The following is a 125,986-nucleotide window of genomic DNA, read 5'->3' as shown; positions in this document are numbered from 1 at the left end:
GCTTCATGGACTTCTTGTAGGTAGGATTATATTTGGTGCGTGATGTTGATTGCAATAAAGGAAGAAAAAAAAAGTCATGAAATTAAAATAAAGTTCATCTTTAGATCCTCGGTTCAGTCTTATAATTTCTGAGTACACTGTATACAAAGCGAGATATGACGCCCCGTTTTTATTTTGTATACAAAGTATACACAATTAAAATCGTAAAGAATGGAGAGCGTGAGGACCTAGTGGTGTGGTGTCCCAGCGCCAAGAGTGCACTGTAACACTACACCCACTAGGGTCTGTACACGTATGTGACACATTCATTTTGTATACTCTGAATACAAAATGAAGACATTGAATTAAAGTTCATTTTGTTCAGTATTGTAATTTCAAGGGTGTTGTATGACAGTACAAAATGATTACACACATTTCTTTTTTGATACACTAGAGAATACAAAGAAAAATAGTGCTGGAGTTCAGAGTGTGTGGTGTGAAAATATCAAAATCTCAACATACATTCAACACTGACATGCATTTAACAGTGTGACAGACCCAGGGGGTGTATGTGGTGTGACGTGGCAAGAGTGTGGCAGACCCAGGGCGTGGGGTGTATGTGGTGTGACGTGACAAGAGTGTGGCAGACCCAGGGGGTGTATGTGGTGTGACGTGGCAAGAGTGTGGCAGACCCAGGGCGTGGGGTGTATGTGGTGTGACGTGACAAGAGTGTGGCAGACCCAGGGGGTGGTGTGTATGTGGTGTGACGTGACAAGAGTGTGGCAGACCGAGGGTGTGGGGTGTATTGTGGTGTGACGTGACAAGAGTGTGGCAGACCCAGGGGGTGGGGTGTATGTGGTGTGACGTGGCAAGAGTGTGGCAGACCCAGGGGTGTATGTGGTGTGACGTGGCAAGAGTGTGGCAGACCCAGACCCAGGGGATGTGGAGGCGGGGGGGGGGGAGGGGTGTCAAGAGGGTGCCGGATCCAGCCTTTGTGGTGTGACAGACCTTTGGGTTTCTGTTTTACGGGGGGGGGGGGGGTCAAGTGGGTGGCAGACCCAGGGGATGTGGAGGCGGGGGGGGGGGATGTCAAGGGTGCCAGACCCAGCGGGTGTACGTGACAGACCTCTGGGGGGGGGGGGATGTCAAGTGGGTGCCAGACCCAGGGGATGTGGATGGGGGTGGGGTGCCAAGAGGGTGCCAGATCCAGCCTTTGTGGTGTGACAGACGTCTTTGGGTTTCTGTTTTACGGGTGGGAGGGGGGGGGGGGGGACTCGGTCAAGTGGGTGCGGACCCAGGGGATGTGGAGGGGGTGTCACAGAGGGTCCCAGACCCACTTGGTGTGACAGACCTCTTTGGGTCTTTGTTTGGTGGGGTTGGGGGATGTCAAGAGTGTGCCAGACCCAGCGGGTGATGTGACAGACCTCTTTTTGCATTGGAGGCCACAGTGTGACAGACCCAGGTTATTTTTGCGTGACATGAATGTGCCACTCCCGGAGGGGGGGGGGGGGTGATGTGACTGCCCCCTCTTTTGACTTCGTTGGAAGGGGGTGGAGGGAAGAATATATAAAGTTTTGGAGCAACGAGGGTTTTGTTGTTGTTGTTTTTGTAATGACTCTGCAACGATCTGGAAAAATAAATCATCGGTGCATTTGAACAATTCTCCTTCTACGACATGTTTTTACCTCCACGATATAAACTTCTACGGCAAAATCAGATGACAGAATCATGATGAAAGTTTCATGAAAGTTTGGCATAAACTTACAATGTTATGAAACTTTCAAATATTCACATGTTTTCACAATTTGGTACATACATAATCTTTATATCAGATTACTGAGATGGGAATGTCGTGTTCTCACAAGTCTACCTTCGACCAACGTACAAATCGTCATACTGATGATTTAGTGTTCTTTGTTCTATGATAGGCCTATACTTTGTCTCCCTCTGCAATACAATGTAATAAACTTGACAAGTATAAAGAATAAAGGTTATATCAAATTGTTCTTCCATTTCCCCGCTCTTTGTTGGATATCATGGGTGCGTTTATATCTGGCGCAGTATTAAGATTTCCATACAACTTTCAGGGAGATTTTGGCAGATTCGGTTCTGCATAGCAAAAGTGTTCGACAGCTTTCCGGATTTTATTCGAGTGTAGTTTAGGCCTGTGTATGGATGGCCGTGACAGGAGCAATAAATAAACCCTCGCCGTCCCGTGGGTCAGAAAAAGAAAACTCAGAATGTATATCATTAGTAAGAAACAGTAATTATTCAACACCAGTCTCAACAAAGATTATATATATATATATATATATATATATATATATATATATATATATATATATATATATATATATATATATATACATACATATATATATATATATATATATATATATATATATATATATATATATATATATATATATATATACATACATACATACATATATATATATATATATATATATGTATATATGTATATATATATATATATATATATATATATATATATATATATATATATATATATATATATATATATATATATATATTGTGGCCCTCTTGAAAGGAGTTTGTCTTCAGAGAATTCGTTGATTATGGAAATTCTTATTTTTCCTGTTCGAAAAGCATTGACAGATATTTTAAGTAATCGTCATCGAACAACTCTTTCCGATGCTTTAGAGACACATGAAAATAGCTACAGATAGACCCTACAGTCAATGTAATCAAACTTCACTGTATTATTCATTTTCCAGGTACTACACAGGAATGCACTACACCTTTTGGCTAGAGATTTATTAACTACACGTAAGTGCGTGAATGGCTAGATCATTTCAGAAATTAGCTATGTTCAATACTAATGCAAATCCCAATTCCATCTAACCCTATACGGACGTTTTGTCTTCAATGACTTTAAACACAACTAAAATAATCTAATTGAGACATAGCATAAAAAATTTGATGGTTCATGAAAACTCGCAACATACTGAGTTTTGTTGTGAAGGTAGCTCGATTTTTTCCCCTTGATGTGTCTAGACTTGTTGCCACATTTCAAAAGTGAAAACCAGTATTCTATCAATTTTGCTCTTAGCTGTCGAGTTATCTTTGGGAATGTGCTTTTAAAGAATTGCATTATTTTCTCCAGGATTAATCCACAGTCAATTTATTTGATGATTTATAATGAAACTCCCAACAGATAGGTTATGCTGTTTATGATTTCAATGTCATTTCATTTTAATATTATCACACAAGCCCACAACCCCCCCCCAAAAAAAAAGTATTTTAATGATGCCGTTTTACAATGCCTATCGTTCAGAGACACGAAGAGTAGTTGTATGTTTCTAACTTCATTGTTTAATGTTTAAATTTCTGATCAATCATACCATCAAGATTGACGATTAAAACAAAAGTTTGCGTTAAGTTTGTCTCATGAAGAATATTCCAAACATTGTGAGAGGTTAGGATTAACGCAGAGATCATCTTTAAGCCACCATTATTAGATGGAAACCTTGAATCTATAACATGCAGGTGTGTGTGTGTGTGTGTGTGTGTGTGTGTGTGCGTGTGTGTGTTGTGTGTGTGAATGAAATGAAATGAAATATTAATGAAATAACAATTAAATATTAATTTCATTGTGCATGGGCCTGATATCGAATGAAATTAAAATAAAGAATATAAAACAAAACAAAAGTATGTATATATATATATATATATATATATATATATATATATATATATATATATATATATAAAACCAACTTTAACAAGTCAAAGTTGGTTCTCCCTCGACATCTTTGTAATTTAATAATTCCCACTATTTTTTCTGGAAAATCATGCCTGAGTGAAAGTATAGGGCCTAACAAGCGATGAATTATATTACAAACACTGTCATTATGACGGTTTTATTTAGTTTTTAACTAGACCACTGGGTCGCTGACGGCAGCAGAGCGATTGGCAATCATTGCAAATGTCTGAAACAACAAAATGGGAGATATGAAGACTTTAAATGTTCAAAAACTCCAGATATATCAATTTCTGTCATCAAAGAATATGTGCCTCATCAAAATAATGTGATTGTTTTGATATCTTCAATATTATCTCTTGCAACGCTAATGTAACGAGTGCAGTATCACTGAAAATATTTAATTTTTCCATATATGTATATGTATATATATATATATATATATATATATATATATATACATATATATATATATATATACATATATATATATATATACTTGACAAGGACCTTTTCTTAAAAGATTATAAGATGGCGTTAATCTGTTTTCACATTCAAAGTCTTCATATACATGCAGGCAGTATTCTCATTTTCTTGTCTTTTTTCCTTTTTTTTTGCGGGGGGGGGGGTAAAGTAAAAATTGAAGTGATGGATATTTACATCACCTGCCTCCTGCTATCTTTTATAGAAGGTCTATTATTGAAACAAGACTTCCTTTGGCAATTTAAAGAAAAATAGAAATGGAAAGGAAGAGTGCTATGCGCATCTTTACTTTGGATGAGGCCTTATGAGGTAAGCTTCTGATGCTAATTAGCCAACATTTGTCTGCTCTTCTCATATCACTGGCTTTGGAAGTGAAAATGATAATATCAATTTATACAGCGCAGAATCTATTTACTATATTCTTTTGCACTGCAGGGGCACCTGATATGCTCAACAGTAATTAACGGTTAAATGAAAAAAAAAAAATGTTTAGAGTCTATACTCTCTTCGAATTCATTATTTTATCCACTACAACTTTGTCTGAAGAATCCCTTGAGCCTTTTTTGATATTGTCTAGTCAAGGAAGAATATATAAAGAGAATAATAAAACGCTTTCCTCTCTGATATCTTTCCTTGTCTTCTCCATAAACTATATTATACCACAAGATTTGCCATAAATAAAGTATACAGTGCGTATCAAAAAAAAAAAGGTAATCCAAATTTGGAGGGCTACCATTTCATAATTGTCAGCTCTGGAGAGTGCGGTGTTAGTTGTGAGGAAAGGGAAACTCTTCCTCTTTCCATTGGTGTCTAATTATGTTGACAAATGTTATGCGTGAGTGAGCACATGAACTTTAAAGACAATAATGACAAATTGCACTTTTTCCAAGTTTGAGTGTTATCGTAAAGGAACAATGCATGTCTCACTGAATGGATGGGATCTCTCAGTGAAAGTGGTAACATTAATAGGCCAGTCTGCATGATTGTAGGTTTGTGTTTAGGGCTTCTTCTAACCTTTTATGGTCTGTAATCTTCAATATGGCCGGGATTGTTGATATCTTGGTCACTCCTACAAATGCTGAATCATTATCCATTTTCTCTCATTATATTCAAGAATTGGTTTTGCACTGCGAGCTATGTGTTTAATATGGACAGGGAAAATGGACTGTGTGGGTTTACCTTAGCAGAAGTGACCAAGTTATTGGACAGGTGGCCATGTTAAAGGTTATGAACCATGAATGTTAGAAAAAACCCTACACTCTAACCCTACACACATACCTGTGCAGTTATGCAGGCTGGCCTGTTAATGTTACCACTGTCATAGAGAGACTCCATCCATTCAGTGAGACATGCATTGTTCCTTCACGATAACACTCAAACTTGGAAAAGTGTAATTTGTCATTGTTGTCTTTAAAGTTCATGTGCTCAGTCATGCATGACATTTTTCAGCATAATTAGATATCAGTGGAAAGAGAAAGAGATCCTCTTTCCTTACAGCCAACATTGCACCCTCCAGAACTGACAATAATAGAAATGGTAGCCCTCCAAAGTTGGATTACCTTTTTACTGATACGCTCTGTACAGCCACACACATATCCTTCAAACGAATCTAATTGTAGGCATTGAACAGCTATGATGCAATTTTTTTTTAGTACAAAATACAAGCAGATTCAATAAATCATCAGACATAAATTCCCACAAAACACACAGAAATAAATACACATACATAAAAACAAATAAACATCCACACACACACACACATTGCCTCCTCCACAAGTAAAGCTGCTGTAACAGCACTATCAGACAAACCAATTAACACTGTACATGTTCATAACAATCTCCAACCTCACATGATTAACACGTTAGTGAGAAAAATTGTCTCCTTTACCAGAATGAGATTTATTTCTTTGTGATTCAATCATTTTCCTTATAAAATAAATGGTGAAAAAAAAAGTATTTCAAAATCAAGTCAGGCTCCACTGTAAATATATCATATATGACAAAAAAGGTACAATAATTAAATTATAATTCAAAAATTGTTCACAGATGGTGGACATGCTTTACAGCTTCTTCATGGTCTTTTTTCCATACTAGACTCAAGTTTCAAAGAGGATTTGCAACACTTGTATATTTACAAGCACGGCAGCACATTAGGCTATACAGCTAATCGGCTGCAAGAATTTTGACTGTTGTTATGTTTGCTGCAAACGTTCTGAGCTACAATCATAGCTTCATGGAACGAGAGCACGTACATTAAATGATTTCTATGCTCCTCATCTCCCCTTCTTGAGTCATTGGTTTTTCTATTTCTTTTTTTCTAAACTGGATATTTATGCAGACAGGTAAGACTGATAATCCCGACCAAAGGGGCTCTCACTACAGCAATTAACCATCACTCTTATTTCTGTAACTTGGCAATACAAGGGCGACCTGACCATTCTTGTTAAATATCAAAGACTGAATTATCTTTCATGGGTGACTCAAAATGAACTTGGATGCACTGGGCATTCAACAGAAGCCACAAAGAAGCTCGTAAATCAAATACAGACAAAATACATCTACAGTACCACTACCTTGTATGGGAGATTATAATAGGATACATAAATAAATACAGGGTAAGCACATGCAAGTCATTATGAAATGCATATCATGATTAAATGTACCACAAGTAAAATCAATTCATCAGTTCATATATAATGTTCCACTATACTTAAATGGAAAGCGGTGGAAGAGTGTCTGTTCTTAATCAAATGAGATTGTACTCTCTGACTGATCTTGCACTGACGCTAGAGTTATCTTTTCTTTCCATGAATATTACTGACGTAAAGGAGAATGAGAATTGATTATCATGGATTACGACAATATCTCTGCGTACAAAAATCAGAATGATCACCCAATTCGAAAGAGTTACTGTTCAACAGCGTTCTCTCCGCATACAATCCATTCAGAGTATATCAACAATAAGCTACATTTTCATTAAAACAATATTCTGCATGCTCTTTACATTGTTAACACATGAAAGACGTATTAAACACCCATATGCTCATTCAATACTAACAATGCAAGACTTGTCCATCTGGAAAAATATAAAAGTATGAAAAATATGCATGCAAGAACACAAGAAAGATGCATATATGGTTTTTTCGACGTTTCCATAGATTACGTACTCCCTGAAAGATCCGACTTTGATGGCTACAGGTTAAAGTCAACAACATCATCAATCACTGATTACGTCACATTAAACTCTTTTGATGAAAATAATGCAATGCATGCTGAGTAATGCGTATTAAAGTTTAAGAGCCTTGAAGAACACATTGAGTCACACTGAGAAATGCTACCTGGCTTCCACAGGAGTCTGCATAGACATCAAATGGTTCTTTGCAAAGACGGGCATACATGTTTACTATGGGATGTACATTTAAAAATCTACATCACACTTTCAATTTCTCTGAAATCCTAGATAAAGGTTATCACCTTTGTACACACACCAAATTCACTAGAATCTCAATGTTCCTTTGCAATACAATATATCTATTCCTCATAGTTATCTATAATCAACATAGGGTGGAATGTACTCAATACTAGGAAGACTTTGAAGATAATATCTTGTATATCAAACACAAATTACATGCATAGAGATTACACCTTGACTTCAAAATTAGTTGGTGTATCTTTATTGTACAAGTGTAATTACATCGACTCAAAGAATCTTATTTCATTCAACAGAAATAAGAGATATGTATGCTAGCATGTCCCCATTCCACACAGTTAAACATAAATAATCATAAAAAATACTCAACCAGTAGTTGTTCATTGTGTGATCTAGTACAGAGATGTATGACTTGGCCAAACCATGTCCTGTATTTGATTTGTTAACGCATCCATTGTGCTCTACGATCTGGTTGTTGCCAGACTCTAGTCATTGTCAATCTTGCTGTTCCTTGCTACTGCCCCTCGATGGCAGCTTGTGTGACTCGGTGCAGATAGATATACTGGTACTGAGGAGAAAAAGAGAGGGAAAAAACAAGATCTGTATTAGATTTTCTGTTATGCATATTCAGCAAATAATGTTACTGCATTTACTGTATGTGTCACATTTACATTTACCTTATAAGTTTTAGACTAAAATGTCTCATATGTATTGCTACTTCTCTGGTTTCGAACAAGTGTAAAGGTCATATATCCGTTTTGCAAACATCATGAAATTTTGCATGGTTGAAGAGTAGTGTCTCCTAACATTGAGTATGAAATCTCATGGTAATATACCTCAGTTTTTTTTTTTTTTTTTTTTTTTTGAATGACTAACCCCATGTCACTCAAGAATATGCTCCCGTCTTGTACCGAGAATAACTGTACAATTTTTTTTTTCAAGGTCCACATAAATTCACTGAAAATCTATAGTGTTATTTTTACACTCCATCATAAAAAAGTTTCTAGTTTGATCATTCTGATGAGAGGTCGAAACTACCTACCTCTACTAGATACAACGTACCAATTTACAAAAGGAATCTAATTTTCAGGGTTGCTCAAAGGGTACATGAACTTTGACCTTACCTGAGTCTGGACCATGAGGGCTCTCTGTTCCCTCAGGGTGGCCACGGTGTTGTAGACGTCGATGTAGTCCGAGAGGTTTGAGCGCTCAATCTTCCGAGCGAGGATGTCAGCGGCAATGAACGTTCCCGTGCGGCCTACCCCAGCACTGAGTGAGGATGGAAGTGAAATCAATGAGAGCTACTATAATTGATAATTCACTGATAGATGTCATGTGCTTGTCACTGTCCCATATCCCATTTTAAGCTTAACCTGTTGAAGACTAGTCCTGAGTCTACTCCAGCAGGTGTCTATGGGAAATGCATGTTGTAGCAAAGTCAGTCCTTCCTCAACGAGTTATTACAAGACTTGGTAGCATCACTGGTGTCCCCATTCATTCACTGCCCACCAGGGTACGTTAAAAAACCATCAATAGCACTGGTCAGCCAATATGTGCATCGAAGCGTAAACTTACTGGTAATGGTCAACTCCAGATGAGATTCTTTGGCTGTGTGTGTACTTGCGTAGAGATCAGTGATAAAGCTATACACAATCTGTACCAGGGATTTTCAAATTTATACGAGCCAAGTCAGCCTTCCCACTCCACGGTATCCCCATGCTAGCAGGTCTGTAAGGAGATTGTGAGTTTTTTTCATGATGTCCTTCTATTCTCTGATATCTACACCCTAAACTCTTACAGCTTTAGTGTATACCAAACATGAAGTACTGTAGTGTGCTACTATCCCCCGGTAATCATATTTGAAAGAATAGAGAAGATCACAGAGAGAGAGAGATGGATTATTGACCACGGGAAGCAAAGTGATCACATACCTGCAGTGGACGACAACAGGTCCACGGTCCTCGGCACTGGACGCCTGGACTTTGCGGATCAGGTCCAGTAGTGGCTCTGTGGTTTCTGGTACCCCGTGGTCGGTCCAGGCTGTGAATTGGTAGTGGACCACAGTCCTCTCTGATCCCTCCTGCAGACGAATGCAAAAAAATATAATAATAATTATAATAATGATAGATAGAAATAAAAAGTCAAATACATTGGTGACTAAAACATCAAAAAACAAAATGGCAGGGGGAGAGTGGAAAGGAATGAGTTCTGTAATTTACATATCTCTATGATGAGACATCATTGATGGTAAAAAAAACAACAACAAAAAACAAACAAACAAGTACCTAACCCCCCCCCCCCAAAAAAAAAGGAAAAAAAAAAACAAACAAACAAACAAATAAACTATCAATCATGAAAACATTGTACAGATCTCTGTTGAAGAACATGTGCAAGCTTTACAAAGTATAGGCTTTGCAGACTTCTGACTGAGCCACATTTTTTGAGAGAGAGAGTAATGCCAAAGGATGATGATCTACTCTCTTTTAACCTGTTGAGGACGAGTCCTGAGTATTCTCGGGCAAGCGTCTATGGGAAATGCGTGTTGTAGCAAAATCAAACCGTCTTAAATGGGTTAATTGCTCTCTCTCACCTCAGACATCTTGATGACAAGTCACCAAATTTGTCATTGACCATGGCAGATGTGGTCCAAGTCTAATTCTATATTAATGTTCATGCTTACCAATGACAGTGTGAGTTGGTCTGATAGACCTGTAAAATTTAGAGTGTGGGTACAGATTGATTGATTGATTGATTGATTGATTGATTGATTGATTGATTGATTGATTGATTGATTGATTGATTGATTGATTGATTGATTGATTGATTGATTGATTGATTGATTGATTGATTGATTGATTGATTGATTGATTGATTGATTGATTGATTGATTGATTGATTGATTGATTGATTGATTGGTTGTTTGATTGATTGATTGATTGATTGATTGGATGGATCGATTTCAATTCATGTCATTACTGTGCATTGGACCGCTATAGACTGGTGGTCGCTACGAGAGGTTTGACTGTATTTATTACAAAATATTGAAAATACACACTTGCTTTGGATAGAATGTGGTAAGAAAAGATGGTGAAATAAGGAGATGATGAAAGAAGTGCAAAGGCAAAGATAAAATGAACGATTCTCTGACTCTGAATTTCTCTTACCTTCTCCAGCTTGAGAGTTCTCTGGATGAAGTAATCTGACTGGTTACTGTTGACCAGGCTCACTGTTGTGTTGCCGTACTGGAGGGGCTCTTCGTTGGCTGGCCAGTAACGCTCACACTTGGTCTGTCACAAAAAAAAAAAAAAAAAACATGGCAAGAATACAAGTGTACAGTAGGTGCAGCAAAAAAAAAAAAAACCCAAAACAACTACAAGCGACATAAGATTATTGATGCTCTGGTAGTTAAAGCATTCTCCTAATAACAAAGAGCAAGAGAACCCAAAGGAAAAAGGGTTTGGGTGTGTGTGTGGGGGGGGGGGAGGGTGGGGTGGGGGAACAGGAACATTAATGAAAATTACAAAAATTAAAGCTTCAAATGAATAGAATACTTTGTATGAATTTCATGCACTATGAGTCTACAATTAAATGACTCACTACTCATCCCCCCCCCTTTCCCCTTTTTTTCAGTTTGGGTGGGAACTGTAAGATTTTAAACTGCATAATTATTACCTACAGCCCTGCTGAAGGGTTTTTCTGAGGGATGTACTCCAGTCAACCTTGCGTAAGTCGAATCTATTTGGACTGACGATATAACTTCGACTTACGAGGGCTTAAAATCCAGAGAATATGAAGAGACGAGGACTTGAGAAAATCTTAGACTTAGGTGATTATTCAACTCGAATAAGGGAGGTTGACTATACCTGCCAGCCCTCTTCCTTCTTACCTTTCCACCCTCCACTAGCGCTGACATCATAACGATGGTTCCCGCCTGGTTCTCCCACACCATTTCCCAGAAGTCTTCGATAGTCTGCGGCATGGGTCCTTGGGTGGCGATGTACTTCTTATTACCACTCTGATCCTAACCACATACAGAGAAGAGATATGCTTGGCAATCAACACCCAAAGCGTATCAATCAATTATATCCAGTATTCATATCCAGCAATAATAATTATATCCAGCCACACTGTACAAGATTTAAACATTTTGTGACAGACATACATACAAACAAACAAACCAACATCCTGGTATGCCAATCTCTACTTGGCTGTTTTGGTTTTTATCTACACTGTAGTGGCTGGGATCAGAAAGATTGCTGATGTCACTGCACTTTCGACAAATTACCTCTTGGCTGCTTTATATTGATGATAGGGTCCCAATGATAATATACTTCCCCCTCGCATTTGTTTTAATATATGACACAGGTTAAAAGTTTGGAATTACTTTGTATATATTTCCATCATCAGGAATGTCCAGATGGAGCCCTATGAAATGAATAAGTAGTTTAGAAAATACCTGAATACTGCAGAAAATATTCATCTGCTATATTCCATATTATATGGCACTGCGGAATCATAATGATTTGGAGTTTTACTTTACTTCAATGCATCAACAACCCCAAATAAACTCACCTTGATGAAGTTTGCATTGATGTAATCATTGCCAACCACTCCTGCCAACTTAACTCTTGTGTAGTCAACTGCGGGAACAAAAAATAAATGAAAGAAAAGTGTCAGCTAAATTCAGTACATTACTTGAATAAGTTTAGTACAGATGAAAATTGTAAAAACACAAAACAACTGTCAAGAAGAGATCATGGTTTAATAAGGCAAAGTACATGTAATATAAGAAAAATAATGGTAGCATCAATGTACATTATCAGAGCCCATATTGACTCGGAAATCACTCCACTGTTCAAGGCCTTAGTTACAAGGGGGAAAACAAACAAATATGCGAATCCTAGGGGAAAGGCAGATGGGGCAGGAGAAAAGATGGAAGACCAGAGGGTGTGGAAGTTGGAAGGAGAGGACTGAGGGAAGGTTAAGGAGGGAGCTGCTTGCCGGTGGTTTAGCTTGAGGCAGTTCGTTCTTAAAAGACATCACGCTATCCAAAAATTGAGTTCTTTTCTGAAGGCCCAATAGGAGTTACATGACTGCACTGACGAAACACATGCCCCACTTTTATGCTATCACAGCAGATTCTAACATAGACTTGGCAACTTTGAAGAGGCTCCTGCAGGAGCCAATGGGAACTGAGAATACAAGATGGGCAAGTGCTTACATGGAAGGATGTTGCGATATCTGTTTTTGGTGGCGTTGTTCTCCTGCCGTGCGACCGTCATGGCTCTGGTGCCTCCGATGGCCAGCAGATTCTTTTTGCAAAATCAAACAGGCGCAAACATGGTGAGAAGTACAGAGGAAAGAAACAGCTCTGTCTCTTTAGGGGCAGATGGACACTTCAATCCTTTAGCTCTATCTATGGTTCCAGTCTTAAAGAGTGTGTACAGTTCTGGTCGAGGTGAGGATTTAGCTTTTAACATTTTGCGAGATATTCAGAAACCACTCTATGAGATGTCAAAGAGCATGCAGTTCTAAGGGGTATCAAAAGTTTATTCGACGAAAATCGGTTTTGAAATGGCTGAGATATCCAAAAACAAGGTGAAACAAAGAGATCCTAATAAAGTTGTGGCATGTCGCCTTTTATTATTAGCACTTTTTTGGATATCTCAGCCATTTGAACACCAATTTTCATCAAATAAATGTTAAATCCTTCTTAAAATTACATGCTCTTTCATATTTCATAAGAGGCTTTTCATCATCTCACTTAGGAATGTTCAAAACATGAATCCCCACCTCAACCAGTACTGTACAGTCCCTTTAATCTCAAGAGGAAACAGAGGTTCCAACCTCCATGTGACTGAAATATTATGATTAAACCTGTAATATGTATCTGCATAGTAATTCAGAAACTGGCCGTAGCATTTGAGAGAAAAACGACTTGACAAAGTTACTTTTATGATTAGACAAATATCTATTTTGACGGCTACACTGCTTTCAGTTTATCACAACACAGCAGTTGTACGTAAAAAATAAAAATTGCATCCACGTTTCAAGCAATACAAACTTGCGATGTCTACTTATTTAATTTAGAGCAGGTTTTGACAATTGATCTGTACATAATCAGCATTTTGCCTATAATGTTGCTGCAGAATGAGTTCAACCTGAAGGCATTTTCTGCACTGTAATATTGTAGATATGTAGATTTATAATTTTTCTTTTGGGGGAAGGGGTAAAGGGGGCAGGAGATCAACTTACATTGTATTCTTCACTGAAGCCAGAGTTGTTCTTGTCCGACAGGTTGGAAACGTGTTGAGCGAAGGAACCAATCTTTACAGGGCTGAAAGGACCAAAGAAGAAAAAAAAAAAAGGGACAGTTAGCATGTATCCGTCAAGATCTACATCGTATCTACAGCAGTAACTTCAGCAGAATAAACATGGTGGAATGAAAGTTTGGAGTCTTTAGTTACTTTTTTTTATAAAGATAGTATTTTTTAATACTATTCCACTTTTCAGACTGTCCCTCAATTGACAGAAAAAAAAGATCAACATACATCCCTAAGTGGCCAGGGAGATATATCTCCTGATTTCATCACTGCATGATGACAATAAGAAACTAGAAAGCATGATAACATTTAACATCTATAGGGTCTACAATCAATGACAGAAAATAAAGCCAAAAAACAATAACAATAAACAAATATTATCAACCATTTTGTGAGTATCTATGCCACAGATAAAGGGGAACGGATTTGCATGCATGGGCGTCTTACAACATGGTGATAACCGCTACCGTAGAAACGTACTTTGTGAGTTGGGGTTCAGGTTCTGGCCGATGGACATCGGCAGACACCGCGGCCTGTGGTGGGAGGGTGGGGTGGGGTGGCATGGTGTAGGGATTCTCCTCCCCGCGCAAGGGACTCTCCATCTCAAACTCGTTCTTGCCGTAGGGCACATCGATCAGCCTCCGTTTGATCTGGACGTTGGTATAACCGTTGCCGTAACCGTTGCTGTAACCATTGCCATACCTATCCATATACTCGGGTGGATAGCTGCCGCTGTTCTCATCATCGTAGAGAGCTTCTCCTGGTCTACCACAGCTGCAAAGTTAGGAGAGGATTACAGTATGTTAGTAATTACATTAAAATTGACATGCCTCTACACTAATCATTGATAGAATGATTGGAATGGCTTATAAATCCTGTCAAGTGTCGTATCAATGGTACACTTGACAAATACACAGATTCTACGGCTTTTAGATTTCTCATGGTAAAGAGGGTGAATAGATTCAGGGTTCAAATCCATGGTTCAAACCCATGTCCTTGAGATGAAGATGGAGAAACAGAAGGAGGAGGAGAAGAAGGAAATGGAAAAGAAGAAGGAGCAGAAAAAGAAGAAGAAGCAAAAGATGGCAACAAAGAAGCACAAAAGGAGTAGTGAAAGTAAAAGTAGTATGAGTATTAGTAGCAGCCACAGATATAGATTCAAGTATTCATAGTAGCAGAAATAGCAGCAACTGTCATAGTGGCAATAGTACTTGTCTGGTCAAGTACCGGTACTACTGCTCCTACTACTACTACTACTACTACTACTACTACTGCTACTACTGCTACTACTGCTACTACTACTACTACTACTACTACTACTACTACTACTACTACTACTACTACTACTGCTACTACTGCTACTACTGCTACTACTACTGCTACTACTACTACTACTACTGCTACTACTACTACTACTACTACTACTACTACTACTACTGCTACTACTACTACTACTACTGCTACTACTACTACTGCTACTACTACTACTACTACTACTGCTACTACTACTACTACTACTACTACTACTACTGCTACTACTGCTACTACTACTACTACTGCTACTACTACTACTACTGCTACTACTACTACTACTGCTACTACTGCTACTACTACTGCTACTGCTACTACTACTACTACTACTACTACTACTACTGCTACTACTGCTACTACTACTACTACTGCTACTACTACTACTGCTACTACTACTACTACTACTACTACTGCTACTGCTACTACTACTACTACTACTGCTACTACTACTACTACTACTACTACTGCTACTGCTACTACTACTACTACTACTACTACTACTACTACTGCTCCTACTACTACTACTACTGCTAATACTTCTACTTCTACTACTACTACTACTATTACTACTACTACTACTGCTCCTACTAGTTGCTACAAACTACTACTGCTCCTACTACTACTACTACTGCTCCTACTACTACTACTACTACTACTACTACTACTACTACTACTGCTCCTACTACTACTACTACTCCTACTAGTTGCTACTACTACTACTACTACTACTACTACTACTACTACTGCTACTACTACTACTACTACTACTACTACTACTACCATTACTACTACTACTATTACTACTACTACTATTTCTGATTCTTCTTATATCATATCCTACTGCTATCAATTTTTCTAAAATGCTTGACAAACTTTACCCCTGACAAATAAATCCCACAACCATAAAGAACAATCTCCAGTGTATTTTAATACAATACTTGAATTTTTAATTGAAAATCAATTGTTATTTCTGAGCTAAAGTTCAACATAGACTCACCATCCCATGCCAATGGCCATGAAAATGATGAGAAGAACAGCTACAATGAGCCCAAGGATGATAGCTGGTATGTAGAAGATTCCAAAATCAGTTTCTGGGAGGGGAAAAAGAGATGCAAACAAGATCAGATTCACATCAAAGATTAAAACAGACAATATCACCAGCACCAGACAATCGACACAGAAATATCAACTGGGCAGTCTTCAGAGAAATCATCCACAATACAGTCTGCAATATGAAAGCAAATTCTTCACCAAACTGACCCATTCACAAAATTTCTAAGCTTGAATAGGATTACAGCAAATACAATCAATGAAAGCTTCTTAAAGCCAAAACATAGTTCTGGTACGCCTGCAAAAGTTGCCAAATTTTGCTCCCAAATGTGAACGTATGCATAGGAAATGTGTGGAATAACGCTATAATAACAAGATATTCGATGGGTAACGACGAAAATGCGAAATATTAACCAAAAAGGTTCAGTCTCAGAACTTACCCGAACGGGGTCAGGCTAAACTCGGACTCGGGGATAACTCTGCCTCGCTTTGACGGCGGGCTGAGTTGTATTGGTTGTCCCTCTGGATTGTACAGTGTTGTACTATGGGAGCGGCCTGTATAAACTAGCACTTCGCGTTCTGGCTACTGCAGTAATGGTCTGAGTTGTTAAAACGCTCGCATCAAAAAACCTCTTTGGCGCGCATGCAAAATTAGTGTGCGCCAATCAAGCACCTCTAAAAACAATCAAAGACGCTTGATAAACAACAACAAAAACTTCAAAGACAGCGCGTCTCAGGTGACATGATGTGTGTATAGGCTTGAGGACCACGCGCTGTCCATTTGTTTTGTACAGGATTAGCACGCACTTTCCTGTCTGTTCAGTTAGGCCTCGTTTGGTATTATACAGTATGTCCCCCAAAAAACTACAACGCGGTCTTCCGCAATGATATCTTTAACTAGAAATGTCGCTTTGGCGACTGGTATGCCTCCGCCATAATGCATGATTTTCCCAATAGGTCTAGATAGTACATGTGGACAATGTGTGATTACATTTTCACAAAATTGGCAAAATATTGAAATGACAAGTTTGTCACAAATGTGTTGAATGTTCACCTTCCTTGACCTAGGTTTAATTGGATGAATAGGAGAGCATGTATCTAGGGATTTAAGGACTTTAACTTGACTTTGACCCATTCATACATTTAGGCATTGAGTAATTTTCAAGGTACAGGTGTGGAGAAAAAGTGCAATTTCTGAATTGAATAGTAAATTGTTACCATTTTCATCTGGCCCTTGACCCTAAAATTCATAAGATAATCACTTTCAGGTAGAACATGCATAATATGTACTATGTTTCAAGATAACTTGAGCCACTTCGAGATATGGAGGAAAAAGTTAGTTCAGCACTTTCACTTGATCTTTGACCTTTTGACCTTTGAGGCAAAAAAAGAAGAAAAAAAAACACTTTCCAGAGAATTTCTATTAGGTTACACATGCATACACTAAGTGTAAAAAAATAATAACCCTGCTGGCATTGCATAAATATGAGGGAAATAGTAAAATTTTGAAGTGTTGCACTTGACCTTTGACCCCTGACCTTTGACCCCATGAACCCTACATTCTCTAGATAATCACTTCCAGTCAGTACATGTGTATACTATGTTCCATGAAGATACCTTGAACAATTTTCCAAGGCACGGAGAAAAAAAGAAGTTTTGATATTTTTACTTGACCTTTTGACCTTTGACCTCATGACCCAAACTTTCACCAGAGAATCTTAATTGGGTAATACATGTATACACTAAGTTTCAAGAAAATATCTTCAGGCATTCAATAGATATGGCGAAAATAGTGAAATTTCATGTATTTGACCCTGACCTTTTGACCTTTGACCTCATGACACAAACTTTCACCAGAGAATCTTAATTGGGTAATACATGTATACACTAAGTTTCAAGAAAATATCTTCAGGCATTCAATAGATATGGTGGAAATAGTGAAATTTTATGTATTTGACCTTGACCTTTTGACCTTTGACCTTGAGCATGTGCACCCAAAAGTTGATAGGCACAACTTCACCCCCTAATACACATACATGCCAAGTTTCATTAGGATACCTCAACAGGTTTTGATAGTTACCTTGTCCACAAAATTCATTACGGACGGACGGAAGGACGGACGGACGGACGGACGGACGGAAGGACGGACGGAAGGACGGACGGACGGACGGACGGACGGACGGACGGACAACCCGAAAACATAATGCCTCCGGCACCACTTCGTGGCGGAGGCATAAAAATAGTGAATGAATCTTAGTAAAAATTCAGGGTATGAAACTATAACTCATTGCCCACATCTTACAGAAAACCCCTTTCGATTTGCTTCAGTGGTCAAAGAGAAATACAGAATTTTGTAGAGGATATCGGGAATCTCTTCTGTCCAAGTTCTGTCTATTGTTCACACACAAGATCATCGAAATGCTAAACTCGGAAGCATCCGATTCATGACATGCTTTACAACAATCCACATTTCTCTGTGACCGCTTAACCAAATTGAATGGGGTTTTCTGCAAAATAGAGCTAAGATGTTATACCTTAAGACTCTCAAGTAGCACGTACACAGGTTGATCATAATAGGTGTTATCAATTCGAAAATCTGATTGTAATTTTTGGGGCGACTTACTGCAGTATGTCCCCCCAAAAATTACAATAAGATTTTCGCATTGATAATGCCCAATATGATTAAATTTTTCAAATGCTACTTCAGGGTCTTGAAATATAACATTTTAGCTCTATTTTGCAGAAATCCCCATTCGATTTGGTTAAGCGGTCACAGAGAAATGTGGATTGTTGTAAAGCATGTCATGAATCAGATTCTTCCGAGCTTAGCATTTCGATGATCTTGTGTGTGAACAATAGACAGAACTTGGACAGGAAGAGATTCCCGACATCCTCTACAAAATTCCGTATTTCTCTTTGACCACTGAAGCAAATCGAATGGGGTTTTCTGTAAGATGTGGGCAATGAGTTATAGTTTCATAACCTGAATTTGTATTTAGATTGATTCACTATTTTTAAAGATATCATTGCGGAAGGCCCCGTTGTAATTTTTTTTTGGACATACTGTACAGTAGAATATGGCAATCACGAACGTGTAAATTGTCTGAAATTGAGTCAAGTTTTCCCTGAGACCGAGTTAGTCTGGATCCTTCTGGAATAAAAGACGATTTTCCGACTTTTATTATTTTTCTCAAAATACTCCAAAACGACTCATCATCCCGGCGAATCGCGTCAGCCAGTTAAGTTTCTTTGTAGACTCTTTTCGATATATTGCAAGCAAATATAAAATGGTGTCAGACGGGTTCTCAAACCCTTACCAAAACTATGTTTTCACTTTAAAGTCATTGCTGAAAAGAAAGTACAAACATTAGCATGTAGAAACTATCAGCATGTTTACACCCAGCACGCAAACATACACGATACACATACTGAATACGCTGTTATTTTTGCAAATGAGAAGATAACAGACAATTCAGCGAAATGTTGTTTTTGTGAATAGACACAGATGGTATCATAAGTGCAGTATAGTTATACCTAGTTCACAACAACAGTTTCACGTATAGTTAAATTTGTGTCAAACGGTGATTCGCAAAATTTTTGAAAATCAAACCCTTGCAAAAATAACGGCTTATACAGTAACTGAAGCGAAAATAATAACTTACACAGTAACTGAAGCAAAAATAACAACTTATACTGTAACCAGTGCATTAACCTGACTGAATGTCATTTCAGAATGTCGAGACTTACGGGTTCTGAACACATCGCTGTCTGGTGTGTCTGTATGGTCGCCATCTTCTCCGTACGCCCTTAGTTTGAAACTGCAGTGAAAAACAGATTCAAAGAAACATGTTGCATTTGCATGGAAGAAATGTACAGTCAATGCATCAAATCTATGTGCACTCCAGGAAACCTCACCAAGAAATATTGACGTAGGAAATCTAAAGACTTTTGATTATTGGTTTTGATGGAGATCAATTGCATTTATTGCAAAACAAAACAAAAAAATCATCTCTGCAGCAAGCACTAGGTGTTACAAAAACATTTCCCACTTTTGATCCTTAATAGTTTGATTGACTGATTGATTGTGATTTCATTTCTGAATTTCTTTTTCATACACAAATGAAGTGCAAAGTCAATTGAACAAACAAAGTGATCACAGTATAAATTGAATCTGACAATTAAAGCAAATAAATGATTAATTCAAATATTCAACTTTTTTCCCCTTATACAATTCAAAGTGAAAATAAACTATTTTGTGCATACATTTATGCAAACATAAGTTACAGTATATCTCTTGCTCAAAGCCAGATTAGGCAATTTTTGATGTACAGAAATTCAGGACAACATATACATTGTAGTAATATGCAAGTGCTTGACGAGGACAGTGGCTTTAGAAATGATTGTCTATACAATACATTTTAAGAATGTAACATAATATGTCACCACTCACTGAGTGGCGATAAGGTGAAGGGAGGGAAGAATGAGGAGAAAAAGTGCAGTGGTGCATTGTGCAAGATGTGAGGTGTTTGCGTGGAAATGTGTTGTGAATATGTGTTAATGTTCGTGTTTGTTGTGTATATACATATATACTATTACAGTTTTTGTAGTTCACAAACTAATAGTTCAAAAACTATACATCAAATAACACTGTCAATGATACAAGTAATAGTTGAATAGTGTACAATTTAGTTGGAGATGATTTGAATAGGAGAGCATGAATCTGTTTCGTTAAGTACATGACTAATTTTAAAGTTAAGTTCCAGAATTTGGTCAAATTTGAACCCGCTGTACAAAAACTGAACTTTACACAAGAACCAATGATGAATATGAGAGTGTGTGCTTACAATGAGCCTGAACAATAGACATGAATACCACAAATTCCACCTTATCAGAACTCTGCTGACGAGGCTTCTGGACTCTTACTCCAAGGCACATGAATGCTCTATTAATAATTCATGATGGATTGCCCTGAGCATTGATAGACCCCGTTTACAGTGCGGGGCTGGGTCGAGCCCCGCAATTCTGTCCATTTACAGTGCGGGGATCGGCCCAGGCTTTTCATTCAAACCTTTCAATATTTTGTCGTAGTGGCGCTCTGCTTGTAAACAAACGCAATTTGGTATAGTCTGGTTTTCAGACCCGTTGCCAACTGGATTCCGTGGCGACGAAATCGCCTTTCGGGCAAAGGCCTTTGCCGAAGGAAAAATCCTTTGCAGGACAAAACCACCTTAAAGTATACTAGTTTTTGACGTTGAGGGGGTTGATATCCTGAACAGCGAAATAGTACGGGCAGAGGGTCTGCAAGCCAGACTAAAATTGGCCGCGCATTTGGCCCAGATTGCGTTTACACTGAGAAAAGGCCGGGCTCGGTTGCAGCTCGGCCGCGGCCAAGACCACCTCCAGAGCATGGCCAAATGCACGGCCAATTTTGGCCCTGCATTTGGCCTTTTGCGCGTTTACACTGAAATGAAGGCGGGCTTGGCCACGGCCGCGGCCGAGCCGCGGCCCAGCCCCGCACTGTAAATGGGGTCTTCGTCTGTTTCATGGTAATTTGAATAAAATGTATGCACACACAAAAAAAATAAGCACATGTTTTCATGTGTTTGCATACACTACATTTCAGAAAATAAAGACTAGCTGTATGTGATAGTGAATATGTAACAGAGCATTTAAATCCTGTCCATTGTTCAGGACCATTGTCCGGGTGCTCACCACACACTCCCATTCTTTACAAAAAATACTCCCATTTTCTGTAACAACTAGTATACTGACAAGGTTTTCTAAATGGGCAACATGAAGAAAAAAAAAGAGAAGAGAAGAGAGAAAAAAAACAAATAAATTTCACATACGTATATGCAGTGCTTGGATAGAGGGCGCCATTGCAGTATTCTGTCAGGTCATTGGGATCGCAGGAGCCGTCTGACCCTACGGTGTATGTCACACGTTCTTGCGAATTGCTACTAAAGGGGTAGTAGTCGGTGGTTGTGGTTTGGTATTCGGGCACAGGGCGTGACCTTCTCGCTTCGGCCCAGGTCAGCACACTGGACGTTTGACGCTTGGCCACAGAGGTCAACGCTGGGAAAGGAAGTGGAGAGAGAGAGAATTCTCATGGAGATTTTTCGCAATCAAGCCTGTTGAAATTTTGGGCTCTCTGCCATTACAGCATTACAAGTCTCTAGCCAGAGTTCTCCAGTCAACATTCTGTTTTGCTGTTTCCCCCCCCCGACTGGTTTATCATACAAGCTGAATACAGGGATCAATTTCTTCAAGGAAACCCTGATTGCAAGAAAGAAAATTAACCAAAATTTCAAGATCTTGATACGACCTGGGTTGGTAGTTAGCAATGTGCATTCAATTTCTACAATTGTAGTTTCAATTTTTCTTTCTAATCAAGCTTGATCAAATTTTTACAAACTACATGTACTAAAAATGCAAATGAGTTCGTGGGAAAACTGCGAGGTAACTGTCTTTCTGGTAGGGAACACGAAAGTGTTCTATCTTCCTACATGTATACACATAATTTGATATATCCAGGCTTCTCCTAATGCTAACTGTGTGTATTTTTTTTTTCACAACATAAATTGGTTATCACTATCATTATCACTTTTAATTTTTTTGGTAGACACAAAACTCAACACCTAAGTCACTCCCTTAAAGCATGGACTCTGACCCCCCCCCCAAAAAAAAAAGAAAGAAAAAAGAAAGGTGACTTAAATGCAATGCACGTTTATCTTCGTTTTCTAGCACACATAGTACTTCCAATAGAGTCACTCACATGATGTGGATCTTTCCTTGACAATGATGGCAAATCTGGTAATGGGGCCGTAGACCTCGCTGAATGGGTTCTGGAAGGAGATAGAGATGGTGTTTCCTCGCGACACCAGCTGAGGGGCGGAGGAGGACGATGGGGCAGGTGGAGCTACGTAAGAGACCAAACACAGATGCATAAATTCAGGGGTTCGCAAGAGCACTTGAGTTAAAGCTTCACAATTTGTTTTTTTCCCTAAAACACCTCACACTTTGCAGAAATATTTTCAGCTACACTCCCACTGATTCATTGCTTACACAAGGTTTAATCATCACAACATGAAGCGAGACTACAATGTACATTTAACATCTCATACTGAATAACCTATGAAACATGATACTCAGTCTCAAGTAGTCATATTAATCATAGTTAGTGCTACAATATTTAGATGTTAATGTAACATATCAAACGCACTGAAAACATCTAAATGGGTGTGTCACACATTATCAAATTAATATATATATATATATATAGATATCTATCAGAAAGGTGCCATTATATATACATATATTTGCAGAAATGAATAAAGAAATAAAATCCAAGGATGCTGTTCAATATATGTACCAGTCAGAGAATAACAAACATTATATGAAGTAGAAGGATTATAACAAATCTTTGAATTCACTGTTGTTGCTTCCATCTTATCAAAAAGTCATAAACTGGTAAGTTGCAAACTTGATCTGCAATTTCTGTAGATACACGTAATTTACAAGTGTTGTATTGCACACTCACCGGTCTCTGGGAAGAGCACTCGCATGGAGTATGACTGATCACTGGACGCGACGCCGTTAGTCGCCACCACGGAGAAGACGTAGTAGTTGCCGGTGGTGAGACTACCGACAGCCTGGGAGTACATCATCAGCGATGCATCGGCGGTGACAGCGATTTGCCTAAGCTGCACCTGCAATGCCATAGATTATGTGGGGACAATTAAGGGAGGTGTTCGTTGAGGTGTGTGTTTTGCACAATTGGCTAGGATTGCCCCAGATTAAAACTTTTTTTTTTCCATGTGTATCAGAAATCATCTGGGACTTTAAGCCTCATATCTCACTTAGTAATGGGTGGAAGCTCTTGAGAGGAAAAGCCTCAAACAAAAAAGCCATCCCGATGAAATTCACGACAGCTAGGGACCACATCTACAAAAGTTCCATACCTTTGGTTTCAAATATCATTAGCATTCTGTATAGCTTGTATTTTTCATGAGGTTTTTATTTTAGCGAATTTTGCACGTCGAGTGCCATTTGCAAATTTAAGAACTTGCAAAATATATTTATTCTGATCCTGATCAGGTTCACATACATTTCTCCGCTGATTAGTGCAACTCCCTGATCACGAATTCAACCACTCATGAAATTGTCGGGAAGTCTCGATTTGAAAAAGATTAGAATCACTAAATATATGGTGTACACAGTAAGAGCAACAGAAACCTAGAATTGATTGAGTGTAGATAAAGTGTGAATCATAGTCATTATTATCAATTTTTTTGTACCAATTGCCCAACTTCTGGAGACCTGAATACAGTGAGTGTGTAGTTGGCGATGACTCCGTTTGCTGAGGAAGGTTCAGACCACTCCACCTCCGCCTCCACGGGTGTGGTTTTCTTGATGGAAGGAGTTGTGACCACACCCGGCTCTGGATGGAAGAGGAAGATGGAATGATTTGATAAATGTACTTCGAAAAGGTCTGAGAACTCATCTGGTAGTACTGTACTGAACTACAAACAGAGGCTTTCCTTTTCTGCTACCACGAGGTACCTTGTCATTATCACATTGGAGAGTAAAATGCCTAGATTGATAGTAACATGAAGAAGGAGGAGGAGAAAGAGGAGGAAGAGGAGGAGGAGGAGGAGGAGGAAGAGGAGGAGGAGGAGAAAGAAAAAAAGAAAGAAGTGGAGGAGAAGATGAATTTAAGTCAGAATAGAATAATATTTTAAGCGTTCCAATATCCTCAGTATTATGTTTGCTATACAGACTTGTATTTGTAGAATATACGTAATGTATGTCCTCTGCAAAATATTAGAATTTTTTGTCTCTCCGATTTTTATTCACTGGGGTTTAAATACAAATTTTCGAGAGTATATAAAAACAAAAACGACTTGAAATAGACTACTTGATCTCCTTATTCTTTCAATTCTATGAATATTTTTTCCCCAAATATATCTTGAACAATAGTCATATGCAATGCCTGCCCACGATCATCTAAGCGATAGACATAGAATCTTGATATTATTCGTTAAAACGTGCCCGTTATAGCTAGAAAACACAAACATCAGTAACCGAGCATATAGAGCAGAACTTAAATGCGTGGAGCACAAGTGCCATATTGTTATAGGAGAGATGATCTGAATTATCAAAATATGTATACCTTCAGGGGCTATCACAGGTGAATTTTGGCTGCTTTTATGTATTCTACCTGGACACAAATTTGATTTCCAGGGCATTTGTACACTTCAACCCATCGAGGATGGACTGATTTTGTTACAACGTGCATTTCCCATAGACACCTGCCGGAGCATACCTGGGACTTGTCCTCAGCAGGTTAAGGAAAAATTGAAGACCACTTAATAGTATTAAAGGATGGCACACTGGTTAGAACTTACTTGAGGCAAGGGTTCTTTGTGTGGCTGCATTGAGGGCATCGCTCAGCACACCATTGAACTCTGCAAATATAGTAGCTGTATACTCGGTAAATGGCAGGAGGGAGTCCTGTGTGTAAGAAGTGCCTGTGACCTGGAATTGTGGAAACAAAATGTCATTCATACATTATGATAAATCACATTAAAAAATCAGTGGAAAATGTTATTTCAATGTCTCCTCCAAGGCCTGCAAATTCTCAAAGTTAAGAAATACCAGAAAGATGATGTCATCAATATTACTTACTTTCACTTTATCGATCACGATAGAAAAAGCAATCAAAATGTTTGGTATCTAATCAAATTGCAACTTATGGTGAAGTTCCTTGTTTCGAACAGAAAATTTATAAAGTGAATTCCTATATCAGCTCTAACTAATCACCTGCATTCACCACTGACATGATCTCATGACCAGCCATTGTAAATAACAATCAATAAAGCTCCCCAAAGGCCCCTTTCACCATGCCTATATACCTGCATATTCCCGTTGCCTATGGTTGCCCCATCGCTGTCCTTGATGGCGATGACGTACGACGTAACTCCAGCATTGGAGGGAACCCACATCCAGGTCATAGATGTTGCCGTCACCGCAGTGACTTGGAAGGAGGACGGCACTGGCGGTTCTGTTTCGAAATCAGACAGATTGGCAACTTAGGTACACAACTGCATGCACAGTTTATATACAGTAGCACACACTATCACAGGTGTGGAATATAATGATGATGGTGGAATGCAAACTTAATAGTGTTTGGTGATATTAGAAATGATGAAGCCAGCACAAATTTACACCTCAAAATTTTGGGACAACAAGTAAATTCATGCCATGACATTCAAATAGAACAGATTTTATTTGGAATCACATACCTGCCAACATTTCAAGATGAAATATCTTACTCGTGGATTGCAAAAAATCTTATTTTATATGCAAACTGAAGTTAAAAATCTTACTTTCGGTCAAATCTTCAGAAAATACACATGAAAGGTATAACTAAATATTTTTTAAAAATCTGATTTCTCTGACAGAAAATCTGATTTTGCTATTTTTAATGTAAAAAATCTTAATAAATCTGATAAAATCTTACTAGTTGGCAAGTATGGAATCAGTAGAATCATAGCAATTGCTCAGTACATGTGGAATTAATATCAAGAGAGAAGCCAGAAAGGCCTTAAAGTTTGAGCATAGTAAAACAAAACCAGTTTAAGATGATTCAGGAGAAGATATCCCAATAAATATCTTGGTCGTGTGTGTTTATCATGTCAACTGTGCAGACATCCCAAAGGTTTGCACATAATAGACCAAACAAACCAGAACAGACCAATCAGCGCAGAATTTCCTTGGCCTCTGATTGAAGGGGGGAACATTTGATTTGCTTTAATAAATGACTGTGTGATACCATGACACTCTTGAAAAATCATGACATACAGAGGGATGCATTCATATCTTTTGTTTTTAATTGTCAAAAAATGTAAAACTTCTGCAATTTCGTGCATAAAATGAATATGGTCTATGAGAGATGCTACGGTCCAGTGATAAAGATTTTTTTTTTTTTGTTTTTTTTTTGCTGAACTGTATCAACTCAAACCCTTTCTTCATTTCATCCAACTCTGCTCAAAGTTACTGGAGTTATGTGGCTGCACTCATGCACAAAAGGAATTTCTTCATCTGTTATTGTGCCCTTATTTTCTTTGTTTGTTTGTTTGTTTTACTTAAAATACAGCCAGCGAAAAAAAGCAGAGAAATTACAACAAATGCAATCACACACACACACACACACACACACACACACAAAAAAAAATACAAAGAAATTCATAGCTCATAATATCATACAAAAGCATGACAATATCAACTTACTGGTGCTGACAATTCCAGAGAGGTTCTGACTGAATTTGGTTTCTATAATGTCCCCATCATTGTTAAGGCGGTTGCTCTGTGCCCTCACACGGAAGGCATAGGCTGTGGACACACCCAGATTGGTCAGATCCACAAAAGTGTCGGGGGTTGTACCCGATTCTCCGCCCGGGGAGTAACTGTAGGCGTAAGCGTCGACCTCACCCTCACTTGGTTGCCAGGATACCCTGATAGCGGTCAGGGATACCATGGTAACCGTGAGATCTGTGGGCTGTGAGGGGACTGGAAAAACAAAGGAGCACTCATAAAAATAACAGCTACTGTGAGCTACCATCTAGACAGTGCCTAGTGCAGCTTTATTCATGTCTTGTGCAAATCAAATCTTACACCAAACTTGCATGACAAGCACTCTCTTCTTTTTTTCAGTTTATCTGTCATTATCGAGCAAGAGAAAACCTGAAAAGTTAGAATTATAACCATGTCATTATCTTCAAGTGGATTCCGGAAATTTATAACCAGACGGTCAGATAGCCCTTTGACTGTTGACCAGTTTCCCTTTTTGTTTTTTTGTTTGATAGTTTTTTCAGATGGCAGTATTACGAGAACAGGTATCACACTGCAGTGAATCTGCCTCTTTCCTGCTTAAAATGATACATGTACAGGTATATAGTACTTTCTAGGTGTCAAACAAAAAATTGGTGTTACACATGGTAAAGACTGCATATACATTCAATGTTGGGATTTGATTACAATGAACTACCACCAGTGAAAGATTCTCACTTGAACAGCCTTCAAACCATCATATAATTTCTTATTTGCCCTTTTTTGTATGTGTTTTTCTTTGCAAACTTCTTCATGTCTTTTTATTAGCATGTTGTTGCATAAATTCAAATATCTGTTTATCGGTTTTGGTTCTAATTCTGAATGAATCAAATGTTTTCAAAGCTATTTCCTATACCAAACCTCAAAACAATATGTAGAAAAGAAAAAGGTCCACTTCTTTGAACAAACTGTCAGTTTCAATTCACATTGGTGTTTTGTTCTTTCTTGTTATCTTTTTTTTTTTTTTTTTTTTGACAGATGAGCCAGAATGTAATTGGCTCTCATGACCCCGTAACTTGCTGATGGGCTCAACCATTATAAATCATGCTATGCTTGGAGCTTACTCATAAGGAAAGGTGTGGACGATTCTGCAGCGCCTGTCAGAGGTGAGCCATCCTCGCGTTCGATGACTGAGGCTAGGGTGGCGGTGTAGGATGCCCCTGGTGTCAGACCAGTCAGCGAACGCGATGTGGCCGACGGATTAATGTCTGAAGAAAATCACAAGCAAACAACTGATTATGTGAGAAAGAAAGAAAAGTTGCTCTGTCTGAAGACTGCTGTAAACAAACAGGTTGCAATCTGTATTAGAAACAGAAAAAGTAAATGAATAAATGTCTAAGGAAGAAAGATAAGTTGCTATGTATGTAGACAATTTTGAACATACACATAGGCCTACTCTGTAAACATCAACATTTACTTAAGAAAAGCAGGAAACTTTCTGTCTGAATACAGATACAAATAAAACAGACAAATGATTATAAGAAAATGGGAAAAGAGGTTCATAGTCTATTTTCAATCCATTCCTATTAGCTTAATCTACATGTACTACCAAAAAAAAAACGATAATGAAATAAATGAAAATAAAATGCTACCATTATGTAACAGATCAGTGAGCTAGGCATTACCCAGTCTGGGCTGCCCAAAGTTTGTCAGAATATTTACAGAGGTAAGTATTCTTCCACGATGCACAAGTTGAATAAAAATTTCAGGCAAGCTTTGTGTTTGTGTTTAGCTAAATTTTTTGCAAAGAGAGAATATGTAATTAGTGTCACATACAGGCATTAGAAACTTGGTCTTTGCAGGTGTGGAAGCAGGGCCAGTTAGCACGAATTATCTGACAAATGCCGATCCAGCTGTGTGTGCAGTAAATGATATAGCACGAAGCATAGAAGGCCTAGCTAGGAGGTATCTAGTGATTTGAAGGTGCTGGACAGTGATATATCTAGGTGATGTCATATGAGCCAAGCCAGGGATGGTACAGTATTGGTGGAGATGAGAATTGGGCTTATAATTTTTTGCAAGATACCAGGAAAACACTTTTGATATAGTACAGAGCATACCATTTTAAGAGGAATTCAAAGTTTATTTGATGAAAATCAGATTTTGAATGACTGAAACATCCAAAAACAAAGTAAAATAAAGCCTTCGTAATAAAGTGTGGGTCCCACACTTCATTAGAATTGCTCTTTTTTGGATATCTCAGCCATTTCAAAGCCAATTTTCATCAAATAAATGTTAAATTCCTCATAGAATTACATGCTCTTTCATATTTCATAAGAGGTTTCTCCTTATTTCACCAAAAAATGTTAGAAACCCGAAATTAGGTCTCAACCAAAACTGTACGATCCCTTTAAAATACCCTAACAAATTTCTTCACTCCTTTCACATGTACACTGTATATCTCAGTTACTCTTCGCCACTGACATTTAGACACATATCCCACTTGTTAAGCCTTTAAAGAAATGATACACATAAATGTCATTATCTATAGAAAATATTTCACCTCTCTTGGGGAAACATACAGCAAGGATAATGGATCGAATTATTGTAACCAGAGAATGCAATATTTCAGGGGATGAAAGTGAAGACTTCACAACAAAATTGCATCCAGTGATGTACTCACCAACGGGATAATCCGATGCTCCTGGCTCAATGTCGAGGACGTACCTCACAATTGGTATGTTTTCCTGTATAGGATCACTCCATGAAAGTTCAGCCGTTGTTGTGCTCACATCAGAAACAACAAGGTTTTGTGGAGCATCGGGAACTGTAAAGGGGATGGGGAGATAACAGCATGCATCAACCACCACTTTCAGTGACATAATGCTCACTGCATGCCACCATAACTGTAATGCATGCTGCCTTGAGAGAGGTATGTTATCCAAAATAAAATTGGGATCAGCAGAGGCCTGATAAATGTTGCGACAAATTGTTTGCTACACACATCTCATTCGTATTAGAGAGAGCTTCCAACAGAAAATACCAGTTGAAAAACTTGCTCCCTCTTTAGAACTATCTTGCGAAAGTACAGTTGTACAATCATATCACATACACTACTCTTAACAAACGCAAACTACATACTATATGTTATTACCTCAAACACGTCTCAGTAACATGTACAATTATCTTCCCAACATAAAACCCTGAAAGTATGCATCCAAATTCAAACCAGGATTTAATCTCAATTGTGATATTACTTTAAACAAACTGGAGATGGGAGCCTGAAATTCATGGCTTATAAACCATAATAGAGTTACTCACACGTGTGGAAGGCGAACTGAGTAGTCGAGCTATTCCTGTTGCCGCTGATGGCAGTGACGTCGACCACGTACCGCTTTCCTGGAGCCAGATTGCTAATGGTCACCGAATGATCAGCGTCCATGTCATCAAAATTGCCCTCAGTGGACGGGTCGAGAGCAAACTCGTACCTGTCGCGGATGCCGTCTGGTTCGTCCCACTCAAGTGTCACCGAGGTGGTAGACAAGGTGTCCTCAGCCATCTGGATTCCGGTAGCGGGTGCTGGAGCTGTTGGGGAGATGTCGAATGCACAGTCAGGGTTCGACACTAACTTTTTCTCTCACTGGTGGCCCATTTGGGCATTTAAATCTTAAAAACAGAAATATTGGTGGGCACAAAAAGGTATGTCGTGGCTTGAAATTACAGGAAATATAAAAATTCATTTTGAATTTTAGTAGCCCTATTGGGCAACCAATAACAAAAAGGTCTCTTTCAACATTTGGTAGCCTGACATCAATTTTTAGTGGCCCTGGGCCATTGCTTGTGTCAAGCCCTGCACAGTGGGGATAAATATCTCATTTGGTGTTGTAGGCAAGGGTTTAGATGCAAAGTTTGCACAACTCACAACACTGCTAGTGGACAGCAAATAGAATGTATAGTTGGCTGTTGGTCTCCAAGAAAGAAGACTCAAACCTTCATGAAACATGTGTGGACTTAAAAAGCTTTTCCTGCATCTGCAGAGTTACATCCTTGTGATCATGCTTCTTGCTTGCTATTCATATCTCACAGCCATAGAGTAAGATGATTTATCATCATCTGGGTAGGGGATATTTTTTGGAAGATCTTGATATTCAAAACAAGTAAAAGAACATCACATTTATTAGTGATGTTGTGTTAGTCTAAATTTGCTGGATGAACCTTTCACTTTGAACACATTAAATTTCCATCTTGACTGAATGAATAAATGGAGTACCAGTAAACAGAATATTTCTACATCCCAACACTTCTCTATTTTTACTCAGTTTTTTTTTTCTGTCCTACACTTCACATATACACCCATACACACACACACACACACACACACCCAGAAATACAAGTTTTAGAACAAAATATTCATGTTTTTCTTCTTTTTTTTTGGGGGGGGGCAGCAAGGAGTCTGTAACAGTGATGCAATAAGCTCTTGAATCTCTTGTTCTTACGTAATCTGTACATAATGCTCTCCTCTCCATCATCCGTGGGGGAACTGATGCAGGTGGTAACGGTGACAGTGTACTCCTCGCCAGGAGACAGGTTGTAAAATTCTAGCTCTAGCCTGCTGCGCTCCACCTTGCGTATGCCATTGTCCGGGAAGTTGCCCGGCTCGTAGGGCGTGTACTCCAGGCAGAAGGAGGTAAAGTTGCCCTCGTCGAGGTCACTCCACGTGAGGAAGAAATTCGTGGTGCTGTCGCTGGGCGTTACCTCCAGATTGAGGGACTGACGGGGAGTTCCTAATGAGAGAAAACAGGGCAGTCTCTGTCAGATGTACACAAAGTGTTTGATCGCAAGACATTCAAGTTTAACTCCAGTCTAATCAAGTTGAGATAATTGTGACCTTGCATTACAAAACGAACAAAATGTCGCCAGATACATGATTTTTAGTTCAGGGCAGATTCCAAATGAGCAGAACTTTATGCTTTGAAATGATGTGTATCTCAATTCAAATGGACTCTTCTCACCTGTCTACATTTTTCAAAGAAAACACACTCTGGAAGAGTATAGTGAGAAAAGAGGTTCTGCAGTATGGGGTCTATTCAAGTGCTTAATCCTACCAAGCTTACCAAGCTATGCCAGCTGCATAATGAATCAGCCAAAAAATAGTATGCTAAAGTGCCTTAGTACTAACAATGAAAGTAATGCTTCTTATAAACAGCATTTCAACCATCCTTATTTTCTTTCATATTTTTGCACAAGTTACAAATATAAGTTACTTCTGATGGAAAAAAAAACCCAAACAAAATATGTTATCAGTTCCAAAAATGACTTACTTTAATGAAACAAAAAGTAAGATGTGAAAAGTAGTAAGATATTAAAACAAAAATGGACAAAAATTCTATTCTGAAATTCAGCATGAGCAACAATGAAGATTGTGAAACTAACAAAAACTTATTTCATACATGAAATACATTATCTCTCCTTCTTTCTTTCTTTCTGTTTTTTTAACCCAAAAGCATAAAATTCTCTCAAAAGTCCAACAGGTAAAGTGCTTATTAAATGTGTATTCATACATGTACTGGATCATCTTGAATGGTACATTAGTACTGATGCATGAAGCATTCCACACTAATAATAACAGCAGGAATCTTTTACTGCAATCTCCTCTATCTCTGTAATGGGGTAACAGCTGCCTGCAAATCAAACATCCATGCTCGACTCCCTGCACGCCATATGCATTTCTTGTCCATACAATTTGTCTGAATGTGGGTGAAATTTGTGCACACTTGTGAGTCCATTGGCAGAGTAAGACCAAATAATTTGATATTAACTTCTTTGGCCAAAAATACACAAAAGGAGGTAGTTTTAAATCTAGTCCGTGGCGTACAAAAAGTTTGAAGCCACAGAAATGATTGTGCACAACCATGGGCAAGAGTAAGACTACAAGTGTACCTGTTTGAATTTGGGCCTGTGCAAACAGAAGACTGCTACATATACAATGTTTCAATTTGTAGGCACTGCCAAACTAGAACCTGAAGGACTGTAATACAGTTGTACTGTGGATGTAATTCAAATAATACATGTGACTTGAATAGTGGACATTTAACTGCCTATTCAGATTTCTCATTTCTAATGTTGTCGCTACCATCATAAGCTATAATATCTCCCGCCAAGAAAATATTGCCCAGTGAGTGGATTCTGTGATATGATATGTATCTCATGAATACAGTGATGAGTGACATGTTGGAGTCCTTTTGCATCTATGTGTGTACAGTTGACATGTGCAATATGGATGGTTATTACTGATAAATCTGGCCACCACTGAATAGATGTATGACAGCCGTCTCTACATACATGCAGAGGTTTGCCTCTTGATAAATCTTTCGTGAAATGAAATAGAGGATGGACTCGGAAGTTGCATCATTTATGGCATATATGTTTTGACATCAAAACTCTCGGTGACAAATCAAATTTTTGTGGACATTCTAGAGAAGTGGGGGGGGGGGGGATGGCTTGTAGTCAAAGGGACCATAACTTGTGCTCAGACCCTTATCAAGTAACTATGGATTTCTAGCCATCTCTACGCCTTACTGGTACTCATGGTGACCACACTGCTTTCCAGGGACCCCAGGAGGCTCGATATGGTAAAGGTGTAGTTTGTCAGCGGTGACAGGCCATTGAAAAGTCGCTCTGATACCGACGATCGGAGCATGATAGGCAGGCCATCAATGAGAGGATCTGAGGTCAGATTGTACATGTCCACATCGCCCTCTGCTGGTGGGTTCCATGCAACCCGGATGCTGTCAGACTTGATGTGAGGGAAGCTGAAGTTCGATGGGGGTAGGGGAACTGTGGGTAAAGTGGTCAGGTTTGCATGAAGAAATCTTGAGGTCTCATTAATGAATCTGTACTCAGCAAAAAGGTAACAGAATATGAAAATACTGTATATACGCCACTTATTTGACGGGTCTAAATTTTTGCAAATTGGGATCGACTACCAGACAATTTGGCGAGTGGTTACATATGCGATTGTGGAGTACAGTACTGATCACAGAAATGTATGTGTGCATGTCATATTCATGTCGGGATCAGAGTTAATATTTTCGTGTGTTTTTAAATGTGCAAAGGGCACCTGCCGGGCGTAATTCACGAAAATAAAAACATTACGGAATGTTCGATGTATACAGTAGTGAATATAGTCACAAATGCGATAATACAAAATTTTGCAAGAGGTGATATAGAGGAGCTCTATTTGTTTTGTACAACACCTTAGACATCATCAGATGTTGTACACACAGATCCTAGAATTTCAGCATAGAAATGACAACCATTTTCCTTAAAAGGCAACTGAGTAGCACTGTCACAGTCTGCTAAGTACCTGTATATACTGCGAAACTGATTGGTTGGCATTGTTTACAAAATTGAATGACAAAATACATGTACAGGCCTGTGTTAAAGCACACTTGAAATTGTTGAGTGCGCGAGGTAAATGTTTGTCTATTTTGACATCGGATCAGAGATGTGCAATGGCACTAAAACTTTGAGTCAATCGTGAGTTTAACATATGGGAGTCAATGGAATTAGAATTACAGATTGGTGGCATCAGCCATATGTGATATCCATTTTTGCTTGAACAAAATTGCACGGCTGATAGAGACAATGTGCGATGGTACTTTCAATTGATTGTCACGTGATGGGCAATCAACTTATCAGATTACTACATTCTTTTTATGTGTTGTAAAAAAAAATGATTATGGTAAAACAAGATGGAGGATTTTAGACTGTAGAAGTTCACATTTCTGGGTCAGTATGATTTCATTACATTGGAGTTATTTCTACACACACACAGACACACAGACACACACAAACAAATATTTATCTTCATCTAATGGTTACTACAATAGGGAAGAATGATAACAATTAGCAAAATGGACAGTGAGTGGAATGATGATCCTGTTTCTATAATAAGCTATGGAAAAACAAATGGACTTTCATTTATCAATGATTGCACATCTTCAATGCATCTTTAACTCCCTGTATGTGACTTACCATCTTCTACAATTGTATTCCTATCGATATCCATGTAACACAGTAGTTACTGCAAATATTGATGCAGCATCACTTTCAATGGAGCAGTTCAGATTCACTTTCTCTGCATATTTACGTGTATGTGTGTGTGTACATGTAGATGGAAAAACGAAACAGTACAATTGTACTTCATAACAAACATTCCTACAACTACATACAAGAACACAAATACACATACAATCTCAAACAAATAAATTTGCAGTGGGAAGTATGGAGAGCTAATGCCTATGGAAATAATCTACACTTTCCTATGAACAATGTCCAGGAACCCCTTGCTGTTTGGTTGTTTTTCAAAATGTTATATAAATGAAGGAATAACTAATTAGCCATCACGACATGTGACTGAGCTGTACGTGACATACGTGAGGCGCTGAGCCCTCTTACCTGTGTACTGGTTTTTTCGTGTTGGTTCTAAGACTCCGGGACGCACACTGATGGTGTATTCAGTGCCAGGAGTGAGGTCTGCTATCTCATACATGTTTGCATCATTCAACTGTCTAGTCACGTTCATCTCTATTCCAGATCCATTGTAAGCGATCACGTACCTGGATGACAGAAAGAAAGGAGAAGTATTTGGAGATAAACCCTCTTTATCTCGACCATATGAAAATGTCTCTGCCATAGTATACAAAAGTCTTGAAGCTGGCTCTGATAGGGTTGAGAAGTCTTTGGTCATCTCCTTTGGATGAGTGTATTTATGCGGATCAACAGTATATGCCTCTTTGGAGGTTCTTTACAAGTTGTATGTTCAATACAATACTTGTACATAGATGTACTTATAGATAATCGTCTCTTTGAACACACATATTTTTTGTGTATCATACAATGGCATATTGTAAAAGTGGTCACTGGCATCTTACACATACATTATGCGATAGGGCATTTTCAACTTAAATAACTTGCTTCTTTTCTGTTTCTTAAAGTAATCTACACAGCAAGAGAGTACATTGTAACTGCACACAATTGATCTTAGTGTAACCTCCTGAAACACGCCTAACAATGAGAATATTGGAAATTTGCTGGTGATTAATGGCATGCGTCATTGAATTGTTACATGTGGCCCTGCACGACAGCACTCAAAGAAAGTCTTATGGGCTGAATTTCCAGTCAGTCTGGAACAAAAAATTGATTAAGATTTGGCTGATATGGATAGTTACCCAACACTTGTATTTCTATCAAAATGTCACAGTCATGGAAGAATGAAATTAACTTAAGTATGTTTTTTTTTTCACAGTTTTTGTAGATCTATTTTCTTTTTTCTCACTTTGGTTTTCTCTGCATTCAATACATGAGGCTGGTGAAAGTGTGTCATAAAAAAACCAACAACAACGAGGTCAACAGTGAGAAGCTTTTATTGTATCACACTATAGCACTAAAATTGATGCTGCAAATGATCTCTTACTCATCAACATGGTCGTGAACCACAAGCTCGTACTCGATGCTGATCGAGTCCGTTTCAACGTCTGTGATGTTGAAACCACCCTGTAGTCCGGTCACTGGATGGGGATAAAGATGTGCAATGTATTCATTTAAAGGTCAATACGAATGGATGTACTATCAACAAACTTTACATGCACGTGTGAGTGCACACAAATGTGTAACAAAGTTTTCAGAGCACATTGCATCATGCCTACAGCCAGGGCTGCACGCTAACCCATTTTTTTTTTCTCTCTTTTTACTGGTCGATCTCTGACAAAAACTACTGGTCTGACAGTGATTTTTACTGGTCCTGGACTACAATACAGCTTTGATATATGATTAGCTGCAGATGAAAAGCATGATCAGTAGCTGTCTTGGAGGCAGCAGTTATCACATGTACAGTTTACCTCATGATAATTTCCTGGTCAGTGATAGGCAAATTTCTGCAGCAGAGCCTGAGTGCATGCACTCACATATATGGCATAAATGCAGAGTAAGACACACAGGATTGAAAAACAAGTGCCAACTAGTATCAAAAGTGGGATACCATGGATTTTCCCAGCCTGAAGCATCACAGTCACTCTGTCATAATGGAAATCATGTATCTGCGACAAAAGTTGAGGTTTTGGTGCAGTACATATAACATTCATTGTACTGTAGCTGCCGTGAGTTTGTGATGGCTGGTCGGAAGTTTCGGCCGGTGCTGACCACCACTGGGCCAGAATCAAGATAAATGAGGATTATGAGATGGCTTCACTCTTTGTAGAGTCCACCTACCAGCTTGGACATCCACGGGATCACCCATCACCACCACTCCCTCGGCCACCTCCAGCAGCGATATAACGGTGATCACGTACTCTACGTCCGCATCAAGGCCAGTCAACGACAGCTCGTTGAGGGCGCTCTGGCTGGTCACCTCGACCAGTTGGAACCTTGGTGCGTTTGTCGTGTTGTCGGGGACGTATGTGACATTGTAGTCACCGACCTGTCCAGCAGGATTCTGCCAGGTCACGGTGATGTAGTCTTGACCAATGGCAGTGACCATCAGATCAACAGCAGACTCAGGGACTGCAAGGATATAAAAAAAAAAAAAAATCTTTGCATTCAAGTGGCTTAGTCACAGACAAAAGACTGAAAAAAATAACAAAACATAACACAAGGTCAAACATGCTACTATTGAATGATACCAATATTTAATTGCACACATAAAGAAATGTGAAAGCTGATCATAAAATCATTATTGCAAACATGTTGAATAGTCCTTACTTGTTTTGTATATCAATTAAAAGCCTTCATGGCGTTAATAGAAATTACAAGCACGGAACAGACGTAGGTCCAAACTTCAACATTTGCAAATGCTTGTTGAATGTCCCTTACTTGTGTAAGCCTCTGTGGTGATGGGAATTCCAAGAATATTTGAGACGAAATTCGGCTGGGCGTAGATCGTGTAGAGTGAGCCAGAAACGAGCTGAGTGAAGGTGTGATTGGCTGCGCAGGAAGCGTTGTCATGACACGTGAAGACCTGTTCAGCTGTTGTAGCGGTCCAATCCAGCAAGCCAAGAGTCACGCTGCCGAAGTGAAGTGTGAACAAGGACCATTCAAGAGTGACATGCGATACCTGGTCTGGGCATGTCTTGCTGGACATGTTCACACCATGTCAGCATGTGTGAACACCACTGTACAAGGTTATTACCTATAATGACCTTGTTGTTACTGGTTTTGATTTATGTACATGACAGGAGACACAACAAAATCCAAACCCTCCCATGAATTACATAGCTTGGGTCAAACAATTTGCAAGCTCAACTTAATTTGAACTTCTGGATTTCTGTTTATGGACTTGGATATAAGATAGCTTCACATTAACATTTGACAGCATCAAATTTGTACAATACTACGTCACGGAAGACCAAAATTACAGACTAATATGTTTGGGACTCCAATTTATTACCTCTAATGTATTTCTCCTAAAAGTCATTATTGCCAGGTGATCATAACAGACAATACCTTGATGCGACGGGCACAATTTATTCTTTGGGATTTCATGTCGAAAGTAGGAAGTTTAAGGACGATTTGCGGGCAGGTCTTTTGAATATGTGGGCGCAACTGGTATCACTGTATCACGTGACCACAGAGAACATCAAAATCCCATATATTTACCATAACACATCTGCCTCTTATAACACTGCTACCATTAATGATTCTGTTTCCAGAATTTTACTTCATTTAGTGAAATCAAACTCATCAGAGCGGACTGGTATGACGCACTTATAGTACAACAATATAAATTCTTTGATAAAGTAAACTTTCTAAACTAAGAGTGTAAGATGAAATCATGTCTTCCCCAGTCTTGTCTGATACATTCTGCAGACACATAGTGAGACGGGGCTAAATGCTAGCTGGCACCGATTCCCCTCTCCCTCCTGCCCCCCCCCCCCCCCAAAAAAAAAGGAGAGAAATACTAAAGTGAATTTACTTTTCAAGCTCTGCCATGGCTTCAAACATCACCTTGATGGAATCAACACCACGATCCAGAATGGAGAGTGTGGTATCAGCGGTACCTGTGACAACAAGATTCATCATGAGCACCAATTTAATTGCTTGCAATGCAAAGAATGACATTGTTTTATACAAACGAATACACATTTTAAAATTTTGAATGGTAAAAATGCAATCAGAACAGACAGACAATTCTTCAACAAGTCTCTTTGCTTTATTGGCACAATAAAGTCACCTGCTACCCTTGCTACTACTACAGAGTTCAACAAACTTTCCTGTGTATTATCTCACTAACCAAGCATTCTGAAATCTTTCATAACTGGTAAACTGGTTACTTTTTCTGGTAGAAATCGAGTTAAAAAAACGGGATATAATGCTATGGTAGTCATACTGGTCATATATTGGATATTTGAAAGTGAGCACATATAAATCCATGCACGAATTGCATTGACAGTTATCACATCACTCAATGCGTCCCAAAACTGTAAGCAGGGGAATATAAACCACAGCAACATTACTGTATAATTGGGAGAAACACTGGGCCTGCACTCACTGGCATCAATTTCCAGCACTTCACTCTCTGTTTGTTCCATTCCGTAACCAGCCCGAGAGGTTAGACGTATCGTCCAGGTCTGAGAGCCGGGGTCTGCGCACGTAAAGTTGACCGTCACCATTGGTGAGAGGTCGGTGATGCTCTCGGGGTCCCGGCAGCTCTCAATCTCCAGGAGATAGCTGGACACGTTGCCTGTCGGATGGTCCCAAGTCAGGGTGGGGTAGGGCTGGGCGGGTCTGATGCGTATCTCCGACACACGTTCTGGCTCTGCAGGTTAACATGGTGTATGGAATCATGTGAGGGCAAACTCAATACAATGTACATTGTAGCTGCATTCACATTTACAAAACATTGCAAAGTTTAACCTCGAGAAGTCTTCATGAAATCTGCTTGTCCGTTCACACAGCCACCAAAACTTCTTGGAAGCTCCACTTCTCAAAGTTTGGATCACTGATGTGCATGCGCAACATAGAATAAAGCATGCGCAGTCTGACAGCTAATGATTGTGATGTAACAATGCACACATGTACATCCCAGTAACCACGTGCTTTGGAGGCACTGCAATGGATTGGTCATGTGACATATACTCTGAAATTTCAGTTGCATGCATCCAGACAGCAACAATTTTATTAAGAAAATTTGTGGCGGGTTAAGGAAATTTCCCTAGTTTGAGTTGGAAGTTTCGCAAGAACTTTGCAGGGAGTTTCCGGGTCACACTGGCAAAACTTCGAGAACTTCAACTCCGCATTAATTTCCCAGGTTGATCATGGCTGTGTGATCATAACTGATCATAATCATTGTCAAATAGTTCATTGAAACAAATTGGGAAAGCCATACATAATGGAGCACCAAAAGGTCTCATCCTTAGACACAAAACATATTTGCCCTTCTTCTTCTTGTCAAGACTGATTGTTTCAAAACAGACACTAGAGTTTCAAACTGATATCATTCAGTAAGAAATCAGTACAGAAATATCTACATTGGAGGGTCAGAAATGTCAAGCTTCAACACGAAGATCTGAAGAGTTTGTTTGCGGCAGAGAAACAGTGCTTGGCAAAACGTGCAAATCGAATTACTTCCTCAGTTTTGGGGTGATGCTGAAGAAGTTTAGCAAACACATTGGTTTTAGGGTGAAGATGTGCAGGACATTTTATTTCTTCTCGAATGTATTGGAAACTGTGTTGCCGTGGTAAATGACATATTATGGCAATAATGAATGGCATAGTTTTTGCTGACTGAACTCTGTGACTTCGTCATTTTTGAGCAATGATAAAAAAAATTGGTATGCATATTGTGCAAATCACATTTCTTACTGTGTCAGAAATGTGTATGCATAAGCCTACGGTAGCATGCAAAACAAAGTGTTATATGGAGGCAGACATCTTGAAATCACCTGACACATTTATGATGTGTTGATTGGTTTTTGCGAACAAACAAGGATGGCAATTATCAGCTTTTGCAACAAAACATTGATGTTTAGACAGAAATTATTCGAGTTACTGTACATCGCATTTTGTCATAAACTGATTTTACCTGCAGATGTGGTCCCACAATAACATGTAATTGAATCATACATGGTGTAGTATACATGTACATTGATTGATTTTCATGAAAAATGGCCTCATTTTTTTTTTTTTCAAATAAACTTTTCATTTGTATACTACATGTAATTGCATATGGAAAGGTGTTTTCACCTGGCCTTCGACCTACAATGCCACGTACCTGTGTACTGTTCCACGCTGGCACCCTCCGAAGCCCTTGACGAACCCAGCAGGGTAATGGAGATGGCATAGCGGTACCCAGGCACGAGATCTGTGAGCGTGAATTCCCTCTCCTCCTCTCCAACGTCAACATCAGGCAGTGTGCTTCCATCGGATGCCTCAGCACGGATGCGGAACCCTGTGGCGTCATCGACCACCACATCAGCATCCCAAGCAATGGAGATCGATGTCGAGTTGAAACTTGTGACACTGGCATTCAGAGTCACAGGGGCACCTAAAGAAAAAAAAAAGGAAGAGAAAGACCCATAATCATTGGCTGACTTTATGTCAACAAAGATTACAATCTTATTGGCTATTTATATGTATGGGCATCAACACACATTTGATGATTTATTTACTTTCATTATTATTCTTTTTTTGCGTTTGTGGTTGCTTTCAAGTACAGTGGACTCCCATTATAAAGAAGTCCTTGGGACCAGCAGTTTTCTTTTGTTATATCGAAATTTCGTTATAACTGAATGAATAAACAATAAAAAAGCATGGAGCCAACAATTCTGCTGCCAGGATTTTTATTTCGTTGTAACCGCAATTTTGTTATAACCGTGTGCATCATAACGGGAGTGCACTGTACATACAATGTAATTTCTTTTGATACAGCTGTACATTTGTATGTAGAACTTGAACAGCTTGCAAACAAATGTTCAGACACATCACCTAACAGGGAGGTAAAGAAAGAAAAGAAGAAGTCATATCGACTGTTGACAACTGATAGTTCATGGGATAGTCAGCATTGGCGGTGCATCTGTAACAATCAGAAACCAAAGAGAAAGTAAATTCTTAACAGAATGAAATGGGAAGAATGCATTACTCACCTAGCATGACTGTCCTTGTGATCTTCTCACTGACCATCTGGCTTGAGCCAGTTCCTACGACTGCTGCCAGGGATACGAGGTAGGCGCGGTTGGGTTGCAGTCCGGAGAGCACCCTCTCCCTCACGTCGCGGCCGAGCTCTACGGATTCTGTCCTGCTGTAGGCCCAGCACAGCTGGAACCCTTCGAAGATGTCACTTGGCGCTGACCAGCTGACCGTCATGCTCGTGGTGTTGATGTTGAAGATGTCAACATCCGTGGGTGGGTTGGGGCCTGTGATGGAGTCGTTGGCGTTGTGTAGGCAAAAATTAGGAGGGACAAGTCAAGTTTTCTTACTGTATGCTGTTATATTTCTGGGTACAGATATTTTTATGAATGAAGAGGTCATATACATTTTTGCGAGATGTCGTTTACGCAAACTGACGCTGACGTAATGTAAATGCACTATCATCCAAGCGCATCAAGACATTTTTGTGTGTTGTTAAATTCCTGATCAAGCTGTGATTCGTGAAATTCACAAAAATTAAACCCTAGCTTATACCTAGTACATGTAAGAGTTAGCAGTGGAAGAAATTAATCATGATTCAAATCTGGATTAATGACGACACTAAGGTGAGGTGAGGACAGACCTACACCTGACTGACATCAAGTATAGGTCTTTCTAAGATACTACACAGTGGTTAACCTCTGGAGTTGTAGGAATAGATGTTTGCCATTGTGCAAATGTGTCTTGCCAAAATTGCAAGTACACATTTGTACATGTTCATGAATACTCAGAAAACATGTCTGGCTTCCAGCCGGCCTTTTCATTGTAGCTGACCATCACATTTTGCAATCCAAAGGAAGGGTATATTGCACACAAATCTTCTCACATCATGAACTAGTTCACTTCCTATGGAGTACCTACCAGGCAAAGACTGCTTTTTAATTCATCTTAAGTTAATGACATGTACAGGTCAGTGGAGATCAGAAAAAGAAACCAAGTTGAAATACTGCGTTGTTCTGAAGCACTTTAGCAGTAATTGCAACTTCGAAAAATTGCAGTCCAAATGGTGGTTGTGCTGGGCAAAGGTCAATCAACCATACAATAATTAACTGCAGTTACTGTCAGTTGCAATTATTGGAGAGTGATTTTTGAAAATGGGCCCCTAAGGCCGGGAACAGTACTCACTTGTGAAAGTGAGAGCCGACCGCCTGATCATGCTGTTGACAATCAGATCCACCCGATATTGGTTGCCAGGATTGAGACCAGAGAAGGTGTGCTCAAGCTGCGTGGCGTTGCTGAAGACGGTCGCCGTCCGGACGCTCGTGCTGCCACTGGTGCCCTCCCGTAGATCCAGGATGTAGGCACCGAAATCCTCGTCCGTCACCGCCCCCCATACAAAGCGAACTGAGGAAGTTGTGACTTCCACGAAGGAAATCTGTGAGCTTACCAATGGGTCTGCAATGTTTGCAAATAATGAGAATGACAAATCACGTTGGTAATGAAAATAAAGGTAACAACAGTAGAAATAAGCCAAGTATGCACCCACCACAGCAGCAGAGGGTACAAGTCGAGCTAGGCTACATCTCTTCTACAAAGTTTAGGACGTCTATTAACCATTTATATCGTGAACGTGTAACTACTGTAGTTTTGAGCAACACAAGATGGTCAAACACCCTAACCTGTTGAATACTCCTCACAAGTGCACTCTGGCAGAAATCCATAGGAAATGCATGTTACAGCAAAATCAGCTCATCCTCAATGGGTTGAGCTTGTGATTGGCCTAACATGGTTTCATTAAAAAAATGAATAAATCACCACATTTGGGAGAAACTTGATTTAAATTTTGCATTCAGACTAATGAAAAAACAGGGTTAATTGCCTTGAAAATAATGTGTTTATGAATGTACTTTATGTATGAGTACTTGGCGGGTGTGAAAGAAAAAAATGGGAGGGGGGATGTGTGTGAAAAGAAGGATTGTTACCAGTTGTCCCATCCACTGAAACTGATGAGCTCTCCGTCGTTCCGTCTGCTGCCATCGATGACACAGTGATGGTATAATCCGTGCCTGGCTCCAGGCCAGTGAAGACAAACTCAGGGCAGGCATCTGCTGGGCGGATGAAATCTCCCTCGCCCGGCAGAAACGTGCCGCTGCCCTGAGGCTGTGCTCGCCTCCTAATACTCAGTAAGAAGAATGCAAATCTGCAAAGGAGGACAAAGAGTGACAGAACTCCTTGTTAAGCCGCTGCCTGCAAGATGTGGTAATTCCCTTTACATTAGATGCATGCTGCACCCAGATCTGGTACTGAATGAATTAAGAAGGAATTCCGACAATTTTTTTTTTTCCTTCCAACTTTCAAATACTATGAGAGTAGCTGCTCCGTGTCACACTACGTACATCATAAAAAAGATATCTTGTCTCTCTTCTGTTCACCTTGAAACTGATCTTTATGGATCTTTCTCATTCTAAGCAATCTTCATCACAGTAAATCATGCCATAATTCTTTTCATTTGTAGCTCAAAGGGCACATTTTTTTTGCCAACCCCAAGTGTGTTAGCCTTCATTATCACACCAGTGAAAGAAACTGTTTTTGTTGTTGTCTCTTATCTTTTAATGTGCTGTTCCCTGCACAGTCAAGATTGGAATATGTAACTCTCAGGCTCTTTGAATACTACCCCTAAAGCTGCTACTTCTCCCCAAGATGGGTAGACAATAATGTGAATAACACTTCTTTCTTCACAGACAAGGGTGACTACATGTAGTGTGCTCTGATCTATTAGTCCCTGACCAGAATATACTCAGCACAGAGTATAGCACTGTAAGACGATCTCTATTTGTCTTTAGCCTCTGAAACAACATATCAGTTGATTCTCTCATCTCCCTCTCACAGATTGAATTTGCACTGCAGGTTCCACATATACAATGAAAGAAAAGAAAACTAGATTTTGTGCATGCTCATTGAGTTTAGTAACATGTAAAACAAACATATAGTGCGCTATGACTGTAGAGAGACAGGTAAAACATAATATGATACAATAGAAATATTCTAGCAGTTGTGGATAGAAGGAATTGGATTTGGGTAATACTGTGAAGTATTTTTATTTTTTTCCTGTCATATGCTGTCCAACTGGCTCTGCAAAATGTAGGTTTCAGCTTTTAATAGAAATAACAAAAAATAAAACTGTGTTGTTGTGGTGGTTTATATGCTTGCACAAGTATAAAGCTTTGAGCAATGGAGGGGGGGGGGGGAGGGGAGGGGCGGAGGGACAGAGGGAACAAAAGTTATAGCTCCTAAGTCTTTCAGCCTGAAATGCCAGTCGGAGATTGGAGACCTTCTGCCTTACCTTCCACTGGGTGGAATCACAACGATGATGACAATTGTGACAGGTGATTGCGCTTGAACGGTGACAGTCGGTGCCACGGGTGCTGTGAATCAGAAATGAATGACTTACATAATTTTATGTGAGGCACACAAAAACTCACAGTAGTTACGACAGTTCATTGCATCCATGTACATTAGAGTCATATCGCCATCGAATTCAATCCTACTGCTTTCAAACCAAGCTTTGAAGATATCCACATGTAAAGATCTTGAATGAGAGCACACACAGAATTCTGAATTCACAATTCTCTGCCAATTCCAAGTTGTTTGGATTACTATCTTTTGAGGGAGTTTTCACAACCTCTTCATTCAGACATACTCAAGTCATATGTTGCATATGAATTTGAAACATACTACAATTTGTACCTTGCATGACTGTAAGAAGGCATTATTTTGATAAGACCACGACTGACTAGAAATGTTCCCATGGCAACTGGACATGCCTTCACCATAACGCATGTTTCTTCCAATAGCTCAAGTTTACGTATTGACAATGTGAGATGACAGTTTCACATAATTCGCAATAAACTTAAATGGTATGTTTGCCACGAAGGTGTTGAACTGTACATTTGTGACCCTGCATCACAAAACCAACAAAAAGTCGCCATACATGGGATTTTAGTTAAGAGCAGATTCAGAAAGAGCAGACTCTTAAGTTCCAAAATATGGGGCAAAAAGGCAAAATTCTAGCATTTTCACTTGACCCTTGACCCCATGCCCAAAAATTGTCGCCAGAGAATCTTTATCTGGCAATAAAAAATACACCAAATTTCACAAAAATATCTAGAGGCATTGCAAAGACATGGAGGAAATAGTGAATATTTAAAAGAATGTTATCTTAACCTTTGACCTTTTGCATATGTGCCTAAAAGTTGATAGGCACAACTTTGTCCACTCATACATACATATGCCAAGATTCATTAGGATACCTAAAATGGTTCTTAAGTTACACTGTCCAAGCATTGATTATGGATTACAGCTGGATAGACAGACGGACAGATGGATAACTCAAAAAACATCATGCTTCCGGCAACACTTTGTGGCGGAGGCAAAATTAAACTGAAGAGATCAAGGCATCAGCACGCTTACGCAAAGTGTGAGTGATTCCCGTGATCTCTGTCCGGTTTTCCCCAGAGAGGCCAAAGAGGGTGAAGTGGTAGACGGTGCCCGGTGTGAGGCTGGTGAGGGAGAGCTCCCGGGGCACGTCTGGTGTGGTCTGCGCTGGGGATGGTGGCTGACCCTCTTCGGGGTCGTACTCCACCTCAAATTCGCTATAAGCCATGGTCGTCCACTGAAGGACCAGTGATCCCTCTCCCGAGTCAGTCAAGGTTATTTCTTCTGGGTCTGGTGTTTGGATGCAAGAGCAGAAGGGGAGGAAGAGGAGGGGGTCATGCAGATTAAATCTCTGAATGGACTGCCTCCAATACATGGTTAATAATACTTGCAGCATATTATGTTCATGTAGCATTTGGTGCCTGTTAGCAATTGTTTCTATCAAAAGTCCAAATAAGCAAGCTCTTCACATACAATGTACATTCTTCTTGTAGCAAACATCATAATGCAAGCTCGATATAGAATGTCACTGTCATTCATTTGCTAGCTAGTGCTCTCCTACAGCAGAATAAAGGTGTACCTTATTTGGTAAAAGCTACAAGATGATCTTTCCATTGAATAATTAAGTTTCTTTCTCCTCAACATTTGTGTTGATGTGGGCTTGTACTTGACATTTGTATGGTAAAACTGTATATGTATGAAGACAACAGTGAAAAGAAAAAAAATCTAATATATATATATATATATATATATATATATATTACTTCATGATTTCTCTTCTTTTTTAAATGTTTTTTTATATTTTTTTATATGTTGTAACTACCAAACCTGTATATATATATATATATATATATATATATATATATATATATATATACATACATATATGTATATGTAATATGTAATACAATATAAACATATATATATATGGAGAGCAAAAAAGCATGTACTTGACATTTGTATGGTAAAACTGTACATGTATGAAGACAACAGTGAAAAGAAAAAAAAATCTAATATATATATATATATATATATATATTACTTCATGATTTCTCTTCTTTTTTTATGTTTTTTTATATTTTTTTATATGTTGGAACTACCAAACCTGTATATACATATATATATATATATATATATACATACATATATGAATATGTAATATGTAATACAATATATACATATATATATATGTATATATATATATATATATATATATATATATGTATATATGTATATATATATATGTATATATATATATATGTATATATACATATATATATATATATATATATATATATATATATATATATATATATATATATATATATATATATATATATATATATATATATATATATATATATATATATATATATATGTATATATATATATCGTCAAATGTTCAGGAGAGTAAAAAAGCATGGCAGCCAAAGCACTGTGGTGAATGGGATAGCCTTTCCTTTGACATGCTGTGGTGGCTTCATTTTTGTAGTAAGACAGTTGGGATTTGGACAGGACATCCCTTAACCCATTATATGACCATTAATCTGAAAAAGTCATTTTCGCCAAAAATGCAGATACAAGGTCTTGTCACCCCAGCGACGATATATATATATATATATACATGTATATACATACATGCATTTACAACTTGTAACTAAAATGATATAAATGGATAAATGAATGTCTCTTGGCAATTGGTAGAAAAGACAATCTATGGACCATCCCCCTATAGCTAGCTCTTCAGATCTTCTTGGTTTGAAAACAGGATGTACGTACCAGTGGAGCAAATTTCAGTGGACGGTTCGCTGCGTAGATCTCTCCGTGTGCTCCGCACCTGGATGGTGTAGTCCGTGTCGGCATCGAGGAAGTCTGCAGTCATCCTTGTCTCCTCCTGCGCATCCCTGTTTTCGAGAACGCTGGGTTCCGTCTCGCCACTGGCCATGATGCTGATCTCGTAGCCGTCAAAGTTGCCCTCCTGCGTCTCGTTCCAGTAGAACCTGATCAGGGACTGAGTGCTGTATGTGCACCACACTTCGCCAGGAACGGCCGGAACTGTCAGTTTGGAGTTCATTCAGGGAAGCACAAATATATGTCATCAATGTGAGATCTCATCGAGAGGAAAAGAGTGTGGAAAAAAATTGCAACTATCACTACGTTGTAACATGCATAAGATTGAAAATTGGGTCTGAACTCCACCATCTGGAAGCTGTGACAAGGACCGATTTTTACTTATCATTCCTAAAATCAAAAAGGTTTGCAGTCATCTCTTTGACAAGGCCAAGGAACGTCCATGGCATGAAGCTGTGAAGTCATTTGATTGACAAAGATTAATTTGTTCAGACAATTTCTGTTGCTTCTCACTTTGTGATATTTTAATGATGCAGAATAAAGAATGAAAACGTCACTGACAACTTATCTTCAAAGTACAAAGGAAATATATGAAATAATACATAAATGCTTTGGAGACGTGAAGATAATATAAAAGAAAGAAGGCTTAGGTACACAAAGACTTTCTTCCCATCCCAACCCTCCCAACCACAACAACATTGCTGAACAGAGAATCCTACAATCTATTCTTACTTGTGGTGGCATTTATAGAATCGACGACTTCGTCAATGACACCCGGCAGGACGATGGTCAGATCGATGCGGTAATCGGTGCCCGGAGTGAGACCACTGAAGCTTGCCTCCAACGTGTCCAGCCCAACACTCACAGAAGGCACCGCTGGTGTACTGCCATCGAATATTCTCAGGATGAATCCCGAAACATCGGAGTTAGTTGTGTTACCCCAGGTGACGTTGAGGCTTGTCGGGGACTGACCAATCACAGCCAACTCCTCAGACTCCTGGGCCCCTGATTTAAATATGAATGACAAAATAACATTCAAACAAACATGATATAACGCAAGCAATGATTGAAGACACAAATTGATTTTTTGAAAATGTCTTACTAATACATCATTCATAAAATCTTAAAGTCAAAGAAGGATTCCTAGGATAGATACACGTGAAAAGATTTCATTGAATAACCTTGTGCACATATGAGGTGAGATGGAAGAAGAGAATTAGAAATCGACATCTTCTGCTATGAATATATAAGCATTGAAAAATTTACAGCCACAGAAATATTTGGTGAATTAATGGAACAATTCCTCAAGTTAAAAGCTTATTTTGAGATATCAAATGATTTTGAAAGCCTGTTTCGAGAGAATGAAGCATACCATGAATACACATGTACAGAAGGAGGGAGAGAAAGAAAGAAAGAGAGAGGGAGAGAGAAAGAAACAGAGAGAGAGACAGGGAAATGCTCTGTATCAAAGTCCCTACAAAATAGCACAGAGACTCCAACCCCAAGCACCTTCTGATCTGGAGATTCTCCCGCCCGAAACCCCTAGCAAACCGGAGACTCCAAGTTGATGTGTGCGAAGCACGAGTTCCTAGGGTTCTAGATGCTCTCTGGTGCTATCTAAGGCTTATTTTTTCAACATATGATAGCAATAAGTAACAAATCCTTTCCACAGGGAGACACAGAGCCAGGGCAGGAGAAATCAAATCTCCAGCGGGAGAACGGGAGATTTTGCAAAACTGGGTTTTCGGCGGGAGATCTCCCGTCAAAAACGAGAGAGTTGGAGTCTCTGATAGCATCCCTTTCACGGCTTGTCTTTGCAATGTCACCTGCAGTGTACACTCAATATCTTCAAATTTGTTTCTGTTTTTTGTTTTTTTGTTTTTTTTTCCATACCCAATGACCAAGTACAGGATGATTCAAGACATGATAAACAAAACGTTTGTGCTCTACGTACTTGTTCTGGCGGATAGCGTAATGGCTTCGCTCTCTTGATCACCAGCTATAGCACGGACCGTGATCACATACGCTGTGTTCTGAGCCAAATCGTCAATTGTGACCATGTTTCCGACAGGGTTTGGTGATATCTGGGAGGGGGTGTCACCGCCAGCCGCGTAGGTCACCATAAACTCTTCCCACGCTCCCTCCTGGGGATCTGACCAGGAGACAGTAATGGACCCGACAGTCGCCTCTTCAAAGGTGATGTTCTGAGGGGGGAAAGGTACTGAGAACGAAAAAGGGAGGCAGAACAAAAAGATATGAGATTCCTGTCATCATTACACTGCAAGCGGCTCCTCGTTCCTCTCTGAAAACTTCATTTCTTGTATGTGAGCCATGTTTGCACGCACCAACTCTGCCAACGGCATGCCCGCTACTTTACACATTTTTATATGCTCATACACACAACTGTGCACATACGGATTGATGACCACAACATGTCACAGTGCATTGAAAGCATCACGATAGCCACACCTTTAATTGTTGTCACATTTACATTACAGCAAAGCTTGCAGTTTTCTCTACAACTTTCCTGTACCGCATTTCTACCATACGACCTCCTATAGAACATCAGATGGCTTTGACAAACAGAACGTTTTTTAAATCACGCTCGTGCATTGCGTTCTCAGAATAATGTGGCACACAGGGAGTTTACACCATGGCACACCACAGGGAGTTTACACCATTGGCACACAGAGTTAAGAAAGAATTTCTGTTCACTGATCACAACTCGTAACAGAAACTCCTGTGGGAGCACAAAGCATGAGAGAAATTTGTCACTGTTGGAATGATGTTCACAATTGTGAAGAAAAGCTGTAACTTCAAATACAGTGTATGATAATCAACTCTGTCACAGACACATATTTTGTATTGTAACTCAAAGTCCATAAATCCAGTACATGGTAATGTATTGCACCGATTTCCACCACGGACACTGCACTTCCAAACAACAGTCTTTGTTCAAACCTCACTTCCTCAATGCAATGCAGTGAAAATGAGAGTTATCGACTGTTTGTAATCATTAAAAATGAGAGCAAATTTTCAGCATTTTCTTGCATGACTGTCATAGCTCAATTCATGGCTATTCTTTCTGCAGCCACTTTCACACTGCTGACACAACATATCCCACAAGCCACATGGAAAATAACCATAATTTTCTCATGAGCCACATCTTCTTTGCCACTCCTCCTGCAAATATACAGTAGGCAAATGGATAGGGTGTTCATGAAACTTACTTGTGTAAGGCTGAATTGAGGGAAGGTCACACACAAAGTCCCAGCGGACGGTAATCGTGTACTGCGTTCCCGGTTCCAGGTCTGCGATGGACAGCTGTCGGACTCCAGTGACATTCCTGGTCACGTTGTTGGACGGCCCCATGATGTCCACAAAGAATGTGTCTGTCCCCACCACTGGGGACCAGGAAATATTCACCATGGAAGTGCTGACATCAAGGACATCAATATTCCCGCCTCGGGTCTCTGCATTCGACCAAAATGAAGAGAAATATGATTATTGGTGAGAATTCATTCAGTGCATATGAATAGACTACATGTAGGGACAATGTCTCCAAAGATTAAGACCTTTTCCTGGCTCCCTATAAAAAGCATACTATATCCTGGTGTCAAGTTAACTTGAAGCAATGTAGTTATCATTTTGAACATGGTTTGTGAGAAGAATGCCTTCTATCTATAACACATCTAATCATTACAGATACAATGAAGAGATTGTAGGCATATGAGATATTGTCCCCCAATTTGTGACACTATGCACACCTTGATGGATTTTTATTTAATGGCTGAATGAAAGATCACAAAGCAGTGTGTACTTTTAAGAAGAGGAAAAGTTGCCAGTCATACATTGTAAATTAAACGGTTTAAAAATGATAGTTAAGGAAATGCCCATTTCGATGACACAACATCATATTTATTAATAATTGAGGTACTGGCAGAGGGTTTGGCGAGATAGAGGAAAATGTCTTCATGTCAACAGCTAAGCAAGCTAGAAATGAAAAGTCGACCGTACATGATGACATTTGCTATAGACATGTGACACCTTAACACACATACTTACAAAATGCATGCACCTCCGTACACGATATGTATGACCAACTCTTAGAACAGTCATATTTGGAAATACAGAGTAACATGTAAGTTTACATTCTGCACCATCACATAAGCTTGGTCATACTTCATCACTGCCTCGAAAAGACCCAAAACAGAAAGAGAATGTTGTAGATAAACCTGAACATTTGAGCTTCACTGGTCTACAACCTCATCAGCATGTTACCATGGACATCACTATAAGAACAGATCCTCTGAGAGCATCTTTGACCCCAATGAGGTCACATATGGACATAGAGGAATGCAAAGTTATTTGTCCTAGGAATTTGGCAGGGAAAGTTGGTGAGACACGAACTTGGGTGTCTCCACATCATATGACATATGGAGACAGCCAATTAAGTTCATCTCTAACCAACATTTAAAAAGAGAAAATACAGACAGTCTTGCACATTAACTTCCACAAGTGACCTTCAACCTTTGACCTCAGCACATAACCCTGGACAATATACAGCTGTACCTTTTTATGAACTAACACCTGAGGGCATCTGTGACTCAAGTTTGAGGGTGACTGGAGAGACAGCAGCAAAGCTGATTGAAGCAAGAGAATCTCGCAGGTCATGTTGAACATATATGTTGCAGAAAAGGGAATTTTGGATCCCTTAGTCCCACCTCTATGTTTACAGAGTGAGGCAGTTTATGCTCCTAGATATCTTTCGCCTCACTTCCAATTGCATCCTGCTGCAATACTCTGAGGAGAATTGACCAGCATTTTATCATTTTCATCACAAGGTCAAGATGATTTGTATCTGATGCAAAGAAACAAACAAGTTTGCAATACACGATCTCTATGAATCAAACAGGAGAAAGTCCACAATTTTGCTATTACTGAGGCACCACATCGTGGAATATGACAACCAAAAAACCAGAATAGTCAATTCTTTACACTGCCTGGCACTTTTGCTCTTTCACACAGATGGACATGTGAGTATTCCATCTGCAGGATTGATCTATTCAGAAACCACAATCTCATCTACAGGTTGGTGTGTACAATTACAGCTCAGGTTTGAAAACACAGTAATGAACATGATGGTGACCCCACATTGGCCATGGCACTCAAACAATTACACATACATGTACACACAGATGGTAATATCAATCAACAGGTAGACACACTAACACTCAAACTCTCAAACTCACAAACATCCACAGGCAAAAAAACCACACTTGACAGACCTGAGACTGCGTAGACCATCACCGGCTCACTCCTTGCGTCTCCACTGACCACCTCGGCCGTCACATTGTAGCTCGTCATCGGCTGCAGCTGCCGGAGTTCGACCACCTGCTGTTGGCGGCACGCTCCTCCCATCCCGCTGATGTTCGTGACCGAGACGTCTGCAGTGGGCTCCACGCTGATGGAAACATTGTCAAAGTCCCCATCCGGTAGGCACCACGTGATCATCAGAGTGCAGGAGGTGACGTTGCTGAGGCTCGCATTGAACACAGGCAGTGGGACTGCCAAAATACACATACACACACACAGACAAAAAAAAAAAGGAAGAAAATGTCATTAATTAGGCCTAAGTGAGAGAAATAAACAGCTCCTCTGCAAATTCTCACATATAACAGTTGAAGGCACAGAAAAGTTCTTGCATGAATAATCAATTTCCCTCCACTGCAATCATCCACTGAGGCCCATGAGTCCCTATGCACCCAAATGTCCACACTCAATTAGTTACAGAGAGACTCAGATAACCACATCTGACAAGTCAAAATAAATTACTTTAAATCACATCACTACCATCATAATCATGACATTTCTGATACACGGACAGTCAACAAAGACATAGCCCTACACACCTGTTGTTCTGGCGGCTGTAGGGACACGGAAAGCCAATGGCCACTCGAGGGTGAAGACGTACGTTCGACCTGGGGTCAGGCCGGTAAAGTTGGTTGCATACGTGCGAGAGAGGCCGTTGCTCGACGCGACTGGCTGGTTGATTATCTGCGAGGCGGGTTCGTCCCCGTCGGCAGGTTCGTAGGAGAGGACGTACTCTGAGATGCCCGGTATCATGTCCCAAGAGACGGGGATGCGGTAAGGAGTGATCGCACCAAACTCCAGCGGAGATGTCTGAGCTGCATTGAGCATTTACAATGTTTCAAACAATTAATTACAATGACAAAAACGGACAGGCGGTTTCAGGCATTTTAGGAAGTAATATGACGGACAGTTTTGCATATCTAATGGGTTTATAACCATAAGATGCATGTTGTTCTGCTTTACTGGATTCCTCAATAACAACAAAGACTATAGATTTCTTCCAGGGTAAAATCTCCTTTGAAAGGTGATATCAGCTTTGATAAGTTGTAGAAAAACCCTTGGGAGCCAGATCGAGAGCCAGACTGAGCACAGACTGAGCAAATGATGCACCACATGGTACCCAGAGGTACAGCGTTGTATGGGGTCATCTCATGATTATACGCAAACCGTCATCACGACAGTCAAAATTTGGCAGTCGGTGACAATGACCCCTAATGCCAATTCAGCCCTGTTAAGATTTTCTTTTACCATAATCATAATAATACTGATAATAAACATTTGACAATATTTTGTTTGTTTTCAAAATATGCTATTACAGTCTTTAGTAACAGTGTTTCAGATGAAGATCATCTTAATCCATGAACTTGCCGAGTGTGGCGTAGTTGTCTACATGTGACGATGAGATCACTGGTTTACTGTGTGTCATGAGCTCCGATATTATGATGCTGCTGCACTGTTGAGCTCCTTTGTAGCTACAAAATTTTCCTTTACAGAATACAAAGAATTACTTTAACCTATTTTTGTTTTCTTGTGTGTGTGTTTGCCAAGGGTACAGAGCTTTGACTGTGATGGTGAATCTTACTCACTCAGTGTTATGAAGTCTGTCATCTTCTCGCTGAGTAGGACATCACCATCCTCCTCCTCGACATACGTTGCCACGGAGATGACAAACTCTTCATCTGGGTAGGGGACCTCCCACAGGTAGTTCCTCTCACTGGGCTCCAGGTTTTCCTCCCGTGTCTCATTGAGAGAATACCAGCAGACCCGGAAGCCGTCGAAAGTGGTGGAAGGTGCGGTCCATGTGACGTTAACCATGTTGCCCTGTGGGTCCAGGAGGAGGTTGCTGACTGGGTTGGGCCCTGGGGAGCGGGGCCGGGGCAAGGGGGCAGGGTAAAGACACACAGTTTGTGAGACAAATGTTCTGGAAAAGGTTTTACACCTGCCTACACCCACTGACTCAGTCAACGGCGTGCCAAGTTTGCATATTCTGCTCAAACGCACAAAACCCGCCCAAACCGACTGATAAATCTGCAAATGCCACGGTGCAATGAAAGCATTTCGCCCGATTCCATTCCCGTACGTCACATCTAGCTTGCATTTAATGATCGACTATCAAGTGATTGACTATCAAATGGTATTCCCTTCTGGATTTACAAGTAAATTCTAAGTTTCTGTCACAATTTTGTGTGAAGAGTCATGCCTCTACAATTATGCAACTTCGGGCCATTGGAAAGAAAATACAATCATAGATTCGTCATACAATTCACGTGAAAGCAAAGCTTGGCATTTTCTCTACAACTTTGCTCAATACACGTCCAGGGTATTTAAAAACAGAAATCTATTAAAGTTACATAGACCTTACAAACAGCCTGTTTCTCAAAGGCACGACTATGTGTTGCAGTCTCAGAATGATGTGCAATACAGAGGTTTTACACCATGGCGTATTAAGAGTTACATGATGCAACTACTCTCTCCATTTCTCATCAGAGGACCACACAACAATCCATTAAAAAACATTGTGACCTATTAAGATATTGACACCATTTACAGTTACAATATTGCATAATCTACATATCTTGTATCCTGCTTTTAGCATAGGAATGTTAGTAACGGTACTTCGCATCTATTTTGAAGTTCTTGCCAAGGCCAAATTGATAAACTACTCTGCACTACACACTTTCATAATGGGGCAGGAGGAATGCTACGGTTCTTTGTACAAAGCAAAGATTGTCAATTGTTTCTGATGTTGAAAATATCCAGAATTTCATCTGAGTAATTATTGAAATCTCGCTAGGCACCTGAAGGGGAGGAAAAATAACCCAACCTCCTCTCCTCCCCCCTCCTTCCCCCAAAATATGTCATACAAATCTTCTCTCTACATCAATAAAAACAAACAGGCACTCACTTGTATACTGCTCAGCCATATAATCTGCTCCCATAACCTCCTGCAGGTTCTCATCAAGGCCAACCAGATTGATGAAATAGTTGGCCCCAGACTCCAGGCCACTCAGTGTCAGCCGATGGTTCAGGTTCCTGCTGAGGGGGACTTCCGCCACCATCACGGATTCATCTTCCTGGTAATAGTAGACGAGGTACTGGTCCACATCTGTGGTGCCGTTCCAGATGATCTCGATTGAGTTGGTCCCCACCGTGTTGATTGAGATCTCATTTGTGGGCAGGTCCCCTGTCATAAAGCTCCTCTCTGTGGAGAATCACATGCATATAATATAACATTCGTTGCTATCATTTCTTTGTGAAAAAACATAACAGTGAAACAGAATGCACATTATCTAAGAAATTCACGCAATATCCTCAAACCGAAAAACCTAGAACAAATTTTTTGAAACACGGATGTATTTATACTTGCATAAGTATTTACACTGATTTCCCCAAAAATATTAGAATATCAGACGGTCTGACTTCTTTTTGAAATGCTCTTGATTCAGTTGTAAATTTTCATACATGTACTCATAGCTCACATTGAAATGTGTTTTTAACCTGAATGAAGATAAACACCTCAGATGATTGTTGTTATTTTGTTACTGAGTACTGTAAAAGTGTATATTTTCGCGCGACTAATTTTCCATGCTTGGCCGGGTAAGAAGAGTTTCGCGTGTTTTTAATTCCGCGTAATCAAGACATCACGCACAGGAACATATGGCAAGCAAAAATATTCACATGCTTTTATTTTTGCGCTAGTTTCTGCACGAAAATTTCAACACCGCGAAAATTTCCACTTTTAAAGTATATTGATATTGATTTTAGAGTATGTTTAGTCTTTGTTTTGTTTGTTTGTTTGTTTTATTCTTTTTTGATATTCGTATTCCCTCTATGTTTTATTTGATTTTGTTTTGTTCTGCTTATGTCAAATATTTTGCTCATGGCCTCTCTGAAAAACGGCCTCTTGTAGTTGTAAAAGTGGATATTTTTGTGCAACTAATTTTTTGCCCTTGGAAAGAAAAGTTTCGCATGTTTTTAATTCTGCTGAATCAAGACTTCAACTACTGGAACATCTGGCAAGCAAAAGTATTCACATGCTTTTATTTTCACGCCAGCTTTTGGTTGTTCAAAATGCATGAAAATTTCAGCACCATGAAAATTTCCACTTTTACAACTACACTTTTACAGTACACCTTTTAGCAAACATTTGCCCAAGAGGAGAGACTCATCTTCAGTACTTTCATTACATGACGCCACATGGGGCTCATGTATGACCAATACCAGACCTTTCAAATGCCCTAGCTGAAATAATCTGAATATTAACTGTGCCTCTTATGATTTTTAACACACGGAATCTCTCTCTCTCTCTGAGCGCATACACGAATGCCACATTGCTAGAGAAATCCTCAGAGAATTGCAGAGTAGAAAAACTCTACAGGAAGTAGAGTACTTGCCATTTAATACTGGAGACCAAACAAGTGATTTAAACTGACTTGCCATTTAATACTGGAGACCAAAAAATAGACAAATTTCTAGACTTTCCCTTGACATGGATGGGTTCTGGAAGACTAGTGCACTAACAGTCACTTTGCCAGCTACTCACCAATATTGCCACTATCCAGACTGAATGTGCTCTCCCCGGTTCTTGTGACGATCGAGGCGGTGTACAGCGTGTTGGGAAACAGGTCAAAAAGATGTATCTCCGGGCAGGCCTCGCGGGGCAACGTGAAGACCGGCTGTCGGGCATCGCAGCTGTCAGTCGAGGAGGAGACTGTGACGACATAGTCGTCAAATATTCCCTCACCCGCTTGAAGCCTAATCACGGCCGTAGTGGTGCCAACGTGAATGACAGAGGCATTGGAAGGTGTCAGTGGTGCTGATTGAAAGAAAATGTAATAAGAACTTTGAATATAAGCATTCTATATTCTAATTTTCCATTCTGAATACCAGAATATAAGAAGGGGGAATTTCGCTAAGATATGAATCTGGTACAACTTGTTAATATTCATGTACATGTGTGGTAAGCTTTTCAGGAAAAGTTTAGGGGAAGGAAAAAAAAAAGAAACTTACCTTTGACGTAGTCAGATATGGCAACTGTCGTCTCAGTGTCATCGTTAGCAAGAGCAACTAGCGTGAAACTGTAGATGGCACCAGGTATTGTGTTGTTTAGCTGCACAGAGGTAGACACGGTGGATAGTGCCATGGGCACGGTGTCTCGGTTGGTGGTGGTGTAGATGACTTCATAGGACACAGCATCAGCCTGTTCCTCCCACGTTACTACCACTGCAGACCCATCGTCTTCAAATTCCAGGATCTCGTCAGCTACAGTTTAGGAATCAAAATTTAAAGTAAATAACAGCTATTAAAACACACAATTTCTATGACATAATGAACAGTCTACACATCAAATTGAGGTCAACTTTGACACACAATTGCAACCACTGCATCAAATGGACATGGACATCTAATGTGATTTCAGTGCATTTGTTTTGAACCCCCACAAAACATGGACAATCGTGATGAATTCTCGGCCCTAGTGACTGATTTCTGTAGAGTATGCTTCTTCCAAATCTTGATGCTCTATAAATTTTTGCAACAAAGCACTGACATCACATACTGGCCTGTTTGGTAGTCATTTTTTAATCTTTTATTTCTTTACTTCATTTTATTTCTGCATTCCTTTTTTTTTCAAGAATATAAAACAAGTCAACTGAAGAAAGTTATTGAGTAATATTTGAACCACTATCAATTTAGAAAAAAATTAATATTTCCTCTGAATATAAAATTTTTGAATATTAGAATATAGGAAAACATTGAATATCTCCACTGAATATTGAACATTCTAAAATTGAAAATGTGAAAATACTCAATATTTCTGACTTGCGCTCTAGTCACTTCTGACTCACCGGTCCTGAAGGCTTCCTCTGATGGCAAGCTGCGCTGATCACCGGCCACCGCATAGATCTGAATGTTGTACAAGGTGTCGGGCTGTAGTCCGCCGACCTCGAGCATGCGCTCCTCAGTGGGGGCCACAGTCCCGACGCGACGCTGGGATGCGGTGGACTCGCTCGCCACCAGGAAGATCTCGTAACGATCAAAAGTGTTGGCGGCAGCATCCCAGCTGAAAGTTAGCCTGGTCTGGGTGAAGGTTTCCAGGGAAATGGCTCCGGGAGCGCTCGGCACTGGTGGTATTAATGAAAAAAATTTCTGATTAAAATCTATGTATGTCGGTCGACGCATGATTTGCTCTTTGAGCATCTGACACCAATGGAGAGATACCTGAAGATATCTTTCTTTCTTTCTTTCTATGAGTGGATCTTGCAACACAAACCTGACTTTGTTCATTTCCTTTGAAAGTTCTTGTGCATGTGATGGATCATGAGAACAACAACAATGACAAAAGAACAAAAACCCAATGAGAAGCAAAATACAAAACAGTAATAATAACAACCATCAACAACAACAAAAGCAACACTTGTTTGTTCTGTTCTGTATTATGCAAGAACTCACATGTCGTAAAGTTTAGAGAATCAAGTCGGTTGGACACTGAACCAACGGTCCCTGACAGCTGAAGTATGTAGGATGTTGTTGGGGCCAGGCCTGTGAGTGTTCCAGTCAGTGAGGTGATAGGAAGGGAAAGGGATTGCACCGAGACGCCGTTCAACTGTGCTGACAGCATGTAGTCCTCTGCAGCATCGTTGGCGCCCCAGGCAGCCGTGACCGCATCGGTTCCCACGCTGACGAGGTTCAGCCTTCCGGGCTCAGGGCAGGCTGTGCGCACGGGATGTGAGATAGTGACAAGTGAGAGTATCTTTTAATTCAATTGTAAAAGTCAGATAAAATTTTATTGCATGAACTGAAGAAGGAGAGACCTATTTGGTTACATGTATATTCACCAAAATGTATGTGATCTCAAAAAGTAGAAGACCAGGGGTGGTATTCTGAAAATCTTCCAAAGTTTCTTCCTACGTTTAGGAAAACACTTACACTGTACTATTCTGAAAATCTTTCTAATAGGAAGATTTTCAGAATACCACTTCGGAAAAAATCACGACTTAGGAAGAAATTTCTTCCTAGAAAGGATTTTAGAATACTGTCCCAGAGGGTAACATGATAAGTCCATCACCCTCAGTTACGTGGTCAGGTGAACTGGAGGTGTGATAGGTGTGCATAATGCCAACAGCTGCTAATCAAATTCAGGTCCCCACTGAATATTCACAGATATAAATCTCAGACCCATTATCACTCCCCCATTGATTCTATGACATACATTTATGAGACTTCTGCATCAGAGGTCGTCTATATTTACATAAACGATTACATGTATTTACATCATATTTTTGTAGAGGAATCACTTTCAACAAGCCCACTGTTGTATTTCTCATGATTTTGCCACTGTCATATTTGATACTATGTACTTTTTTTTTTTTTTTGTAATGCAAACTTTGTCAACCTGATGGTGATTTACATTGAACTGAACTGAACTGAAGTGTGCATATGAATGCCAAACGATGAAATAATACACTAACTTGTGAATCTGTACTCAGTGCGGGGCTGACTTCTCGCATTGCCTGCGATTGCAGTCACCGAGACTTGGTATTCTGTGTCAGGCTGCAGACCCTCCAGGACAAACAGGCCGTCATCACATCGGCTGATGTCAAAGGGCGAGGGTGTGGTCATGGACTCCGGGCTGTAGCTGACCTGCAGCCGGTCATAGAGTTGGCCGCCAAGGGAAGTGTCCACCTCCCACTCCATGGAATATGGACCCGTCCTCCTCAGGCGGAGGAAACGCGGTTCTTCGGGTACTGGGTGGTAGACAAGAACGGTCATGACAGTTGGTACACATTGGAGGCTGTACTCTGGAATTAAGTTCCCTGGCTGCTTTCTACCCTCAGACAACATTTTAGTTAGAATCTGTAACAGTCACAGCCAGCTATAAGCCAAAAGAACATTTGGCCCAAAGCGAAATCTACCTTTGAAACTCAACCCTCACATCCTATCGTTCCCACATGAAGATGGATAACACATTTGTTTCTGCAGAAACACCTAGGATTAAAAAAAAGTGTAAAATTCTGATTTTCCTCAAAACAAAGACCCTCAAACAAACCATGCAAAAAACAAACAAACAAACAAACGAATAAAGATAAAATCATGTGTGCTCTGGTACATTTGTGGTAAACTACGGTATAATAACTATGACGATTTTCTGATGCAAAGTATGCATTACCAAGAAAGCATTACAGATGAAGGGACATGAATGGTACATGAACACACAGTGCCATCAGTCAAACAACCAGCATTGATAAATGTTGTCTGAAAAGTACTGTTTTATCTCTACAAGCACAGCGTAGACTCTACTTGGCTACTGGATCTACAAAAGTGGAAGTGGCCAAAAAAAAAATATATATATAGATAAATAACATTTCAAAAAGAGTGTGAATCTTCGAATGCTGTGTTATCCTCATAGACAAAGTGCTTAGTTGAACCGAGTCTAAGATAAAAAAAAAAACTCTCACTTGTGGTGAACGTCAGCTCTCCTGTTATAACAGCTGTGTCGTTAAACTCCACTTCCAGTGTATATTCCCTGCCTGGTTCGAGTTCGGTGAGGTTCAGGCGATTGTCGGATGCTTGGCGTGCACACATGGGGCAACCAAAGTCAAAGTCCGAAATAGACCGAGAAAAGCCGACGACAGCCTCATTTGTGCCAATACTGACAAGGTACAAATCGTCTCCTGGACCAGAATCTATGAAATGGGTTGAATTAGAGGACAACCCTGTTGTAACCGTACATCATCACCATTATGACACCACATCATCATTACACAGAATGGCGCTTATTTGTCATTACACTGTAATATATTTAGTACCTGTGCACAAGTGCTCTGGGTAATCATCACTGTAAAATGAATTACTTAGAAGCAGTTGCTCTATGGTAATGCTTTACCAGGGAAAGGGAAACGATACAGTGTACATACCCACCACTGTACTGTATTTCATTTCACTTGAAGAAAAAAAAAAATGTTTCAGAGCAATGATCTTGCCTCAAATCTTCAGTTGCTTTCAATAAATGGTGTCATTGGTGGTTGTGATCTTTATTCTTTCCTATTTCATACATCCACCAAGCAGACAGCATAATGTCACTTGCAATTGCAACTTAATTAAGATTTAGTCTCACTGGAGAATACCTTCTAGCATAACAATTACCTGCATATAAGCGTTGAATTTTACACTTGTAGTATCCATCCTGTGCAATAACCTGGTCCCTCCTACAAAGGCAAATTCACACAGTCCATTTCTCTCTGTTTATACTAAAGACATACACGTAGCTCGCAGCAACAGACCATGCCTTTAATATGAACAGGAACAAATGGACTTTGTGGGTTGGCCTTTTGACAGAGGGACCAGGCTATTGGACAGGAGGCCATGTTGAAGGTTATGAACTATAAATGGTAAGAGAAACCCTGAATTGCAGTTCATGCAGACTAGCTTGTTCATTTGTTCTCTCAGTGAAAAATCTCATCCATGTCAGTAAGACATTCAATGTTCATTTGTGGTAATACTCAAACTTGGAAAAAGTGCAACTTGTCATTGCTGTATTTATAAGTTAACATGCTCAGTCATGCAAGCCATTTGTTTACACAATTACGTACCGATGGAAAGAAGAAGAGTTCCCCTTTCCTCCCAACCAACATTGCACTCTCCATAGTTGAAATTATGAAATACTAGCGTCTGAAGTTGGATTATCCTTCCTTTTTTTTTTTGATACGCACTATACAAATGTATGTTCTCCCTTCTCTACCTACCTTCTCCCTTGACTGACCGACTTTGAATCATGTCACATTCAAAATTTATTTGATGACAGGTAAGTTGGGCTAACAATCAAGATGAGAGGACAAACAGCTAGGCAGACAGACACCCACTTAAATGGCAGACCCTGCAACATACTTTCTCCTTTACTCTTGGAATAGAAGCATAATGATTTTGTACATGCCATCACCTCCATCTCTCACCCCCCCCCCCCAATTTAAACGTCCCTATCAAAATAGAAAAGGATAGTTAAGACTGGTTTGCAGAGTATTTAGGTTTGACTGACAGAGAGACAAAGAAATTTTAGATACAAATGAAGACCGTTCACCACAAACCTGTTTCGATGTTAAAAGTCTTTGTATCGCTAGTCCGCATTAATCCCTCCAACCCCATGATGGTCGTCACTTCTGCCGTGTATGGCGTGTCTGGGGTCAGTCCCTCGAACGTGAAGCTGGTGATGTCCGCGCCAACTGTGGCAGGGAGGTCCTGGAGGTTGGGCCGTGGATCGATGTCCACAATGAAACCGCGGTACAGGCCCTCTGCGGGCAGGTCCCACACCAAGCGGAAGGAGGAGAGCATCTCATCCTGTGCCCGCAAGTTCATCGGAGGATTGGGCTCTGAAAACAAATTGTTGTATCATACCATTGCAGAACATTGGTTGAAGGCTATATCTGCCATTTATGTGCCATACTCACCTACCTACTGTATTGGCTTTGTGTAAACATAAAAAAAAATGCATAAAAAGTTTGACCTTCTGATCTATTTTTCCATCTATCTACATATTCTTCTATCTGTCTATCTATCTATTCATCTATTTCCCTATCTATTATTCTGCCTATCCATCTATCAATCTTTCCCTATCTATCCTTCTACCTGTCCATCTATCTATCAACCTACTAGTATTTATTATCTATTTATCCCTTTTCCTATCTACATTCTTTTTGTCTGTCTCCTTGATTGACTATGCATTTTTAAGAACATGGTAACGTGAAATTAGCCCCTAATTTGGTACTGGCCCACTGGGGGCCCCACATCTGGATCTGCAATAAACAAACTTGAATGTACCCTCATGAGTGTATTCACACAATGCATTTCTGGTTTTAAAGAAGAAGATTAAAAGATTTTCTGATTTGGGGACACTGAAGTTTCCTGGGGGCCCATACAGGGGGGAATGGTGCCCACTAGTACAAATACATAATATTAGTCTATCACCCTTGCGATAATACCTGAAAGACTGGTTGAAAGTTCATTTTGTCACAATCAGTTGCAAATTACCTTTGCTTGATGAGACTTTCGCCTACTGGATACAGATCCTTCTACAGATCCAGAAGGCAAAAGTCTCATCAAGCAAAGGTAATTTGTAACTGATTGCGACCACATGAACTTTCAACCAGTTGATATTCCAATCAGATGAATCTTTTCAGCGAATACCTGAAAGATTTAGTGACAAATTTGACGATGTCTTTCAGAAACATGATAAAAATGTGAACATCTGCCTCCATTTTGGTCTTGTCAACAAAATTTGAATATGAATACAGAATAAGCAGATACAGTGTAATACATGATCCTTTTGCTATGCTTTAGCAATAGTTACATGTTGGCCATGGAATATGAACACATGCAATAACTAACCTGTGGGAGATATGACTTTTAACCCTCTGAAGATGGACTGATTTTGCCACAACACATATTTCCCCGAAACACTTGCCCGAGTATAATCAAGACTTGTCATCAATGGGTTAAAGACCAGAATGAAATGTCTTACTCCACAAGAGGCTTCTTTTTTTTGTTGAAAAGGTCAAAAATTTTCCCCATACCTGTACGTAATGTCACCACTTCTAGTGGTGCTGGGTAAGTCACAAGAGGCCGGAGGTAGAGGGAGAAGGTGTATAGCTCTCCCGCGACGAGATCGGAGATGGTGTATGCGTAGGTGGAATCAGCCTCCTGAGGGATCATCGCTGTGTTGCTGCCCCACTCAAGGAGGTAGTCCGTGAAGTCGGCTGGGTCGGCCTGCTCGTTCCACAGGAGGGTGATGGAGTCGGGGCGTACCGACAGATCCGTCAAAACTCGCTCCGCTGCACAGAGGAAAGGTAATGAGTCGGGCCTTTGATTAACCAGTTTACAAATTGGGCTGGTCAGACGACAGTTTCATGGATTTTAGCACAACATTCTTGAGATGCATGACGCAAATCTCTCGTTTGAAGAGGCTACACCCCCGTAAATAATGCCAGTGTATATCTTGGCAATCAATGACTTAAAAACCAAAGATATAAAACACCTGTTTCTTGACCCTGGCCTAATCTAAGCATCAGTCATCGCCACTGCGCCACAGGGGGGGGGGGGGGGGGGCACCGCGAGAGGAGGAGATTGTTTTGGTTTTGGGCTATGTAGCTCCATGGTGCGTGTGTGTGTGTGTGTACGTGTGTGTGTGTGTGAGTGTAGACATTCAGCGTATGCAGACAGAGCATGCCTGTACTGCAGCCCACCTCCCCAACTCATCCACAGCTTGTACTTTATCCCCAACAGTGAGCAGCACCGGCAAACTGGCAATGCTCTCCTTCTTATTCCTGTATTTTCGTTATTTACGGGTCAATGTTTTTCGTTCGAAATGTAAAATGGATGACCATACAATTTCTCAATAGAATATAAAATTGAAAACTTTAGAAAGGATAGAGAAAATTGAGTTCACTTTGAATGGTGTGCCACAGGCAGATATCCTTATCATGCTCTTACGTAATACGACAGCTGCTGTGGTCATTAAACCCTGGCTTGGCCTCCAGGTTTGTCACGCCTGAGCAGAAAGTTAATTTGCAATGGACAAGTACTTCGACTCCCAACTCTCAAACGAAGAATCGTTAGGGGGGTATAGCACCCCAGTTAGCTTCTTTAAAGTGGGGTCTTGCCTCAAACGAGGGATTGACGGCATGGGTTGCACACTTCTGAAGAAATGTTGAACATGAGTGACAAGATGGCAGAGTCATTTCTTCACAAGCTATATGCCCCTGAAGAAATGTTGAACAAGAGTGTCAAGATGGCAGAGTTGATATTTCTCAGAGTCTCCAAAACTCTACCACAGTTAGTTTCAATTATTCATTGAGAAAACCTCAGGTTTGTTCTTCGTTTGTGGAGATGAATCCGAACAATGCTAATACAAGTCATAAGCAGCAACAGATGAAGAAGAAAGTGAGGTAAATAACAATCAACATCATCTATGTAGCCAAAAGAGGAACTGTTAAGATATAATGGAAACAGGTCAGTGGTGTAATCAAGGTTTTGCATCTGCCCATAGACCCAAACATATCACACAATTCTGCAACCACAAATATTATGCACTTAAACCCACATTGATATACCACAAAGTAGTCCTTTTGCTGGCTATACACATCCCAAATGTGGACGGTGGAATGTTGGGCTGTAAATGTTTATAGGAATATGTGAAACCCTTTAAGCATTTGGTATTTTCAAGCAGACAAAAACTGGACTGCCATACCTCATTACACTCAAATATATGAAAGATTCCACCAACTCACCCGTCTCGGCAACAGCTCTAACAACATTGCTGTCTGGTGCATTCTCTGTACCCCCTTGCCGACCAATACTCTGCAGCTCAACAGTATACTCCGTCCTGGAGTCAAGCTGGTGGATGTCGTACTCCCCGTCGTTGAGCGTTGTGAAGGTGTCCCCATTTCCAGCACCCTCGGTCTCATAGTACGAGATCCTGACCATTTGGATGTTTGGCTGCGGAGTCCACCTGACTTGAATCAGGCGCGAGTTGACAGCAGTGACGGACACTGATCCCGGTGGAAGAGGCCCTGTATGAAAAAAGCAAGGCAGAGTCACAGTATACATGCAGTAGTGTGACATTCAGAAAATTGACCAATGGTATCACTTCGCTTCAACTTTCACTTCACCAAATTTATAATTCTATGCAAACCTTGGCTGCATCCTGTTGCCTGCTGGTCAGTCACACAATGATTCACAATGCAACCTACAAGGTCCTTCAGCATTTGTGATTGGTTATTGAAAGTTAACTTCCTTTGCTACTGCTGTTCCCCTACTGATTATTTATTACAATTGAAAACAGGTTCAGTAAATAACAACTTTAGTGTGCTGGTTAGTCACGACAATAGGTACTTCATACAGTATCTGACTGCAAATCATGCACCCTGTTCAATTCCAAATACATCAGTATATCTCATCTTTATGTCATATCTTGAGTCAAATTCATTCTTCATCTTGCCTCATGGCAGCTCACATCGCTTCCTCTCGTCAAATCTAAATCAATGCCCAGTCCAATTGAGCAATCCCATCGGGACTCATCCTGTCTCAACTCCTGTAAAAGTGGATATTTTGCGCAACTGATTTTTTGCACTTGGCCCGTTAAGAAGAGTTTTGCACGTTTATAATTGTGGAATCGAGACATCAACTACTGGAACATATGGCGAGCAAAAATATTTACATGCTTTATTTCCGCACTATTTTCTGCTTGCACGAAATGCGTGAAAATGTCAACATCGCAAAAATGTCAACATCGCAAAAATTTCAACACCACAAAAATTTCCACTTCTACAGTAGTCTCCCATGACACCTCTGTGACGGTGTCGTGGCTGAGTAGATACGAGCGCTTGTCTCTGAATCACATGAGCGTGATATGGGTTCGTGGGTTCAAGCTCATGCAAAGCCCGATACGTTCGCCCTTCAGCGAGGCACTTTATCCACATTGCTGCTCTCTATCTGAAAGTATACAGTAAATGGGTATCCGGTAGGATGAAAAAGTTTATGTTGGTTGATCAGTATGTCGGAGCCTGAAAAATGGCTGCAACTGGCTGGAATGCTCCCCAGGGAGCGGAGAGTGAGCACTGTCAGTGCTGGTTGGAAATAATACATCCAGTGACTGGGGTAATAATAGTCTGTAAAGCGCATTGAGATACTTAAAATTTAGTGTGAAATGCGCTATATAAAGACTAGATTTTATTACTATTATTATATCATAATTATTATTATTATTATTATTATTATCATCACTGTTGTTGTTGTTATCATTATTATTATTATTATTATTATTATTATTATTATTATTATCATCACTGTTGTTGTTATTATTATTATTATTATTATTATTATTATTATTATTATTATTATTATTATCATCATCATCATCTTCATCATCATCATCACCATTATTATCATAATTATTATTATCATCAAAATTATTATTATCATCATCACCATCATCATCATTATCATTATTATCATTATCAACATTTTTACTATCATTATTACTTCAGACGATCAGATATTCGGCTGCCACAAGTCTTCACACTGTACTTCACCTCAGATATCAGACTATCAGATATTCGGCTGCCACAAGTCTTCACACTGTACTTCACCTCAGCCGCAATCCATATCTCATCTCAATTCTTCAAATGAACATACACATGCACAAACCAAGTGCCACTTCACAATCGTAGTCTGGTAATACTCACGAGTGCGCACGGTCTCTAACTCAGTCAGAGTGCCGTTGATGGTGGTGTAGAGGAGGTAGAGCTGTCCTGGATCCAAACCTCCAAACTCCACCTCCCAGCTGCAGATGTCCGAGCCGTTGACCACGCAGCGGGGACTGTCCAGGAGCTGGCGGCAGTACTCAACGAGACAGAGACCGTGACCGGGCAATTCAAGTTTGGACCAGTGCAGAGTGAGGCTAGTTGCACCCGTAGCATAGACATACGGATCTTCTTCGTCTCTCGCTTCGTCTGATAAAGATAAAAATAGACATGGAGAAAGAGAGGGAGAGATGGCGAGAGATATAACAAAAGGAAGAGGGGTGGGAGTGACAGGCATTGAGAAGAGACAGGAAAGAGAAAGTGATAGAAATACAGAGAGAAAACATGAAGAAACGGGGAAAGATGAAGAAAGATATGAATATAATGATGTAAATGTATATACAATCATCATTTACTTCACACTCCATGAGATGAAGGCAACTACAACCTCACCATCAATCACAAACGTACGCATCTCACATTTCCGTGCAGATTACTAAAATATCACTGATCACTTTTGTAGATGCAGTTCACAAGTAATAGACTCACTGTCCAAAAGTATGACTTGCAATATGACGAGATACGATACGAAGAATGTCTTTTTCTCTTCCAACATTTATGCAAACGCATGCACGCAATCGAACAAATGAACAAGCTGTCTGTGATGCTACTTGTCTTTGGCCCACTGTAACCGATATCGGTAGGCCATGTGACGACTTCTTTAAATCGGATGATTTTACATCGCAACCTACCGGTCTCTGTTGAGGGTTGATCATCTGCTTCAGTTTCCTGCTCCTCGAAAGGGCCATCTGCCAAGAGGATGGAGGTGATCCTCAGAGTGTACTCGGTGTCGGGCTGCAGGCAGTCAAAGGTGTAGTTGGTGACGCTGGCCGGAGTCTGGACGGCTAACACCTCCTCGCCCCCAAGCTCAAGGACCACCCTGAGCTCGTTGAAGCTGGTGATGATGTCGGGAGGGTCCCACCCAGCGGCAAGCGAGATGGGGCCGGTAGCATTGAGCTGCACGTTGCTGACAGGTGCGGGTCCTACAGCGTCAATGTGAACAAACAAATCAACAAAATTAGTAACTTGGTTATAGACAATAGCTCCGATTAACCAGAACAGCTGTCGAAATGAGTGTACAAACAAACCCATTTTGATTACATGCTCAATCCACGCAAAATCATTTCAAAAAATACAAAACCAAGAAACACTCAGCTATATATCTTTTAAAAAATTATTTACAGATTTCTATAATACAGACAAAGATTTATGGTATCTCTTTATGTGGGGGGAGTGGTGGTAAGTGGTTCACTCTAAACCTACCTGGTATGCACATTGTCCTTAAATCTGCTTAAAAAAACCAAAAAAACATTGACTGATGTACAGCAATCAGACTTTAATTCAGTTGTCACGATGGAAGTGTACCATGTTCAAGTGGTACATATGTAGTTCTGAAAAACAAAAATGGGAGGGGGTGTGGTCTAGAGATAAAATATACATAATTATACAATCAATACAAGACAATCGAATCATTTACATGTATATAGCGCTCTTACACAGTCAATGACTGGTTTCACAGCATTTTACAACAAAATTAGGTCACAGATTGGCATTAAAAAGAAAAGGTATACAGTAAGATTCTAAGTATAACTTCATATTCTAATGAAGTTATACTGACCTGTTCTGACACTGCCTGTTGAGTTTAGTCCTATGGTGGTCCGGACCTGCACCTCAAACACAGTAGAAGATGGTAAACTTGTAAACAAGTAGGTTGACGGTGATTCCGCAGACACAACAGCCGTGACATTGCCAGGCTGGACGACCGCTGTGTAGTTGCCCGTGTAGTTTGTGATGGGCAGCCACCACGCTCGGAAGGACGAATGGGTCACATTCTGGAACTCTACCTTGCCCAGTTCCACTGACACTGAGGTGTGTGTGTGTGTGTGTGTGTGTGAGTGAGATAGTGAGAAAGAGAAGGAAGAATTCAAGGGCACAAAGAAGTGAAGAAGTGATTACATTTACAGACAATAGTCTCTGTCAACAAATAAAATGATAATTTGAGGATATTCATACCAATACTAAAACAGTTCACTGAAAGCTTTTCCTGAATTATTTGACAGAGAAACATTCTGCTCTGTTTTGTAGCAAAGAAACAGCTTCCAATTATCAAATTATGTCAGTACTATATAAATGAGGACTTCACAGAAAAAAGGCAGTCTATTTAATAGCAACTTAACTTTGTCAGTCTCTATCATTCCATACAAATTTCACATGTACAAAACGTAGTCTCTGCTGTACACATTTTGCTATTAAACCATAGAACTTGATGCAATCAATAGTTCAACAAAAAGTCTCATGTAAAACTCAATTGTTAGCATACAAAAAAAAAAACCCTGACATTGAACCCCTCTTAAAAATATGTTTATACTCATTAATTTATTTTATTTTTTTGTTCAGTTATGTTCTAGAGTGGACCACAAAACCCTCATATTTGAAACCTGTGTGCAACTCTGCATTTTCTTTCAAGTTAGTTCCATTTTCAATGAATGATCGAATAGAATTAAGCAGACAAGGCATGTCTAAAACATGAAATGCTTAGGTACAAAACATGCAGAGTACTGTTCCCACTACTACACTTAACCACTGTCCTACTTGCTGTGACAGCTGTCTTGCAAGTAATATGAACCTTTTCATTGAGTTCAGCTTTCATTTTATTTGGTCATGGTACTGGGCTGAGCCAGATGGCCGTTTTTCAGCCACTTTGTGAATTAAGAAGTCACACGCATAGAACACAATACAATTGCATAACTGAAATACACATAAAATATAATATTTTTATAATACATGCATAAGTCTTAATTTCTACATACATTTCATATATTAGGTTGTTACAAAAAAGAATAAGAAAAATAAGAAGAAAAACAACACAAACAAGACATGTACAACCAATGCAGCAACTGTTGCACAATGACGATGCAAAATGCTCTACGGATGATTGATAAATAAAAGCCTGCAAGCACTCACAAGTGGATGCATGGATTTCCTCTGCCGTGCTGAGCTCCATCCCGCTCCGCGTCCTGACCCGGATCCAGTAGCTCGTGGCCGGACTGAGATCGTCGATGACGGTGGTGTTGCCCGTGACGTCGTCTATGATCCCGGATCCTTCCCAGTCATCGTAGTCTGTCGTGTAGAGCACCTGGAAGGAGTCGTACTCGCCCCTCATGGGCGGGGAGAACATGATGCAGATGGAGAAGACAGTCGTGGCGTTCTCACAGATTGATAGGGTGGCGGGTGGGAGGGGAACTGGTGCCAGACGAAAAAGAAATAAATAAACGTGTTGATGTAAGGAGCATGACAAACATGCTCTGCTATAATAGTGACAATGAATGGCAAAAGGTAATGTGTGACCTTTTTACACTGAAAATGCAGCAAAGTCATCCAACAGCAAACACAAAGTTTTGCAAACTTTAAATAAACATGGCTAATGAAGAAAAATATGAATGTTAATAAATAAATATAGAGGGCTGATGCAAAGCACTTAGGTTACATGTGTAATACAAATCAATATCTCTTAATACCAAGATATCTGAATACTAACAATTTCAACTGTACCTGAATTTTAACTTTGCTGCAATAAAAATTTTGGTAAAACCACATTCATTATAAAGGGATTGTATTGTCTATGAATATGCCTCGCTTATAGACTATGAAAATAGCTCACAATAATGTACACCATAACATACCTGTTCTCTGTTTTGCGGGTTGTAACGTCCACACAAAGATGTTGTATAGCTGGCCGGGGACCAGCCCTGTGGCGAGGGCGCTCATATTACCTTCCAGCAACTCAATGCTGCCATCGTCTGGCACGAGAGAGATGTTAGCGTATGTGACGTTGGGCCAGGAGAAGGCAATAGTTGTGGTGTTGTAGTGGAACACCTGGACACTGCCTGTCACCGACACTGAGAGAGGATTGAGCCAGACACACACAGAGTTACGATACAGACCTACGCATGCACACGCTCACAGACAACACACACAGAAATACACTCTCACGCACAGTGTAATCTTAGCTAACATCTTAGCCGGCACACATTGCAAGCAGTTTTATATTGTTCATCGGTTGAAATGACAGTGTTATAAGCGATCTTTATCACTGAATGTTTCAGCAGTAATGGCATCAATTACACGTTTTACTCAATTACAATGCCAAAGATACAGGGTTCCTATAATCAGGGGTGTATAATGTCTCTTTGGTTTCTCCCAATTCTGTTTTTGTTCTTCCTGCTCAGCTTTACAATTGAACAATTTAGGACAATTAAAGTAATCACTACAATTATTGAGGAAAGCTATTGTGACCATGCATCACAAAACCAAAAAAAGGTCACATGCACTGATTTTGTGCGAGGACTCAAAATAGGTGTAATGGGTAAACATAGTCAGTCTTGAGTTTTTCATATTTTCTGAAAGATCACTTCTTTTTCTACATTATTCTGGAGTTTGGATCATAAAAAAACAACAACAAAAGACTGGGACTGACACTGCAAGACAATCATTTAGCAGGAATTGAATTTTTTGTTTGATGAATTAGTGTACAGGGTCCTCAATTTCAATGTTGCATTTCAATGATCACTCTTCAAATCATTTTTATTATTCTCCAAATTCTATCATTCTGTGTTCTACGTACACCCTACCGTGACATGAATTTTGAATTCTCAATGCTGTATTCATTATTACCATGCTAACACACTGAAATCCAATCACGAGTCTAAATGAAAACATGAGTCAAAACTAGAAAAGACCTCTGAGAGCGCAGACCTCTGCCAAGTAGTTACTTTCCACCAATGATCTTGCTATCCTAGAGGGATCAGTGATTTCCACTAACTGAAAAATCGCCCAATTTCCCAATATAGACGCCTCTGTTACGTCATAAACCCTTAGCTGCGTGGCGTGCCTCGCCCTTGCAGAAACTAGATCATGCACTTTAGTGCGCGCACAAAAACCTCAAAAATGCTCAGCTTGAACTCCAAAGTTCACATATCTTACCTGCCAAAATATCAAAAATCTTTTATAAAATTCATAAAAATTTAACCTCCTCCTCCTCCCTTGGCGAAGGTATGTAATGACAACATGATTGCTACACTTACAGGTAAACGTGGAGTGGTTGGTAGGGGAGCTGAAAGCCCTTGACATGCCCTCCCCGGACACAGTCTCCACATAGAAGATGTAGTCCGTTCCTGGGGACAGGTCCTCAACGTACGCCTGCGTCTCCTCCTCTGGATAGTATCCTACCATTGTCCGGCCGCCGTCTGTCCCATCCTCGCGCTCGTACGAGACACGGTACTGGTCGAAGACGGTATCGTTGCCGGGTGGGGTCCAGGCAATGACAAGACTTGAGATGTTGCGAGAGACGGTGCTGACGTTGAGGGGTGGAAGGGGCCCTGGATGATGAACAAGATAAGCAGGAGAATAAATAAGTCATGTTGTGAGAATGTCCCATAGTTTTGCTCTCAAAGGGCTTTGCGGTGCATCTACACACACAGACTTCAGGGTAAATCACTTTGCATTACCATTCTTTCTGTGGCATTTCACACGCACACACACAGACACACACATATTCTGACCTTCCAATGATACGTGCAGGGATAGTACACATGTATATGGGGGGGGGGGGGAATGCCCCAAAGCATCAATCTTAAGCGTAAAGCTGGAAATATGGGCGAAAAAGCAACAAACATATTGATATACATACATGTATACATGCACAAATATTAGTGAAGAACATCTGAACAGTTTTCCAATGAAGGAAGTAAGAAAGAGAACCAACGACAACAGAAATGTCAACTTGCACGAAATGCCAGGAAATACAACATGAGAGGGGAAAGGGTTGATCTAAGACAAATGAGAAATCTTCTCATTCCTAGAGGCAACAGAAAAAAATTATATGGTCAGCCAGACAGGATTAACCCATTCCTTCCGCAATTCTCTGAGTGCCTTTAATGCCCCCAAACGAGATTCTTTTTGCCCGTCGACAGAGAGGCAGACAGGTGTCTAATCCACCTGTGTGAAGGCAGTCAAGCGGTACATTGTATCCCCCTTTCCAAGGTCAACTAGATGTACATGTGCCAGTGAACAATGGAAATATCGATCGGGTGCGAGGTATGAATAGAGCGTGCGCTGATGAGCTCACAGAATCTTTTGTTCTACACAAAACCAGGTACCTGAATGAGGTGACTGGGGTCAGCGAACCCAGATATCTATTAAACTGATCTCAGCCTTCATCGCTATGTACATGTTCATACAAGTTTACAGCAGAACAAGCAAAAAACTAAATCAGGAAAAAGGTACATAATACTGTGAAATACGCATTTTTCAAACAGGAGAACAAATGCTGATAGAATAAACTCTGATCTTTTTATCAAACCCACTTTACTGCGTTATTTTAACACAAAGAAACATGAATTTAGGCCACTAAAGCAGGCACTCTTGTCTTCATTATTGGAACCTGGTATACCAGGTTCCCGTATATCAGTTGCTCCCACGGGAACCTGGTATACCAGGTTCCCGTAAGGAACAGGTTAAGTAAACTTCTATTGACAGAGATATGACATTGAATTCTGACAGAAGGGTATAAGTATACTTGAGCAAACAAAGGGCATTGGGAGAGATGGGACCATGTGAGAAAAGGTGTGGACTCACTCGTGTTCTGCTCCACTGTCTCACATATACCGCTCTGATCGACAAAGATGTAGTACTTCTCGCCGGGAAACAGGTCCATGACCGTGTAGGAGCTGGTGTCATTGGCCAGGTCCCTGCAGGTGGCATTGCCGTCCTCACCGTTGTAGCTGACGAAAACATACTCCTGGGTCCCGTTGCCCCAGGAGACGACGATGGTATCCGTGGAGATCATGGTGACTTCAAAAGTCCCAGTTGCAGATGGTTCTGAGCAGGAGAGAACAAGAATTATTGCTGAATGAAGACTTTAAAACGAGTGCCCTGGTGTTTTTCGAACCTGATTATTTCAGCCATTATCAGGATCTGCTTGCCCCGACTTAGTCACATTGTGTATAAACTAAAAAATACTGAGGTGTATAATTTGTAAATTCTGCACTTGCCAAGAGGCATAGCAGTTTGCAGAAAGAACGCGCAACTAACATTGGCCGAGGTCAAAATAGGTTATACTTCCCTGATCTGAGATTCCTAATGGAACACTACATGGCAAAGGTGGTTGGAGTTTACACTGGGACCTTATATAACTTACATAAATCAGGGAAAAGCCACATCCTTCCCTCACATCCCCCCTCAAAAAAAGAAAGAAAAAAAAAGAAAGAATCATCTGCATACCAGTTCTGAAACTGATGTCTAAGGGATTGCCCCTCACGTCGTCGGCCCCCGTCACTATGGTGACGGTCACATTGTACTCTTCATCCGGTGAAAGGCCCAGGAATCGGTGCATCACAGTAGTGGCGTTATCCCCTTGGTTCGCAGAATAAATACGCTCTGGAGATCTATTGACTCCATCACTGGGTGTGTATGTGACTTCGAAATAATTGTACACCCCTTCAGGGATGCCCCACATTATTTCGGCAGCACAAGAGGTGGCGTTGGTCAGTTGCAGGTCAACCGGGTCATTAGGAACTGGAAAACGACAAACATGTGGAAAAACTGTCACTGACTTTAATAGTAATAGTAGCCAATAACATGCATTTGAAAAACATGCAATATGTGATTAAAAAAAAAAATATCTGACAAACCATAATAATACTACATCAAAATGTTTCAATTAAAAAGAAAAAAAAAGAGCAATTTCTCAATATGAGCTTGATCAGCACCCTGTCTGGCTTGTAATAATGGTAGATTTGATCCCATTTCCCAAAAGGATCATTGAATTACTGTCAGAAATAAGATTTTTACAAAATATCAACCTTTCATCTCTCACTCTTCACCTCATGATCTAAATCTTAATACTACTGTGGAATATCGTATTTTTCAATGACACACCTAAGGCCATTATATGCATTGTTATCATCACAATGAAGTGACACAGACTCATGGACAGATAAAGTGGTAACCTGGATCTGAAAACTAAAACAAGTGCCTGTTTCTAGCAGCATAAGGCAAAGACACACACATAACAGCTTTCTATGACATGGCTATTGTTTCTGACCACTGATTGATATTCTGCTACACCACTGCCATAAAGTAAACATCATTGCCATCTAGTACAGTATTTTCACTTCACCCATGGTAAAGAAAATAAGAAAAAAATTGTACCTGTGTTTAGGGTTAGTGAGATGTCACACTCTGAGCCCCATCCAACGGACAGTGTGTAGGTAGCACCGGCAACGAGGCCAGTAAATTCGGCGTATCGCTCCGTGACATTCAGGCAGGAGCGGTTGCCCCCAGCCGGCTGGATACAGACCTCGTACTCCGCACCATCGGACAAGTCAGCCCAGCCAAAGGCGACGCTGGAGTTGGTCAGACTGGTGATGTTGAACAAACTGCCTAGTGAGCCTGGTGGTAAGAGTCAAATGAATAAATTTGTGCCAAACGATATCAGCATGTTTTCACACACACTTTGACAGTATGCAGCAAATAAAACAACTAATGTGCAAAGACAATTTTAACCACTTGTTAGAGTGGAAAACTTTTTAATCTCATATTTCCAGAGAATTCTAACCTCAAGCACCTTCTGATATGGAGATTCTCCCACCTGAAATCCCTAGCAAACTAGAGACTACAACTTGATGTGCGCAAAGCACACATCAAGAGCATGAAGTCCTTTGTGACCGGGGTCCAGGGCCTGGTCAAGGGCCCTGGAAGCTCTAGGATTCTAGATGCTCTCTTGTGATATCTCGGGCTTACTTTTCAAAATATATGTACGATGGCACTAAATACATGTAAGTAGTAATTCAATAATTCAAATGATATATTTTGGTCAAATAAAACTTCCTTTCATATAACATACACATCACAGCATTGACGCTAGACCTTGGATCCCCTTGGATGTGTGAAAATTTAATTCCAGGTTTTGAAAAGGTGTTTGGACAAGAGAAAGATCGTTTAAAGCTGGAGAATGGGAGATTTTGCGAAAGCGGGAGAGTTGGTGTCTCTGTATATCATTCATGCTGTCATGTTTCATGCACAGGAAGGATACCACTCATGGCATCCTAAGAATAAAAAGAAAAGTGGCTGTGACTTACTTGGACTGATGGAGACTGCGTTACTTTCACTCTGGCTAAGACCGACGCCTGCGATGGTGCTAATATTGACGACGACCGAAGGTCCATCAGTCAGACCTGTGAGTGGTAGTTCCAGATCCAGGGATTCACTGTCGTATACCAACTCCATCCGCGGAGGACTGCTACCATCGGAGAAGGTGATGCGATATCCGGTAAGATCACCGGCAGGCCGCCTCCACTGGACAGTGACCGAGTCCTCCTCCACGTACGCAAATGTAGCACAGATTGGTTGAAGAGGGACTGAGTGAGATTATGAAATACAAGGAGCAAAATAAAACTTAAACCTCTTTCAAACCTTTCCTAAATTGATATCAAATTCTCGGCTGGCACAATGCCTTGCAGTAATATTGACTTATGTCACCATGAGTGGTCAATCTATGAATGAAATATATTTAAGACATGATTAAAGTTTCTGATACTTTTTGATCCCCTTATAGAGGAACAACACTTTCTAGCATCTGTATGTAATTTATAATTGACTCACCGGTGTACTTTCTTAGCATCAGAACATCATCAGCGCACTGAAGCCCCACTCGCACCGTGTACTCCCGTCCGGGCAGCAGGCCAGTGAAGTTGGCCATGCGGGTGTCGCGAATGATGTCTGAAAACAGCTGGGTGCCATTGGCCACGGTGAGAGTGACAATGTAGTCGGTGATGCCAGCTATCTCGTCCCAGGTGACAGCAATGGAAGTGTGAGTGAGCTGTGTTACCATGATAGTGCCGGGCTCCAAGGGATCTATGGATATACAAATAAAATGCAAATGATGAACAATATTTATCTGCTACTGATGAGTCTGCCTAAATTCCTAATGATGAGACTGCCTCAATGCCTACTGATGAGTCTGCCTAAAAATGCAACAGTTCTAATTTCTTAAAAATTTATTAAATTCCCCCCCCCCCTCATCTGGACAAAATTCACGCAAAAATGTCACTATCTCAGAGACATTTCATTAAATCTGTTGGATCCAATCAAACCAATTCTTCAGTTGATTTACTAGGATAACAAACCTCAGAAGCATGGCAGTAACAATGTTCAATATGAAGCAATGTCTAATTAGGTGATACGCTATCAGCGTATCACCTATTGTGATTGTCAAAATCTCTCTTTATTTTTTTTTATTCTTCTTTCTTTCTGGACAATTTTGTGTCGTCAATATCTCAAGAATGACATTACGAAATAACATGACATTTTCAGTCAACATGTCTCATGACAAAATCTAGCCACAATAAGGTTTTCATGACAGTTACATATCTATGACGTCATCTAGGCGCCATTTTGTGATTTTCGGACCTTGTCACATGATCGATCATAACTTCATAACTAGATGTCATTTCTGTATCATTTTCGGTGGACATGAAGTTCAGGTCACGCTCTATCTTACTTTTTAACGCTAGTTACACAGGTCATCATTACGCGCGCGTAAGCGCGCGTCAAAATTTTAAAAGGCTCAAAACGACTTCCCAATGGGAAATCTCGAAGTTTCAGACAATTTTAAGCGTTTCAAACATTTTCTCGCGTGCGCGTCCGTCCGCGCAATTTCGCGCGCAGAGCCCGTAAGCAACATGAAAATGCAATTTTTTTGACTGATTTGGATTCCTGATACTTTGAGTAATAATATCCATTGATTTCCGATCGATTACGACCTATAACAAAGGAATGCACTGGCGTCAAAGTTGAAATTCCGCGTGCGCGTCTTTCTGCAAATATAGTGAAAAAACATGTCTTTGTTTATTTCGCCATAGCTCTTTAAATCGTCCGTTGACCCTATATTTCTATTGCATATTACAAAAGCATATGAATTGTAAGTAACATTCCAAGTATCAGTATTGCCAGGAATACGCGATGACGTCATCATATCGTCATTTTAAATCAAAAAAGTGGAATTGATTTTTTTGAGGTACTGTTTCTGACATTCATTTGCTCGTATCTCTGTTGTTTAAGCTCAATATAACCCCAAATTCAGATATGTTGCACTTTGAACATTTGCCTTTCAAGGCCATGTGATGGTTTTGAAATATGATGACGTCATCATACTAGAAATTGTGATTATAGGTAAAGACTCAAAATCAGACAAGTTTACGTGTTATGTCTATGGGAGGTGATTCTTTTTTAAACCATGCATTGACTTGACAACGTTTAAGCACCTTTACCTCATCTGATTTTACTCCATTTCCTCTGAAACATAAATATGTTGTAGCTGAGACAACAAGCTTTAGTAATCATGCATTTTATGTTTTCAAATCTCCTCATCAGGTTGACAATTTTGCAATTTAAAACTGAAAATGAGAATGCAATCTGTACGGAACGATTCCCAATTTTTCTTTGCAACTGTATATTGATCGAATCCACGCTGCCACTTGTGGGAAATTGAATAGCGCCATCACAAGTCAACACTGTCACGATAGTATTTAGATTTAAGTTTCGCACTCGATCTTCAGGACAGCCATGTGGCATAATCGGTTAGCGCGCTGGTTGTTCATAACGCCATACCGGAAGGCGAGAGGTTCGACTCCCGCAGGACTTTTATCCGTTCTTTCTTTTTTTCTCTTTTTTTTTTCGGCAGTTCAGCTTTACTCCGATGTCATTTATCGTATTACTTTATCAAGTGTACGTAACCCGTGAACACGGCTGCTCTATTCCCCTTGTTTTGTATTGGAGTTTGGAGATTGGGTTTGCTTCATTAATTTTGTCACACTTAATGTTGTAAATTGCCCCTTGTTACAGTGTCCCGCTTGCCACCTTTCGTTTGCTCTTTCCTTTTCTCTTCATTGGTTATTGTTATACTGTAACAGGATAGGTAGGAACATGTATGTTTAAATAACTTGCAGGAATGGGAGCTGAATTGATTAACTCTAGTCCAGGTGTATGGCGTCTCGCTCATCTCTTTGAAATTCCAGGTTGTTATTGTTTGACCCAATAACGAAGTTGTAGACAGGTTATATGTTGTTATAGAGGTATCTTGTGCCACATGAATGGAAAGCATCACTGTTTAGTAGTAGTAATGAACTTTTTCATGTTGTATATGGTATAAATATTTAAGATAAATATATATATATATATATATATATATATATATATATATATATATATATATATATATATATATATATATATATAAATAAAAAAAGATTAAAGATAAATTTCACATCCAATCTTCGGTACAGCCGTGTGGCTTTATAGTCACTTAGCGCGCTGCATGGTCATTATGCACTACCTTAGGACGAGATGTTCGAGACCCGCAGGACGCTATCATTTTTTTCTCTCTCTTTCTTTGTGTTTCTTTTGGCAGTTCAGCTTTATTCCGATCGATGTCATTTATCGTATTATCTTATCAATTATACTACCCCACGACACACAGTCGCTCAAGTTCCTCTTTTTTTTTTGTCGGAGGCTCTAGGTTGGATTTGCTTCATTTATCATACGTATTGTTTAAATTGCCCTTGGTACAGTGCCCCGCTTGCCACCTTTCCTTTTCCCTTTCCTTTTCTCTACGTTTGTTCCTGTTATATTGTCACAAGACAGGTCGGAAAATAATTTGCATAACTCAACTGGAGCAGGAATGGCAACTGAATGAATTAACTCTAGGCCAGGTGTATGGCGTCTCGCTCATCTCTTTGAAATTCCAGGATGTTATTGTTTGACGCAATAACGGAGTTGTAGACAGGTTTTATGTTGCTATAGAGGTATCTTGTGCCACATGAGTAGAAGGCATCACTGTTCAGTAGTAGTAATGAACTTTTTCATGTCCCTCCATGTCAATTATAGTGTGGTTTAAAGGGGTTGTGTGTCTATCTGCCAAAGAAAAGGAATAACTTATTTTCGTCATGGCTGTTTCTCTATACGTAGCCGTAGGTAATGAGTGTTGTTGGTATCTGAGCAGTGAAGAACAGAGCATCAGGCTAAAATCCCCCTTAGTTATCTTTCTTTATGAAGTCAATCCCTGCTAATGGAGTTACAGAATTATGTTATGACACGTTTCACTGAAAGTTTGTAAAGCAAAGTTTATGGACAAGGCAAGCAATTGTACATGAATATACCTACCATTGATTTCAGAGGGAAATTATGGTATGCATAAATGTAAGGGTATCATTGCTTTGGAATTGCTGAGACAATATGCTTGGCACGAGGGCTTCCACTTCTAATAACTGATCCCTTTGAAGATGTGTCGGTCACGGGTGATCGTCATGATTCATCTTTCACGTAGAAGCTTGCGTTCCACACTCTTGGTTCAAGAAGACTTACCATCATACTTCAAATTGTTATTAAAGGTAAAGACTCAAAATCAGACAAGTTTACGTGTTATCTCTATGGGAGGTGATTTTTTTTTTATGTGCATTAACTTGACAACGTTTAAGCACCTTTATCTCAGATGATTTTGCTCCATTTCCTCTGTAACTTAAGTGTGTGGTAACTGAGACAATAAGCTGCAGTAATCATGCATGTTATTCTTTGAAATCTCCTCATTAGTTTGACAATTTTGCAGTTTAAAACTGAAAATGAGAATGGAATGTGGACAAAACGATTCCTGATTCATCTTTCACATACATAAGTTTACGTTCCTCTTTTTTTTCTCGTCGAGACGTATGGCCGAGTGGTTAAAGGCGACGTCTCAGAGACGTGAGGTTGCACACGTGCGGGTTCGAACCCCACAAGATCACGAAACAAATTACTTAGCTATTTTACTTTTTTTTTCTTCAATTTTGTATTACATATATCGTCCATGTAGAAATCACATTCGTATATAAACGCACCTATACACACACACAGACACACACACACAACATATCCCTCTTTTTTGTGTTGGAGACCATATTGCTTCGACTGCTGCAAAATTTTGCAGGCTGACTTTGTCAAACTGATCATAATATGTAATGACGACGACGAAGGTGTTGTACTTTGAACAATTGTCTTTCAAGACCACATCATTGTTTTGTACTTTGATGACGTCATCACACTGAAAATTGTGATTAAAGGCAAGGTATCAAAACCAGCCGATTATAGGTTTTATGTTTACGGCACGTATTTTTCCCAAGTTGCCAGAAATGGCATAGCGACATCAGTAGTTACAAGGCCGCATTTCCGTCTAGCAATGCAATACATGTTCACGCGGCCACGTTGGTTGAGTGGGCATTGACTTTTCTCCCTGTAATATCTATACATTTCTTTTTTGCCTTACCATTTCCGTGGATGTCCCGTGGCCGAGAGGTTAGGGAAACGGTTTTGCATAACTCAATTATAACTTCAAGGTGTCTATATCACATTCTTTTCTTTGTCGATCACAGATGACCGACATCTGATAACCCCAAGCGTATCACCTAACTCGTCAGTCTGACGAGTTTCATATCTCGTTCCTTTCTTAGTTTTGGATTAAATGGTGGTGGCAATCAAGTATTATCTAGGCACACAGAGGCAAGATGATGAACAAGATGGTGGAAAGATTAGAAATATTTGCTGCATTTCATCTTTAAATCTACGTCCGACACGCACCAATGATGGCATTAACCGATGTCGGCCTGCTGTAGATCACACGGTCTCCTCCCGGGTACATCACCGTGGTGTACAGCGTGGCGATGAACTCAACGTTGGGCTCGTACTCCAGGGTGTACTCTGTCACTGTCTTGTCGGAGCTGTAGAACTCGCGCTGGCCGGCAACGAACAGCTCGTAGTGCGTGAAGTTGGACCGAGGTGGGTTCCAGAGCAGGGTGACAGCGGTGTCCGAGGTGTTCTGTACGGCCAAGAACCTGACGGGCTCCGGTCCTGATGGGAACAAAGTGACAAAAAATACAAAGTGACAGATGCACGGTCCCACCTTAGAAATTGTATTTTCATTCACTAGAATATATTGCTGCCATTTACAGCAGCTTCTACAGAAGAAGCCACTAGCAATGGAACATACACAAATACATTTCCTGTGTAATATCAGCGGTAGATGTGTACATAGTAGCACAAAAATTTTGCAACAAAAAAAGTACAATACAAGGCAGTTTTCGCACAACTGTCATGGTAGTATGCATAGTAGTGTTAAGTAAAAAAAAGAATTGAAAGTAGTTGAAGTAGAAATAGAAGAAGCATATAGTAACAGCAATAGTAGTCATGAAAGAAGCAGTAGAGGTGGTAGAAGCAGCATTGGTAAGGGTAGAAACAATACCTATAAAAAAGAGCTTAATGCAGATGCAGTTGCAGAAGTACAAAGTAGGATTGGTTGTTGTGTCTGTAATAGTAGCACTAACAATAACAGCTGGAGTAGTATAAATCAATAAATGTAGCATTACAATAGTAGTAGTAGTAGTAGTAGTAGTAGAAGAAGAAGAAGTAGAAGTAGTCGTAGTAGAAGTAGAAGTAGTAGTAGAAGTAATAGTAGTAGTAGTAGTAATAGTAGTAGTAGTAGAAGTAGTAGTAGTAGTAGAAGTAGTAGTAGTAGTAGAAATAGTAGTAATAGTAGTAGTAGTAGTAGTAGTAGTAGTAGTAGTAGTAGTAGTAGTAGTAGTAGTAGTAGTAGTAGTAGTAGTAGTAGTAGTAGTAGTCAGTAGTAGTAGTACTAGTACTAGTAGAAGTAGTAGTAGTAGCAGGAGTAACAGCCGTAGTCGAAGCAGCAGTAGAAGTACTCTTACTAAATGCGGTAGTACACAGCAACAGCAGTGGCACGGTGAGGCAATGGTAGTAGTATCACAACAATCAGTGGTACCATATTCCATTCCTGCTGATACTATCCCTACTACTACTACTTGTAAAAGTATAAGCACATATATTTAATAGCAGTATACTACTACAACAGTGGTTATAGTAGTAATAATAATATTAAAAAGAAATACACTTTTATTTGCAAGCTCGCAAGGAATATTTCTTTTCTCAAGGAAGTTAATGTTGTCTTTGACAAGTGGGCAAGTCAATGGGCTGCAATCATGATAGCATTATTTTCTGAAGACAGACTTGGTAATACACGGGTGCACAGAGGGCCAATGTCAGAAAAGTGTCACTGAATTATTGTGTCTTTTGCAATCAACACGGTGATGCACGTCAATATCACTTACTCGTGATGACGGTGGCAGAATCGACCTCAACCAAGTCACTCATGCCTGCCACTTCTACGAGAAGCTCTGGCTCGTACTGCGTGCCGGGCATGAGGCCGGTCAGATTCAGCGACGTCTGCTGCGATGTGCGGAACTCATCGCCTAGACGTACTAGGTAGTTCATTGCATCCGTGTAATCCGCCCAGACGAGGTTCACCGAGTTTGGCATTATCTCATCCACGTATAGGGTTTCTGGAGCTATGGCATCTGCAATGACACAATCGGAAGTAAAATTGCAGGTATTCAGTGCCTCCACACCTCCACATCAAAACTACTCTACTCATTTTGTCTGGAGTGGTATTCCATATATAACAGAAAGTAACAAGATAAAAATATAGACTGATATAACTGTCACAAAACATATTTTCTCATCCAGAAATATGAAACTTCAGATCCCTAAAAAACTAGTTATAGTCATACTGCCTGTGAATGTACTTTATTTGCTTGATTTGAATTTACACCATGAGTGCCTCTGCCAGCTGCACGTTTCATTTATCATGTTATATAATGTTTAAAAAAATGTTGAAAGACACTTCCAATGTTTTCCATTTAGCTAACATTTGCCCCTGTCCCGATTCAACAAAAGACAAAGAATTAGATAACCAAAATAGTGATCGTTAGATTAAGTTAGATTAGCTTAAGTACAACCGTAAAATATTCAATGGGTCAGGCTACTGGGAGATATCATTTGAGGGGGAATATATTTATGGAAAACAAGAATCATCATCTGCATATTACCTGTAGCTCCTTGCACAGTCTGTATCTCTGAGTCAACGTCTCCACTCGAGACTGAACACATTGCATCAAAGGTTTGGCTGGGTGGAAACTTCGCATCAATGACCACTAGTGCAGCGCTCGGCCCAGTGTAAGATCCCAGTGGGGTGGGATCCGATATATCCAGTTCGTAAGAATCAAAGACGCCCGACTCTACAAATATTTTGTACTGCAGGAGAGTGGGAAACATGCTGTGGGAAGAAACTGAGCAATTGAGCCCCGATGGAGCTGCGGAGAATGAAAAGGGGGAGGAGGGGTAGAAAAGATGCATGTTCATAACAGCTACGTAGGCTGTACATCAACTGAGTAAGTTGGAAGAGAAATACATTGTACACCTGTTTTTAACAGTTACTGTGTTTTGTTGGCTGATTAACCCCCACACTGGAATGCCTTCCTTGCCAAATGGAAAGATGTCTACAGAGATGTCTGGAAATTAAAGGACAGGTTCACCTTCATAGACATGTGGGTTGAGTGAATGCAGCAAAATTAGTAGAACACATCATTGAGAGTTTGAGGAAAATCGGACAATCCGTTCAAAAGTTATGAATTTTTGAAGTTTCTGCTCACTCAAGGCTGGATAAGAAGACTACTATAGCTTGTGATGTCACATGAGTACAACGATATAAAGAAAGAATAAAGAAACTTCAACATATTTTCACTTTTCTCGCATAACAAAAGAACACTTGACTTCTCTCTTTCAGAAGGCAGGGGGAATAATATTACCCTCAACATAATTATATGTCAGTAACAAGTCGAAGAAATGTGCACTTTATTCAAAAAGTAAAGTTTTGAGAAATTCTCTTGTTATTTTCTTTCTATGGTTGTATGACATCATACACTGTAGTAGTCTTCTCATCCAGCAGTGACTACACAGATACTTGAAAAATTCATAACTTTTTAACGGATTGTCCGATTTTCCCCAAACTTTCACTGATGTGTTCTACTAATATTGCTGCATTCACTCAATCCACATATATATGAAGGTGGACTTGTCCTTTAATTGTCAATACAAAGAGAACACCTGGGGGGTGTTTCATCAACGCTTGTCAGCGCCGACAACTGTCGGCACTGACCAATTTCAGCAAAATCCTTGGTTTTGATTGGCTGAGATGCTCTGGTCACTGACTGTTACTATGGTGATTCAAGTTGTCAGCGCCGACAAACGTTGATGAAACACCCCCCTGATCTCCACTATGTCACCACAGCCTTCTAGATCAATTCAGGCACAGTGATACACCTAAGTGGGCTTACTATTACTTTCTAAGTAGGTCAAATTTGGGAGAGAATACTGAATGTTTTAAGCAAGAAAACTTGAAAAAATTTGGGAAGTATCTGTGCACAATAAGGGTTATGATGAAATTATGTACAGACAACTGAACCTCTATGCCTCTCTTGTACATGATTATCAAGCAAACACTGTTATCGTAAGTCTTGCGCCTTACAAAGTCCAGTAATGTACCATTCAAGTTGCTTTGCCAAAATACAAATAACCTTTACAGACAAGTGCAAAGAAGTTTCATGCTTAATTTGGGAGGTGTAGTAGTATTGTAGTTTTGTTTTGTTTTGCTTTGTTTCTTAGTTTTGGCTTTCAAGAAGGCTGGAGAGTGCTTACCAAGGGTATATGATGTCTGGGCTAGAAGTTCCCTTCGCCCGTTAGCCAGCTGCACGGTGAGGATGAAGGCGTACCTCTTGCCCGGTGCTAGGCCAGAGAACTCCTTGGACAATGCTGTGGTGTTGGTCACGGAATCGTTGAGCAGAGGTGGGATGTTGGTGAGGAGGTAGTAGAGGGCGCTATTCACGGGATCCCAAGAGACACGGACGCCCGTGTCACCTACAGGTTCCACCATCACCACATTTTCAACTGGTGTTGCACGGCAAGCAAAAAAGAGAAGACAAAATTGCCATTCAGAGAATTTAGAATTCATATTCAAGCTGACCAATATTCTACAGCATGAGTCAATCTCTTGTATCCTTAAAACTTTATCATTCAAACAAATTCCAGGCCCTACTCCACGATAGCAAGCATTTTCAAAGAGAGAGAAAAACAAAATCAAGGTTTATCGAGTAATATTTCACTTTGATTACAGTAACACCCACTCACATATCCTATTAACCCATGGAGGACAAGTCTCGAGTATACTCGGGCAAGTGCCTATGGGAAGTGCGTGCTGTAGCAAAATCAGCCCATCCTCAACAAGTTTGAGGTGTGAACAGAGTTAAGAAAAAGGACAAAGATGCGATGACTTGTCATATTTCATGGACTGTGTATACCAAAGGTCTGGGCTAGGTCTGGGCCAACAAAAAGAGGGCTATCCTCAAAATCTTGGCCACGATGGCAGCATCAACTCACAGTAATCGGATCATACTACCCTACAGCTTGGCTATGCAGTGGCGGATCCAGAGGGGGGCAGACCGGGCGTGTACCCCTCTTTATTTTTTGTTAAAATAATAGAAATAAAAAGATAAAGATGAGATGAAACCCCGAAGTTGCACAAAAAATATTCTTTGCGCACCCCCTTTACAAAATTCCTAGATCCGCCCCTGCTATGCCCTATAGTTTCTAAACAATGAACCTAAATTCACACAAGAGCAATGTACATGTATAATATAAATCTGTTACCTCCTCAGCTGTTAATGGAATGAAACTGTCATAGGTAACTGAAGGATTAGTTTCATAATGCAACATACAGCATAAGACCCATTTCTAATACTGTAAAACAAGGAATGTTTGTGTGCATTTTGAATTTTGCAAATTTCACGAGCGGCAACATTCGCAAAATTGGAATGCACGTGAAAGTTCTTGTCTACATAATATGCATTGGATGCCAGTGGTACTAAAGTCACGAAAATTTCATGCTGCGAAAAAGGCCGTCAGCTCCAATTTGCGAAATTTTCATGCTGCAAAAATATTTATATAATATTGACTGGCCCTGAGGGAGGTACCAGAAAATATTGCCCAAACTGAAAGCATATTGCCCGAGTCGAAGACGAGGGCAATATGTTTTCAGTGAGGGCAATATTTATCTGGTACCTCCCGAAAGAAAGGCCAGTCAATATCATAATTATTACCTATCCCCCTAGGTAAATTAAGAAAATATGTAAATACGGCTATACACTATATATGATACAGATCAAGCCACATTTGACTACCTGTAGACCATCAACATGTTGAATAATTGCAAAATTGTTCATCAATGTATATCATTCAACTCCAACGTCAAAGATACATGGAGTTGTAACAGGCAAACTTCAAACTTCTGAACGTTCTTACACTTTATTTTTACTTCTCTATTAAAAGTTTGAGAGTTGTAAAACTGATGGTCACTGTGCAATTACTGATCACAAATGGACTAGTCATTGCCTAATGCTGCTGTAAGTAGTCGACCTTGTATGAGTTGATTTATCAGCGTTCTTCTGCGGTGCGTGTAACTGACACGTCCTGGAATGTTTTCTTTTCGTGGTCGATCGGTGGGGAGAGAGATTCCACTCTTTCTCTTCCCACCTCCCCAAACCGGAAGATTGCACTGTTTGCACATACTGTTACTGTTACGCAGCGACGTGGCGAAAAGCATATTGACCGCTGACCTTTAACCCTGCAAAATAACAACTCCTGACCTTTAACCCTGCAAAATAACAACCGGAATTGCCTCGCAAAACTCCCTCGTATAGGTAATAATATGTTTTACAGGACTCACTGGTTCTCTGTGTTAAGACAGCAGGCTCTCCCTGTATTCCATCCACGGTGGTGACAACACTAATGGTGTACAGTGTGCCGGGCTCTAGATTCTCTATGAGGAGGCTGAGCTCTTCATCTGGTCCGATAGTCCTTTCCTCGACTATGATGGGAGGGTTGCCATACTTGACTGTGATTTCATATCTGCACATGAGGTATGAAATAAAAGCAAGGGAAAGGATTAATAAAAGCCATGCACATAAAAATCAGACCACTCTGTAGTACTCTATTCCCCTTCCCTCTCCCCTCCCTGCCCCCCCCCCAATTTTTTTTTTTTTTTTTTTTTTTTGCAATTTGTTTGAAACTGTTGAACATCTCACTAAAGTGCTAAGATGCAAGTAGATAACTGCTACTCACTCAAATGGAGTATTCTGTCTCTTTCTACAGGGGATGGCATAGCACATATCACAGCTCAGCAAGATTCCCCAGGACTCAAACCCACATTATTTGATTGTAAGGCAGACATGCTACGGACTGAGCAGCCAAGATGCCCTACACAGATGACATGAAGGATAATTTTGAATGTGCTTGTTGTCGTACAAAAGGACATGCTGATCTCTGCATATACCTGTCAAAGTTTCCTTGGGCTGGAAGCCAGTAGAATGACAGGCACGTCTGGGTGAAGAAAGCCACCGTCAAATTCAGGGCTTCACTGGGACCTGTTGAGGAAGATATCAGATGCCGGGAGGTGTTAAATTCAAACATAATGAAATAAAGCATGAGCAATGTCACCACTTCTTCCCCCTGCACTCATGACATCAGCAAACGGTAAAATCAAAAGCTCAGGCACTGCATGCTGACTTTGGGTGCTTGCTTATCAATTAGACACGTGCAATTTCAAACAATAACAACAAAACCCTGTTAGTTCATTACTAAAAGATACAAGCTACTGATCAATTTGTGATGGGCATATAATGATGTTTAAAAACACAGATGACTTAGGACACAAAGTTTGAATCTGCCTTTTTGTTTTCTCTGGGGATGAAAAAGAGAAATATACTTCACAAGCATTTGTATCCATAGTTACTGTTGGATTTTCAAAGAGGCTTGATGGCAAATTATTTTCAGTTAAGCTTGACAAAACATTGAACCTATAATATACAATGCAGCAAAAGGACTTATGTCACTATTGACAGATTTGCAGAGACACAACAGTCAATGAGTTTTAGTGAGTATGTAGGAAAGCAGGAGGTACATGGGCTCACATGTGGTCTGCACTACAGAGTCGCTGACGTCGGTGCCGTTGATGTACAGGACGATGGTGTAACGGACGCCGCTCATGAGGCCCTCCAGGGTGTAGGCCAGCACGGAGAGGTCCAGCTCGACCGAGATGGGCGTCATGCCCTCGGGCATGGCCACGAGGGTAAAGGCAGTGGCCGCTGGATTTGTCGTGTTCCCCCAAGTCAGTGCGATGCTGTCAGCTCGTACCTCACCCACGTTGAGGGTTTCTGCCTCGGGACATGCTGCAATGGTAGAAGGCGACAAGGGCAGGGTTAGTTGGATATAAATGTGCATATTTGCATTATGATAATATGCAGGAATCCTGCTAACTTATTTCTTGGCTAGCAGGGATCTACATGTAGAATATTGACTCTCGATACCAAATAGAATCCACAAGAACTCCGATCTAGTTTCTATGCACTGTCAAGCACAGTGGTGCTTTTAAAATTCAAACCCTGAAACATACAATCCTTTGTGCATGTATAAGTATGCATACACTGTGCAAGTATGTGCACATCTAAAAAAAAACACCCTATAACAAAGCAAACAGCCTTTCAATAGGAAAACAGCAAAAGATTGGTGACAAATTTGTCAAAGAACCTCTTTTTTTTTTTGTTAATTAAAAAAGCCCTATGCTTTCAACAACTCCAAACACATCTCGTGTAGGTACATGTACCAACATGTATATACAATTAACTTTCTGATTATTAAAATCTATGAGTACACTTTGCAACTGCTTTTATCTCGATAGACCTACCAAATTTCTGGGATGATGTATTCCAAAAATTTATTGATCTTAAATGCACGCACAAATGTGTGCACATGCACACACACACACACACACACACACACACACACACGTGTAGGCCTGAAAGCATTTGCATACCAGTGCGCAGCCTGATGTCGAAAGGTTCGCTCTGAGCCGTCTTCTCTAAGGTGACGAGCGCGATGTCATAGTCGGTGTCAGCCTGCAGTAGGGTCAGGGTGTGGCTGCTCTCAGCCTGTTCGAGTACGATGGGGGAGGGGTTAGTACAGGTGTCGGGCGAGTAGCGGACCTCAATTCGGTCGTAGCAACCGCTAGGCGGAGTCCAGGAATAGGTGAGAGCGCTGGAGTTGATGAAGCGCACCTGAATATCACTTACTCTGTCCGGAACTGTGGTAGACAAAGAAAAAGGTGAGTGGGGGGGGGGGATAATGAAGGTACACTTGTGGTGACAGAATGAAATACACTTCACAAAGAGTGATGAACAATGTCAGTCATATGCATATGTGTCTCATTTCTCAGAAATTTCTTCATGTGACTTGCAAGATGTTAGGAAGAGCATAGTGAAAGCTCAGCAGTTGACAGGGACAAGAAATTAAAGACTTTGATTATTGGTTTCAAATGAAGAAAAAAATGCATGCTGTTGTAATGGGTCATTGTATTTATTCAATTTCATGTTCATACATACAAAATAATGTATCTGCAGGCATCAGAATACAACCCTTACAGCTTTGAAGGCTACATCTACTACTTGGTACCTTGGCCAAGAATGCATTCTATCACTCCTGATCACATCATAACCCTCTATCAAATGGGATGCATTACATTTCCTGCACACACATGCAAAAAAAAAATATATATATACATGTATATAACAACTATTTCTGGTTCATGTAAGGCAATGATTAAGAACACTGTGTCAAGATTGACAACAAGCAACATAATTCAAATGGTTGGGGAGGAAAAGAGAGAGAGAGAGAGAGAGAAAAAAAAAAACCAGTGGAGTAGCTTCCTGTTACAGCATACAATTTTACCACTTCACAAACATACTGTATCACTCTTGACACTCTTTCTCATCCAGGTCAAATTATTGATATCAGAAAGAAAGACAATTGTTTTTGGTACTGCCCAATTGCCTACCAGAACTCACTGTTTGTTTTTGTTTGCTTAGGAGGGTTGGTGAAAACCTCAGCAACATTTGAAATCATATTCACAGAGAGACTTACCGGTAATGAATTCCTCATCGGTGATGATAGCAGTTGTGCCTCCTTCAACAGTGATCGTGTAGGTAGCCCCCGGCGTCAGCCCGGAGAATTGGGCGTAACGTGATGTGACCATCACGGGGGCAGGGACTGCTGCTCCAGGACAGTCGGAGGCGTTGAGACTCACCGTGAAATTTCCTTCCCCTTCACCCCACCAGGTAAATTCCACTGAGGTGGAATCAAGGTCCCTTATGTTGACCTCATTTGCGGCCCCCATAGCTGCAAGAGTTGAAAGTAGTCGAGAATGCAATGGCAACGAGACAAGAATTTCTGTCAAAAGATAACTGTTCTGAAAATAGGCACTTGTGTTCCTATATCCCATTAAAGTATAAACAGCCATGCATTGAAAGAGTTTGTGGTGTGAGCAAAATGCAAATAAAATCTCGAGAGCTTTGCTTGTATGAAAGAAAAAGAACTTAAGTTTGTATATCACAGGAAGTGATGACTTTCATAACCCCTGATCAAACTGCTGGAACTGCCAACATAACTACAGTTGTTTGGAGAAACAGACTGTGTGAGGAATAGAGAATTGTATAATGCTGCCACTAAGGACCATACTGGATATTTTCCTCGCGCTAGCTTGGTTACTGACATAAATCAAAATTACAACAAGTTGTATCTAACAAACTTTACCCAGTCAGATTCAATCATAGCATGGCTCACTGTTTGTCTCGGGCTAAGGACTGAAAGACTAATTTTGTGGACAAGTGTGAGTAGTGAGCTGTCAACAACAAATCAGTATACAATAGCTGTGATTTTTGTTTCATTTTTTTTTCTTCCATGCCCCCTCACAAACATGTAAAAGCTAAAATTGTAGAATGATCTATATCACTGCTTTCTGCACCTCTCATTTATTGTAAATGCAAGGGCAGACATTTCTGACAAGCCTGTGTCTGCTAAGGCAAATTTGGGTATTGAATGTGAAGCAATAAAAGAAAGCACTGCTGTACAAAAAAGCTCTGATGTTTGTGCTAAAAGGTTCACTAGGCAATTACAGCATGAACAAGTACAATGTATAGAAACATGCATGGTGCTGAGAAATATGAAACGTACTTGTATTCTGAGTGATGGAGCGGGAGTCGCTCTCCTGGAACGTCCCCCCTCTCCCCATGATGACAGTGATGGTGATCTCGTAGGTCTGCTCAAACTGGAGCCCCGTCAGAGTCAGCTCCTCCTCGCCACTCCCTAGCTCCACGGGAGACATCTGATCCCCATCAGAGGGCGAGTATTCGATGCGATAGCCCCGGAAACGGCCTGTTTCAGGTGGACGCCAGTTCACCCTGAGGGATGTTGGCACGTCGTCGACAGGCACGACCGTGAAAGTTTCATCAGGAACAGCGGCAGGTTCTGTTGAGTAAGATTTGATGTTTGAAAAATTGAAAACACAGTTACTTTTATCTTGGCATCAATCAGACACTGCTATTATTTACATTGTATGTAACTTTGCTTGCATATATCAAAAAATACTGGGTGGATGTTGTTCAAGCTCATCAGAAATTCTTACAGCGCAGAAGAGTAATATGTACTTTCATAGGTTTAACGTTTCACACAATTTGTGTCTGGAACGTGAGAAGCCATCGACACAGCGTTTCAAGACTATTTTCATTGAAGTTCTGCACAACTTTTGAGACCAAATTTGTGACACCTGGGTGTGCGGTACCATAGTTACGTAACATTACATAAGTCCATGTCTGATCCAAATTACTAAAAAGTATGATTTTGTGTACAAATCCAATGCAAACACTGTGTCAAGCCAAAATTAATAAATGCATCATTATTTTGACTTTTACTGATTGAAATTAATTAATTTCATGATATTTATTATTGAAATAGTGTCACCTACAATTTCCATCATGAAAACAATGAAAGAAAAGAAGAAAAACAAATACATAAGAAATTTTTAAAGGGGATGGCTGGTAACTGATCAGTGGGAATCAGTGGGAATGCTGGGGGATGATTGTTCCAATTCTTATGGGATTCATTTAAGAGTACACTATATATCTATTGTTGTGTGAAAATTATTTGCTTCAGAATGGTCTCATATTCAAGTAATGTGCAGTTTAATGCCCCATCACTGTACAGGCATGCTAGCCTGGAACCATTAAACTACACATTACTTGAATATGCTATATATCTATTGTTGTGTGAAAATTATTTGCTTTAGAATGGTCTCATATTCAAGTAATGTGCAGTTTAATGCCCCATCATTGTACAGGCATGCTAGCCTGGAACCATTAAACTGCACCTTACTTGAATATGAGACCATTCTGAAGCAAATAATTTTCACACAATAGATATATAACATACTCTTAAATGAATCCCACAAGAATTGGAACAATCATTCCCCAGCATTCCCACTGATTCCCACTCATCAGTTACTAGCCATCCCCTTTAAAACAATAGAATACACAAGAATTCAAAACTGATTTTTTCGATGTGCATCCAATCATATTCCCTAAAAAGAGTCTCAAAAAAAAAAAAAAAAGAAGCTTGGGGGTTTTATTCAATGACTTACAGCCAAATTCTAATTTCATTCATAAATAGCATAATTAGTATATAAAAAATACAATGAAAAGATTTAGTGACATCGAAATGCCAGTCTGGAAGAATGAGGAGACTCACCAGTGCGTCGCGTGATTTCATCGACAAAAACTAGTCCGCTACCAAACTCGGCCCTCAGGACCATGGTCACGAGATCGCCCGGGATGAGCCCAGTTATGGCAAAGGCATAGTAGTCGTTGTTTGGGTCCGTATTCTTTTGGATGGTGCGTGAGCCACTGACCATCGAGGAATACTCCAGTCGGAAGTACTGCAGTGCATTCTCATTTAATCCATCCGAGGACCATGTGAGGATTAGCTCTGTGCTCATGATGTTTGCTGCACTCAGTACAGCTGGACCTGCATATACACAAATAATGACAATCAATGAAATCATTTTTTTTTTTCCCTTTTGCTACATGCTGTTATCTGATTTCATTTTGCATTCTTGATTGTGGTTTTTGAATGTCAGTTTCCATAATCATCTGCAATTAATTGCCAAGATAGCATTGCACTATCTTAAGCTTAATACCATTACATGTACTGCCAACCTATGCACGACTCCCTCATTCATGTTTACACAGTGGAGCCCCATGGATATTCTCTCTCGCCTTGGCATAAATTTAGGCTAATTGTATGATATAATGGATCAATTTCATTGAACAGATAATCCTACAAGAGTCTCAATCAACCTGGTTGCCTGTTGAGAAATCTTTACTGGAGTCAACTTCTGTCATCTATCTCAAGGATTAAATAAATCTAACACTGAAGGATTATAACATTGGCAATGAGTGAAATCTCAATTAAATATTACGCACTGAGAGCTCTCCTTGACTACACCTTCAGGTCTGGATAGCCTCAAGGAAATTATATCAGATACAACGTATGATCTTTCTTTAAACTACAGCTGTACACGTAATAGGGTTTCAGTGGTTATAAAATCGTTATGATGAAGAGATATTGCTGTTTGTATTGACCAAAGTGGTATGAGTAATCACTTCAAACTATGAAAATTTAAAAAGCTTACTGGTCGTAACGTTGAGGGACCTTGGCTCGCTCTCAATGCGCAGAAGTCCACTCCTGGTGAATGTAACCACTTCAACGGTGTAGGTGGCTTCATCAGCAAGGCCATCGAGGGTATACTCTGTCTCTTCCGGTGAGAGAGTGACGCTGCCCTCGTCAGGTGAAAATGTCAGCATGTAGCCGTCAAAGTCGCCCTTGGGTGGGGCAAGAAGGACCTGCACTCTGTCAGATCCCAAAGAGGTCACGTTGAAGAAATCCGGAGGATTTGGCTCTGCAAAAGATCAATGAATACCGGTATCAAGGTTTGACATCAAAAGATGCTACCCCACATTGTGTATGTACAGCACTTCCTTTGTGTTTGTTTGTTTGTTTGTGTGTGTGTGTGTGTGTGTGTGTGTGTGTGTGTGTGGAGGGGGAGGTAAATGTACAACTGAAATTTTGCTTGCTAATTTTATAGAACCTACAATTTAATCAAAAATATGTGAATTACTTCCAAAGTATAAACTAAATAAAAATGCGGGCAGCTTGCACGCTTTTTGCATTTCATTTTAAACAAAAGATACAATAATAACCCCTAACAAAAAGACCAAGTACATGTATTTCATCTTTCATCAATAATATTCCAAATATTCAGCAAAGAAGGGTGTCGTAGGTTGAATCCTGTCTGAGTATGAATGGCCACAATTTTTTTCATGGCTACTACTATTAAAACACTAATTAATTTTGTTGCTTATTTATGTTGATGTAGGGCAATTTGGGAACCAGCTGGAATGAAGAGGTTGTTGAAAATTTGGTAACTGAAACAATTACATCTGAACGACAGAGACCCTAATTGAAAGAGAATTTGTAACTCTCTGTTATGAAACACTGACAATGAGTTGTTGAAATAATGACAGTAAAGACACAGCATCAAATGACAGACATGGTTACTGGGATTTCAGGCATTGATTTACCAGTCTGGGTGTATAGAATATCCTCCATCTCCCCACTGCTAAGCTCAACCGACACAACGTAACGACGGCCCGGAACCAGCCCATCGAAAGTGAAGAAGATGGGACATGTCGAATTAGTTGGAAGACAGCTGGGTGAGCCACTGCTCAGAGTGCTGCACAGTTCCGTGAGACACACCTGCCTGCCGTCGGTCTCTGCGTTCACCCAGATGACCGTCAGCGACGTGTTGGTGGTGTCAAAGATGTGAGGCTCATATGACGAGTACGGCCCTGTACGTAAGCACGATGTTGCATGCAAGAACACAGATATGGAACATTATGTAAAAGGATACTGTTCTTTAAACCTAAAGAGATATGTTGAGTCACATGTCATCAACTGAAAGCAATAGATAAGGAATTCTTTGAGCAAAATTAAGAACATATGTGATGACCATTCAAATATCAGCAAGTCATGTGGACATGCTATAACAGCTGAACTGAAAATGGGTTGACACTAGTGCAAGAAAAATACTGAACATGTGACATTAAAAGACATCTTGCAGTAATTATGTGGGTTTATCTTTTTGCTATGTCACAATGTTTTGATGTACATACTTAATCAACACCTTGAAAAAATTTATGTTTATGACTGTATCACATATACACTGTAAATGAAACAGATGAGAATAAGAAGCAATACTACAGGAAAGACCTAATTTGATGACAAACCCAAACTTTGCATCTATGGTTTCAACAAATATTGTTTCTTACAATAACTATGTGCACCCAAGGCTTACCCAACATACTTGTAGCCACAAATAATGCATATGAGCCAACCCAAGAATTCTGTAAATGGAAATAACTTGGAGAATATGATGCAAAAAATAGGAACTTTCATCCATTACCCATACTTCCCTATTAGCAGGTGCTGACAAAATTAGGGACTCAAGGTTGAATGAAACTTCTCCTTTCCTACAAAATTGGAATACTCCCATTACTATTAAGAACATTTGGCAGGTATGAATAATGCATGAGAACTGGATCAAAAGTACTAAAAGTGTCATGAAGGGAAGCGGGTGAAATGAATACCTTGTCAGTATAAAGTCCTCTGGGGGAAAAACACTGATAGATTTCCTGTCTTGCCTCTCTTTCCTCTTGCCCCTGAACTATGGAACAATCTCCCCACCGGCATCCGACAGGCCAATAACTTAGTCACTCCTTAAAGGTAGGGGATACCTTTTACAGACCTCCCAAAATGCAGCAAAACATTAAATATGAACCTCAGGGGACTTGTTTAGGCCACTGCTGAGAAATTTGGAAGTCAACAGTTATCTACAATTTGAATAATGCACAAAATTCAACTACGTACTCAGTAGTTCCGTGTGTCAGCCACACTTACAAGCCTTTTTGTTGCAGCCTTCTGTATTTTTTTTTAATCTATAAACACAAATCTAAAAGTATAAGAGCTGATGTAATAACATATAGAGTGTGTGGCAAGAATGTATGTTTGTAAGTTTTGATGAATTTTCTTCATAAAATATACATGATGGACACACATGCAGTGCATGGGTCTGCAAAGGTAGCCTAGTAATGTACTGGAATTTACGGTGAGCCCCGAAAAAAATTAAATTCAAAATCTAACGGTCAATAAAAATGTACTAAATGTTACCTTCCACTTTCAATACTTTATGGGAGTTTCTAAAATGATACACTCTTCAACATACCACTGTATTTATACAACTCTTCATTTAAGGCATGCAAATGGGATTCCCTACCTTTAAAACATATCTTTTCAGGCAGTGTTATATGTGTCAGCAGTAGTAGTACATGCGTAGTTGTAATTGTTGTTACACTTAATTGTCTACTGTTGTTCTATGTGGATGGACTTGTTCAATGTTTTCTACTTTACTCGTTCTTTATCTTTGCTTTCACTTTCCCTTGGAAATATGACTTTAAACCCTTTATAAATGTTATTATTATTATTATCATTTACAAAGACTGACTAGCTGTGCCATTAATGATGACATAGAAGGATTGAGAGTGTGGCAAAACTCACTGGTTCTGATGGTGATTGATTGAGCCTCATCACTCGACTGCTCGCTGAACTCATTGGTGGCCTCCAGGTACGTCTCCAGCTCGTAGGTGTACTCCGTGTCCGGCCGCAGGCAGTCCTGACTGAACATCCTGCCTTCAGAGGAGTTGCGGGGAACCGTCAGAGACAGCTCCCTGCGGTAGGGCACTGGCAGGTAGTAGACGCGGTACCCCGTGAAGGAGGTGTTGGTGGCATCCCATTCAAAGGACAGAGAAAACGGGCTCGTGCGGGGCGATCTGGGCTCCTGAGGGCTTTCTGGATCTGTGGCCATGGAAAAGTGTGAGCCGTTCATATATCTTATGCGGTCTCGCAACGAGTTAGAGCAACATAAATTCATCCACATATATTTTACCTTACAGTCTGCATGTTTTGTGTAAGACAAATGAGGGAGTGGGAGAGGTGGACGTCTAGGTAACATACTCATTGCATACTTCTGCAGTGAAAAACTGATTGCCAGTCGCTGAATGTAGTAATGTGGTTTATGAATCTATTTTCAATTTTGGTTGCCTTTTTTTTTGTGTGGGGGGTGGGCTAGAGGAAAAGTGATTCAATATCATAAAATCATCTCAATATGATTGGCCATCAGAGTACATGGAAACACACAGGATTTGATGCCTTTTTTTGAGATATATATGAAACAAAATGCTTCACAACTCTACCACTGATTTGTGCAGGCCGTGACATTAATACCTCATCTGACTCGCATAACTTCAAGGACTGTGACTATAATGACTTTGAAAAAGTAATCACAAAAAAGTCCAAAATTAGCAGACTTCTCTACTTTCTGGCATTTTCTGACAGACCAACATTGAGAAAACTCTTGCCGCTATGATGCGTGAAAAGGGAAACTCACTGTTCTGTTGGCTCCATGTTTACCCTAAAAACATCAATTTGAAGATAGAGTACATTTTCTTGTTGAAAAGAAACAGTGAGCCAATCGTTCTGATGTTTACTCAAACTCTTCTGCATTCCTTCACACTGCTTGCGAATAATGAGTAGTGATCTCTCAGACTATTATAGGAAATGAATCAAGCACCACAAACTCACTCGTTCGTACACGGCCATTAACACACGGCATGAGGGTAGGTAAACTGCACACTTGAAGGCTGTAGACACTGGCTGCAGAGATGCCGGCTGAAAGGTCATTTGATGGAATGTCCACCATCTGGTCACTGATGGTATTGACGCCCGCCTGAACGTCATTGTTATCTCTTAGTACCACAAAATACGTCGGTGCAAAATCTCCCCACAGAGCAGTGAATGACATTGACATCACATTAATGAATTCAAGATCAGTCGGTCCCAACATCTCTGTAAATAAAAAAAAAAGATTACAGAGAAAAGTATAAAAAAAAACCAACAACATAGTATTTAATAGCATTGAGCTGGATAAATCTTTTCTATAATGCCTTAAATGGAGACTTAAATGATTACTGAACATCACAAATTACCTATTCAATACAATGATACACATGCTCTCTCCCTACATCATGATTTGCATATCAAGTGCAAAACATTGGATTGTGCAGAAAATGTCAAGGGATATTACAATTTAATTCATACCAAGTGGTGTCAATTAACTTCAATACAAACTAAAAATCATAATATGAAGTACCAGTACTATGTGTAGTATGCACCTCACACATATTTCACATGGCCAAATGAGGGCCATAGTATTTCAAAGAATAAAGTTGGTTATAACACGAATGTGTGCCCCAAAATATAATTTGAGAAGAAAAAAAAATACACAAAAATTATCTTACAACTCTTTCCCACACATTTCAATAATAATATTCATACTTAGATAGATATTGATTTTAATACAGTGATGCTGATAACTCACGGGTGGTTATATTCAATTCTGTGGAGCTGCTAATCTGCTGGTATGGACCTGTGCCACTGACGGTTACCACACTGACTGTGTAGTTTGTGCCAGGCAGCAAATCAGTAAGAGTGGCAGAAGTTTCTTCCGTGTCCATCGTCGGGTTGACAGAAACACGGAAGAAATCAAAGACGCCCGCTGGGCGAGCCCAGGATACAGTGACGGAAGTCGCAGCAGTGGCAGGGGATGAAACCGTAGCTGGACTCAGAGGCACTGTGAGAGAAGAAGTATATTAGAGAAGGAAACAAACAAAGTAGCAACTCATTAACAATGATGACACATTCTCTTTTTTAAAAATCTTTTAAAAGTACACCATCCTAATCAGCAAGCAACATAGGGGTATACATGTACTTCCACCCAATTTTCTCTGAGAGGTATATTTTTACTCACAGCCAAATCATACCTATCAAAAAATAGAAGTATACCCATTTGTTGAATATAATAATTTCATGAATATGTGATGTCATGAAAAAATCATGTATATGCCTCAATTCAAGATTGCTGTTACAAAATTGTAGGTTAGACTACTAAATAAACTCTGTCACAGTATGAGGTATTTGACATCCTTTATCATACCTGCTCATTTTCACATAATTATGATTTATAAATATATAAATGTTTCATCAAATAATTTTATTTCATTTTTTTTATCTTACTTCTCAGCAACAATATGTGGTATTATACTTCTCATACCTTGCAAGTTTTCAAATACTGTAAAAGTGGAAATTTTTGCGGTGTTGAAATTTTTGCGCGTTTCGCACAACCTGAAACCAGCACAAAAATAAAAGCACACTAATATTTTTGCACGCCATATGTTCCAGTGGTTGATGTCTTGATTCCGCGGAATTAAAAACACGCAAAACTCTTCCAACCTGGCCAATGCGAAAAAATAATCGCGTGAAAATATCCACTTTTACAGTAACTATCATGGCTTATTGTATTACTTTGATGCTCAGTGAATGATTTTCATTACTAATATGTTTTCCTTTTTTCAGCCACCAAAAATGAAATTAGATGATTTTGTTGGCCCAACTAAAATAGTTAGTATCACGCCCTGGCGGAATGAAACTCCTTGACTTGTACCTGTTCGTTCCAGGAAAAAGTTCACCAGGTCGGTGCCTTGTACAAGAGTTGTGACATTATACAGCTGCCCTGGTGTTAAGTTTTCGAGAGTAGCCGTACTGGTAGTTGAGTCGATGGTGATGTCTGCTGAGTCAATTGGAGGATCAGCGGTGATTTCATAACCCTGGAATCCTGGCACGTTTCTGGCATCACCTATGATGAGCATGAAGCTTGTGGTGCTGACAGTCATCGGTATCGCCACACCTTCAGACAGAGGCACTGCAAAAAAAAAAGAATGTTTGACAAAATTATAATATTCAAATCCATCTAGTACTGCTCAACACTTGTGAAGCTCACAATTATATGAGATGAAACAACCTTTCTGTATTTTTTATCACCTTTTTCCACTTATCAACATATTGATATCAAGTTTGCTTCAGGTCTTTATTGTGCTCTTCTTTACATCAATTGCATGATCCACATCAAATGTGACTGTACATCACAAAACCCATTGGAGGTATTAAATAGAATACAAAAATGTACACAGGTTGATATTCCATGAGGCCAAATGCAAAAATGAACTAGAGGTTTGGGATGATTTCCAACAAATTATCCTGTTTCTATTACTAACTCTAGAACCAGCAAATACTGGAAATGTGAAATATTTTGCAGCATGGATATATCTAGGAATGTAATGCTATACTGAAGTAGCACAAAACACATGGCATTTAGTTTGTGTGGAGATTAGGCTACGTGCAGAAATATCAACAAGTAAAATGTGCTAGAACTGGCTTGGTGGAAGATAAATGAACACAAATAACATCTTGATGTTTACAGGAACTCAACAAATCAGCAGCATAAACAAATCAAATCAAATGCAGAACAAATCTACTCACATGTAGCGGCCTCGATCTGGCAAGGCACAGCTGCCTCCTGTGCAGAGAAAGTGTCAGTCGCATCGAGCACCGCATTGATGACAAAGGTGAAGTTCGTACCCGGAAGGAGCCGATTCTTGAAAATTTCCAGCTCCTCGTCGGGTTGTACAACCATTTCCTGGACATCACCGTCTTGGTCGGTGATCCTCGCCCGATATCCGTCGTTCCTGGACCCCGGGGCTGGAGTCCAGGTGAGGGTGTAGCTGGAGACGGTGGTGTCGACAGAGCAGTTGAATATGGACTCTGGGTCTGCAAGGGGAAATCCAGGAGTAAGATTTGAGTTTCACAGGATGGCATATTGTTATTATGCATTTATGCATTTATTATTACATTGTACTCAATGGATAATAGGTGGGGTCTCACATTTACATACAAAGAGGATATGTGAACAGCATGTAAACGATTTCCTGACAATTCTAAGTGCATGTAATTATACTGTACATCATTCTCCAATGAAAATCACTGAAAAGGTCTAGCATTTAAAAAATCATACTTAACCTGAGGTTCTCTGTACTGTCTGATATTGTGAACGCTACTGGTTGGCTGTAGATTGTAATCACTTTGAGTTATTTTCACAGTAAACTGTCCTTTTTTAAAAATTGTTTATTCCCACAGCTCAGGCTTCACAAGCTGATGTGACTTGAATTAAGTGGCTGGGGTAAAGCATTTTTATATTTTTTTAGTGAAATGCGAACAACTTAATTGCTATATTGGCCATAGGAATTGTGCCTTTGCTCTGTCTAAAAAGTAGGAAAAAATGCATTGAAATTTACCCTCACTTTGCATTGAAATTAATCCTTATTTATGAAGACCTTACCACTTATGGGACATTGGTGGTAAACTGTCCCTCCTTTAGTCAATTTCAGTTCATCTCCATTCTTCCCAATTGACCCTTCACTAAAAGAGTCATTTCATCCCCCTCTCCATCCACCCTCCCACCCCCCTCCAGTTAATATCAGTCCCTTCCTTACCCGTTCTGATCTCCACCTCAAACGGGCTGCCAGATTGTGGCACATACATGAAGCGATACTCGGTAGCTGACTCTAGGGGCTCTGCTACCAACACGTACGACACGTCGCAGTTGCCGTATTGGTAGAGCCCATCGGGCACGTACCGACCCCCGACTTTCCGTTCCCTGGTGATGTTGAATGGTGTTGGCTGACCATTGACCCATGCTAGGCTAGCGCTGTCAGATGTGATGTCCAAGACAGTAAAGGTATCCTGAGGGATGACAGCTACCATAATAACGACAGAGAGAGTTGAAGCAACATTTATTTCATGGAATCTGATCATGAAAACAGAACTCTGACACCATTTAAAGGAGTATTTGAAACTGGACATTTTTCTCATTGAAAAAAATAAAAAAGCGACACATTAGGATAGAAGGCAGAAAATTGCCAATACATCTAATGATGAAAATGCTCGGGGGAGGGGGATTCTTTTTTCGTTGTCTTTATACCAATGGTCAGTTCAACAACAGCATAGCAAATTAAAACATTCCCTAATCTTGACATCACATGTTGAACAAGCAGGTCAATATATGGATTTTAATCAAAAAAATATATACTTCAAAAGCAATTACACGTACATGTACATAATATATATATATATATATATATATATATATGGGCCGTGACGCGAGAAAAGGGCCCTTAGGGAATTATATACTGAAAATGAGTTTTCACCTCCATATTGTAGAAGAAACTCTTACGTATTTGGATATGCAAACCTTTGTCTGAAAGTCCACTCCTAAATGCCCCATTTACGGTATTCAAAACAGCATGTTTTGTCCAAATTCTGTCACTTTTTGATGCGTCTGTGCATTTCCGCGTAGTTAGCTAGTTGATATTTTTTGCGCGTATTGCTTTGTTAAACTTCCGCTTTGGTTCATGGCGTTTGCGCGCGGTGGCGCTAAGGGCCCTTTTCTCGCGTCACGGCCCATATATATATATATATATATATATATATATATATATACTTACATATATGCACCTAACCAAATTGGACACAAAAGACACACTCTTCTTGAGAATCCCCTTAAATTTGCTTCTCAATGCTATTCTACAACAGATTGAGACTATGTAGAAGCTGATTCTGCCTTTTTTTTTCTTATCATTCTTTACTTCATGAATTCTTCTTTGTCAAAGAATTTCTGTCACTCAGATATTACTAATAAACATCTGTTTACATTTACTAGAGGCTGCATAGCAAACCTTTCTGTATGACATGGCATAAATTTTCCGTATTTGAAAATTTCCACAGTGAGTCCGTGAATGCGTGCATGGGCAATTCATTCATGTATGTGGCAAATTCAGCAAATCATATCTACTGGGTAACATCTATACCATGCATTAAATCAAGAGTGTTATGTACTGTACAGTACTGCATCATGAAGCCCCCGGCATACAGATTGTAACACCTGCAACAGTGCCACGTGTACCAAGCTCAGTCCCCATATATGATACATGCAGCACCATTAGAACCGGGTATGACACCATTTGTACAGGGTTAGGCACCATCAGTGCCAGAAGTGTCAGGCTCCAGTCTCCATATGAGATACATGTACATGTAGCACCACTAGCATAGGGTACAGCACCTTTGGCACAGGGTTAGGCACCATCAGTGCCACAAGTGCCAGGCTCAGCACCACATGTTCCACCCACAGCGTCATCTGTGTAATCATGCTGTACGCTGTATAAAGACAAGTACCACAGGTTGTGTCATCTCACTCTGTGCAAACAAGACATATGGATTTTCAAGAATATCTAGAAGATAAACTCACTCGTATTTTCGACTTGAGTGCCTTCAAGGCTGTGGGTGCGCACGGGAGGTCCAGCTTCTGAGACAACAGTGAATACATAGGATGTTCCCCCTTCAAGGTTTTCAAAGGTATAGGTTTCTGTGGAGGCAGACAGGACAACACTGTCCTCGTGCACGCATTCCTCTCGGGGTACCACACTCCGGAAAGAGATGTTGAAGTGATCGCGGTACCCTGGTCCAGGGTCAATACCAAATTCGATTTGTGACATGTTGGTTGACAGGGTGGTCAACGTTGGAGTCGAAGGTTCTGCGAATGGAATTTGATAAAATCTTGTGTCAAATATCAAATCACTTGTATATCATACACACTGAACTAGAGGTTGTGACACTAACACATCGTGAAACAATACATTTTCACATACAACTAACCCTGCTATGTAAAGGCATGGAGAAAATGGAGAAAGTGTGCTAGAACTTGAAAGTTACTAAAATCTGCAGTACATGTACTTATTGTTTTGGCTGATATCTTGTATTTTAGCTACTACACAACCAAAGTTGTGTTATAACAGCATTATTTTTTGTACATTGTAGACCAATAATCTACAATTCTGCAGGCATATGAGAACTATGTTTTGGTTTTAAAAGAAGCTGACAAAACCTGAGAGCAAGTTTTGTAGAACAAATTTGGTTAATTATCTGGTCAAAGAGAGTATTTTGCATTGTTAATATTCTATTATAGTGGGCAGATAATTCTACTTGAATGCAGCTCTAAAAACAAGACTAGTGACATAAGATGACAAAACAAAAACTGCATCTTGAGCACCTATCACCATGACTGCTTCAAGATGTCATTGATCACATTTTATGTTCTATTACGTGTCCACTCGCATTTCTCCACAAATACAGTTGTAATTGAGCCAAGTGCTGTGCATGCCAGGTACATCAGTAAATTTTACAGTAATCTGCCTCCACATCAGGAGCCGCACTCACTCAATCGGAAATCATCAATCGGCACAATGTTGCCATCGCCGGGGTCGATAAAGCCGCTATATAGTAGGCCAGGCTGCAGATTTTCGAAAGTCACTCGATAGGGGTCATTTGGATCGGGCAAGATCGTGACACCGTCAGATGGCGTGATGTTGTAGGTGAACCTTGTTCCATTGACCCCATGCAGGAACTCAATCGAGTCATTGGTTGTCATAGTTACAAGGACCTCGTTTTCTCTGGGATCCTCTGAAACATTGGAGATAAGATATTAACAAAAAAACAACAACACACATCAAATAGGCAATAAAATGCAATGCTCCTAATAACAAGATCAGGTAACTGGTGAAGAGTTCACCTTGACAGACAAGCCATGAGTAAACAGAACAAACACAAAAAAATATGAGGAATGGCCTAACTTACCAATGAATATGTATCAAACTGTCATATGTAAATATGCATCTGCAAATTACATACATATCTATGATGGAAGACTCTTTATTCTCCCTTTCAATAACAAAAGGAGCAGCCCTAAGATCATACCTGAAGCAGACAAAAGAATCACGACACTTAGAACTAGAAAAAACAAAAACAAATAAATATGATCATTCACAGATTGCAATAGTTGCATGTAGGTTTCATCTTGTGATGGGGCACCTAATCACCATCACATGTCACAGGACACAGTAGTCATGCGATGGTCTTAAAACAACAACACAAACAACAGCTGTTTCGCTCCCAGCATGCTGCGGTGTATATGTTCCCGCTGACTCACGTATTCACCACATCTTTGAATCTTGTAATTAAAGAATATTTGTCTCTGCCAAGCTCAAAATGTACAAAAAGTAGGCCACAGCTAATGTCCATTTTGACATAGTTTTAAAGAGTAAGCTCTAAACTTTTAAATGATATAGAGCTTGTACAAGTTGGACCATCCTCACCCATATTAAACATGATTGAAACAAGAGAGAGTTTAATATGAGATGCAGCTTCACAGGAAGGGGAGAAAGAGGATTTACAGACAGGATTTACACTCGGGAGTGGTGTGCAGAAGTACATTTGAAAACACATTCCACTTCAGAGTGAAAGCAGCACCTGTCCAAAAATGCATCGTCAAAAAAACAAACAAACAAACAAACAAAAACAACCTGCTAATATCTCAATTTTGGTTTGGTTTTGAGCTGCCAAATTTTGACAGTGGGTCGGGAAAAAATTACTCTCCAAGATAATAAAAACTTTACAAATTCGAGTCGGTCAACCCAAATGACAGATTTTGGTACATTGCACAGAAGCCTAATCTATGACCTTTCGTGGAATTTGAGCCTGGTGGTTACTTTCAATTGGCTGACTGCGTGTAAATGCTGGACATATCGAGGGTTGGTAAGTCACACGGTACGCACCTGTGGTAAAAGACACATTTGCTGCGCTACTCTCCTGAGTTTCAAACTGCTCTGTGGCATCCAGCACAGACTCCACGCTCACATCATAGTCAGCAGATGGTATCAGCCCCTCCAGAAGATAGCCATTCATGATCTCATTTGGACTCACTGTCAGCACATCTCCAGGGGGCAAGTACTGGCTGTCATTCAATGAAACTATTGTCACCTTGTATGAGTCCACCTCCCCACTTGCTGGACGTTGCCATGACAACCGAGCACTTGTTCTTGTCACATTGTTTACCATCAGTGACATAGGAGGTCCCGGATCTGCAATTGCAAAAATGGTAACAATGATGTGAAAGACAACAAATTATGGACACAAGCAAGGTCTAAGGGTACATAGGTAGACTGGACAAAGCATCAGTCCAGCATAACATGTACAAATCAGTGTTTTGAAAATTTATTTTAGACAAGGGCCAGGACAAACTCATTTTAACTGAATGACATAAACATTGAATACTGCCTCGAATCATGAACTCAAGATTGTTCTGATTATGATTGAAATTAAAATAATCGTTTTAGTCTTTGGGCAGGAAAACAATCTGTGTGGAAGCATAGTACTGGATAAAACATAGCAAATGGATAAGGAAAAAAAATACTTGACACCCAAATATAAATACAAAAAGCACAAGTCCGACCACTTACCCCTGCGAACAGTGATATTGAATGAACCGACATCATTTCCACGTGGAAGATATGTTACAACGTATGTTGTTCCTGGCATACTGAGGTTAAATGTTCGCGTTCTTGAAAAGCTGCAGTCGGTATAGGACAACTCTTGTACAGTGCTCCATGTCCCTCCACCCGAATTGGAAGTCACAGATATATCGTACGAGGAGTTTGACGTCCACGCCAGTGTGATGGAATCCACACTCCTTTCCACCACAGTAAATCCATTGCCAAGAAGAGGATCTAGTGGAGAGAGAGAAACACAACATCTCATGGATACTAATTAGAAATATCACATAGCATCAGGCAGAGAACATGACCTTAAACAGAAAAGTCTTGATTTTCTTCTGTGGTTCATGATTAATGCTGCTTGCACACTTTCTTAAAGGGATATTGTACACATTTCTTCATTCTCTAAAAAAAATCATGGAAGAGGCAAACAGCAGATGAAGACACAGACCCTACTTGAAATGTTCTTAATGATATAGTACAGAAAGAGCTGTGAAAGATAAAATCTGCTATGAAATCTCCTATCCTTTTTGGGAAGAAAAAAAAGAATATAGAAATTCTGCTTTTGCAAAACACAAATAAGAACTTCATTTTCAACTGTTTGATGTTTATTCCAACAGAGCCAGGTTGTTCAGGGGCAAGTTTGCTGTTACATAATTTTTTTGAGTGAATATATTAAATACCTTATTTCTCAAGTGAAATAATCAATTACCAAACTTTCATGACTCCACTTACTTCAACACACAGTGTAAAACGAAGAATTTTCGCATGCATTTTAATTTCGCGAATTTGGCAAGCGCCAAAATTTGCAAAATTAAAATGCACGCGAACGTTTTTGTCTACACTACATGCATTGAACGCCAGTGGCAATTTGCGAAAATTTCATGCAACGAAAAAGGCTGTCTGCTCCAATTCGTGAAAATTTCATGCCGCGAATATATCATGTTTTACAGTACTACTGCCAAGGAAATGTGCAAGTGCGGAGTATTCCATTGGAAAGGTGTAAAATTTGATATAAAGACTAATAGCCTCCTCTAGAGTGGCTTCGTGTGAGCACAACAAAAATGTTTCATTTATCCCCTTATCATATTTTAAGCCATGTGCTATTCCACTACAATAAATACTGATGCACACTTGATATGATCTAACCCTGGTATTTATGTGTAAGATAAAATACTACCACATGATGTCTCTGTATGTGCTTGACTGGGGCAGCACTTGACAAATTGGGAAAGAAATGATATCCGTGGAGATCACTCACCAGTGGTGGCTGTGACCATGGTGGCCCCACTCTCAGTGGTCCTGGAAACCGCCCTGACTGAAATTTGGTAGGAGTGGTCCGGATGCAGCAGAGAGAGAGTGTAGTTTGCCGCTTCTTCTTCGGTCACGCTGACGGTCATCACGGTCTCGCAGCTGAATGGGTCATCCGAGAGAGACGTGTAGTTGACCATGTACTCCTGGACGACGCTGGGCCCTGGTGAAATGGACAGCATTACTGAAGTCGCTGTGACACCGGTGACGTCCACAATAGGATCCGTTGGAGCTACAAGGAGAGAGATGCATTAGATATAGAGAGATTTAAGAGGGAAAGTGTAATGAACGAAAGAGTTTGTCCAAAGTGCATTTGACAGATATACAAGTGCAAACGAATACACACACACACACACACAAATAAACACCCGAACATGCATGCAGTTGCACGCACACATATATAAGCACACTCAAGATGGTGTCCATGCTCTTCTATCAATGAGGCAAATCATAAATAGTCTGACAAATCAGCAGAAAATAAATCATCGCTGGGGCAACAAGACCTCATAGCTACAAAATGTCAAATGTTCATATTATTACATAATATCAAATACGAAAGCCTTTCCTTTGACATGACATGGCGGCTTCATTTTGGGGGTAAGTCTGCTGGGATTTGGACAGGACATCACTTAACTGATTATCTAACTATTAATTAAAAAAAAAAAGGAATTTTAACCAAAATTTGAGATACAAGGTCTTGTCACCCCAGTGATGATGTAGCAGATACATTAATAGGGTCACTTTATCATAGTCATATATATACATACAGTACACAATGCACTTTGCAAACGTGTATCAGGTACCGTAGGTGTCATTTTAACAGCTAGACGTACAAGTGTACTTGACTGCTGATCATAAGCTTTGTTGCAAGGAGCGTAATATCATCCTTACCAAGGTCAAATTCATACGTAGCAATGACTGTATTCTGCGACAAGATCTGGACGTGATACGGTTGCCCAGGGGTCAAATCAAAGAAAGAGAGTCGGTTGAAGTCTCCCGGAACAGTACGGACACCATCAGACGGAGTGATGTTAAAGGTACTGTCAGATGACCCACCATGAATAAGCCAGATTGCTGTTTCATTTCGGGCAATTTCAATCACTGTGCTTGAATTCAAAGAGGCTGCACAGACAGAATTTAAGAAATGACAGAGAAAAAAAAAAACAGGAACAAAACTTGTATGAAATTTGTCAGAATAAATAACTGTGTTCTGTTACAACTTGACAACACATGCTCTGTTATCACTTAACATTCATTCAATGAGAATTGTTGATTCTTATTCAGCAAAGTCCAAGTGACACTGCTGTATGCATCTATGTTTCTTACATGACAGAAAATACAAATATGAACACTCTGAAATTAAGACTAGGAAAAAATGAAGAAATGACAAAAGCTGCTATGCATTGATATATCTTCCTCTTCCTTTTGTGCTTTAAGATGAGTAGCGCATCAAATTTTCATCACATCCAATTGGCAATTCTCATAACCAACCAGTAACAGTTTTCTGACAAACTCTTGTTCTACTAGTTCATGACATTATACAAATGTACAAAGTCATATTACCAGACTGAGTACCTACCATGGTATAGCTGTTGTGAAAACAGTTCGGGGTTTATAAATTATGGTGACATACACTGTACACTGTATAACCCTTGATGTGCGCTATGTCTGAAATGGGCCTGTCCAAAAACATTACATCCATGCAATAGAACTTAATGAATTGCCCTAGACCTTTGACCTTTATGCTGCTAATACAGAGTACATAATGTATTTCACCAACTTTGCTTCGATCTACAGATAAATAATGCCTCCGGCACCACTTCGTGGCGGAGGCATAAAAATGTACCATAGCATGACTGAGTGACACTGGATAATTGATACATGTACATGTACTTTCAAATATCTCGGAGTCTGGTTAGACCCACTGTTCACATAGAAGGAACACATTCAATATACCAGATAGATAGATAGATAGATAGATAGATAGATAGATAGATAGATAGAGTGATAGATAGATAGATAGATAGATAGATAGATAGATAAGATAGATAGATAGATAGATAGATAGATAGATACATATGTAGATAGATAGATAGATAAATAGATAAGATAGATAGATAGAATGATAGATAGATAGATAGATAGATAGATAGATAGATAGATAGATAGATAGAGATGGATAGATAGATACAAATGTAGATAGATAGATAGAGTAATAGATAGATAGATAGACAGATAGAGATGGGGTTTGTAGAGTGACAGATAGATGGAAAGATAGATAGATATGAGAGAAAGTGAGAGATAAAAAGACAGACAGAGGCTATTGCAAAACATAGAAATTGTATTACGTGTCATAATCTCCTCTGATTGCACCGCACTGGTCAGCTCTTCGGGAGTCAACAGCAGCGACTGCACCTTAATGGTGTAGTTTGTCAGAGGTCTTACATCGAAAGTGTAAGAATACATGGTGGCTTCCACCCTAAACTCCTCTTGCTCAGGCTCATCACCCTCATAGGAAATGAGCATGAGAAGAAAGCCGTCCACACGCCCAACCATTGGGGGGTTCCACTCTACTGTGGCAGAAGTAGGCTGAGTCTCAGTAATGCGAAGACTTTCCACAGGATAAGGATCTACATGGCAAAAAAGAATAAATGGGGAGGGGAAGAAATGAGTCAATCTTGGCATTGTACAAGCAGAACGGTTTATTGAGAACAAAAAGCAACACAAGCTGGAAATTCATGCAAATGTATATCATCTTGAACAACAGGTCTTAAACAAACTCCAATGCATCATAAGTATTAACAACTTCACCAATACTGGTACTATCAGTAAACTGCACTATCTTGAGTCCTTTCTGCACCACGATATCACAATATTGTCACTCCTTGCTAAATTTATACGTAAACATTACAAGATACTGTAACAATGACTCTGTAACTCTCACTGGTTTATAGAACAAATATTGAGAGGTTCTCATGAATTGACTATAAAAAAAAAAAATCTTGTACAATATGATGCAATACATACAGCACTGCCCAAAAAAGGGTTTCTGAAAACTTACATGTTGTGAAGAAGGTAACAATAGGAGGTTCTCCATCAGCACGCAAGGTGAAATTGAGGCCAGAGGATGGAGTAGCTGCATACTCCAGGATGCTGGGATCAGCGCATGTACCATTGAGAAGCGACACACCATTCAGCAAGAGAGAATAGCCCGGAGCTTCACTAAGCCACACCACTGTGACAGAAGGATTTTCCTTGGAACTTTGTGTGACTGTTACCTCACCAGGAATCACTCCTGTGGAGTCTGCTCCCGAGGTAATGATTGAGAGAGAAAAAAAAAGAAAACACACCAAATCATGATAGAATTATCAAAAATTCTTTCGAAGTGAAGACACAATTTCATTGCCACAGTTTTCCCTGACTTATCAAATATGCTTGTGTGTTGTTGCTCTTACTGTTTACTCTCTGCCGTATATCTTCTTAGCATTCATTGAATACATGCACAAACAGGATGAGGGGTGAGGCAGACTTTGCTTGGACGTTTTAGCTTTGGTTTCAATTTTTTCTCTGTGACTACTAAGCAAGCACCGAATGCTAACCAAGTAACAAGACAGATGAAGGACCAAGCTATGAGAGTACAGTGTATGGGCACAATTGCTGCAGCTGGGGGACTTGAACCAGGAACCTGTGATTGTCAATGCATGGTCATATCCAAGGAGACACAAAAGCTCCTCAGTATATATTTGGAGTCTTGTAAAGTAAAAAAAAAACAAAAAACAAAAAAAAATATTTCTTTGGCAAGGGCCAATGATGGAACTACTTCTACACTCCTTTAATGTTTCAACTGTTATCTCTGTGGTAAGGGGTCTACGGAACTGTACTCAGTCCCACTCCATAACAGAGTTTAATCTGTACAGTCAAACTTGAGTGGAAAATGTTCAAGCTTGCCTGTCCAATAACACAAGCAAGCAGCAAGTGGTCCTATTTTTTAGGGTAAGGGTAGAATTAAAAAAAAAAAAAGAGAAAAAAAAAAAGAAGAAGAAACCAATGGTTCTGACTGTTCAATGCCTTCTTGTCTTTCCTAACAGGAAAATGAATCCTGAGGCAGAGTTTATATTGAATGAAAAAATTGTAGCAATAGCAGGAAACATTGTGGAAGTTACATGTATGACCTACTGAACATCAGTCAGCCTCATGACATATGAATTATTTGGGACCGTTATATGGATGAATTTCGTTATATGATGGTCATATTCTATAATTTGATTATTCAATTTACATGGAAAAGCATTTTTGAATTCAAATTCAAATTCATGACAACATATTTTGGGTAATTTTTCCTGGAAAAACAAGTGACAAGTAGAGTACTAGGCAAGAGACACCAGACATATGTGATCAAAACAACTATATCACGGCTTTTAAACAATGTGATAGACTTATTGCTGACCTCTGAATGATTTTGCTTGCATCTACATGTATGTCTTTCATGTCACCACTTATTATGTCAAACATATTTCTATGTCTATGGAACTGTCCTTTTACTCATCAAATTTGCAAAGCAGAAATTGGGGATGAAAATGGTGATCACCAAATATTATAGGTCTGCCATGGTCAGGCCACACATCAGCACTGACTGTGAACTGATTGAAATCTCTAAGTGAAAATCAAGAGTGAACTGATATAAAATCAAGTATAGCTGTACATACATACATAGTCAAACCATCAGTTCATTTTCCATGATTTACCCACAGTTACATCAGAGATAGCCCCACCCATTCTCACCATTATATCATACACAGAAACTCATGTTTTCAACAATATTTGCTTATTGTTCATAGAATGTGCACTGTACATGAAGGTAGCTTGAATACCAGCAAGTATTCTGAGCCCTATTAAGATGTCAAAAATGAGCTAAAAGAAAATGTATGATTCTTTTTTTTTTTTTTTTAATTCAGAGCAGAAGTCATTACTATGAACTTTATGAAGACAGCTGGTAGAAGGAATATTGTGTTTTTAACATCAAATAAGAATTGAATTTTCATTCACTTACTTGTCATTGTTTCATTTGTCCATGGATCACCCTCTTTTACGTCTCCTGCTTTTGCCACAACTGACACTGTGTACGTTGTGGCCAGTCGCAGATCTGTAAACACATACTCCAAGCTTTCGAGGCTGGAGATCTCTCTTGAGATCCCTCCGCAGACATCAGCGCTCAGCTCAATGTCATACGTGATATTGTCTCCAGATACTTTATCCCACGACAAGCTGATGGCAGTGAAATTGGACTCAATGAACACTGAGGCAGGTGCCAGGGGGGCTGTGGGGAAAAATGGAGGCATTTACGAAATGATTTTTGTCCTGATCATTACGTGTGCAAAGGTTTTGTTCCATATTCTCTGGTCGACCACTACAACAGCAACAAAGTTAAATGTATTTTTCTACCTCCGTAATACTCAACTACCTGGCCATGTTGTACGTGTGCTGTAATTGTATATTATGTTATTTTCCTTTAATGTGTTTACGGTGTATGTATTTCATGATGTACAGTATTATCGTGTAGGGACAGAGAATAGTGTGTTTGTAGCCACTGACAAAGCTACCCTACTGAAACAAAACAAACAAATAAGCAAATGAATAAATAAACACAAGTCTTTGCAATCTGTATCACCAACCCCCTTTTCAGCTCTCATTTTAAATGACTTGATTTTCTTGAATACCTTGCCTTTACACAAAAAAGTAAGTCATCTGCCTCTGAACTTTGCTCTTCCTCCCTCAAAAATAAGATGAGAATGATAGTACGATGGCCAACACATAACCCATGACTAAAGATTGCAAAATCATCATGACATTACACCAAAGCAGGTTATATAATCATATTGCACATATTTAATGCATCAGTTGAATATCTACTAATATTGACCGACATATATTTTCTAAGTGAGTCTGCAAAATACTGATTAGGAGATCTTTTCATAAGGAAATGATACCATTTGTCACCATGCCACTGGACTGGATCTGTTGTATAGTAAATCTGGACACACAAAGAATTTTGCAAATTTGTATTTGTTTGAAGAATTCAACAATCTTGTTCATGCTGACAGCTCTGACTTTGCAGCTCCATTTCACAAAATTCAGAGACATGGGATAAATGTTAAAACATATGGCATTGAAAAATAAAAACTGGAAATAACATTTTGACATTTGCCTTTGAAATTGTGGCCCTAGGAAAATTAAAGTGCACTGTACATAAATCCAAGAAGCCTCACCTGTGTACGCCTCTACACTCAGTGTAGAGTCTGAGCAGGTTGTGACAGATATGTTGTATCTTGAACCAGAATTTAGTCCGACGAAATATGCCATGCGAGTTACAGGGTCTATATCAGTGGCGGGCACACGGTTCAATCCTGTGAGGTTGGTAGCTGTAGCATCGTGCTGACAGCCTGCAACAGGATCAAGTCCCCATGCCACTTTGATGAAGTCCGGGCCACACTCTACCACTATAAGTTCTCCTTGTTCTGGTCCCACTGCCGTGAAAGAGACAAAATTAGCATTACAGGGACATTAACTCTGACACGCACATTTGTTGTTTTCTTCTTATCAAAACAAATTTTTAATAATCTTGCTCCGTTCAGGTATGGTTTCTAGGTTGCTCAGTCCATCAATATTCATGAAACCTATTATAGTATCATGCTCTCGCATCTAAATCAGCACACGTTCCTGTTGTACCACTTCCTTGCATTTCAGCATTTGATCAACTCTATGAATCAGATTATTTCATCTCTTTGGATTGAGTGAATGATTCATCTCAGTGCGAACACAGATATACAGTAGCATTTCTCCTACATATAGAATAATTAAGTGGTCAATTCAGCAGTCATCTTCTGTAAGTGTCCATATGATTTCTCACTCCTTTGCTTTAATAAACAGACAACATCTGTTTCAAGTAAAAATGCAAGACTAAATATTGTGTACTACATACTGTACATTGCAGGAAAACAGCTTTTCCACATGACTGAAATTTATGACAGCTCACCATGTACTGTACACTGGAGAGAAAACATCAGATAATAATTTCTCCAAATTATATCCAACATTACAAGAAAGAAACAAATAAACAAAAGGAAGAAAAATCAAGCATAAAAATTAACTTGCATTAGCAAGGAAATAAAACTCTATGCCACATGAACTTTGCTGGTATCAGCCTGTTGCCATGTACAAAAGGAACCTCAATCTGTCAGTGAGATATGATTTGAGCATAACACATTTATACACCAGGAACTTATTGCTATATTCAAATGCCCTATTTTTAGGTTAAAAAATGTCTCTCTGGTGTAAATCCGGCACACATACATGTCAATATGTCCTGCCGTTCATTCCGGGAAGGATAGCTTCGCTGACGCGGAAAGGAGTCTGTCGCGTACAAAACAGTGCCAACTTCGATGATGTAGTTTTCCATGGGAATGAGATTCATGACAACAGCCCACTGGGAATCTTCCACTGTTTCAGCAAGAACCCTCGTATTGGTAGAGATTCTCGTGACGTAGATTTCGTACGCATCATGTGGTGTGCTTGGTGGCGTCCATGACACATTTGCTGACAGGATGTCAATGTCCGACACATTCATACTCAGTACTGGGTCGGGGTCTGTGGACACAATCATGAGCAACATGAATTTCTGATTTAACACGAGGCAGTTTATCTACAACGATATTTTCCTAGAATATGCCACAATAAAATAACAGCATCGTTCCATTATATAATGAGGTTAACTGAAAACTAAAAATAACCATGGGATATTTCTGCTGTGTCATCTGTCCTATTTCAAACTTCAAAAATCATACAAGGAAAAAAGTCAAGAGATGCAGAGATCTCTAGCTCATCTTTGTATATTGGACAATGCATTTTCAAAAAAATTAACCCGTCGAGGACAGACTGATTTTGCTGTAACACACATTTCCCATAGACACCTGCCCTAGTATACTCGTGACTTGTCCTCAACGGGTTAAAATGAGACCTCCTTTTTGCTTACCCTCCCCCACCATGCCCATCCCCACATCTGCAAGAAAATTTTTGAAACTACAGTTACCAACTACTCAAAAAGCGCTAAATTACCTTATTCCTTTGAGTTTCAGAGATATGTAAAGATTTAATTTAGGGGCAACTGAGACAAAATGAGAAAGAATTTATCAACAATCATCTATCAGTACGTATGTAATTACAGAAGTGAAGCTTCAATTTCAGTAAATAGTAAACACCACAGGAAGGTTATCCTTGACCTGGTACAGACCACTGACTTGAATAAGGCTTGTTCTTGTACTTACTGACTCGGACTATTGTGCTGGCGAGAAGTTCATTGGTGGCTATGTCAATGACAGTGAGGTTCACTTCTTGGCCCCCTGATAAAAAGGATATTTCATCAGTGGGGTCCTGGGTGGGAGCTGTGCTGGCAATTACATTTGGGTTGGCAGTGACAAAGTAATTTCTGTCACCATAATTTGCCCAATCTAGGGTGAAAATTCCAGGTGTCACTTCAGACTCAGACACAAGAATAATGCCTGGTGCAATATCATCTGCAAGATAAGGATAAAGACAATGAAATCAATTACAGCAATTCTTCAGAGAGGGAAAGTACTTACGTCTTCCTCTAAATACATAAGAATTTATTTCATTAGCAATGGATGTTTCAAATAAAAGCAGTGGAACAAAGCCAATGCAACAAAGATCTACAGTAAACAGAGCAAATCAATAGTCAGAACAGTCAGTATTAAAAAGGTACTGTAAAAGTGGAAATTTTCGCAGTGTTGAAATTTTCTCGCATTTCGCGCAACCAAAAACTAGTGCAAAAATAAAAGCATACAGCATGTACAAATATTTTTGCTTTCCATATGTTCCAATACTTCATGTCTTGATTCCGCGGAATTAAAAACATGTGAAACTCTTCTTACCTGGCCGAACATTACAAATTAGTCACACAAAATAACCACTTTTACAGTAATATATCATGCAAACAGACAACCTAAAAACAGCATCCCAAGATTATTTTTCCAGTCAGGTGACTGAAGCCTATTTGTACATGGAGACAACTTCTTGTCTTTTATGCATTATTGTTACTTCATTTTATTTTTGTTTAAAGAGAGACATTTTATTAATGACACTGTCCAAGTCAGAGAGGGAGACTATGTCAAATTTAGATTCCATGAGTTTTCCCTGACTTTTCCATGTAAAATTTCAAAATATCCAGGACCCTTTCTCAGAGAGTAACTTTATGAAAACATAAGTAGTCTGTGTAAATTAAATGGAAATTGATTAGACAAATACATGTAGTATCCTAGCCTTTTGGCAAGGCCTCGTGGCTGAAAAAGAGACAAATTATGAGAGAATGGTTAAACGCGAGACGAAGAGGCACAGCCTCAAGGCCTTTTGAAACTTGACATGAATTTCCTATCTTGAGCCTTGTTTCTCACATTTCTGCTACCAAACAGGTAGCAGCCAATCAGCGACCACATTGCCCGCAATTTTGTTGCATCTTATGAATAATGCATAAGTATGCATGTCAGTGGTTTGCTCATCCATATCCAGCCTGCGCTGCCTGCCTGCGGTAGCTGCCTGCATTGCCAACACTGACACATCGCTATTAGCATACCAACTGTGGTCCGACTTATGAATATATGAATAAGTCATGCTCATGTACGTTGCGCGAGGTGGCAGGGGAAAAAAAAAAAACAGATTCCTAAAGGCCTTGTGTGTCATGTTCACCCATTTCTCACAGTGCTTGGTGTGGCGTGTTAGTCTCATTCCTCAGCCATGAGGCCTTGTCAAAAGGCTGGTAGTATCCATGTAAAATGTGTTGTGTATACCACACAAATATTGTCCTTGGCAAACAAGTTGGTCTGATTCTATTCAATAAAATGCTTTCCTCAAAAAGAAAATAACATAAAATCACTAAAAGGCAAGTTATAATATACAAACTTAGCAATTTCCATGACTTTGGCAGGATATATTTATAATTTTGCATTTTTCATGACTTCTCCCGGCCAGGAAAAACATTGTCAAAATTCTAAGACTTTTCCCGGTGTTCCATGACCGCGGGAACCCTGCTATGTTCAGATACATCCACATGATACAAATATAGACACACGCACTTATCTTGAGAAGCTCATAGAATACACTACAGGATTCAAGTCAACATGACAGTTAATATTGAAGTGCCAGTCAGCCTTATGAATGAAATAAAATATCAAACATTTTACCTGTCATTGCAGTGATAGTAGTGTTACCACTACTCAGCTCATCATCCTCAGCAGCATTCTGCACAGAAATGAGATACTGCGTGCCAGCCTCCAGTGATGTAATAGTGTAATTTGTCGAGTTGACGACACTTTCAACCAGATTGCTGTCAACCCACACATTATACATCTCAAACCCAGGGGCCTCCGTCCATTTGATGGTGATTTCTCTAAATGCCAGTTCTAGCACAGTTACATTTGACACAGGACTGAGTGCTGTGGAGACAAACAAAATCTCAGTGTTCACCTCTAGTATCCAAGAAGTTCTCAGCATGTAACAACTCCATGGTATATGAACTGCTTCAAGTAAGACTTTGAAGTACTTTTTCCTCTGGGGAAAAAATACCTACAAGACCCAGTGAGCTTCTGCTTAGCTGAGTGTTAAAGGTCCTGTTTACCTTTTGTGCAGTGATTTTAAAAATTTTCTTGATATCACATTTGAAGCATATGTGTAGGTTTGTTGTATCACAGAACATCCTACCATATATACATATATATTTTTTTTCTTTCTTTCTTTTTTTTGCAATAAAGCCTAATAGATAAGGAGATATCACTATTTTTCGCAATAAACCAGAACTGTAGATGGTTTAGTCTGAAAACATTTTTATCATAACTTTTGTTCATATTTTGTATAAAACAATACTTAACATCAATTACACTGATTCAAATTTTTACATTGGTCATTTCTATTCTTAACTCACATTTTAGAACTATTTTAAAGCAGCAATATTGGGTATTTGTTTCATCTGCAGAGGGTAAACTATGCCTTTTAAAAAAAATGTACCTTTCATTGACTGTACTTTACATTCTGATATTGGAGTGAGTTATCCAGCCTGTGTAAAACACTTCTGATTGCAAATATGCAAGTTGAATTTGGGGGATAGAATTCCTGAGCAGCCCTGGGCTGTATTTCAAAGACACATGGCAATTTTCTGTACGATCATGAATACATTGTAAGCCAAAGGGTCCTATGCAACATCTCTTCAGATCAACTGTCATCTCTTGACGATGAGCAGCCCTGGGTAATCTAATCCACACAAATATTACATTATCCTGAGCTTTGCACAAGGTCAGTCATCTCGTCAGTACCTGTTGATATTTCCCTCAATGCCGGCGGACTCTCCAAGCCCATAAACGTGGTTCTCACAGTGACATTGTAGACTGTAAATGGCTGGAGTCCAGAGATTGTGATGGGCTCTGAGGCATTTGCAGCCATCATGGGGGCAGTGAAGCTATCAGTCCAGTAATGCACAATAAATCCAGAGTAGCCTCCAGTGGAAGGAGCCGTAAATTGTAATTCCAGTGTAGAGTCAGTTGGTGTAACACGTATTAGGCTTACTATAGTCGGCTCTTGAGGCACTAGAAAAAGGAAGCAGAATGAGTACTTGTAGTCAACTTCACAGCACTTACAGTCACACTAAACACATGCTAGAACTACTGGCCTGACAGAAATGGCAAGATGTCATTCATGAATCGCATATTATAAATGGTGCAATTGGTATATCTGTTGAGTAATGGGGATGCCATCTCAACTGACTTGAAGCAATGAGAATGCAGTGAGAAATATACAATCATAAAACAGAAGTTTGTCAAGCAAGGCTTTGCAGCATAGGAAAGGCACAAGAAATCATGCGAAAGCTATTACTGAAATGTTTTCAATTCATGACATTTTTCACGTTATGGAATATATTTGATGGCAGATGTATTGAGCAGCTTGGTGAGGCTACTCTCACAAAAATAATAACACTTTCACAGCCTATATTGCGAATAAACCTGACTCCCCACTTCGGGACTAAAACCACATTGCAGGTGTTAATTAGTAGCACCTTGATCTAGTGATGCTTTTGATGTCAACATCTGTGCAAATTCCAATTTCATATCATACAAAACAATTTTATATCTTATCAAATCCCTTCCCAACCCTAACAGGCAAGTAAGACAAGTTTATCTCTTCACATGCTCAGGCACTAGGCTTAACTTGTGAAGCTTTTTTTTTTTTTTTTGTCAGCATCTGTAGTAATTCATCCACACTTGACCCAGCTGTAGAAATGCAAGCTCACTCAGATGTAGCAAGATACAGGAAGGCGATAGTGAAGCAACAGGTAGTATGGGGTAGGTACATGTACAAGTACAGTATACAGTAACTTATATTTCAGGCATGTGTGCTAATTGTCAAAGAAAGTACTCCAGCATTTGCGCCAACTTCCAAACAATGTCAATTTTAAATCACAAAATATCACACTGTTTCTGGATGATTTTTTCAGAATGTTGTATTCTCTCCTTCCATGATCTACAGTTTTACGCACCCAAGTGGAGAAGAAACAGAGGAAGAGATATGCAAGTGACTGAATGGGAGATGTTCTCACCTGTGCACTCCTCAAAGCGATCCACAACTCTAGCAGAATTTACAATCTCAAGGTCATAGCATGTTCCCGGGCTGATGCCGCTGTAGAGTTCTGCAGATCCTGCATCACTCATCACTTCTCCGAGAGGGCTTCCATTCAGTGCGTACCGCACACTGTCTCCAGCAGTCAGATTTCCAATCGTGATGTTCATTGTTGTTCGCAGGGTGACACTGGCATAGCGCTCAACTGAGATTGAGAAAATTGTTGAGGATGGAGACTAAGTGTTGATACAAAAGATACAGCAGTAGCACATTTATGTGCATTTAACCCGTTGAAGACGAGTCCCAAGTATACTCGGGCAGGTGTCTGCGGAAATGCGTGTTGCAGCGAAATTAGCCCCTCCTCAACAGGTTAACAGTCAGAGTAATACAAGAATTATGTTTTTGTTCATGACATGCTGATAAAGTACCTCAAGCGAAAAATGAGTGCCTTCCATTCGTGAGATTATTTTGCATTATCAAGAAAGATGCTGTGCATTTGCAGCTTCGTCTTTTACACAAACTATCTCGGGATAGAAATGTTTGAAAAAAATCAACTGCATGTTCTGAGAGACTCGTAATTCAACACATTTCAATAAAAAGTATCCTTGCTAGTATGACTGAAATAGCTATTTCATCACATCAATTAAGGTCATTGCACATTTGAATGATTTTAATCAGACATTGCATTAGGATTTGTTTCATGTCACCATTATTAAAGAAACAACCAACCACAGGACCAATTGCTTTAAACCCCCTCTGACAGGGCAAGAGGATAGGCCTAAAGTGCCTGGCCTAGGAGCACAACAACTGTAGCTGGGGATACAAACCGTGACCTCATTAAGGACAGTCCATGGTCTATCCAATGAATTTCAACAGTTCCTTCTCCATTTGAGCCATCACCAAAAACAAGTCATAAAGGCTAAGATATGCAATCCTATTGCCTTATGATGGACGATTTATCTTTTTAGTCTGTTAATATGATATAAGGTACCGTAAATTGAATTGTACCAATGTGTATGTATTTAGAGAAAATCACTTTAAAAAAGTGCCAGATTTAAGTCAATTCTAATACATTTACGCTTCAAATCATAAACATTCTATGATATCTTTGTTTGTTTTAATGGGAGGCAAAGAGTAAGGAGAAATTTCCATAAGAATCACATCATCTGCAGATGCTCAATGATCAAGGTGCATCAAGACATTACACCTTCTTGCAAAGCTTCTCACTCAGGTTACTGCAGATTTATTACTAGCTAGGCACTCACTTGTTGAGAATGCAGCACAGTTTTCAAAGCCGACCAGGTAATCAGAGCCATCGACATCAATGGATGTGACACAAGCGACATAGGACGTCTCTGACTCAAGCGAATCCACAAGAAGCGAGAGATCGGTGGAGTTCATAACAAACAGGGCATTTGCCGATCTTGCTGACTCTGCCCAAGGTGAAGGAAGAGGAGAGAATGTTACATGCTATATTATAGTAATTAAATTCTAAGTCAGAAACTCACTATCATTTTGAAGAACTGTGTCTGTTATTTTTCAGATGTAGGCCTTTGCCCTGTTACTAGCAGTTCACTTTCAATTCGTTTTTTATTGTTGCACCAATAATCTTTAAATGCTATGTCTTCCTGTGTCTCCCTGAATAATCAAATATGAAATAATTTCACAGCGCATGATCCTATACTTTATGCACACTAAAGTTCAAATCTAGACAAGAGTTCTTCTTCAAACACGCAACCAATCACAAGAATATGTCATCGGAAATGTTCACATTGCCAGAATTCATAAACACAATGAACAGTGAAACATGAATTGCCTCCATAAAAGTCCTTCTAAAACTTCTTGGCAAGGAAAATCAATGGATTTTAGACTCCTCAAATAAACTGACATACCGG

General features: G+C 39.8%; 3 protein-coding genes across 3 annotated transcripts; all 3 read right to left on the bottom strand.

Annotated features, from left to right (window-relative positions):
- Positions 1-6,082: 6,082 nt before the first annotated feature.
- LOC140228461 (receptor-type tyrosine-protein phosphatase beta-like) lies at positions 6,083-59,110 on the bottom strand. Its single transcript, XM_072308676.1, has 44 exons — positions 58,977-59,110; positions 57,339-57,635; positions 56,020-56,292; positions 54,973-55,248; positions 54,349-54,627; positions 52,291-52,533; positions 51,015-51,281; positions 49,793-50,065; positions 48,989-49,264; positions 47,246-47,500; positions 46,119-46,200; positions 44,758-44,975; positions 43,961-44,230; positions 42,793-43,062; positions 41,922-42,194; positions 40,200-40,466; positions 39,624-39,708; positions 38,525-38,715; positions 37,925-38,215; positions 37,131-37,224; positions 36,113-36,273; positions 34,232-34,489; positions 32,149-32,436; positions 30,974-31,237; positions 30,336-30,479; positions 28,777-28,920; positions 27,614-27,892; positions 26,236-26,384; positions 25,729-25,858; positions 24,619-24,761; positions 23,862-24,030; positions 23,097-23,240; positions 22,171-22,396; positions 20,069-20,139; positions 16,269-16,362; positions 14,441-14,734; positions 13,893-13,974; positions 12,859-12,949; positions 12,210-12,277; positions 11,524-11,658; positions 10,802-10,924; positions 9,569-9,717; positions 8,762-8,906; positions 6,083-8,205 (listed from the first exon to the last, which is right to left on the bottom strand). The coding sequence occupies exons 2-44, from the start codon at positions 57,622-57,624 to the stop codon at positions 8,152-8,154; spliced, it is 8,274 nt and encodes a 2,757-aa protein (XP_072164777.1). The 5' UTR covers positions 57,625-57,635; positions 58,977-59,110; the 3' UTR covers positions 6,083-8,151.
- A 182-nt stretch (positions 59,111-59,292) lies between these two features.
- LOC140228460 (fibronectin-like) lies at positions 59,293-73,676 on the bottom strand. Its single transcript, XM_072308674.1, has 14 exons — positions 73,467-73,676; positions 72,748-73,026; positions 71,402-71,647; positions 70,476-70,766; positions 69,667-69,933; positions 67,711-67,992; positions 65,998-66,255; positions 64,516-64,797; positions 62,890-63,117; positions 61,903-62,178; positions 60,884-61,144; positions 60,280-60,555; positions 59,444-59,695; positions 59,293-59,312 (listed from the first exon to the last, which is right to left on the bottom strand). Exons 1-14 carry the CDS (start codon positions 73,549-73,551, stop codon positions 59,293-59,295), a joined length of 3,303 nt encoding a protein of 1,100 aa, XP_072164775.1. The 5' UTR covers positions 73,552-73,676.
- An 804-nt stretch (positions 73,677-74,480) lies between these two features.
- LOC140228459 (collagen alpha-1(XII) chain-like) lies at positions 74,481-113,975 on the bottom strand. The gene is made up of 33 exons (XM_072308673.1): positions 113,768-113,975; positions 112,311-112,541; positions 111,370-111,651; positions 110,076-110,342; positions 109,392-109,697; positions 107,998-108,240; positions 107,030-107,314; positions 105,219-105,482; positions 104,209-104,496; positions 103,334-103,591; positions 102,212-102,463; positions 101,416-101,610; positions 100,333-100,629; positions 98,301-98,567; positions 97,352-97,618; positions 96,409-96,684; positions 94,840-95,133; positions 93,751-94,005; positions 92,648-92,914; positions 91,746-92,003; positions 91,109-91,199; positions 90,503-90,684; positions 88,420-88,668; positions 86,772-87,035; positions 85,995-86,240; positions 84,451-84,720; positions 79,447-79,698; positions 78,924-79,202; positions 77,995-78,234; positions 77,065-77,358; positions 76,420-76,662; positions 74,868-75,161; positions 74,481-74,488 (listed from the first exon to the last, which is right to left on the bottom strand). Exons 1-33 carry the CDS (start codon positions 113,973-113,975, stop codon positions 74,481-74,483), a joined length of 8,172 nt encoding a protein of 2,723 aa, XP_072164774.1.
- Between the last annotated feature and the right edge of the window lie 12,011 nt (positions 113,976-125,986).

This window comes from Diadema setosum, chromosome 5, assembly GCF_964275005.1.
Source record: "Diadema setosum chromosome 5, eeDiaSeto1, whole genome shotgun sequence".
Classification (NCBI taxonomy): Eukaryota; Metazoa; Echinodermata; class Echinoidea; order Diadematoida; family Diadematidae; genus Diadema; species Diadema setosum.
This window is presented reverse-complemented; position numbering and strand designations above follow the sequence as displayed.

Excerpts from the sequence above, each read along its gene's own strand:
- LOC140228461 (XM_072308676.1), bottom strand. The coding sequence starts at position 57,624 with ATGACAGGGGACCTGCCCACAAATGAGATCTCAATCAACACGGTGGGG. Across the intron at positions 47,501-48,988 it reads CACTGAAATTTGCTCCACTG|ACCCAGAAGAAATAACCTTG; the intron begins GTACGTACATCC and ends TCCAAACACCAG. Across the intron at positions 38,716-39,623 it reads GCCATGGCAGAGCTTGAAAA|CGTGACTCTTGGCTTGCTGG; the intron begins GTAAATTCACTT and ends TCACTTCGGCAG.
- LOC140228459 (XM_072308673.1), bottom strand. The coding sequence starts at position 113,975 with ATGGTTGGGCGTGTGGACGGCTTTCTTCTCATGCTCATTTCCTATGAG. Across the intron at positions 96,685-97,351 it reads GTCCCTCAACGTTACGACCA|GTCCAGCTGTACTGAGTGCA; the intron begins GTAAGCTTTTTA and ends GTGTATATGCAG. Across the intron at positions 92,004-92,647 it reads CGACATCAGGCTGCGCACTG|CATGTCCCGAGGCAGAAACC; the intron begins GTATGCAAATGC and ends CTACCATTGCAG.
- LOC140228460 (XM_072308674.1), bottom strand. The coding sequence starts at position 73,551 with ATGAGCGCCCTCGCCACAGGGCTGGTCCCCGGCCAGCTATACAACATC. Across the intron at positions 64,798-65,997 it reads AGTGGTGACATTACGTACAG|AGCCCAATCCTCCGATGAAC; the intron begins GTATGGGGAAAA and ends ATTTGTTTTCAG. Across the intron at positions 59,696-60,279 it reads AGAGGAAGCCTTCAGGACCG|CTGACGAGATCCTGGAATTT; the intron begins GTGAGTCAGAAG and ends CCTAAACTGTAG.